The sequence below is a fragment of the Odontesthes bonariensis genome, chromosome 17 (assembly GCF_027942865.1).
Source record: "Odontesthes bonariensis isolate fOdoBon6 chromosome 17, fOdoBon6.hap1, whole genome shotgun sequence".
Lineage (NCBI taxonomy): Eukaryota > Metazoa > Chordata > Actinopteri > Atheriniformes > Atherinopsidae > Odontesthes > Odontesthes bonariensis.
This window is the reverse complement of record NC_134522.1, coordinates 16,082,918-16,225,924: the sequence shown is the minus strand read 5'-3', so window position 1 is coordinate 16,225,924 and position 143,007 is coordinate 16,082,918. Positions and strand designations below refer to the sequence as shown.

The 143,007-nt window shown below is 41.4% G+C and overlaps 8 protein-coding genes across 11 annotated transcripts in view; 6 read left to right on the top strand and 2 right to left on the bottom strand.

Moving 5' to 3' along the window:
- fsip1 (fibrous sheath interacting protein 1) overlaps positions 1–12,669 on the bottom strand; it is a 31,917-nt gene extending 19,248 nt beyond the window's left edge. The window contains exons 1-7 of the mRNA XM_075448336.1: positions 12,508–12,669; positions 12,372–12,423; positions 12,110–12,279; positions 11,720–11,990; positions 11,060–11,199; positions 10,759–10,878; positions 7,933–8,094 (exon numbers count right to left, since the gene is read on the bottom strand). Of these exons, the coding sequence (XP_075304451.1) occupies positions 7,933–8,094; positions 10,759–10,878; positions 11,060–11,199; positions 11,720–11,990; positions 12,110–12,279; positions 12,372–12,423; positions 12,508–12,669 (1,077 nt within the window). The remainder of the gene's footprint in view (positions 1–7,932; positions 8,095–10,758; positions 10,879–11,059; positions 11,200–11,719; positions 11,991–12,109; positions 12,280–12,371; positions 12,424–12,507) is intronic.
- Positions 12,670–12,809: 140 nt separating this feature from the next.
- LOC142366394 (sushi domain-containing protein 4-like) lies at positions 12,810–18,960 on the top strand. Its single transcript, XM_075448264.1, has 11 exons — positions 12,810–13,014; positions 13,580–13,721; positions 14,452–14,643; positions 14,866–15,057; positions 15,393–15,584; positions 15,789–15,983; positions 16,165–16,356; positions 16,778–16,972; positions 17,062–17,194; positions 17,302–17,690; positions 17,781–18,960. Exons 2-11 carry the CDS (start codon positions 13,604–13,606, stop codon positions 17,804–17,806), a joined length of 1,824 nt encoding a protein of 607 aa, XP_075304379.1. The 5' UTR covers positions 12,810–13,014; positions 13,580–13,603; the 3' UTR covers positions 17,807–18,960.
- Positions 18,422–23,811, bottom strand: LOC142366395 (hepatic sodium/bile acid cotransporter-like). The gene is made up of 6 exons (XM_075448265.1): positions 23,597–23,811; positions 21,129–21,574; positions 20,789–20,993; positions 20,194–20,372; positions 19,547–19,746; positions 18,422–19,419 (listed from the first exon to the last, which is right to left on the bottom strand). The coding sequence occupies exons 2-6, from the start codon at positions 21,515–21,517 to the stop codon at positions 19,379–19,381; spliced, it is 1,014 nt and encodes a 337-aa protein (XP_075304380.1). The 5' UTR covers positions 21,518–21,574; positions 23,597–23,811; the 3' UTR covers positions 18,422–19,378.
- A 4,175-nt stretch (positions 23,812–27,986) lies between these two features.
- LOC142366872 (protein max-like) lies at positions 27,987–33,624 on the top strand. Its single transcript, XM_075448878.1, has 4 exons — positions 27,987–28,153; positions 30,513–30,620; positions 32,138–32,261; positions 32,349–33,624. Exons 1-4 carry the CDS (start codon positions 28,118–28,120, stop codon positions 32,531–32,533), a joined length of 453 nt encoding a protein of 150 aa, XP_075304993.1. The 5' UTR covers positions 27,987–28,117; the 3' UTR covers positions 32,534–33,624.
- Positions 33,625–34,344: 720 nt separating this feature from the next.
- LOC142366870 (ras-related protein Rab-15-like) lies at positions 34,345–41,287 on the top strand. Its single transcript, XM_075448876.1, has 7 exons — positions 34,345–34,535; positions 39,295–39,355; positions 39,460–39,520; positions 39,602–39,679; positions 39,854–39,943; positions 40,312–40,377; positions 40,461–41,287. The coding sequence occupies exons 1-7, from the start codon at positions 34,412–34,414 to the stop codon at positions 40,611–40,613; spliced, it is 633 nt and encodes a 210-aa protein (XP_075304991.1). The 5' UTR covers positions 34,345–34,411; the 3' UTR covers positions 40,614–41,287.
- A 190-nt stretch (positions 41,288–41,477) lies between these two features.
- On the top strand, positions 41,478–43,527 carry gpx2 (glutathione peroxidase 2). The gene is made up of 2 exons (XM_075448877.1): positions 41,478–42,117; positions 42,838–43,527. The coding sequence occupies exons 1-2, from the start codon at positions 41,896–41,898 to the stop codon at positions 43,189–43,191; spliced, it is 576 nt and encodes a 191-aa protein (XP_075304992.1). The 5' UTR covers positions 41,478–41,895; the 3' UTR covers positions 43,192–43,527.
- A 1,646-nt stretch (positions 43,528–45,173) lies between these two features.
- Positions 45,174–84,196, top strand: LOC142366858 (signal-induced proliferation-associated 1-like protein 1). Of its 3 annotated transcripts, none has more exons than XM_075448863.1 (21): positions 45,174–45,437; positions 65,179–66,868; positions 66,992–67,122; positions 68,141–68,329; positions 68,439–68,613; positions 69,087–69,190; positions 69,430–69,587; positions 72,864–73,443; positions 74,319–74,593; positions 74,683–74,943; positions 75,050–75,193; positions 75,303–75,457; positions 75,544–75,626; positions 75,865–76,280; positions 77,657–77,881; positions 78,348–78,510; positions 81,003–81,204; positions 81,422–81,571; positions 81,765–81,882; positions 82,097–82,175; positions 82,289–84,193. In XM_075448863.1, exons 2-21 carry the CDS (start codon positions 65,380–65,382, stop codon positions 82,430–82,432), a joined length of 5,241 nt encoding a protein of 1,746 aa, XP_075304978.1. In that variant the 5' UTR covers positions 45,174–45,437; positions 65,179–65,379; the 3' UTR covers positions 82,433–84,193. The 3 variants fall into 3 exon arrangements, with proteins under 3 accessions (XP_075304978.1, XP_075304980.1, XP_075304979.1); XM_075448864.1 differs by lacking the exon at positions 45,174–45,437 and adding an exon at positions 48,426–48,660; XM_075448865.1 differs by lacking the exon at positions 77,657–77,881 and having other exon boundaries at positions 82,289–84,196.
- Positions 84,197–87,561: 3,365 nt separating this feature from the next.
- Positions 87,562–128,101, top strand: LOC142365821 (regulator of G-protein signaling 6-like). Of its 2 annotated transcripts, XM_075447554.1 has the most exons (17): positions 87,562–87,884; positions 89,950–90,045; positions 113,312–113,411; positions 114,180–114,230; positions 114,331–114,437; positions 115,716–115,767; positions 116,248–116,312; positions 117,837–117,913; positions 118,644–118,725; positions 119,031–119,105; positions 120,263–120,364; positions 120,502–120,674; positions 120,925–121,050; positions 121,684–121,870; positions 122,498–122,587; positions 123,954–124,013; positions 125,925–128,101. In XM_075447554.1, exons 2-17 carry the CDS (start codon positions 89,962–89,964, stop codon positions 125,973–125,975), a joined length of 1,482 nt encoding a protein of 493 aa, XP_075303669.1. In that variant the 5' UTR covers positions 87,562–87,884; positions 89,950–89,961; the 3' UTR covers positions 125,976–128,101. The 2 variants fall into 2 exon arrangements, with proteins under 2 accessions (XP_075303669.1, XP_075303670.1); XM_075447555.1 differs by lacking the exon at positions 123,954–124,013.
- Positions 128,102–143,007: the final 14,906 nt, after the last annotated feature.

Sequence of the window (143,007 nt, the reverse complement as noted above, 5' to 3'; positions counted from 1 at the left end):
ATGCAATAACTGCTATCTATTCAAAGCTGGGGTAATCGTTTCAAATGTACAATATTCAGTGAAATTATAAGCCCTATGAACTTTTTTACTCAACCAAATGCCAAAAATAAAAGATAAATGCAAATTTGACCCAATATCAACAAAAACATGATCTGGAGTTTTGTCGGGTAATTATTTAGACCGTGAAGAAGCCCCTCGTTATTCACAACTCAGTGTAAATAATTCTGTTACAATGACAGAATACTTTGAAAACTGATTTGCTGTTGACTGGAAAATTATACTCTCCTGTGTTTACAGGATGCTACACAATGGAAAGAGAAAGTGATGTTATGAAGAAAGAAAGCCAGCCGTGCAGACTAACACGAAGATGTTGTTTAGGATAGCACACTCCTGTCTTTCTCTATCTGCGTCTGTGCCCCCCCCCCCCCCCCCCCGCATATCTCTTAAAATGTGAAGTAGGAGCTCTGGCTGTGCCACGTGGACCCAGGCTACCTGCCAAGGCCTGTCCACATGCCTTGCCACGAGCACTCCCTGTGAGCAAGCTGTTCGGAAGCTTGAGAGTTTCTCGACTTCTCCCTGTGTCTCTAATTTCTTTTTGTGTCTTTTAGTCTGACATTTTGCCCAGCTGTGGCCTGTAGTAGTATGCTTTGAGGCAGCTGTCCTGGAACACAGCTGTATGCATTATGCTATATATATATACTGCCTATCTGCAGCTGACACTGTGTTAAGAAAGGTAATGCAAACAAAGACATATTCTAACTCTTAGCATCATAATTCATCCTCTGTAAAGTTACACTGCAAATAAATCTACTATTGCTCCATAAGAGAGAATGTGGGGTTTATATATCCACCACCTTAAAAATGTCTCTGATATGAAATCTGTTTGTATGTAAGCTGTCTTTTCCTCCTCCAGAGTTCATGTTTTTACAACAGTATCTTGGATCCCTGTTGACTTGGTGATTGGTGAACATTCCTGAAGTATTAGAAGATTCACTTGTGGATCATCTGGACTTTATACATGCTTTCTGTTTCAGAAATGAGGGTGGTCTGCAGCAATCATGGTTGCATAGATCAAAACCTCCTGGTGAGCTCTGCAACGCTCAACGGGGTTACACTGTCTACACCACCTGTGCGTTCTCAGAAACTGTGCAGGATCCAAAGAGCATCAAATATCTTAAGATGTCTGATCTTTCTGATGTTTTCACTTTATAGATTGTAAAAGAAAATACTTTCATTCGTAATCCCTGGAAACCACTGTAAATACTTCCCAGTGTGTTGCTTAAACTGTTTAGAGACACTCATATGATCATCTCCACCCAGCTTTGCTTAGCTAACATTAGAAAAATTATGTATTTGCCAAAGGATGATACAGGCAAGGAGAAATGCGAGCAAAGAGTTTAAAAGGCAGACCGTGATCAATATTTATCTAAAGCATCTGGATGGATAAATCATCCCAGCATCCTTTTGCACGTCTTGTCTCCCAATGACAGATGTTGCGTGTTTTTAAGCACCAAGTCTGACTTATTTTTCAGCTGATGAAAGTCTTACACAATTAATTGTGACTTTTGGGACTGTGAGACCTGCCAGTGTTGTTCTTATAAAACTAACATGTATTGTCGTCGTGTCTGGAACAGTGTCATGAACGGTGATTGTTACCTTTTCTTTTTGGGGTGACAATTTTGTCCCACAATGTAGAACTAATTCTACAATTTGAGTTTTTCCCATTCATATCAGTCGGTTTTGATTTGGCTTGTGGAGACAGGAGATCAGACAATATACAGTATAAAGGTATGTTTACTCCTAACAGATGATTGGGTAAATAAATTATCTACCATGGACTGTCATAATGAGTTGAACAGTCCAAAGTCAGATCTCGACCATGACAAAGGAAAAAAATCTCTTAACCACTTAACACAACTGTGGCTGTGGGTAACACCAGTGGGAGAGGCGTTTATAAGAAGACAATAAACTGGGTCTCACGGGAATTATAGGGTAGTTAAGGGTGTGGCGTCCATTCTTTAAAATTGTGCGAAAAACAGCAAGTGTGCCACATGACAACCCTGACACTTCAATTCTCCCCATGCCACTGTCTAGCCATCACAATAATATTCAGTCAGGTGAAAGAGAAAGGAAGCCCTCTTTCAGTTCTAACGTTTTATTCATCATGACAATATAATTCTATAAAAAAAATTGACTGGTCCTTACCAGGTCTTAAAAGGAGGCGAATATAACCTCAGATGAACATTGGTTTTTACACTGTCATGCAAAGTCCACCCTAACTGTTTCCATAGATATTAAGAGAGTAAGTAGCAGCCAGGTGCTGCTAATAAAATGCACTTAATTAATTGATATCAGCAAGTGTGAGTGCCGATGTTTTGTCAGTTTGCAAGTCTGGAGCATGCAGGTGTGTGTTAACACAATGCCAAGGAAGAAAAACGTTTGCAATGATCTTGGAGAAGCAATTGTTGCTGCCCATCATTGAGAAGGATCCTTCACAAGTGGGAAACATTCAAGAAAGTTGCCAATCTTCCCAGGAGTGGATGTCCCAGCAAGTTCAACCCATGCAATGCTCAGAAAAATTAGAAAAAACCCAAGAGGTACTTATCAGATTTTACAGGCCTTAGTTAGCTGGTTAAACTTGCAAGGAACAAACCCCATCTCTTTAAAAGCACCAACACACCACAGCTTAGGATTACAGAGTTACATCAGAACAAACCACAAGACTTCAGGAAAAATGTCCTCTGGACAGAAAAAAAAAAGTGGAGATGTTTGGCCATAATGCACAGCACCAAGATTGGCAAAAAACAAACAGAGCATATCAGTGCAAACACTTCATACCAACTGTTCAGCATGGTGCTGGAGGGCCGATGGTTTGGGCTTGTCTTGCAGCCACAGGACATGGGCACCTTGGTATATAACTCATCTGTATACCAAAGTATTCTAGTATCTAGTATTCTAGAGTCAAATGTGAGACCATCAAACTTAACTGAAAGTGGGTCATGCAACAGGAAAAACAATGACACAGTCTGGGCCAAATGCTTTGTTTTGTTTTTTTGTCTTTTTTATCAGAAGTGAAAAGGAGCGTATGTCCTTTTTCACATGACTATCCAAGGATATTAGATGTTTCATATTAGCACACAAACTCTCAATTACAATAACAGTTCCAGAGTAAGAGAGAGTTGGCAACCAGCGTGATAAGTGCTGATGTTGAACTCTCCTAAGCTTCAGCTTCTGGTAGGGGAAAATAACAGATACCCACTTTTTCTGTCTTTAATTAGCATAGTTTCAATATTTCAGTAAGAACATGAACATTGTATTCTAGTCAGGACAATTTCTTCTTTATTTTATGTATTGTTGCTGTCATTTACTAAACAGAAATAAACAGAAATATAGTTCTGTTGAAAAATAAAAAATATCTTTAATATTTTCAGCACATGACACAACTCAGCCACAACATTAAAACCACCCGCCTAAGGACACCTCCTCAGCTCTGAGCTCCCCGTCCAACAAAACCAGTGAAGCTGTCATGTGCTATCAGATGCCAAAACATTAGCAGCAAATCCTATTAGTCCTGTAAACTGCGAGGTGGGGGCTCCATAGATCTAGCATGTTTTCCAGCACATCCCACAGATACTGACTCATATTGAGTTCTGGAGAATTTAAAGGCTAAGTCAACATCACAAAAATCTTTTTGCACCGTGGCACGGTGCACATGATATACCGTGGGATATCGTTCCCATGAAGGCGTGTCCTTAGTATGCAGCAATGCTTCAGTTGGGTGTACATCTTAAAGTATCACACATATAAATTGAAGGAACAAAGGTTTTACCAGTAGAACATTGCCTGGAGCATCACATTACACCCTTTACCATACATCAAACTTTCCACATGAAGGCCACCTTTTTCCATTGCTCCGTGGCGTAAAAGGCACACTCATGGGCCCATCCTAGGCACTACTAGCATTAAAAAAAAAGGCGGGGTTGATTGCATGACTTTTAAACTAAAGGGGGAGCAGAGGTGTCAGGAAGCAGTAGGAAATAGTTGGGTAGCGATGTCCTTAAAAACTGGCTTTGAAAACTATGGGTATGATTTCAAGACCTTATGCAGTTCAATAACCTGAAATCCTTTGAGCAGTTGGAATTCAGGAGGTCATATTTCAGGGTTCAGTATGAGAAACTCTGTGAAATTAGACCATATATTGAATTATTATTCTATCACTGTTGTCTTTCTTTGGTCTAATGTTGGTAAGAGCTAAACACCCCCATTATGGAGATGCTCTGACTGAGTTGTTTAGCCATCACAGTTACGTTTGCCCAGTTCTCCTGCTTCCAAAACATCAACTGAATGTTCACATGCTGTGAAAAATATCCCACCCCTTGATAGGTGTCATTGTAGCAAGATAATCACTGTTATTCACGTCAGTAGTTGTAACATTGTAGGCGATTGATGTTTAGTCTCTGTATCAAGTTTCTTAACAGGTCTGCTTGTGCCCTTACTTTCTATCATGACTTCTAATGCAGTTTACACTTGGGGATTCCAAAATCAAGGCTAAATTCCAGTAGAACATGCTGAAGCTTTTCCACCGCTTTAATTACATGACCGGACAAAATAAAATAGATTTGCAAACAATCCACTGACCGCATCGCCTTGGTCAAAAGGGCGTTTTCTGCGCTAAAGTCTGCTCTCTCACTTAACATTCGCTGCAGTTAGAATCATGAGTGCTCATCAGCAACCACACACTGTGACTAAGTGACCTCATAGCCTTACATCAAAATATATATCCAAGCAGTGCACAACAAAACACAACTGGAGTTACTATGCAAATATAGTGGGAGCTAAAGCTCTGCAGATTATGAGAGAGATCCAGCACAATCAAACTGTGAGAGTAACTGAAAGCCACAACGCCAAATGTCTTAGTTTTTGTTGCAGCCACACTTGCAAAAGATAAAACCACATATAAGACGGCAGCATATGTACTTCTCATCTGTGAAACACACACACTCAAACACTTACACGCCCATGTCACTCACACCAGTGAACTGGGATGACAGAAGCCTCTCTGCTGGCTTCAGGCTGTGGGTGGTGCAGGCATTACCACACAGTGGTACAGTAGAAGTGGTGTACTGTATATGAATGCCTCATGTCAGCAGATGTTTTTAATGACAGAAAGGCTTATTTCAGCTGAAGCCTGAGCAAAGGGGAGCAACATGAGGAATGCAAAAAGAGCTATCGTGAGCACAACATGAACAGTGTCCAAGGAAAACAGTGTTCAACATTGTTTTGCCTCCATTCAGCCCAGATCATTAAGAGGGTCTGCAGCTACCTTTTTTCCTATCGTCAGAAATCGGGAAGAGAGAGCCAAAGGCAAAGAAAACAAAGACATTTCCCATCAAGAGTTCACGACTGGCCCTGTGATGAGTGATGCTGTGCTTCTACAAATACTGATCCTGTAGTTTGGTATCTTGACCCAGATTGGTGATTGGATTTTGAATACCTCATCCTCTGGAGAATTTAGCGCCTGCCACAGACAGCAGAAGAGAAAAGTTCATAGACAAATAGCTGATCTTAATCTATTGATATCTACCTTATCACAGAAGCCTTAAGTCTAAAATCAATAGTTTCAAAAAGAAGTTAAATGGATTTCTGCCAGTATATGATTGGCTGTGTGCTATTGGCCTCACGTGTCAATATCTCCAAATGAAAGGGAAAGCAATGTTCCTTTTCTGGAGTTGGCACTCATCTACCTCCACTAGCTCTGTAATTACACTCTCAGGGGGGGTTGACTCTCTTCTGTGGCTTTCCCAGATAGTTCCAGGCTTCACTGCCTCTGTCCACCCTCACAGGCTCAGGAGACAGACTTGTGTAGTCAGGATCTAACACAAAGGTGTCTGTGCAGGAATGGAAAAATATCAGTGAAAGCTTAAGAGGAAAAGACAACACAGCTCTAAAGATGCAGATTTAAAACCTGGCAGGTTGTTTGTAAGGGAGTGCTCAGTAGGGAGGCTTGGATTACCTCCTCTTTCATGTAAAATGTGACATATCATCCATCTGAGACCTCAAGAAAACAAGAGACAGCGGGAAACAGGGAAATCTAGGTCATGATTTAATATCAGAGGGAGAAACCATTTCAGTGCTTAAAACTGGCTGATGGTCATTTTGTGTTTAGTAGTGCCTGGAATGAGCAGGCAAACATGTAGGTCCCTGGACTGCTGTCTAAATGGTTCCAGTTATGAACTCAAACTACCAAGAAGAAGGGTGTCTGCAAAACAAAAGCATATTTCCTTTTATGATCTCCTTGAGAATTTACGGCTACTGACATGAAGTGAATGACTGGCTCTGAAAGAGATTTACTGAGCTGGCAGTTTATTTTCAATTAATGCCACAACAGGTGTGGCGTTCACATTCCTTTCATCATAATCTAAAACGTAAATATTTAAACTTTTGCTTTCTAAATTGAGAAGTTTGAAGAAGAATCATCTGGATTTACTTGACCATCAAAGGTTCTCTGCATTGGCTGTGTCAGCACTAATGGAGAGAAGATGATGGATGGATGGACGAAGCTCTTTTGACTGGTGAAGATGATTAAATAGTGGTAATGGAGGAAAATTAGATTGCACCAAGTAACACATGCACCTGTTTTGCAATGTCACAGTTTTTTAATCATAGGCTAAAAGTATACTCCTTATTATCATGAGAGTCAGGCACAAGAGATGATTCTTATTTTGAAGGATCTAACAAAAGACAAGGAGAGGGATGGCAGTGTCACCACCATTTATCTTAAGTATTAGTCTACATCAGCTAGTACAAAGTTCTAGTGTAAGCACCACCTTGATAGACTTTAATGGAAAAATGCACAGAAAAAGACTTGAGTGCCTCCAAATGTCCAAATGTGTTAGGCTGGTTTTTGCCCCCATTTTCAAATAAAATCAGTTGAGTAAGTGAGCAAACTCACTGTGTGAAAGTGAACTATCAGGGCAGTAACATGTGCTTTTCCAACCTTGGGATTGAAGAACTGCAGTTCTCCCCTGTCTAAATAGTAGGAAATGCAAATCTTTGCAATGCTGGAAAGTTTTTACATTTACAAATATCTGAGAAGTTAGTTCTCTGGAGTGACGGGTTTGGAGGCTGGGTTTGGCGGTTGCCAGGAGAACGGTACTTGTCTGACTGCATTGTGCCAAGTGTAAAGTTTGGTGGCGGGGGATTATGGTGTGGGGTTGATCTTCAGGAGCTGGGCTTAGCACCCTTAGTTCCAGTGAAACTGAATGTTTCAGCATACCAAGAGATTTTGGACAATTTCATGCTCCCAACTTTCTGGAAACAGTTTGGGGATGGCCCCTTCCTGTTCCAACGTGACTGAGCACCAGTGCACAAAGCAAGGTCCATAAAGACATGGATAAGCAAGTTTGGTGTGGAGGAACTTGACTGGCCTGCACAGAGTCCTGACCTCAACCTGATAGAACACCTTTGGGATGAATTGGGACTGAGAGCCGGGCGTTCTCGTCCAACATCAGTGTCTGACCTCACAAATGCGCTTCTGGAAGAATGGTCAAAAATTCCCATAAACACACTCCTAAACCTTGTGGAAAGCTTGCCCAGAAGAGCTGAAGTTGTTATAGCTGCAAAGGGTGGGCCGGCATCATATTAAACCCTATGGATTAAGAATGGGATGTCATTTAAGTTCATATGCGTGTAAAGGCACATGAGCAAATACTTTTGGCAATATAGTGTAAGTCAGAGAAATGACACAATGTTAAGCATCACCAAAAAAACAAAACAACAGAGTCTAAATCAAAAGAAAAAAGAAGACATTCTCCATATATAATTGAATGAAACCTTCTCGACCTTTCTCATTGCAGTTCTTGAGGAGTTACTGAAACCATGTACAGCATAAACCCAGAGCTCGAAACATAAAGAGTGTTTTTGGATACATACCTGAGACATGTTTAAGTTTGTGTACGAGCTTTGCGCAGAGTAAAATTCTTCGATGGGAAGGAGACGGCGAATTTTGCAATCAATCTCAATCAGCTGCTCCAGATCAGACGGCTCTGGGGTGTAACCCTGGCCTGTCAGGACTGACACATCTCTCACAGCCTCCTGGAAGAAAAGCACAAGTACAATATGTCATTCTCCCCTGGGTATAAGCCTGCTTTTCTCTGTGGCAACTGAAACAAAAGACTGATAAACATCATGTAGCCACTGCTTGGTTAGCAATATCATGACAGTGATGTCTGAATCAGGGAAGAGGTTGCCAGTCTGCCTTTTGCTCTTGGTATTTCATTTCTTGACAGGTCAAGTGTCAAACTTTGACAACTGCTTTTTTTTCACAGTGTCTGTCTACAGCTGTGCTACTCATATTAAAACTTATGGAGAGTGGTTGATGGTGAGCTCATTAAAGCACAGCAATGAGATAATATCTTGTTATATCATGATACTATCATGCCAAAAAGATCATAACACAAAGAACACAGCTGTATCCTCTGTACATTGGGAAAGGGGTCCTGAAGAAAACTGGCAAAAAAAAACACAAACACAGAGGCCAGATGGAGCACAATGCAAATCCGAAATATAAAAACAAGACCTAACATTTTTTTTATGATACTGACTCTTACTTCACATGTAGATCTATTTGGTTGTTTCAACTTCTGCTGTGATTTATTTGAATGTGGCAGAATATTTCAATTGAGACGGGCCTTTCTGTTCACATAAATGTTTTCCAACTTCTGCGAGACAGAATTGGACTTTTTTGAAAGACACAACATAAAACTATCAAGCACAGGATGATTTAAACCTGCCGTTGTTTACTATAGGACACGCATAGCCATGAACAAGACATAAAACACAGCCTTAGAAAAAAGAGTTTAACGCTGATCATTCTGCTCTGCCCTCTCGATCCGTCCACTTGATGGTCAAGTCATATTAAGTTGACATTAAAGGAAACTTTGGATGTGTACGCGAATCACTGAAAGCTATCTGGACAGACCAACAAACTGACTGATAGAAAATCTAACCCATTCCATTTGTTTGAATAGCAATTTTGGAGAATTTACTTATTTACTTTTAGCTGAAGGTTAGACAATGACATAAATGTCACTTCCATGTCTTTGTTTTACGTAAAGCCATAAATCAAAAATTTAGTGAGCTTTAGAATTTCTATTAGAGGGACTTTAAATGGACTCAAACTAGCATTTCCCTCTATTTGCAGTCTATAAACTAAGCTTAGCAGATTGTTTTGGTTGTAGTGTCATAATTTGTGTGACTCCAGAATGAATCTTTTTGTTGGATTCTCTTGAAGAGAGTATTTAACAGTCCGGCTTTTATAGTAAGCTAAGATAATTGGCTACTAGCTGTATTGTACAAAACAAAATAATAAAAATTATTTACACAGCTGCAGCATTATTTGGACAACTCAGAATGTCTTTAATCATGCTTACTGAGCTCCTTTTTCCCACATTGAGAACAGTTCTGCGATTACTGACTGCTACTGATTTAGTGTTTCAGGTTACCACAACTACACCTAAGTGCAGAGGTTGCTAGGAAGAGAGCCAGTAACTTGGGGAAAAAAAGTGTGCGGGGTAAACAGCAGCTTTTGGTTGATGTGTCCCAGGGGATTCTGCCAAGAACTGCGTGAAGTCCAAAGAACTGAAGACCCCTTAATGCCAAAGTCCTGGTGCCATAAATAATGTGCTCGAGCTCCATCATGACCATTCGTAACAACATGAAGTCTTCTTCCAGCCAATAAAAAAACCAAGAGCATCTGCGGTCCCCTCAGTTTTCTATCTGCCATCATAATCACTGCAGTATTGTTCTAGAAGTCAAGGCAGACATCATAAAAAGAGCAGCAAGACATTTAAAAAAAACCCTGGCAAGCTGTTCTACCCATGCAGAGTTGCCGGGGTCAAGTTAAATGGAACCGCATGTTAAAGGTAAGTATGTTGTTTTTTTTCCCGCTTTCAAACAGGCTTCATCCCATCTGACTTCAGACTGCCTTCACAGCTGCCAAAGGAGTTATTAAGGCAGATTAAATGTGAAAATAAAAACATGTGAAGTTAGGATGGCGTAGGTGGGTTCGCAAGGATACACAGACTGCTCCAGGTGGCAGGGTCTCAGATGAATCCTCAGAGGGAAACAAAAGATCTCATTCTCCTAACTTCAAGCCCCGTCGGCACACCCTCACTGTGAGTGCAGCTTTAGCTTATTGTATGACTATATGAAAGATCCTGGCTTCTGAATTTTGCTGAAACCCAGAACAGAGAATTTCTATGGGCACAAATTAGTCAGTAACATGAGGCATTCCAAGTGAACTGCACATGGCATTTGACATCTGGTTCATAATCTGAAGTTCTTTGAGGAGTCAGAACCTTCGGCCCAGAGACCATCTCATCTGCCAGGAACTTATCACAACATGAATATTTGACCAATTCTGCTTTATACTGTAGGTTCTTCTAAGAGCCAAAGACCGGCTAATTGAGCAATGGGTTTGAAATAAAGATTCATTAGAGAAAAAGTTTATAGATGCAGAGACTGTGTGAAAAAGGCTGTGACGTGACTAAACACTGAAGACACTGTTAACATACATAATAAGCGTTTTAACTGTACTGAAAGTAAGCTTTACATATTGGTAGCAGAAGCAATGGATGCAATCATCTGCTGCAGTGTTTCTCCCCAATAAGACCTCAACCCGTGAGATGGTAGTATTAAGGAGTATGAAAAAGAGAGACTGCAGCATATGTTGTCTGTTAGAGCTTCATGTCAGCCTACCTTGTTGTCTGTGCCTCTGGCGCAGTCCTCTTCCTCTTCATCTATTTCTCGGAGAAGCTCAGCCAGACGCTCTTTCTCTGCATGGGTCAAAAACACTTGGCCCTCCTCACCACCAACTAGCTATTGTAGGACACAACATTGGGGAAAAGAGACTGAAAATAATTATTTTCATAGCATTTTTATTCTTTTTTTAATGAGGCCAACTGAGTTAAACACAAGAAGAGAAAAATATTTTCCTAATTGGAAAATAAACAGCACTTAGTTACGCAATGCATTTTTCACAACGTGAACTTTCACATACCTCGATGTTCCTTTTGATAAAGTCCTTTTGTATATTCTTGCTTTCAGAAGCTCCACAGTGGCTGCCTTTAACTTGGTTGTCCCCAACATCCTCAAAGTTTACTTCAAATGATTCAGTCAATCTGGTGGGCCTCTTTTCATCTGTCAGGAAAGGTACACGCAAAAGTCAGAATAACCATTAGGCATTCATGGATTTTTACTGAGACTGAATAATTACCATGAGTTTGAAGCTGCCCATATTACTTTGAAACGGGGTGAAATATTTCTTAAAAATGTAAAAAAAAAAAAAAAGAAGAAGAATGTCAATACTGCAAGGTGTTATGGTGGCTGGGACGATTGTTCTTCCACTCAATCCATTTTAGTGTCTCTGAGTAAAGCATAGAATACCTCACCATTCCTGAGCTTGTATCTGATCGAAAATAAGAAATTCTTCTGAGTTTCAATGACATAAAAGTGTCAGGATTCTTATCAGGAAATTGTTTGAGTCACATGCTGGACAAACTTGGGCATTCATATCCATAAACCTGCTGCAGTACAACCTGCAGCAATAGGAAACCAGTAGCTAGAAGTTCCTTTAGCTTATGGTGCCATCAAGTGCACAACCCTGGTACTATATGTGAGATCATGTATTTTCTTTCATATTGTGTCTTCAGAAGCTCACTTTGCTCCAAACACTGGTCGTCTCCATCATGCTCACAGTAAGGAACTTGCGTTTCAAACACAGGCACAAAGTCGCCCTCTTCCTCTGCTCCTTTAAGATGACAAAAACATATTTTGTATCTTACAGTGATTACATGAACCAGACTTTTCAACACTATTGCTGATCCATAAATGTTGCACATACTGTACATACCAGTGTGTGCCTCTAAAGCCAAAAACAACTTTGTGTTCAAAGCTTCGTGCACACACTCAGAGCGCCTCTCTGGTTTATTCTGTGGCAGAAATACACACAACACAGCATGACACCCTAAGTGATATCTAATATCTATTTAACAGCAAACAGCATATTTAACTGGTAATGCAAGAAGTGGATAAACAAGATTGCTCCTACCAGGAGATCTTGCCAGAGTTTTGCTTGAAGCGCTTTCCTTTGACGCTGGATTTGTTTTTCCTTGCAGATTTTTGCATTCAGTATCTCATCAAGTCGTCTCATTTCCTTAAAGGCTCTCTGTAATTTGGAATCCCCATTATCATCCCCAGTAACCTCAATGTGAGGCTGATCTGAAAGAAGCATTTCTCCTGTATTACATATAAACTGAAGCATCCTACCGTACTGAACTGATACTTTTACAGTACTTCTACTGAACAGTTACCTTTGTCAGGTCCTGTGGTTGAGGACTCGGTTGTTATTTCTCCAGGGCAGCTCTGGGTCAACAGGAGATTGTTTTCCGAAGTTACTGGAAATTATTTAGATTTGTTCTGTAATCTCAATATATCACATTTAATTACCTGGATATTTACTGCATCGTTGGTCAAAACAACAAGCTCAAATGGAGCTGTAGGACACACTCCGTCACTATGAAGCAAAGATACCCTGGACACGCGGCTACCTGTCTGCTCACTCGATGCAGGTCGAGATATGTCATCTAAACTACCTTTAATAATTTCCATAGCTGGTGAAAAATAATACAGTTGTAAGAATTAAATCGCTGATGCTGAGGTTTTTTTTCACCTAATGTTTGGTAACTACGGACGCAAACACCCCCGGATGTTGTAACTATGGATCTTTGTTACTATGGGTACCGTAGGAAATCGAGGCAGCCCAGCTGATGCCTGAATCAACTAGCTAGCGTAACGGGTCTAGCTAGGAGGTATCCAACGGATTCCTCTGTATACCTGGTTAAAAAAAAAAAATTGTGGTGAATTTTTAAGCCATCGGTGTAGCTAGAATATTGTTAACAAATGTCTACAGCGTAACGTTGTGACGGTGGAGGTTCAAAGGCCGTGTTTTTTCTGGTACGTAATGATCCATTTCAATGTCTAGCTAGCGTGAGCAAGCTAAGAATAATAATATTGATTACTGCAGATGCCCTAGCTTAGCCTCTCAGTAAAAGTCAAATAGGATATCCTTTCTCTGGTGTTAATTTTCTGTAGGTAGGAGCCTGGATGATAACCTCATAGCATCAACGTTACGTGCAGGTTATGTTTTGTTTGGGCCTTACTCCCCGTAACATTATCACAGGAGCCGCTGAAATGGGTGTTATAACCGGTCAGACGGAACCATTGCCAGTTTTACATTTTAAATGTTAGGCATTTGACCATTGCTTCACAACTGGATATTCACTAAAAGTTAACAATTCGTATCGTCGCCAATTGGTCAAATGTATACCACTGTCATTATTTAGCACCCTCGGTTCTGTCACAGAAGCATTATAATCACACCCACTTCAGTGGCAGCAGCCCAAGCTCTGCAGTGCACCTGCACCAGACAGGTGTCAGCATGTGGACGCTGCAGGGAACCGTCTTCTCATCACTCTGGATTTATGCCTTCAGTAATTGCATCATTTTCCAATCGTACTAGGTTGAGTTGACTCTGAAGGAGAAGATGTGCGATGGAATGAGAGAGTTAATTTCAAACGCCTTTTGGACCCACACCTCTACCACTAAACGGTCCTTCTTATTGGTGCTGATACTGACTGTAGTGTCCACCGGACAAGGGTCAGGTAAGAGAAAGAACACACAGTTGCACAATACAAAGCTTTGTGGATCACGTGTGTGATATAAAAACACAAACGGATCAGTTTTGTGACAAATTAGACCTTACAGAATCCCCATACCAAGAGGATCTATGACTTTTTAATCAGCTTTTTACCATAGATTTAATTGTGTTGTTCAAGAAGAATTAATTGCAGTAGTAGTACAGCTCTGATATAATAACAATGTGGTAAATGGCATGATAATGTTGGCTAATACCTATACTGGAACTAGTGCGACTGATATGTAATTATAACAGGGTTGGTCATATTACTCTCAAATGTTATAGTTACAAATACAAACAAGAGAGTGCAATTTGTAAATAATTTCCTACTCCATTAGATTTACCATCTTTGCATGTAATATAAATGTTTGTGGATGAATTTGTGTTTCAAAAATATATAGCAATTTAGCAAATTTAGAGTTTAGCAAACGCATTAATTTCTTCTGTAAAACATCAAATACAAACTTAATGCATTTTTTTCCCATTTTCATAATTTTACACATATTAATGAGTCAGATTACACTAACAACAACGCTACTGTTCTTTATGAATAATAAAAGAATTCATGATTACTAAACTTAATCATTAATAAACATTCTCAAAACGAGGCATCCTCAAATATTTCTTGTTTTAATTCTGCTGAAAAACTGAGCAGCTTCATAGAATTTCTCCCTTTTTGGTCCCCTTTTCCTCAGGATGTGTGAGGCCATACATGGTCCAGAACAGCTGGGTAAACCTCACAGAGACCAACAGGGGCTCGTTCCCTGTGGGCACAGTACTGCAGTACAGCTGTGACCCTGGTTACCTGCCAGATGGACCCAGCATCCTCACCTGCACCACACTGGGACGGTGGTCATCTGAACCACCTCAATGTATACGCAGTGGTGGTAAGACAATCTGTCCACCATCATTTTCGGTCTGATCTGTAAAGTAATAAGCGATTACTGTGTTGCAAGCAACAAGCCTACCACGTCTTAATAAAAAGGCACTTAAGATTATAACAGTTACAATTTTTAGGCAGCTTTGTTAGGATATGAGCAATTTATAAAGCTGGGCTGACACTTTGCATGTTATGTTTGTTTGTTTGTTTGTTTTGTTTTTTCCATTAGCGTGTCTACCCCTCTCCAAACCCGAGAATGGGGGCTACACTTGCCACCCATCCCCCTGTCGACTGTTTTCCCACGGCACAATTATCGAGTTCCTATGTAATGATGGCTTTGCTCTCAGTGGAGACTATCCCTACCTGACATGTCAGGATGGAGAGTGGGATGGCCCCATGGAGATCAGTTGTGTTAGCAAAGGTTGGTGAGTCCTTAATATATCATTGTTAAAAGTGCGCCTGTAAGATAAAGGATGCTGACTGAATTTAAATTCTGTGGATGAATCAGTCTGGAAAGAAGATACAGTACAGTTCCAGAAGCTCGCATCCAGATTAAAACCTCCTTCAAGAATAATTCTTTCGCATTTATCTTTAAAGCATTTGTTTTCTTTCTTTTTTTTTTTTTTTATGAATAATATTGTTAATTTATATTTCTCCGGTACCAACATCAAATCAAAGTGTTATCTCAAAGCACTTTACAAAGAGAAAAAAAAAAGCAGGAACCGAGTATTTTTTAACTATTTTCGCTCTTTTAAGGTTGTATAAGACCCACCATGGTGCAGCATGGTTCAACTAATCTGACAGAGACCAACGGGAGCTTGTTTCCAGTGGGCACAGTACTGCAGTACAACTGTGACTCCGGTTACTTGCTAGCTGGACGCAGCATCCTCACCTGCACCACAGTGGGAGACTGGTCGTCTTCACCTCCTCGCTGCGTCCGCAGTGATGGTAAAGAAAAACCTCCTTTTTGAATTCTGTCATTTACGCCTTGTTCGATTCACATATATGATGTAAAATTTCTATATAATGTAACAATATTCATGGTTGTAGCGATTAATACACAAAAGATGAGACATAACAGAACCTTAGGTGAACTACCTACAGCACTGGTGCTTGCACACATTAATCTAATGTGTTTATTTCCATGGACAGTATGCCAGTCTCCTTATACGCCAGAAAACGGAGGTTACAGCTGCCATCCCTCCCCGTGCAGACGATTTTCACACGGCTCCGTGATACAGTATTTCTGCGATGAAGGTTACATTCTGAAAGGAGACTATAAGTTCCGTACCTGTCACTTTGGGAAGTGGGACAACCTAATGCCAGTCAGCTGCGTCATCGAACAAGGTGAAGTTAGATCAACAGAGATTCATTAATAAATACATTTTTTAACTCCCTTTTATCCGGTAAACATGTGCTCATTTTTTTACTTTGTAGAATTTTATGCAAAGAAATGACGCATGAATAGACCCTATACTCGTTAATTATAGTTATTAAAGTATTTTTCACTCTTGCCTCCTTTTCAAAGGTTGTATAAGACCCTCTGTGGTGCAGTACGGCTCAACTAATCTGACAGAAACTAACAGGAGCTTGTTCCCAGTGGGCACAGTCCTTGAGTACAGCTGTGACCCTGGCTACCTGTTGGAGGGACCCAGCTTCCTCACCTGCACCGGTCTGGAACACTGGTCCTCTGAACCTCCTCGCTGTATACGCAGTGATGGTAAAGACACTCCATTGCCCTTCTTTATGCTTTAGTATCAATATGCAAACTAAAGTATCTTGTTTGTGTCTAAAATAATGTGGGTTTTTATTGTGATGTTTTTTTTTAATACAGTCTTCATTGTAGTCAAAATTATGTAAAACTCCTCCAGAGACACATTGTAGCTCTTATCTCCCCTGGAAGTCCCCTGGACATTAACATTTAGCAACCCTGATAGTAGAATTAAGCGTTATTTTTTAACAGTCTTTTATCAGCCCTTCTGAGACTTAAGTTTTCTGAATATTGATGTAATTTCAAGGTGATATTGAAGAAGTTATAATAATTATCTTAACACTTCGTGTTTAATTTGTCCATTTTTTGGGTCCAAAACAACTTATACATTCTATAAAACATGTTTGTGTTTTTTACTTTCCCTCGACAGTCTGCCAGCCTCCATATCAGCCAGAGAACGGGGGGTACACGTGCCACCCCTCCCCATGCCAAAGACTTTCTCATGGCACTGTGATTGAATTTTTCTGTGATGAAGGTTATGTTCTGAAGGGAGACTATAAATATCTCACCTGTCAGTATGGGTCATGGGACAGCCAAATGAAGCTGAGCTGTGTCATGGAGCAAGGTAAGGAGCCAATGACACATTTGAACGATCATATTTATCTATTTATTTTTAAAGTTTTTGTGCAAGTTAAATGTTTCATTGTTATACAGATCGCAATCCAACTTTGCCTTTGGGGATGCCAGCGTTGTCCATAGTTGCATCCACAGCCAGCTCAGTGGCTCTCATCCTGCTCCTGATTGTGCTGTTTGTTCTGGTGCAACCCAAACTCAAGACCCTTCATCGGTGAGTCTTTCTTCCAGATCTTAGATTTGAAGCCAAAGTTAATGGAGGCCAGTCACAGGACAAACAATTGGACAGATTCTGATTTTCTTCTTGCTCTTCACGCTTAGACGTGATCTGGGGGTGTCGGGACAGCCTGTGTCAATCATAGTGGAAGGAGTCCAAGTGACGCTGCCCTCCTACGAGGAGGCTGTGAGCAGCAGTGGAGCCTCAACACTCAGCGCTGAGTCTCGAGTCCAGATTGTGTTGTCCGAAGGTCAGCATGCCACAGCGCCAGAGACTGGCCCCTCTAGGTCCTCTTCTCTCAAGCAGCAACATTCAGAGATGACTGTGGTCCACCCTGTGCTACCATCCTCATCCTCCTCGTCACCTTCTTCCTCCACCTGGGTTCTGGAGCATGCAGGTGCGGCAGGAGGCACCTCATCCTCAAGGAGAAGGCCGTCTGCAGGCAGCGACCAACAAAGCCTGTCTTTAGATTCTGAAATGGACTATTCTGATGGTAAAACGTTTATTTATTTTCTTTTAAACACCCACACTTATCTAAAATCTTTACTTTGTAACAACGCAGGCTTTTGTCTGATGCCCGCAGATATGCCACTACTGAAGGAGGCCTGAAACACGTTCCAGCTTTGGACTAACCAGAGACACCCAGCTTTTCTACTGACCCGTACCGGTGAGCAGGAGATTTTCAACACGGATTAGACTAACTACTGAAGCTGGGGTTCGTTCTCCTTTGGAAGAGTGAGAGATTCACATGTACATACATGCTTACATTTTATAGGCATTCCCACAGTATGTATGTTTGTCTAATGTCTGAAACTCAGTTTGAAAATGTGGAAGGAATCAGAGGAAGTTTGAAGGAGTGTGTCTTTAAAAAAAAAAAAAAAAAGGAGTGGCGTGTTTAAGTTGAACGGGGGCAACTACCAACCCTTATATAACTAATATCGCCCTTCGCGACTCATTTACGCCTCATCACTTAAGAAACCCATTTACAAACATGCATGAAGGCCATGAAATTGGATCGTCTTCTGTTAGTAAGTTATGAACATTCACAACATTGTCTTAAAGGCTATTTGTGATTTAGAATCACCATTTATTAACGACTCACGTCATTTGATATGTCACTTTGTATGATAAGACCGCTTTTCCACCCAAGATTGCCTCTGCCTTCATCATGTTTCATATCTACAAACATGTTTTCCTCTTCAGCCCCACCCCCGTCCCTCCCCAATGACCTTAGCTTTCCACTTCTATGCACAGGTATCTACAATATGTGACATCATACATTTTGAAAAGAGAAAGTTAGTGAAATGCCTCCACCGCTTAGTGATACTATGTGTGGCTTTGTCAAACACATCACTTGTACACCAGAAAATAGTACCTTGTTAATTTATTGAGGCTGCTGGGGAACTCTTGTTGGAAATCTAAATGTGTATGTAATTTATTTGTGCCCAGAATGCTGTTGATCAGCCATGGCTTCTGTTGCTGCCTCCACAGCTCACGGAAACGTTTTAAAAGTAGTTCCTTTCACTTGCAAGTTTTGGTTTTAGTTCTGCTGTTGGGATGGTCCGTCACGATAAAATAGCAAGTGTACAGATTAGTGAGATGTCAGTGTTCACTTTATTCGACTGTCCAATAAGTTTACTTTTGGATTATGGATTTTATTTAATTTTTTTTCTTATGTTAAGATGGTATTTTAATATATGTAAAAAGTATGAAGTTGTGTTTAATCTGTATATAAACGGGATCATTTTGATTAAATATTATTTGATGTGTTCAACCTGCCTTTGGTCCTTCTTTTTCACTACTGTTTTTCAAGTCTAAGATTGACCCTTTTAATGACATCGTGGATAATTCTTGGCTTTCAGAGGGGAAATCGATGCATCAGAAACCGCTAGTTGTGGCTTTAGCAAGAGGATTGGAAAAATTCCATTCCATCTCAAAAAATAGAATGTCATTATTTTGATCATTGATTTTTTTACTTCAACGTGGACTGAGCTGTAGTTTACATTGTCGGCTGGAGCAAATACAAAATGAAAGTATTGATTGTTGCAGAAAGTTTCAACAGCCTTTCAGTCGGTGTCACGGGTCCATGTGCAGGCGACAGACTGACACTAAATGGCTCCATCCAGGGCTCGTTCCTCCGATAACCCTCTCAGGCAACGTGTTGTCATCTTTGATGCTGTTTCACGTCCTCTTTACATCAAGATTATATTGTATTGTTGCATCTGCGTGGAAGAAGATTGATATTAAACTCCTGCTTTGTTAAAACTGGGTTCCAAAGACCAAAAGCTGTAAATGTTTTGCATGACAGCGTGTGCTCATCTCTCCATCCCAGGCAGCTGTTGCACTTACCCGCGGCTGGTGGCGTGACTGTTTGGTAACATCTGAAGCACAGCGCCAAGATAATGACCTCAGCACACTGGAATGTCATGTATAAGAGAGGGAAGAGAAACATGGGTCCAATGTCCTGTGGAGAAAAGGCCACCTTAAGAATGGCGGTGCACAGCTGGATGTTTTGACATCCTGTCTCCATGGAGATGGTCCTGCAGCATCTAAAGAAAGATGAGGAATTTTATATACTGGATTTGACACTCAAACGTAATTGTTTTATTGGCGCAGTCAGCGAGTCACTGAGGAGACAAAGTTGTGGGCATGTTCTGCTGCAGTATTATGTTGCAATATATGCATGCGGTTTGTGTTGAAGTGATCGTTAAGATCAACAAAACAAAGCTGCAAAGATTTTCGGAAAACTTTTTCTTTGTGCATCTGTGGTTTTAAGTTAAGTTTCAGTTTTAGTTTTATGTTGAGGCGTGTGTTGCATCTTTTCCACTTCCACTAAGCAGAGATAGTCAATGAAAATGGGGCAGCCAGAGAATAGAAATATAGTGTTTTTTTCCCCCTCTGTTTACAATGAGTATCTAGAGTTAAACTGAGGCACAGTCATAAACCTGCTTGTTTAAAAACTAAAAGAGAAGTATGCATCGTTTGTTTTCACTTACTGTGGACTGAGTCTGCAAATGACAGACATGACGTATCCCAACATAAAGCCAATCAGAGGCATCAGCGCAGCCACAGAGAGGACGTCGGGCATGAGGATCATCCACATCACATCTTTGACGGCAAAGCTTGACAGGACAGAGAGTATGATGCTGGACAATATGAGGATGCTGAAACCAGCCTGTCAATAGAACAAAGACTTATTATAAGGGCAAACTCATCAGCTCTAACTATAAGTTGAATCTCAGCTTCAAAGATTTCCTTTTCTTTTTTCTTTTCAGTCGCAACGAACATCGTGTGAGAACAACAAGATCTGGTTTGAGTTAGCAGTCAAAGGCAAATGGCTTTTTCTTGAACGAACCTCCTTCATTTGAACCACATATTAGTCCCATACCATGTGGTGAGTAGCTTTGGTAAATGCCTTGGTGAGCAGTGGGCCTTAGTCATGGAGGAGATTTCGATGCCTCACAGTTTTAAAAACACATGTGAACTTATCAAATTGTTCAGGCTGCCACGCAGTCTCAGTTTTCTGCCATGCAATGTCAAAACATCTGCTGTGAAAAGTGTGGAGGCTGCACTCGATTTCAGAAGTCTTACTTTTTTGACAGCTGATGAGTAATTTGGTTTATAGTGATTGATGAGAATGCCAATAGCACAGGGCACCAGGGTGTACACGAGAGCAGTGATGATGCCAATGTACGGCACGGCATTTTCCAGACCACTGAAGCCTTGACAGAAAATGTAGAGCAGCAAAGGCATGAGACCCAATGCAGCAATGCTGGAGCAAGTTGTCATGACAATACTGGGAGGATACAAAAAAAGAGGGGAACAAACATAATCACAAAAAAGACATGTTTAAAAAGTGTCAGAGGTTTTACATGCAAATCAAGGCCCTTGTTCACTGGAAACAGGAATCTGTGCATCAATGAGAGTTTACCTGAGGTTCATGTCCCCCTTCACTAGCAAGGAAAAAATGTTTGATAAGCTTCCCCCTGGACAGCAGCCACAGATGAGCACAGTCACAGCTTTTATCGGGTTCATCTGCAGGATTTTGGCCAGGCAGAAAGCTGTGAGGGGCATGATGCAGAACTGAGCCAGCAGTGCAATGGCTACTCCTTTTGGCTTGAGGAGATGGGCCTTGATTTTGGAGATCTCCATTGTACAGCCAAGGGAAATCATAGTGATGAAGAGGATGACGATGGTTAGAATATTAATTGCTGTGTTCATGGGTTTGGAAATGTTCAGGATACCAATGCTCCCATTGACAGAGATGTTTCCATCATTAAAGACGTTTGTTGTTTCCACGTGGCCTGTTGTCACATTCATTGTGGCAGTACTCCCAACACCTTTTTTTTTTCTTTTTTACTGTCCCGTAGCTTTCATCTGTCACACAAAGAAAATGCATAAATGTTAAAAAAAATTTAATAAATAAATTGTTTATAAGCCAAATTCCACCACTTCCATGCAAATAAAGAAACTGCATGATAAGAGCTCAGTCACAAAACACACTTGGCAAAAAGTTGGAATGAACCACTTAACATTCATGCCATGTCTTTCCACAGTAACAAAAACAATAAATCACTTTGGACATCACATAAAAGTCTTGAGCACAGGAGTCAAATCCTTGAATAAATGAAAGAAGCATCATTTTAATGTGTAGTTTAATTACTCTTCAGTGGATGAAACGCTGAACATAATGTTTGTAATGCTGTACTTATATCTATATTTTCACTCATTACACAGCAACAGCAACTTTAAAGAGAACTAAATTTCACACTTTGTTTTTTTTTTTCCTAGTTTAGCCAAACTAATAAATATTTTACTCCTTGGCAAGAGGAACCACTGTTCTAACTCACTTTCTAACTGCCTCTCTGGATCCTCGACAGAAGAGGGAAAATCTACGTCCAGCGCTATTGTTTTTCATGATATGCTCAAGAATAACCTGTAATTCATCGAATTTAAGGTTTCCATTCAGATCTGATGGATTCCATTACAACAGAGGATTTCATTATGTCACAATGCAATTCCAGGTTCGTTCAAAATCCTGCTGGCTTCCAAGACCTGGTGGGATTTTTTTTTTTATTGCAGTTTGGTTTTTATTCTCCAGAAATTCTCCTTTTTGAATCTCCTTTCTTCTTGAAAACCTGAGAACAAAAATTCCAGTTCCTGTGTATTTGTCAAAAATACATTTTAAGTGCAAACTATCAACTTTTGCTTTCTTCACCTAACCACTACTTAGACAAAGGATAAAGCTAAGTGAAAATCAAAAGTGCCTTTAGGAAAGGGGGGAACCTCCCTATATTCTGTTTTCACTGGAACTCTGTAGACAATTGCTAGTAACTTTGCACTAATCATTTCATGGTGTTTTCAACTACAATATACAGCCACTTCAAAGTTTCATTGAAGTCTTTATGGTTATTCTCAATAAGGCTCTTTCATATTTTACGTCTTAAACATGCCTGATCCATAAAAGAGAACAATAAAAGAAAGTCACACTTTTAACAAATAAAAACTAATTTTCAGCTCATTCAGTCATTCAGCTGGAAATCGCGAAACTGTGACATGTGTTTAGTGTTAACGGTGTACCGAAAAATAATTCCCTGCCGGCAAAATACACTCCAACGTTTCTTCCTGCAACTACTTGAAATATTGATACATAGTCAAACCTTTACAGCTGCGACAGGAACAAATGACTTCAGGTAATAATCATAAATGGTGCAAAAAGAAACACTTGGTGTCATTAAAAAAAAAAACAAAGTCAACTTCTCTCATGAGATACTCAAGCAAAACTTTTTTCCCACAAGTCATAACTGTGTCATCACCTGGATTCACTACTTCTGATCACAACAAAGATGGTTCTACTGAAAATAACCTCATAATTAAAGAGATATTAAGCCTCAAAGATACAAGTTTTTGTCCATTTAGGAATCGCTCTCTGGATGTGACCTCTTGTCCAAATATGTTCACTTCTGGTGACCGCCAGTCACAGAATTTGAGGTTTCAAAACAGCAGCTCAAAAACAAATAGGTAACATCATAGTGGCTATGTCCACTTGAACTCTCTTATGTTCTAAAATAACTGATGATATAACCTAGTAAACTATACATCTAAAGTACAGAGTAGATAGTCTTAAAGTTTTGTGCCACTGTTTGCTCTGTCAAGTCAAACTGACTTCCTTAACATCATTAGAAATGTTCAATGACAGCTGTTTGATCCAGTTGAGTCTGAGGTCTGCAACACATCTGCCAATGCTTCAATCTGTGTCAAATTTAGCAAAAGTGCTTTACTTGCACAGCACAAATCCAGCTTTTTTTGTATCACCACTCACAAACTATATTTTTCCGATAAAACACAGTCACTCATAACTTATTTAATCCGATGATGTGTCAAAAGGCATTTTCTTACCTTCCTTTTGAGTCACCAGCTGCAGCTTCAAACAGTGCTACGCCACACAAATTAAATGTTGGCTCACATTCTTGTGTCTAATCCCTTCTCTCTGAATTCGAGCCCCTTTGTCACATGGTCTCTTGACAACATGGTGAGTGCAAATGCAGTCAACTTCACAAGAGCTACAGCTCTAAAAAATCCTCTAAAAATCCTTATATATCTTGCTTCAGTTTCTGCGAATCCAGTTTTTTTTCGCCATTTACTGGAAGTCATCTGCTACTTATTCAGGGATCCCCACCCCCCACCCCCATCATTCCTCTTTTTCAGGGCATCGTGGGAACGTTTGGCAACAGTGGGGTTGATTCTCTGGAACAAATGTAATTGGCACCGTAAATGGGGCACTTCATCCGTTGGACCTCGTTAAAGTATGTAAACAAACTTTTAATCAATATTATGCAACTGGCCAAAGCATTGACTCTGCTTGTATTGTCCCAAGAAGACTGAGGCGCTTTGAATAATTCAGAGCACAACCATTATGTTGGGGAGAAAAAGGAGTCGGACTCACCTTTGTAGCCTCTTATGGGGAATTTATTGAACAGACCGTCACCGAGACATGTACATTTCAGCATGCACGGAAATTCCCAATGACCTTAGTTTGTGAGATCTTCTTATACCTCTTGATATCATTCTGTGTGTATGTGGCCCAATCCTAATCTCTATCTGGCGCCTGCTGTCTGAGAATGCTACTACATCTTCATCATTGTGTAGACAGAGTTCATTCTGGTCCTAAACAATAAAAATCATCTCAACGCACTTAGTGCCCTCAAGAGTTTTACTCGCTTCCTCTTTGTTTTCTGTTTTCTGGCTAATTTGGAAAATTTGGAATTCTTTTTAACTCTATTGTCTCTTGGTAAGCAGCGTTTTATTTTGGACCATGAATTGTTTGGTACATGTGTGTTAGCTTCTCCTTCAACACATCACTTTGCCTGATTTTATCTGATCTATGGTGTGCTCTTTGATTTGCTATAACAGCCTGTGGTTTTGCCACCATTGATGCATCACACAGGATTCTGATCATTGTTGCATCTGCAGATAAGCAGTAGGTTGTCACCTTTGGATGAACCAGATCTGCACGACAAACTGCTTGCCTTCATTTGTCTTACACATCAAGGTAATATCCATGTGTTTGTGTACTAATAATGAAAAGGCATTTGTAGTACATGTTCACCATTTTTTTATCCAATCAAATTATCTGATGATATGGGCTCAATAATCTCACCACACCCACAGCATTCAGGTAAGCAATGTCAAACGATTGATAAATGTGGTTCTATTCACATGATTTTCATTTGTCTTTTTCCTGCAAATGGGGGCAGCCAGTCGTTTACTCTGAATTTCTCTGGCTCACTTGAACTCTGCTGGGGTCCAGCAATAACTCCCCCATGTTGAGCAGGGGAGGAAGGCTCAAATTTTACTGTTATATTTGCAAACAGAAACTGAAAATAGGAGCTTGGATGATTTTAAACAATGACACGACTGAACAACAATGGTGTGCAGGGGCAGAGCTGCAAGGAAAAAGCCAGCGTTGTCTGTAAAGGACATTACTGTCCGTCTGCATTGTTTGTTTAACTAATGACAAAAAAAAAATGTTAGAAAGATGCCTGCACGGTTGTGTGGTGGTCAGCACCTCGTGTGTGCGTGGATTCTCTCCAGGTACTCCCTAGACCAATATAAAGTAGAACTTTATATTTAAATGACAAGCATTAAATACTAGTATCATGACTTTGGCCTATTAAACTTGTTTGGCTTGTCGGTCCGTGATGGTGGAATGACCTACCGAGTGCTACAAGAAGAGGGGCGTCCCTGTCTATCTTCAAGAAACTTTTGAATCAAATCAAATCAAATCAAATTTATTTATATAGCACATTTCATGTACAAACAGTTCAAAGTGCTTTACATAAAATAAAAGCATTGCAGCAGGGAGTGCAAGAAGCATTAAAAATACATAAAAGAACATACAAAGAAACAAATAAAATCATTTAAATGAATTTAAAAACAGGCAACAGTCTAGATAAGTTAAAAGATATTTAATGCATAGACACATGAGAACAGAAATGTCTTTAACCTGGATTTAAAAATGTCTACATTTGGTGAAAGTTTAATCTCCACTGGCAGTTTGTTCCACTTGTTAGCAGCATAACAGCTAAATGCTGCTTCTCCATGTTTAGTCTGGACTCTGGACTGGACCAGCTGACCAGTCCTTGGATCTCAGAGCTCTGCTGGGTTTATATTCTCTGAACATATCACAGATGTATTTTGGGCCTAAACCGTTCTGGGATTTGTAAACCATCAGCAGGCTTTTAAAATCTATTCTGTGACTGACTGGAAGCCAGAGTAAAGATTTTAAAACTGGTGTGATGTGTTCAGACCTCTTAGTCCGGGTTAAAACTCTAGCAGCAGCGTTCTGGATGAGCTGCAGACGTGTAATGCTCTTTTTGGGAAGTCCAGTTAAAAGAGCATTACAGTAATCGAGTCTACTGGAGATGAATGCATGGATGAGTTTCTCCTGGTCTCTTTGGGAGAGGAAACCTTTAATTCTGTTGATGTTTCTGAGGTGGTAAAAAGCTGCCTTGGTGACAGCTTTGATGTGGCTGCTGAAAGTCAGATCTGAGTCCATCAACACTCCAAGGTTATGAACTTGGTCAGTGATTGTAAGGTCCCGAGTCTCAAGATATTTACCAACACAGACCCTCCTCTCTTTGCTACCAAACAGAATGATCTCAGTTTTGTCTTCATTTAATTGTAGAAAATTCTCTCTCATCCAGGTGTTTACTTCCTCCAGACACTGACACAGTACGTCTGCTGGGCTGCAGTCGTCCGGTGACAGAGACACATAAAGTTGTGTATCGTCTGCATAACTGTGATAATTGATGTTAAAGTTCTGCAATATCTGACCCAAAGGGAGCATATACAAGTTAAACAGAAGAGGTCCAAGAATTGACCCCTGGGGGACTCCACAAGTCATGGCCACTCGCTCAGATTCATAGCTGCCAATTGTAACAAAATAACTCCGGTAGGACCTGAACCAGTTAAGGACCGCTCCAGAAAGTCCAACCCAGTTTTCCAGCCTGTGCAACAGGATTCTGTGATCTACAGTATCAAACGCAGCGCTGAGGTCCAACAGGACCAGGACTGAAACATTACCAGAATCAGTATTCAACCTTGGTTGGTAACATAGCTATGGCCTCCCTAAACTGAGCACTTGTTGAAGACCCAGCTCTTCAGAGAGCATCTCCTACCTTGTACTTCCCTGCCCCCTCTACTGCACTTTCTCTTTCTGTACTTCCCTCTATGCCTGCACTCTATCACTACACTGTCGCCCCTGACAGAGATTAATAAGTGGTTTTCCTTCTATGTAGCTTATTGTTAGCTTTGATGTCAGCTGTAATGTTATATCCTCATTTGTACGTCGCTTTGGATAAAAGCGTCTGCTAAATGCATAAACATAAACATCACTGCGTTTGCTGCAGTGCAACATGCCTTCACATCAATAAATGAAAGCAAAGGTGAAGTAGTTCACTCACAGCTCTGTATTGTTTTATAAAATATAATGTTTTTCGTCTTATCTGTTTATTCGAGTCATTCTGTCCCAAGGACTTCTCTGAAAACCTAATGTTTTAGGTTGTTGTGAAGAAATGGATGAAAGTGAGCGGTGCAAAACATAATTACTGGTAGAGAACCTGTATTCTGTTTAGTTGCATACAAATAACACATTTTAAATTTATGATAAAAAAAAAAGTAGTGCTGCAGTATGTTTATAAGCTTTGATGTTTTGCTGCAGAAGCTATTTAAAGGTCTCGTGGAGGCAAATGAGCAGCTATGGATCATGGTAGGTGGGGGAGGGCAGCTGAAGAGAGCTCGGCCGCCATCTGCTCTCATAATCATGTTGGAAGAAGTGCAAGAGCCTTGTTGTTGCAGCACACAATGTAACAATGTCCACGTGAACGTCACACTATTGTATAACAAAATCCAATTTGCATTAAAGGTTATTTATAGAAAATATTTTGCATAGAGTAAGAGTGTGTAACCTCACAGCAAGGCAAAGTTAATGGTGCCAGATTGATCAAGTTATCATTTATGATACATTTTTCATCAGAACGTTGTGGTCCACTGAAGAGCAACAAGGACAGTCCTGAAGCTGCTATGTTTGCAACTTGTAGGAGAGAACCGTTGTGGGAGCGTCCAAGTCTGTGGGCTGTTGGGGAATGTAGTTGGAATTCCACTAGTAACACGAATGCTAAATGGGCTACTTGCTACGAAAATACCACATTTCCCAAAAGGCCTTGTTTCATTGCGCATGCGCTGTGTTTTCCTGTCCATGTGTAGGCGAATCACGTGTAGAGTAACCGTTGGTCGTCATGTCTCTGCTGTAGCAGAGCTCCGCGGTATATTGTATCCGCCTCCAGTTGTCGCTGCACTTTGTTTTGACAGCTGCCTGTTTTATTTTCTCTTATTATTATTTTTTTTTTTAACTGAAGAATGAGTGAAAACGATGACATCGACGTCGACAGCGATGTATGTGTTTCAGTTTTCTTCAGAAGTAGCTAGACAGCTTGTTAGCCCAGCAGCAACTTAATCATTCCTGCCCATCGAAGCTATCTGATTGTGCTAGCGAGCTAGCTCGTTAGGTTGCTCGGCTAACGCTAGCTTTTCTGAGACAAATCGGGAGGTTGCTGTCAGAGAATGTTGTTTTTAAGTGCTTGCTGGTTAAAAAAAAAAAAAAAAAAGTTGGAGCACGTGATTGTGGTGAATAAGTTGCGTCAAAGCTGTTTGACATTACTGCTCCTGCGGGGCAGCCCAGTTCAAGACAACAGCTTGTTTAATATGTTGACAGCTCCGGTTTTCTTTCAGATGCCCACTTTGATGTGACCAACTGCAGTCAGTTGCTAAACTAACTGAACTGCTAAGACATAAACAATCGAGATTGTGTTGAAGCTGCAAACACGTTGAAAACGTGATGCGACAATCATAAACAGCAGTTAAGCTGTTGCTGCAAGCAAGGTCAGCTCATCTGAGAGGTGCACGGCGAGGGGTTTGAACATGTTCCCTATATAGATATAGATCTTTACATAGATCTCTCTCTCTATATTTATATATATATAAATATAATTCGCGCATAAAAAAAGTATGCTTAACAAATGTCAAACATATCAAAGAAGATATTTTCTTATACATGTACTAAAAGCTCATTCTTGAAAGTCTGCATTAGCCTTATTTACCAGACACGATAGCATTGCATATATAAAACGTAACCATTTGATGTGTTTTAAAGTTGGGGTCTGGTTCCAGCCCGTGTATTGTGTCCGTGTCGCCCACACTTAGTAGCTCTGAACGCATACGGAGTACTCGGTGTTCTCGTCGTGCGTCTCGTATCGCACGTATTGCCAGACCTCCACATAAGCGTCGCTCTCCATCAGGGCTGCACGATACTGGGGAAACAACACGGCAGAAGGGATGTTTTTATCTCTCTGCGGTGTTTATTGCGGCTTGGGGGAAAAAAGATATAGAAATTACTGGCATGATTTTATTTAGTTGAGTGGTGTAGAGTGATTAGGGTGTTTTGCAGAGCCAGATACTGCACAGACCAAACATTTAGAAAAAGTGGAAGAAAATACTTTGCGGTTTCTTCTTTGAGTCTCTAATTTGTGAACAGCAATGTTATGCAACTGGTTTCAAGTGAACAGATATTGAGTTTAAGTATAGCAGTCATGTTACTTATGTTGCAAAGCACTGCTGACCTCCTCTGCTGTCTTACTCGACATCAAACGTCTTGCAGTGAGACAGTTGTACACTTCAGTAGGTCCATGCTGAAACAACATGTTGTTCAGCCCTACGCTGCAGGTGCCTGGGAGGCCTTTTAAGCCTGGTTTGAATCCCGTCTGGGGCCTTCTTATGTTGAGTGTAGCCGGGTACACAGGCTTCCCGCCACTGTCCCAAAAACATGCATGCATGCGGTTCATTGGTGATTCTGAATGGTCCTGAGGGAAGAGTGTGACTTGTTTGTCTCTGTGTGGCCCTGTGATTCACTGGCAACCCAATGTAACAAACTGTGTTTGTACAGGTAATTCAAATAGTTTACACTGCTTTCCCCCCACAAGTGTGCCTGGGAGCTTTGAGTGAAATCAAGTCATAGCCTTAATATCCTCACGTTTTAGTTTTTTTTTTTTTTAAAGCTATAGATTCCCCTCCCCCATTCGATGAGGCTGGGATCTCCAGCTTTAGGCATGCAATCATCCACTGGGTGCCTGCACTTGTTGGTCTGCTGAGCCCTCATTGTTAAATGTTTTTGACACAACTGCATAATGAAGTCATTCTTGAACTGTTCTTTATACAGAGGCTAAGATTGTACATCCATTTGTCCTTCCTGGATCAATATAGACCATTTACTCTCACAACAATTCTTAGACCAGATGTAACATTTGACCTGGCATTTTTTTCTGATGAGCTTACGATCAGATAAAGACTGTCTCATCTCGTCGTCTCATCACTCACTTGAACTCTTATGCCACTCTTGCCACTTATCTTATGCAGTCCTTGAAACGGCATGTAGTTTGAGCCTAGTGACTTCTGTGAAGCCGATGTTGAGGAATGAGTTTTTACGTCCGGCAATCTTTCCACAGCACATGGCAGATAGCAAATATGTAGTCAGCTGGACGGTCACATTTGTCTTCTGATGTGGCCCCACCCCTTTAACTAACTGAAAGCAAACAGAGTTCACATCCTTGTAAACATTAGACTCGCACCTCAGGTTCCTTCTGGCCTTGTTAGGACTATGAGATTAAGTAATGTACATGTTCATACCGCAACAGATCATTTCACAATCAACTTATGTCTCCATTGATTCGAATGTATATGTCTCTTTTGTCTTTTGCAGGCAGACAAGCGAGCACATCACAACGCGCTGGAGCGCAAACGCAGGGACCACATTAAAGACAGCTTTCACAGTTTACGAGACTCTGTGCCTTCATTACAAGGGGAGAAGGTGAGAGAAAGATACTGTGTGACGTAAAGAAATAAAGGATGTTGAAAATGATGGTCAAGGGAGATCATGTTAGCTTTTAACACATTTAGTGTCTGCACATGTATCACCTCGACATATTCCACCTTATGCAGGCAAAACCACTTTATTTATTCTGCTAAATTGACTAAAACTAAACTAAACACGAACCAGCTCGCCCTCATCTCGTACGATGAACCTCATTGTGTTGAAATTGTCTTTACTTGTGTGCACGCAAAGCACATTTCCTGAATACATTCAGTGAAAGCTGTGTAAAGCTCAGCTGCTTCTCTGTCATACTCACGAGCAGCAGATGAAGGCCAGGATTTTCACCGTCTGCTGTTGCATGTTATTTTGTGTCATCAGCTCTGGTTTCGGGCCTTTATTTTAAAGCCTTTTTTTCATTTTGACGTGCACCGCTTTTGAAGATTCCCGTTTGGGCATATCAAATCAAGCGTAATTCTGTGTTGGACAGCTCTTTTATGTTTGAACTCGACTTCAGTGACAAAACTGGCATTTGAAAAGATGACTAGCTTGCAAAGCAAAGTCACTGATGTGTCAGCCGTGTTTGCAACTGTGTAACCATCCCGCACTCTGAGATAGAAGATGTTTCACAATTTATGCCCCCTGCACAGACTGTACAAAAAGATGGATGTAGTGTTTAGCTGTCAAAAATAAAGCCAATGCAGAAATGCCTAAAACCTGTATTCTGTCTTATTTTGGTTGCAAAAAGAAGCCCATTTGTATAGAAGTCAATAAAATGACTACTTCACAGTTGACTCATTAACTCGGCAAATGATTTTTTTTAGAGAGGTGATGATGTCGATCTGTGGTTTCACTTTTTCCCTGATGCAGCTTGGTCCCATTTACCGTAAACCTGCCCTTGCAGTGGTGTGTTCTTTAGGGCTACCCCATAAGGCCACGCGTTGTTTCCACATTTTTCAGTCCAACTCACCGCTCATAAAACACTGAACTCAAGGCTTCGAAACAGGAGTCCACAAAGCAGTAGATGATGTCACAATTTTATTTTTTTTTTTTTAGGGTTTCTTGTCCAAACAACTCTTGTTGTCAAAGAAGTTGGAAAAAAAAAACGTTTTGTCGACCCCTCAGTTTGGGAACTGAAGTGCAGGATTAGCAGCAGTTCATCTGAATAATGCGAAACATTTTAGAAAATGCGAATGAAATGCAATAAGCAGTACCCCAATTCATCAGACGTGAGGGTGCTTGACCATGGAGGAGAAAATATTTTCCTCCGCTTGTGCCAGAAAGTGTTCTGCGGTCTAAGTGTTGGCACCACCGCCAAAGGCTGCTGAACTCTGAAATGGTTCTTTTCAACTGTAGAGAATGGTCCAGAATAAATTACAACATGCATCTAAAGCACGATCTGTGTGCTTTGTGTGCCGTGGTGCACTTGATTTGACAGTAGAATGACATGTTCTGTGTGAGCAAAGACACTCTGCAGCATTGCCTTGTGACCGTTTGACATTGTTGCTGTTCAACAGGCTTCCCGAGCGCAGATACTAGACAAAGCCACGGAGTACATTCAGTTCATGAGGAGAAAAAACCATACCCACCAGCAAGACATCGATGATTTAAAGAAGCAGAATACACTGCTGGAGCAGCAGGGTAAGTCCTGAAAAGAACCGTTCCAGATGTTCTTTTTAGCCTTTTAGTGAATGTTTTCTGTCTTGCTTGTCTGCTGTTGGCTTGCAGTTCGGGCACTTGAGAAGGCCAAGGGGAACAATCAGCTCCAGACAAACTACTCCTCTGACAGCAGCTTGTACACAAACCGCAAAGGGAGCGCCGTGTCCGCCTTCGACGGCGGGTCCGACTCCAGCTCAGAATCGGAGCCGGACGAGCCGCCCAACAGAAAGAAGTTGCGCATGGAGCTGGGCTAGACTCGGGTTGCCCACCAACCGACTCTTTTTACCCACCAGCCCCAGCTCGCTCCCGCCTTCTTAACGCCAGTTCAGGAGGCACGGTGGAGACTGTGTAGAGAGAGGTGCTATTACTGTATGTACAAAAACGCTTCTACCTTCCTGGCAAGCATCCCGCCACCTCTTTCGTGGCCCAGCAAGAACTTTCAAAATCCCCAAAGTGAGGCAGCTCTGCAGTTTTGAAGGACTTTCTGCTTTTTTTCAAACCTCGTGATAACTGTTCATAATCAAATGCAGTGATGGCATGGTCTGAAGCTTTAGCAAAGCTACAAAAAGTCAACTTTTCTTTCTTTTGGTTGTTTTGGACAACCTTTGCCATCTGTTGGAGTTGTGAAACTGTACATCCTTTGATGAAATGGTAATTAGGGTTAGTGTACCTTTTTAATATTCATATTTTTCCAGAAAAGAATGTGAAGTTGCTTTTGGAAAATATGTCCGGTATGCAAAGATGCAATCCTCCTTTTTTCAGTGTAGGTGGCTGACGTTTTTGTTTTTTAAATGTTTGTGTAATCAAATGAATTCCTCTATTTATAGTGAAGCACCAAAATTTAATTTCTTACCCTTGTATAGTATATTCATACGTCTGATCTCCATTATGTTTGGCTTGAGAGCAGGTCGACCTCCTGTTTTAGAGGATTCTCGCAAGTTCAAGTATTTATTTTCCTCTGTTTTTACTCTTAGTAAATGTGGTTATAAAAGAATATCCCCTAATTGAAACTGAATGTTACACAATGCAGTTAAAGGGCAGTGACTTTTATATCTCTTAATGGAAGTCCGTTTCAGTGTGTATTATATAACACTGTATACTCTTAAATGGTGTCAGTTCTGCAAAGAAAAGCCTTCCCTTGAAATATTTGCCTGTGCTGGGAATGTTTCTCTTTGTTTCTTTCTTTTTTCAGACGTAAATTAGTGTGTATGTAATCGATATTTGTTTGTTCCATTCCATGGAAATTACAGGTATGTTGTACATACTGCCAACGGTTGTCTTGCAAGTTAAGGCATACCTTTATTATGAGACTATAAATAAAACTATTTTATCCTTTTTGGATGTATTTGTGTGTCGGTGTGTGTTTGATAAAAAATCTGATGGTAACCATTGCACAACACTCCAAGATAATGAAAATAACAGCAACATCGTAGTTGATGAGACCCTTTTTGTGGAATCAAAACAATAAAAGCAGATGAAATTAGGTGAAATTGGGTCGCTGTGACTCTGAATTAGATAAAGCAGGCAGAGAAAATGAATGTATGTATGAATGGATGGAAATATATCCACATCACTGTGTTTTAGTTTAGCTGCTGTTTCTTTTTCTGTTCTTGTTTTTCTACAGGTTTAGGCGCCAAGCAGCCAGTAGGAGTTTAAGGAGACCTTTAATGAAGCCATCATTTACTGCAATTCATGATATAATACAAAATCTTTAGATACTGAAGGTAGGCTGAGCTCAGTGCGTGTGCTGACACTGCTGCTGCAGGAAGCAACCACCTGAAGGATGCACGTTGGGTGCTGCCTTTATGGTCGTACAAAATTCTACTTATAATCTAGAACCACCTACTCCTGAAACGAACTATTTGGATTAATGCTGTGTCGTAAATCAGAAATTCTTAATTATATAAACTAGACTAAAATAAACAAAAAGAGTTTTTAGCAACTCTTTTACAAAATTGTTTTTACCAGTTTCTACCAACTTTTTTTTTAGCGCGACTGCGCTTGTTTTTGTTTTCCCAGTTTTGGAGCGATGTTTCCGAGGGGCTCTGAAAGCAGCATCAGAGCAGCGCAAACGCCAGCTAGGATCTGACTGACACAGTCATGCTCCCGTTTATATTTTAGTTTTTTGAGTCATGGCTAAACAGTACGACATTCTGCTCAGGTTGCTCATTCTCGGAGACTCCGGGGTTGGAAAGACATGCATGCTGCGCCGGTTCACGGAGGGTGAATTTGATCCTTCCCACATTTCCACCATCGGTAAGAAGTCATCCAACTAGTTTGCAGTGACGCTTGTTTAAAAAACTTACATGTGTCAGCCACAGTATTAACCGGATAAACACCCGGGTACACGGCGCACAAGACTAAGGAAGATTTTTAGAGTAATGCAGTGCATTTTCCCTTTGGTCCAGATTTTCAAAGTAGGCCTGCTTAGAAGGATTAGTACTTTCTGCCTCAGGTTATAACAACCTGCTCAGAATATTTACACAATGGAAAGAGCGATATCACTCATAAGAAAAATAAACTTTGGGATGCAGAGTAGGTTTGAAAATGGGGAGCTGTTGTTGTCACAGGAGCAATGGAAAAGAATGTCCCTCAGGAAATGTATTAATCTCTCTGTTTGATGCGTTATCCTGTATTTTTATTCCCAGAATGCAGTTTGTGGATTGATGGGCGCATTAGTGCTTCATATCAGTGCTGCCTCCTTTCCTGACTAATTCTGGGACTAATGGCTTTAAGGGAAGTGGTGAGGCTGGTCTATAGTTCACTGTGACTGAAAAAGAAAGTTCTGTAGTGTGCTGTGGAGCACACTGCAGGGTTGGCAAGGCTTCAGGTGGGATTAAACCAAAAAAAAAAAAAAAAAAAAAAAAAAAGGTGCCTTCTACATAAAATCTTGGTTTTGGATCCCTTACGTACAGTATAGTCACAGGTAAACATTAGTAACCTTGAGCCACCGCTTAATATCTGTGGCAGGTAGTGAGAGACATACAGACCATCTGAACGCACAGCATGAGTTAACGCCAAGATATTGAAAAAAGGTCTTTCATGAATCACTGAGAAATTTAAAAATGGCCACAATGTAAAGGTTTGCCCCTACTTAACCTATGTAATCCTTAAGTGTTGGTAGACATAATAATATTAGTGTGTAAAATTGATTGCCTACTAAGTTTAATAATCGTAATAATCTTTTCAATAACTACCTTCCGTCAATTTTTGCCCAAATGTCGAACTGGACTGTCTTCCTCTTTAAACATCGCACGCTGAAGCGGAGCATAATGAGGACTCGTGTTCGCAACAGGATTAAAGTGCAGTGACTAAGGATGACAGGTCACTATTCAGTCATCTTAAAGGACTTTGCTGGCTAGGCAACCAGTGGAGGAATCACATCTATGTGATGGTATCTCGTGTAAAGGTCATGTTCTTCTTAGATGCTGCAGACTTCTTCGTTTAAAACGGCTTGAAGAGAATATCTTACAGAAACTGGCAGAAGGGTTTGTTGTTCATTTTTATTCCATCTTCATCATTTCTTCGTTATCTTCAACTGGTTTTTCCTTCATGATAACACCCCCACCAGAACCCTCCCTTTGCCGGGCAGGCGCTTGATTAAAAGTGGTGCCCTGTGTTGATTAATGTTCCAAACACAGACTCAAAGTAGATTCCATCAAGAGTCATTCTAGCTTCATCTATTCTCAAAACCTTTGAAAATTCCAACTTTGGGTATATCTTGGCCCAATCTTAGCACTTAAACTTGCAAATTTCGTGACTGCTTGTTTAGTGACTGGTGGTCAGTCTTCTTTATTTTGGCCATGTCTCTGAGCACTTCACACGGAGGATAATGGTTTACTGATGTTTTTTTTTTTCATCACATACATTTTGACTTGGCACAGCATGGAATGCAAAGGTATGATCAATGACTTTGATGATGGGTAAGTTACCTTGAGTGCCCCCAATGAACCGGCATGCGGGATCTTCCCTCTCAGTGAAATGCAGACATCATTATACACCTGCGCATTTCCTGCAATGACATGTCTGCTGTGAAAAGGGATATGAGGAAGAAAAGGCGGTTGAAGCGACTTTAAGTGTGGCCTGGTTGTTGGAGTATTTCAGAGCCTCCTGATCTGCAGGTTTTTTAACCAACAAACCAAAGGTGCACAGGGATTTGGTACAAAGCAGAGAAAACATCCAATGAGTGGTGTGTCTGAAATTTTTTTCGTAACCCCATTAACTGCTCATTACAAGCAAAGTTTATAGAAGAGCACCCCTGAACATACAGCATGTCAGACCTTGAAGCGTGTGAGCCACAGCAACAGAAGACCACGCTGGGTGCCTCTCCCGGCAGTCGAGAACAGAAGCCCAGAAGGCCCAGAAGACACTGGCTCGATTTCTGCAGCAACACTCAGACGTTCTGGTTAGAATTTGACGTTAACACGCAAACCCTGCATTCATCCTGCCTTTTATTCAATAGTGTGAGCGTAATTTGCCTGAATATTGTTGCTTCATTACCATGGTACAGTAGCATTTTCATCTAAGGGCTACTTTTAGTTGGATTACGCACTTTGTTGTTAGAGTGCATCTTATCTCAGACTGCTGTTTTGAACCTAACAATTAGCTCACTAGACTTAAATGATTCCCACACTTACCAGATCTCTATCCAGCTCTCCGTCCACATAAACAAACTCATGTAACAATTTATGCTGTGATAATGGTTCAGCTTAAAGACCTTTTAATATTTCAGTGTTTGTTTGCAATGCAATTATTCGTCTGTCTTACAGGAGCTATGGAATTAAATGGGCTACACTGATAACGTTATCTGTGGATAAATCCAGGAGCAGCTCACTTAGACAGCGAACACATCAAGCTTGTATGTGCAAATGCATTTTCTGATGGATTTTATGTCATTCGTATCCGACTGACTCGTATGTAACGCCTCCACCAAAAGTGTCACGTGATCAGAAAAGTGCTGATGCCTGAAGCTGTAAGTGCCTAGTGTTAAGAGTAGCTTGGGTTTATTGATCCCACAGAGATTATCAGGTGTCACCGCCTAGTAAGTAAAAGAACAGATGTACACTGCAGTATTATGTCGGTGTGTTTGATGCAATTACTCATGGCTGAATTCCATTTAGCTCCTTCAGTTTCAAGGTGTATGTGTTGTGGCTGGTGGCTCGCTGTCACACTGTTATATGAATAGAACCGAGCCATTAATAATGCTGCTAATGTCACCTATTACAAGCGGAATTGGCTCCTCTGGAAAAGACTTATGAATGAACCCTTTTAGTCATTTAATTTTTCAAATGAAAGCAACCACAACGGCCATGACCAAACAAGGACAGGACAGTGTGCTGCCTTTGTGTGACTATAAACCACCATGTTGCTGTGGTGGTGTTTAATCACATTACCCAGCTTCCTTGTACTGTCACTTAGTAGAAAATTCCTCCCACATAGTTCACATCATCTGCACTCCTCGCCATTTAAAAAGGGACACTATTCAGTGGCTCTCCATGCACACAGGTAATGGTGTGTTTGAGGAACACTCGTAAAATGTTCCCAAACAAGCCCATGTTCAGTCCCACAAAGAGATTTTTCACCAGTTTGTTATTAATTGTAACGCACAATTTTTTTTACTTTCCTTTAGTTTGTTCTACTTCTTTTTTCTTCATGCATAAAAAGTCTGCAAATTTACAAAACAGCAAACTTTACACGGAAGAGTTTCTCTCTTCCAAAGAAAACACTGCTCCAGAGCTTCCTGAAACACAGCATTTTTAGAACAGGCTTTTCTTGCTTTGTTGGTTACCCGCTCTCGAAGCAAATAATCATGTAAACTTTGTCAAACAGTCAGCTGTCAGTTGAGCAACTAACTGGACGTCAGTAGGTCTGCTGATGTTTTGTAAAATCAGAAATACATTCAGACAGTAACATGTTTCAGATTTGCGTCCCATTTGAGTCCTATTTAGGCTATTGGGGAATTGTCTACAGACATTTCAAGTAGCTCAGTTATGTAATAGATGTGATATGAATGAAGTAAAGAATCATAAATCTAAGTTTTTGATCTTTCAGATCTCAGCGTCAGCACACCTCTGCTGACACAGCTCACACAGTGCCTGACATTCTGACTGCTCTCCAGCAGGCTGCCAGCTGATTTCTACACTTTGCTGTGTACACAAGCACTGTGTATAAGTGGGTGCACATGGGCCATACCATTGAAAAGCTAGTATACTTGTGGTTTGATTGATCCCAAGCATACTGCAACATGGTAACCACAGTAAGAACAATCAATGCCCAAAACAATCAAAACACAAATCATACTGTTGAGGAAACATGCCTATAAAGCTTCAAGGTGAAAATCTGATCAAAATTTTCAACCCCCCCTACCCGAAAAAAAAAATCTGACTGTTGTTGCATCATCTCAATAGAGCCAGCAGCATTCCTTAATCTTTAACATGATCTGTCTTATAAATGGAGTTAGCATGTAGCATTTTTGATACAGTGATTTCAAAATGTGGCCACCTCTTAGCTTTTGTCTGACATCACACTTGAGACAGTTGTGTGTTCCATGTTGGGTTCACATAACCACCTAGAGTCTGTTTTGCAAAAAAGGCCTGGCAGGACAGATCTGGAGTTCTGGTGCTGTGCTCACGGCTGCTTTGTTCACATCGCTGCAGAAATTAACATAAAAGAAGAACATTTCCTCTCGCCCTTTTGGATCAATTTGCTGACCTATAAGAGCATCTTGGACCTTGGAGCCCTTAAAAAGACATGACTAAAAATGAAGAATTTTAAACTTTGAGATTGTACAGTATAAATAGAATAACCATTTTTTCAAAATAAAAAAACATAACACATAGAAGCATATTCAAATTTACTTCTAAAATAAAATTCCATGCTTGGACATTAGAATGAAATGGTCTCCTTCAGTGACTCTACTTGTACCATGCATTTGTGTTAGTGTTGCCATTTCTATAACAATATGTGTCTCTTCCTGCTTTCAGTGACACAACTTCCATTTTTCTTTCTTTTTTAGGAGTTGACTTTAAGATGAAAACAGTAGAGGTAGATGGAATCAAAGTGCGAGTACAGATCTGGTATGTGCCAGAATTGTGTCTCTGTTCAATTTAACTGCATTTATAGTTGTTGACACGCATGCTATTGTGGTTCTCTTTTACTGATGGATATTGTGTTTGTGCAGGGACACGGCTGGTCAGGAACGTTATCAGACTATTACCAAACAGTACTACAGGAGGGCACAGGTATGATTAGTCAGGCGTGAACATTCACTTATCAAATTCAGCTTTCATTCTTAAATCTTTCCTTTATGTCTTCATGTGCAGGGTATCATATTTGTGTATGACATCACACATCAGCCGTCCTTTCAGCACATAGCAAAGTGGGCCAGTGATGTGGATGAAGTAAGGCTATAAGGGCTCTTACACTTACAGTTGATGCACAGTGACCCCTTATTAGCATCCCTGCTCACTGAATTTCCACAGCTTGCTGCACACCGAATGTCTTAGTGTGAAAAAAAAAATGATGAACTCCTTTGTCCTGGTGCTGCCTGCCTCATGCCTTTTGTTTCCCCATAGTGTGCCCCTGATGATGTGCAGATGATCTTGGTTGGAAACAAAGCTGATGATGAGCTCAGGAGACGAGTGACAAAGGATCAAGGAGGCAAGGTGTGTTTCTAGCCTATTTCTTTTCCAAGAATACTGCTGTTATATGAGTGTTTGTGATGTTTTTGCATGTTTGTGTTTGATTTTGAATAAGTGCAAAAGGGACAGCGCAAGTGTCTTTGTAGATTGTGTTTTCACTATTCAACATGGTAATAAAGTTGGAGTCTGCTGAAGCCTTTATCTGTTTACGTGTGGGGGGAAAAAAGTGTTAAACCAGTTAGACGTCTTCAATGTACAGTCATGTGAAAAAGAAAGTACACCGTGTTTCATTTGTAAGGTTTTACATATCCGATCATTATTGAGGTGATATATTTTTTTTTTATTGTCATAAAACCTAAAAGAGTCAAACAATATCCACCTGAATCTTACAGCTTGCAGAAAACTATGAGATGGAGTTCTTTGAGACCAGCGCTTCCACAAGCAGCAACATCAATGAGGTAATGCAGCTCTAAGATAAATCTGTCACATTAGAAATTTGTATACATACTCTTTATTTATTTGTTTAACCCCCCCCGCGCAGGCATTCATCCGTTTGACAGAACTAGTGCTGCAGGCTCACAAGAGAGACCTGGACAACCTGTTGGGGTCTCTAGATGACTATTTGGATAAAGCTGCTCTGGACGAAGAGAAGGGATGTCAGGATGATAATACTCAGAGGACTTGTGCCTGTTAAAAACAAGGGGCCATCAGAGGGTTGTGACTTGTAGCTGAAAGACATGCAACTTCAACGATCTTACAGAGTGTGCAATGGAAGGGTGCTGGATTGCTTTCACTTCTTGGAATCACATGGCAACAAATGCAGTGAGCGACAGCTGCCAGCAGAGGGACAGTTTTTATGGCACCGCAGCCGAATCCTGCAGCTGCAAAAACTATCGGTGCACACATTCTCTTAATTTTCTTTTAAATGCATCTGCACCATATATCTGCTTCACCAGTTTGCTGAATCCAGTCACTCATTTGTTTTTTGGTCTTTTTAATACTTGATTAGTGCATGAAGTAAAAATGGATTCAAATCAGTGAATCTTTGCATTGAGGCAACAGTGACAAAGACAACAGTAAAGTCACCCGAGCAGGAAGATGAATTATTTAGACCTAGAAACTGAAACCAATGGATCAGTTTACACAATGGACTTATTTCCTGAATCAAGACAATATTGTGCCATGCTGGATGATCTTTCTGTGGGAATGCAATTATCTAAATGCTTATCTTGAACGTATATAATTATTTTACAAATGTGCCTGTGTGTTGTGCACTGAAGCTGTGTCACTGCTAAAGACAATGTATTCAGGGTCTGCTGATATCCCACGGATGTGTAATTTTGATACGATCCGCTTCTAGGTTGTGGCAAAAATTCAAATAAGTTAATAAATGAAAATGTTTCATATTTAATGTTCAATCATATTCAATCTGGGCCTTGCTGAGTCACTATATTAAGTCTGAATGCAAGAGGTTAGGTGCACAGAGAGTTCAGACAGCTGATTCATTCATTTTTCATCACATACTGGGAAATCCAGGTGATCACTGTTGAATTTTTTATGTCTGAGAAAAATGATACATCTCATAGATACCAAACAAGCCAACAGAACTAATAATGCATGCTAGCTTTGTCTTCAACACTCTTTTAAATGAGTATTCACAATGAAAGTCACACTGAGGATAATTAATATAGTTTGAAAGCTTTCCGGTTTTAAAACTATGCACACAGCTTATCTAAGACTGCATACTTGTGCAGAAATGCGATGCTTGTGTGTCTTTCCATTCAGTTGAATGGATCTTACCTGAAACTTGTGAAGGGTGTAGTATGTCAGGTGGAGATCAGGTTCCTGCGGGGCTATCTGGCACTTGTGAAAGGCAACTTTCTGCTCTTAAGTGAATCAGGTGACCAAGCAGTTGGACACAGTCACACTCTGAGATCCCGTCTGACTCCAACCAGTGTGGCAGCGCAGGAGCCGAGATGACGTTCATCGCCAAGACCTTCTACGACCTGAGGGCTACCTCGCTGGAGGGGGACTCGGTGGACTTCAATGTGTTCAGGGGCCGGGTGGTCGTCATAGAGAATGTGGCCTCGCTCTGAGGCACCACCACCCGGGACTACAGTGAACTCAACCAGCTGCAGAGCAAGTACCCCCATCGGCTGGTGGTCCTGGGTTTTCCCTGTAACCAGTTTGGATACCAGGTGAGTTCAGCATCATGGCTGCTTAAGGCGGTTTTGTCTTGATATACTGTAGGTGAGTGATATTTTATTATTCATCTCAAACCATTTGTGAAGCGTACTTAAATCCCACTTGATGTTCAGAAACAATTGCAATCCATCATTTTATCATTTTAATCATATCAGAGAAGATGTTGAGAGATAGAACCCAGCTGGGCCAAATTTCACTTTGGAAAACTGACTTTCTGCCATGTTTCATTTGCACAGTGAGAATTATTTATATTACAATAAGAGCAGCATGATTGCATGGTGTACAATCTGTATCCAGCCCTTTAGCTTGTACTCTGCCATTAGATTTTAAATATTTCTCTAATACTAATGGGAATTATGCTCAATGATTTCTACAATTTGTGGGAAATTAAATAAGACAGGCATTTTGACCTACATATTAGCATTCAGTATACTGCCAAAAATCTAGCATCCTGCATCATTAATGTATAGCTTTGTTTGGAAATGCTATTTACAGATATATAATGCATTCTGTACATGTACGTTAAGTCTAATCCTTGTTTTGAATACGTATTTGAAACATACTACAGGAGAGACTTGAATGTCTCTGTAATTAGGTGGAAAAATGCGTTCATAAATTGCTGTCAGCTTCAATAGGCCAAGATGAGTCCGAAAAATTCTGAGATCCAATATCTTGCCTCCCAAAGCGTCATTATTATTATGTGTATTTTTCAGGAGAACTGCGGTAATCGTGAGATCCTGAATTCACTGCAACATGTGCGTCCAGGTGGCGGCTTCAAACCCAACTTCACCATCTTTGAGAAGTGCGATGTCAACGGAGCAAACACGCATCCAGTCTTTGCCTATCTGAAAGACAAACTCCCCTATCCTGATGACGACCCCACTTCTCTCATGCAGGATCCCAAATTTCTGGTTTGGAGCCCCATCAGCAGGACGGATGTCTCCTGGAACTTCGAGAAGTTCCTCATCGGGCCAGAGGGAGAGCCCTTTAAAAGATATAGCAAGAAATTCCCCACCATTGACATAGAGCCTGACATTCAAAGACTGCTAAGATTAACTAAGACCTAAGAATAGCCTTTCCCCCCTAATGGCTTCTCATCCATAAGTGTCAGAGTTGACATGCTGCCCTCCACACTTTTAAGCCTTAATAAATGAGGGTGATATTCTAAAAAAGCTGAGTGAATATCATCTGATGCCTTGTAAGTGCTTAACAGTAGTGGATGAATACTTTTTTGTATATTCCAGCTATGGAAAAAGAAGAGAGTGCATTTTTTGTTTTGTTTTATCTGTCCTATACTAGTGTCGCCAGCAGATGGTGCTACTCATTTAATCATTCAAACAGATAACTTCAGTCATGCCTTTATAAATTAAAATTCAAAACACACACAAAATGTTGGCACTGAAATAAAAACTCTAAAAACCAAATTTGTCTCTCACTGAAGTGCTTCTTTAATTGGACCGCATTTAAACCACAAGCCACCATGAAGATGTGCTCCTCTGATACATAGCTGACAGAAATAGATGTTGAAGCAGCTCAGTGTATGAAGAAAATTGTGGATTGAAATACACCATGAAGACTGTGGAATTACTTTAAACTCGCAGGGCACATTTCAGCATTTTGCATCATGGCCTGCGGTTTCCCCCTTTAGTCTCTCAGTCCTTCTTTCTAATTTAGATGACTGGATCTACATTTCCAAGTAAAAATTTGCTGATACCAGTAGCCTATGCAGCTGCAGGAATGCATTACTGCCACAGCGTTGCAGGGGCCAAGTCCTAAATCATGCATTTTGGAAAGCATCTACCTACTGTGTGATGCCCTCATTCAGTTTTAGTTTTCAATGCACAGAGGGCTTTGTTTGCAGGGTCTGCAGATTAGGATTGGATTTTCTGCACATCAGCTCACATCCACATCAGCTCATGATGTCAGAGCCACAAGCAACACAGGCCCTAATATCTCCCGCAGGTCGCTGCGGGTACATTGAGGACAAACACTCAAGTCGCTGACACTTCAAAGCTTATATTCCTACTTAGTGGCTCTGGTGGTTATAGCCTCACTTGTTGTCATTGCAAATCACATTTAAACGTTTGTGTGGTCATGATGCATGAAGTCGTGTGATTAATATTTTTCCCACTGCCCTCCCTGTCTGTGTTTAACTGTAAGGGAAGCACCACTGCCTTTGAGGAAAACTGCTCCCCTCCACACAGCTTGCAGAAAATTATCCCCAAAGATCATGTGTGTTTGAAAGATGGATCGCTAATAAATTCAACATACTTTGAAACATATTGTTAAAAATTTGATAAATTGGAACAGCTGGCCTTTCCCATCACATGTGATTTTCTGTAATATGGAAAGCAAATTAAGACTTGATGGGCAGTTACTTTGATTTGTGTTTATTTTGCTCAAGGACAAATTTGTGAGCAAGCCCCGGGCCCAAAGAGTCCCTGGACCTTTGCTGTGATGCCAGATATACATTAAATATCCCAGAGAGTGACACAAAACAACTGAAATAACAAATATAGACAACAACCAAAGCTAAAAGCTAGACCACAAAGTTCTAAAAAGAGAGAAGCAGGACCAAAATGAGACACAATACCACTTGTGGAAGAACGAAAATGATCCAAAGTGCCCACGTCTAGACACAAATATAATTAGATGTAAAATGAGAAATATTGGATACAAAACTATGATGAGATGCACATGGCTACAAACAGAGGCAAGAACAAAATGGACAGAAGCACAAAACAAAGAGAAGTAAATGTCCTAAATAGGACAAAATACAAAATAGCTTCTGTGGTATTTTTACCTTTAACTTTATTATAGTTGTAATTATCATTAAAGAGCTGAACAGATTTGTACAAGCCACAGAAGGTTGAAGTTCTAACAGAGTTCTTTGGAACTTAATTGGGTGTTTTTCAATGTATATTTTGAACGAAGAGGGAGAGCTCCTCAGCTTTCCTCTTCTTCGTCCACCCACCACAGGTGAGCACTGTTGCCACGGTAACGTTTGCTTTCCCGCGAAGCCTTCTCGCGATACTCCAAGAGCAGAGAGGGAGAGAGGGGAGGCTGCCTGAATGATCTCATCTCTCCAGCAGCTGCATACCGCAGCGAGGCAAACCAGTAACTTTCTATCAAACTTCCAAGTTGCCTTTCAGAGGAAGACACCGGAACATTTTTGGTTTCAGCCGGAGCCAGCACGTTTCCAGTGAAGACAAGGAAGAGCGCTGCGTAGTTTACGCCTCGGACTAACAGCACCTTGTTACGAGTTGAAACAAAAGGGGAAAACCGTGTTGCGTGACATCCTAAAGGAGAAAAGGTGAGTCGATAACGTGGTGCTGATCATGTGCGAGGTGTTCGTGGCACAAGGTGCCTTTACACTAACATCTGTCGGCTGTGAGAAGGACAAAGCACATCTTTATGCTTTGTGGAGACAGTGCGCAGTCAGTGCCAGTGTTTTTTCTCTCTCTTCCTAATAACTAATGGTGGTAAACGAAAAAGTGAGACATCCTCTATCACTGGGGCTGTCAATGTATACGAATCGGTTGTGTTTGTCAAGGACACTGTTCCCTGCGCTGCTCGTGTGTGGCGATTTGCAGGTGGCACCGAGCACATTACACCATTAAAAACAGGATGTGTGCATATGGATGTCACCACCCGAAATTCCTTTCGCGTGGTTTACCCCCGTGTTGTTGCCACGCGAGAAGGCTTGTCGGGCACCAGGTGATTTCCTTAAGCCACATCTGTCTGACTCTGATTTATGTCTCCATCCTGTCCAGCTCATCACCTAAAACAGACCAGGACAATATGATCATCCTGTTATGTGTATTGTATGTCTGTTCACTATGCCCTCCACTCAACGCTTAATAAGATGGCATTTCGATCAGATTTTCGGTTGGATGACAAAATTATGACTCGTGTGTGTGTGTGTGTGTGTGTGTGTGTGTGTGTGTGTGAGAGATATCCTTCAAGTCTGCTTCTATTAGTCCTCTGGAGACAAAATAAGAGAATAGGAAAGATATAGCAGGAGGTTGTACTGGTGACAACCAGGTCATGGTGCTCACTTTTAAAAGTTGCCAGCCCAAAGGAAGATTATTTATGAAACTCCAGCTGGAAGGAACTATGCAGGTTGGGAAAATGACTCCCCTACATCTGAATCAATACAGCAGGAGTGTTTGGTGGCTGACTTGGCTTCAGTCAGGTGAAAAAAAGGGAAGCCTTGGAGTTTTGCTTTGGGACAGGATCAAGGATTTTTAGCATTCTTGATCGGCTTAGCTGACCTGCAGTGGTGGGCATGACTGATCATACAGCTCCACTGCCATTTTTACTGCTGACTCTAATCTTCCTCTGGGGTGCTCCTTACTTTTTTTTTGATGGGATTTTTTTATTAAGGATAGATTCAATGCAAACGCAGCGGCCTTGTTATCTTGAGTAAAAGAATGCTCTCTGTCGCTGCATGGGCCAAAAATGGCTATTCAGGGACAGGAGATTAATCTGAGTTACAGCGGGTTGGAAAGATCAGTCCAAAGATTTTGGTGATGCTGTCAGAACAGCTCTAAAAGCTAACTTTGCTCCTTGAGAGGGGAATAAATACCGCTTCTCATGTTTCCCATCAGCATAAATAGTCTTTGCTCTGACTTATCACTGAAGGACGGTGTTTCTATTTTCACTTTTTGCATCATATCTCTCGCACAACAATTGTTATTGTGCGTCTGTGTAAAGTGCCCACATATTCACAGAAGGATGCTTCCTGTTGTTAAGTTGAGCTTGTGTTTCCATTGTCTCCTGTGCATTGGCTCGAAGGGAATAGCTTGAGCGAAGATAAAAGGGAACAACAAGAGGAGCTTTGTGTTGCTTTATAATTTGCAACTCTGGAATGTGTGGGCTGCCGTTTCTAAAATGAGCTGTTTACTTTTTGTAATGAATAATGGGATTATTTTTATTTACTCACGCTCAAGTTCAAAGAGCGTGTAGGTTTCAGCAGTGCTACTTTCATATGCATGTTCTGCTTCTTTGTCTTTCAAATCTTTAATGTTGTTTGCCGTCATTTGGGCAAGTGCAGCACCACCTGACTGGCTTCTCCCACATCTCGTTGCTTGTTACTGATGACACACTGGGAGACAAACTAGACAAATCTTAAGATGCAGCCCTTGGGGGCGTCTGGTATTCCAACATGCAGTCTCACCTGCAAAGATTACTTCTTCAATGCCTCCGTGAAAGACACGAGAATGAGTCACCTTTATTCCTGAGTTTGAACTCAACCTTAAGCAACAACTTATATAGAGCTTTATTACCGTAAGCAAAAAGGGAACCTCCATCACCTCCGTGAGTGATGCGTCTGACTGATATTAGTCAGCTCATAGTCAGAGGTCAGATGACTTGATGATAATGTGGCCTACGGTGGTTTTTCAGTGTGAGCATCTTTTTGCTGGTAACTGAGCGGTGTGGGGGGGGGGGGGGGGGGGGGGTGATGAGTTTGAGTGTAATGAGGTGTGACTATGGATCTGCGTTTCCTGCTTACTAAACTGTTGGAATGTTCTGTCTTTGTCTGGATCGGACGGTCCACTGTAAGCTGACCGACCGGGGGAAGCAGAGGGCTCGGCGGCTACAATAGTGATGATGTAATCCCTTTTCACTGCTATGTCACAGAGTAAATGCGAGCAGACAAAGGAAAATTCCCTTACTCGTCACGCCACCTGCCACAAAGTTTGGGGAATTTCGACCTCGTAAAATTGCACAGCAATATGAACCCTGTCATTATGTGTGCAGCAGAGTTGTGTAAAGCTAAGTGACACTGGCTGTGGAGCAGTGGTACAAGTGTAGAGTGCTGCTATTGGCTGTGATCTGTCCCTGATTGATTGTTTGGTCTCCATTTGGTGGTCTGTGATGTAGATGTTCATGAACTAAAGCAACCTCCGCGCGACTGGTTCCTGTCATCCTGCTTTCGGTTCTCAAGCCTAAACCAAAACCCACAGTCAGGCAGAGATCTGACGGTGAGTAATTCCCCTTCTCTGCTCCCATCAAACCTCACTCAAGCTGAAAATAGTATGAAGTGGGACAGGGATCGGAAAACGGAGGTAAAAAAGTAATAAGAATAATTGCAAACAACCACTTTGTTGAAAAAAAAAAAAAAAGAGAGTGAGAGAAGAAAAGAAAAGAAGTGTTCCATTATGAAATCTGGGATTCTGATGATGATGATGTGTTTCTGCAGGCTGGCTCCGTTGCCACACAATAATGACATGCATGGTACTGTCTCGACATGTCTGCCAGTTGGTGCACTGTCTCCCTTTTTGGTGTGCACACTTTCTCTAGAAGGGATTACAGAACTCTGCTCAGAGAAGAATCAAAACATCAGGCAGAGCTGCAGATCCTCACCTCACGCAGAGCCCGTGTGGGCAGCTTTGGAAAATAATTCCGTGCACAAAACAAAAAAACAGAGAGGTTTTGCTGCTGTCCCCTCCTGCGGACAGAAATCTGAGAGGGAGGAATTCACGAGGGCTCGGTCACGGCTGATCTCAACATAGTTCTCGATGCATAGACAGGTCTGTTCAGCTTGTCCTCATTCCTCCTCACGTTTTCAACTGTTTCCATTACTTTCCGGAGCAGCTTTTACCATGTGATGTGTAGTAAAGCCGGAATACTGGAACAACCTTAGGTTAACTCCTGAACACTGTTTAAGAACACAGCTCCAGGACAACAGCTTCAAGTTGTCTCGAAAGTGAAAGTGTTTTTGCTGAAGTTTCCTAAAACTAGAATAATCCCTCATCAGATTGCTCCAGAATTCAACACATCCTCTTCTTTGGAACGAGGGAATCCATTTCCAGCCTGTGAGTTCCTGCTTTGCTCTCGGTAAAGTTCCCGGGGAAGAATGAGACCTCTGTGAAGCAAAGGCTCCCTCCGCAAATTTCAAATGACTTTTTAAACGAATTTAAGTTTCAGGTGGACTGAATGAAGTGTTCACTCACTGTTCCTGAAGATCATCTTTATTGGTTTAGTGTCATTACCTCACTCATTGTTATAATAAGAAATAAGCCCCCATTTATGTTAAAGTAATTAGTCTCTGCAGTATGTAACGGTACACTCTCTGAAATGTTAGGCCATAGTCTTTTTCCATGTTGCTCCAGGTGCAAAGGGCAGATAGAGCCAGATCAAAACAAACATGGCTGCTATCCCAGCCTTTCCTCTCTTGCTGCCTGTTTCCTGTGTATTTCATTGATGTATTCCTGGATACCCCGGCCTAGTTCTGCTACACAAGAAACAGCGTTGAAATCAAATGCTGCCTTAAAAATATGAAGTTGGACATGGCAACTAAAGGTGACTATTTTACCTGGTCTCAGACAATTTAATTGCTCTTTTTGATCCCTCCACAGAACTACTGCTTAGTTCAGCTCTTATCATTACTGTTGGTGCTCGGAAGAGGTGAGGTGGTGATGTTGCATGCTCGTGTTTACATGGTACTGGCACTTGACTTGAATGCTGATTAAGAGGGAGTCACCGGTGGCAGTTTGCTATTAGAGAGAGCAAACCTGCATCTTTACACGTTGCAGCCTCATCTCCTGGATATTCACTCTTCATCTCTTTGGCAACAGACCCCAGAAGCCTAAATCAGGTGTTAAAAGGGTTACAGTAAGTGGAGGAACACTGTGAAAGTTGAAAGGGAAAAGCTCGCACAAAGCGTCTTTTACCATCTCCTGTGACTTGTGAGGTTGCAAAGTCCTGATTATTGCCAGCTTGAGGGGATAAAAGGTGGGGGGATGGCGGTCGTTCTAATTACATTTTGCCTCAGTTTTGATCCACATACCAAGACTAACACAGAATGGTCCTTGAAACAACTGTGTGCTGTAGTGTGCTTACATCCTACTGCAGGATTGGTTGTTTTTGTGTTTTTAAAAGAAGCAAAAGCATTGAGAACAGTGCAGCTGTTGCTTTAAGTGAGCTGTGGTGTGCATGGCCTTGGCTCAAGAGCATGATAAACCACTGTTGCAGGCCTGGCTCGGGTTCAGCACAAGCCAGCAGCAGCATGCTGTGCAGGTTTGCACTATGATTTTGTGGCAGACTGTGATTTAGCAGGGCACCGCAGTTATGCAACAGTAGCTGACTTATCGCAGTCCAAATGACTCTGTATGAATTGATTAACTCTGTGGCCTGACTGTTTATAATTGGACTGGAAGTGTGCTCGGCTATGCGCTGGACACGTGCCAAAATCAATGAATGGAAACGGTGTACGAGTGTAACTTTGCTGCACTGTTGTTGTGGTTGGCTTTTGAGTCCTCAGTTAGATTTCCCAGCCGAAGAACAGAGCATTTTGAAGCTTCCTGCCGTCTCTCTCAAAGAGTGCTGATTACTGAGGCACACCTGAGCTCTCCACGGATTCCTCTGTTTGGAGATTATTCCGTCCTGCAAACTGTAGGCAACAGCACAGTCAGTCAGCCCTCTCCTGAGACTAGGCAGAGAATCCCCGAAAGGTTTTCTGCCAGAATGATAATAGAGAAGGCCTTCCTTTGTCTCCTCCCCTCTTGTGTTACCTTGTAAAAATGCTTACCTGGCAAGATCCTCTCCAAACTCAAAGATGTGTGCACATCCTGTGCGCTGTGCACACAGTTAATGTCTGGTGGCAGTAGAGGAGGTATTTGGTCAGTATGAGGGAATATTAATCAAGCTTTCACCTCACCCCTGGAATTCCATGATGGCTGGCTGTGTTTTCCTTTCGACTGCTCAGATCTTACCGTTTCCTAGCAGCACTCTAATGCCCCTCCGTCACATTCCGGTCTGTGGGGAATCCGTACAGTTGAAACGCATCCTATCATCCGTCAGTGTAATTTAATGAGTTTATGTGCTTTACCTTGATTGCTGCAGAGATATACTCGTGGGCCAAGCAGCTGCTGATCGATGGAAAGATCAGTTTGACTGATGAAAATGAACTTCAAAGGATGCGCAGAGCAACTTATGACGGATTTGATTACATTCTCTGTGGGCCTTTTAAGCAGCCTGTGGTCAGTGCTGCTACTGCGGTGCAGCTCATGTTTCCCCTGTTTGCTTGGCAGGGTTTAGGCCGTTCCCAAACTGTTTGATCAAACCACACCAGCAGCTGCTTTTCCACAACATCCCTTTGCCACAAACCTGTGAAAATGCTAAACAAACCTAAATGTCATTCCCGAAGCATTTCTAGATCTTTGCAGCTGTTAATTAAAAAAAAAAAAAATTATCCCCTGCCAGGCTGTTATCTGATCTGAGCATTTAGTCCATGTCTCTGTGTGTTGATAACAGATGCAGTGCTGTTTTTTGTATGCATTCAGTGACTTGCCAAAGTTTGGTGTGAGTATGGTTTACTGATGACTTTAGTGTGTAAAATATTACTTGATTTTCAAAAGACATTATGTTAAAGATAACTCTTGCTTTTTTAATTTCCCTGTTGTAATACTTTCAAAATAGCAATAAAGTAAAAATTTCTTTTTACCTTTTCCTCCTGTAAAAGGCTTCTGGTTCCTTGAGGATGCGTCTTGCATCTTTCAAGGTCTACCTGAAGATTTATGGACTGGAATCATGACAAAACCTTCAGCTTGTTTCTGTTGGTGTTCAGAGATCTGCTTAGGATCATTATCCAGCTGCAGAATCCATCATCTTTTCATCCTCATCTATTTTACAGAAGGTGTTCAAATCACTTTCATTTTTCTGCTTCCCACAGTCTCCTTTAGATGTTTATTTGGAAACGTCTGTCACCTAATGTTAAGTAGAGGATGAAGGTCATGTGTATGTACTGTAGAACGGTGCGCTGCTGCTTTAACATCAATTGCATCTGCTTGAAGGTCTTATTTTTAAAATATTTTGACTGTTCTCTCTAGCAATCCTGCAGGCAGTTCTCACAACAAGGTTTGCTTGGTTTTCCAGACCTCAACATGACCTCCAGAATTTCTTCTAACTGCCATTTCATAACTTACATCATGAGCTGAGGAAACAACCACCTGAACTTGCTTGGATCTTTATAGCCTTCCCTGCTTTTTTTGGCATCCGATGTTCTCATTGTCAGAGTGCTGAGCAGCTGCATATTGGAGCTATTGGCTGCTGATTGTTAGGACAAGGTTCGAGGAGTCAGAGTATTTATAAAATTCAGGGCTACGCTTTCATCTGGCTTTTCCTAACGATAACGGCGAACAAGCCACGCTTCTAACATGCCGGTTTAGATTTAAGCCACTGGAAATAAATAATCTGAGAGCTCCAATTTATCCAAGCTTCTGTGTGTTTCTCTTTTCCTTTTGTTCTTTTTAAAATTGTTATAAAACCAAAATAATTAAATAATCTTGCTCAAAATGTGGGAAAGAACGATTTCTCTTTGTGCTTTTTATTGATCTGTTCATCTTTAGCTTACAGAACTATTCATCGTGCCAAAAGCGTTGACCAGATGTTCCCATCTTTGTTTTACATTTTTTACAAACTCTTATTGTAGTTCAGTTGAGGTGGGGGCAGTCTAATAAGGATTCCTTCTTCATAGCCCTCTGTGATCAGGCTTGTTTGCAACCTGTGTAATCAAGCAGAGGATGTGAGAGGACAGGCCAGTGGATGGCTTCCAAACATCACAGGCAACTGTCATATCGACATGTCTGCTGTGAGAATCTGTCGGGCTGCTGTCGATTGACCTTGCTGCTCATACCGAGCACTACAAGAAAACAGAAATGCTTTTTCCTGACCCTGTCCTCATGCCAAAACTTTGCTGGCTTACTGGGCATGTGTACTCCTGCTTTTAAATGTATCGTGTGATACACAGTGATACATAGTTGTTGTCAAAAATAACAGGGTTGAAACCCTTTTGGAAAGAAAAGAAGAACCAGGACTATGAAAAGGCCTCTTAGTCACCCTCTTTAGCTGATACTCTTGTCTCCGGACGGAAACATTTTCCTCCTCGTGGCTGGAATTTTGTTTGTAGATGCGCAGGTTGTACTTTTGGTGACCTGTAACATTTATTTCTGATTGTTCTAAATCTGACCTGCAGACGCCAAATAAATCTAAAAATCAAGTGCCACAGATTACTTTGTGGATGGACCCTGTATACAACTAATGGTATGCATGATCCCAACAAAACTGAACTAAAAGGCATGGTGAGGTGTATAGATTAGATGATGAGTGTAAATGAAACTGAAAACAAACTATGGCCTCACAAGGGGAGAAGGTCAAACAAGGAATTCCTTGAATTTGGTTTGTGGCTCTCAAGGACACTTTGTGCGTCTCTTAAAGACTGAGAAACATTGAGACTGCACATATATGTGTGACACTTCACTTTACTCTGCCACTGGAGCTGGTTGCAAAGATGCATCTTGTGGGTTACTGATCTGGGAAATTTGTATCTGCGAATATACACATATAGAAGCTGGTGCATTAAATGTGAAGTGGAGAAAGGTTCACTTATCACCTGTGCACATGACTTGTTGTCATCAAAGATCTCAACATGCTATTGGCTAAATGCGTCAATTTCCACAGTGTACTTTTTGCATCATGTCCTGCATCGAGAAAGTACTGACTCAATTATTGGCACATTCTACAGGAAACCACCAGTGTTCATGTGTGAAAATGGCTTATGTTGCTGTGGGAACAATGTTCTGACAAGTGTGTGACTGTGACCGATCACAGAATCAGATATAAATGGATCAGCTGGCTAACAGTCACTGCTGATCCAGCTAAAAGCTCACCATTCCGGTCAGAAGCTGATCGATTTGTTTGTTTCCAGTGGGAACAGCAGGGCCGTTTGATAGTTATTCCAACTATATTCAAGTAAACATTTGGTTGTTACGCATTCTTTTGGTCTCAAAGCGTGGTGATTTCCAGAATTATTATCAGCTGAATCCATTTTATTTTCACTGCTGGTAGCCTTGGGCCACTGTAGTAAATGGCCATGTTGTTCTGTGCCCAGATTAGAGTTTCACTGGTATGACGTACACACACACACACACACACACACACACGAACCCAACAAGGCTCTTTGGCGTTCTGTATTTGTGATCGTTGGACGTCCCCATCGGTGCGTGGAAACACTGACACGTCTCATACCCAGCGCCAGCCTTTGAACAATCAAAATAGCGTAATCTGATTAATATTTAGACTTTCGTCCCAGTTTATCCCCGTTCAAACTTTCATTTAGCTCCACAACTCTGTTGTTGCCATTAATGGTGACGTGACATTGTTCCGTTGGAGCAGTCCGAATCGATCTGTGCATGCTAAGTACGTAAGAAATGCGAGCAGCATTGTGGGTTTTGCTCTGATTTGTTTTGCTCTGAAGTGCCTGCGATCTGGGAGTGAAGTAATAGCAGGCTTGGAAGTATTTGTTGGTCCCCCTGGCTGAGTACCATCCCCCATCTTCTGGCACGTGGAGAGGCTGAATTATAGACAGCAAGCACACAAACTATTCACTCAACCCTCCTCCTTACATCAAGACTGTTAATTATACTGCAGCTACTCTCCCATCCTTCTATTTTAATCCTCAACTGATGGAAACTGCTTCATCCCAGCTCTTACACTTGAGAACTTGTGCCAGCCCCATGCTGAGCTGGGAGTATTTGTTTGGTAACAAATAGGTTAACTGCTTTTCAGGCATGTAGAGGGGGGATTTTTGTAGGGAAATTAAAGGAAACACCTCTCTGCTTTAGCCCTCGCAGCCCTGTTTAACAAGGCTCCCTGCAGGGGAATGCTCTCGTTGCTCGGTTCAGCAAGACAAAAGGTTAGCAAACACAAATAATGGCTGGCCTTTACTGCAGTGCAAAGAAAGTGAGGGCGATTAGTTTTTTTATTCAGATTATTTTACAGTAAAAGTGGACGTCACTCTGCAGCCTTTTCATAACTGTCAGTACAAACAGTAGGTGAAAGAAGAGCGTTCCATGCTAGGGGGTTCAATTTGAAATACAAAGCTTTCTCAGTAAGGAGAAGCGATGCAGTAGGTGGTTGAAAAACGGTACGCTGAGGAGAAACAGTTGTCGGTATGTTTTCTCTATGGAGCAGGATTGAGGTGAGTTGAGTTTTTTTTTTTTTTTTTTTTTTTTTTTTTTTTTGCATAGTGTATGTGTTGCTCAGTGTTGTAAACTCATTCACAGTACAGTTCTCGTAGATTAAAACTGAACATGTTCATGTTTAGAATCCCCCATGCAAAAGTTCGTGTTTACTTCTCACTTTTTTCTGACCTCCTCTGAAGTTTCACCCTAACAAGGAACTATGAAGTGCTATGGAGCACTGGAGCGTGGGCCCCACAGACACCCGAGCAGTATAACAGATCAGTTCAAGTGTTTCCTGAAGTGAATCCATTTGCAGTTTTTTAATTATTTTCAGTAGCAGCTGCTGCAATGAAAGCTCGATGGTACCTATTTTCCTGATGAGAGTCATGCTGGAGTTGCAGTTGATGAACTTTGGTCTTTGTCATCAGCTATTGGCAGCGAGCCACTGACTGTGCATGAAGTTGTCTTTTATAGATTCACTCCTACACACACAAAATTCACTGCTGTCACCGACAACTGAACTTGCTCATGACCATTCCACATACTTGACCTGTTTATACCAGACTGTTGTAACGACCAAATTCCCGAACTCGAGAGATCACGCAAAATCGGTGTCTATGCCTGTATTTCATATCACACTGCTGCTAAGTACAGGCACGTGAAAAAGAAAGTACACGCCCTCTTTAATTTCTAGGGTTTTACAAATCAGATAATGATTAAAAACAGGTCAGAAAAGGGTAAATTCAACCTCAGGTGAATAACATTGCGTCATTATTTATTTAACAAAAACTAGGCCAAAACGCGGAAGCAGTGTGTGAAACACGAATTTGGAGCTTGGTGAACCACCTTTTGCATCAGCCTCTCACATCACTGTGGAGGAATCTTTTTCTCTGGCTTTTCTTTACATTGTAAAGTTTGTTGGCGTTTGTTTATGCACAACTCTTTTCAGATCCTGCCATCACATTTCAGCCGGGTTGAGATCTGGACTTTGGTCGGACCATCGCAACACCTCGATCCTCTTCTATAAAGAGAAGTTCATGATCTACGCAATGAGTGCAAGGTGGCCAGGGCCTAAATAAACAAGCCCTAATCATTACCTCTCCACCACCGTGCTTGTCATTTGGTGTGACGTGTTTGTGCTGATACGCTGTTTGATTGTCACCAAATGCGGTGGACTTTGGTCTTGTCTGTCTGCTTAGGTGCTCAAACCTGCTGATTATTAGCAGTGCTTGGCTGCTGCTTACCTTCTTAATTCCCCATTTTAAGCAGTCAGGGTATTTTCCACACACTGCTTCTGCCATTTTGGTTTTGATTCAGTTAAATCAACAGACACAGCGTAGGAGGTCATGTGTTGGAGTTCATCTGAGCCTGTATTTACTTGATTTTCAGACTTTTTAAGGATCAGTCATTTTTATTCTGCACCGTCTTGTGTCATGTTTCCTGATGGGTTTTTAATGGGATTTTCTCTTTCCAAATGTCTCTGTTTCTACCATTCCGATTGGGACCTTGTGAGCACAAATGTGGTTATTTCCACATGCAAATGCAGTTTTATGTAAACCCCCCCCCCCCTAAAAAAAGTGGAAAAAAAACATCTGCTTGCGTTTTTTTTATATATATATATATATATATATATATATATATATATATATATATATAAACACGATGTGAGAGTTTTCAGACTAAAGTGGGCTCAGCAGTGTTTCCAAATCTCTCAGACTGACGTGGGCACTGGATGTAACTGATGAAAAACATATCAGTGCACATGCACCCTGGCCAACTTTGACTGGATCTCCGCTTGTATGTCAAAATTTGAATCCAAATATTAAATAAAAAGCCTTCTTGGTTTGACTATGCGTTTCCACAAATAGCATCTCAGCAAGCTAGTGTGTGACGCAAAGACACAAAAAAAGTTATCATGTCACGAGTTGCTTAAGGACTGTTCTCATGAGCCAAATAAACTCTTGTTTTGTTGAGGTTGTTTCCGTAGAATTTGGTGCTCTGGACTTTGTGTGTATGTCAGGACCTCTATGTGTGGCAGTATCCCACCGTCTCTAATGGAGTTTTTGGGTTGGAGGCAGGCAGAGAGGGCAGAGAGAGGGAAAGTGCAGCCTAGAGCAGGCTTCCTCTTTTAAACCTCAGCTCGCAACTGGTGCAGTTCAGCAGCTCGGCAGCCGCCTCATTAGAATTTTTTACATTCCTGTGCAGGCAGCAGCACACTGCTTCTCCTCCAATACTCTCTATAGCCCCAACTTTTAAAAGCTAATGAAAGCAAATCTTAATCTTGTCAATGATAAATCATCTATAACAACGAGTCTAAAGCAACTCGGGCTCAGTCTTTGTAAATGTGTGCATTTATGAGCCACAACTTGTGAAAGAACTGTGCCGAATGCTGTTTGTAGCGTTTCGCACTCTGAATCAATTCAAAATACTGCAAACCTGTTTAGGACAGTGGACCGTCTTCATTTATTTATTCTGACAGGTTGCCGTCCGCCTCGAAAAACAAAGAAGTAGTAGCTCTTCTTTAGTGTGGATAAGTAGACCACCTAAGCTGTGAGCTGCGCAATTAGCTTTTTTTCTAAAGAGGTGAATGGCCCTGTGAGAGTTGGACAAAGGCTTTCTCTGTCAAACTTGTGGCCTAACCCTGATAATTACAAAATGGTTTACCAGGTTTGCCATTGCCGACTATAAACTATGTCAAGGGGTTTCAAGTGTGTATTTATTCATCTGTCTCTCCCACGTGAAACCTTGGCGGAGTGCTTTGTGAATAAGAGGAGAGGAAGGATCGAGGACACCCTGCTGGAGATGACGGCAGTGAATATACTCTGGCGCTCGTGCAGAACTGTCTTCTCGTGTAAGGCTGTGAGTGAAATTCACTTTGCCAGTGGTTAGCTCTGCCCATTACTCACTGAGCTGTGCTGCAGTGATAGCGAGGGGCCCAGAGTTAGGGCAGAGCTGCAGCAGCAGCACATCCCAGAACAATGGGCAGGAGATATGGACGATACACCGCCGCTGTTTTCTGAAGTGTCCCAACTACACTCAGTGTTTGCATTAAATGTATGAACAGTTATTAGTCCAGACTTTATTACATTGTAGTGGTCTGATTCATCTGCAGCTGGTATTGCATTAATGATATGAGTTGTGCAAGCACAGAAAAGTAAAGAGTGTTTTGTAACAGACTATTACTTGGACAGACAGTGTTGCTTTTCAAAGTCTTTGCCCGAACATGCCCTACTTTTCTTCCCCTCTCTCACAGACGTTCATCACTTCCTCCACTGAAATTGGTGGAATTCCTGGATCTCGGTTCGCGGTTGGCCGATGCTTATGTTGTTTGTCTGCCAGGATGCCTGACTGTTTTTTCCTCAAGGTGCCAAGTTCTTAGGTTTGCTCAATTGCATGGGCAGGTTTGTACCCGTTTTTTATCCAGATATATGACCGGGAGGAGGGAACAGACATAAAAAAGAGCGAGGCAGACGGGGGGAGAGGGGGAGATGCTTTCTAACTTCCTGTGAGTCTTCTGTGCTTATAAATGCCTATGGTCGGGCTGCACTTCTGTGAATTTGCAGAGTCCTCAGTTTACCCCTCACTCCCCAGCACTCCCTGCATGACAGGAAACGTTGTTGTGTAGGAGTCACTGAATGTCCTGTTTTACTAGTTCAAATATCAGTCATCTGACAGTTAATGTGTGTTGCAGAAGAGAATCCTTTGATTGCAGAACAACCAGTCGATGTTGATATTATTTATTTTTCTACCCAGGTGAGCCATTCTTTGGACTTCCTCCGTCTTCACATTCTCCAACATTTTTATGTTTCTGTTTCTCTCATTTCTTATCTGGATCAGGCTTTGCTCTCCAGCTCCCCTTGCATTTAATTCATCTGGTTTTCCTGGCAGGCCTCGCATATACAGCCATAGTGAGGCTCCCGTGCCAGGCAATTTTCAAAGTCTTCACTGTGTTGGAATTGAGCCCCAGTTTTGCCCAAGCCAGCACAGAGGGACCTTTGTGCCTGCTGCCCGACAGCCCAGTCAGCCTTCAGAGCAGGGACAGATTAGGAGCCAGGAAGAGCCAATGGACTAAATGGTAGGGTGCCTGTTTGAAAGCCAATGGTGTCAGGCAAACAGCCCCTTATCCCATTCAAGCACACAGTAATTACAAGCTTGTAGGGCAATCCTTCGGCTCCTTTGTCTGGGCTTTGGTAACACTTGCCCAGTGTACTGGGAAACTTCATTCCCTCTGTTTGAGGACCCAGGATGAAGACTCTTTCAACTTAAGCATGTTGCCCTTTCTCTCAGGGAGCAAAAGGAAACCCTGTTTTTTAGAATGAGCATGTTTATATGACACTAGGGGAAAAAAAAAGAATTATGCTGACCGAGCAAATTAGGACTTTTAAAATGTGTGTAAACATGTTTGTTTGACTGAAATATTGAAATGAAGTTGAGCTTCTCAAAACCAGGATAACACACCCAGATATCGTGGTTGTTGATCAAATCGCTCCTGCATATATTTGCTCAGCTATATATGCCAACTCACTCAGTGGGGTTACATGGCACTGAAAAGATCGGATTATTGGCTAAATTACAATAAGACTGAGTTGCTCCTTATTTGAGCAAAGGTAATTGTTAGTGATGCTCCGATCGATCGGCTGCCGATCATGATCGGCCGATAATGCCCAAAAATAGCCTGATCGGCGATCGGAAAAATATGCCAATCAAAAAACCGATCACGTGACGTAAATTAGTAGCGACCACTTTCTAATGTGGTACGTGACATGTGTACAGAACCGAACAGGCAAAACCTCTACAGTGCATCTCGACAACATGACCTCTCCTGTCTGGAATTTCTTCAAAGTGTGTCAGAAAGATGTGAAACTTACTGCGGTCACGCCACCTGCGCTTCGGAGAGGCACGGTCGCGCTAGCTACACTTGAAAATCGAGTGTCCGTTTACATCACGTCGTACGGTAAAGCGTGTGAGCGGATTTATGGTGCATTCAAGTGCACCCCGTAAACTCAGAAATCTATATCGAAGTTGATTTTTCATTTGTTGGAATACCTGTCATTACTTGGTTGTTTTTTTACTACATTCTTTTTAATGATTAAAACAAAATGATAGAACAAAATTATTGAAGCATATTCAGAATCAAACTCATTTCTGCATAGTCAGATTTGAAAACTTAATTTAGAACCAAATCAAAATGTTCTCTGCCGACTCCACCAGATTCTTGTTCTACATGTCCCCAGCTACCTCTGTGGTGATTTTCAAGTCATTTCACTGCATCATTGTTTAATAATCTGATGCTGAAATCATACCCAATGGATTATGTATATGGGCAGATTAAAATATTAATAGAAAATAAAAAAAACAATTGTTTTCTGCAAACTTCACCAGATTCTTGTTCTACATGTCCCCAGCTACCTCTGGCGGTTTAATTTCTATAAATGGTGCATTCTCTGCTAGATGAAAGGCATGGAAATGTCCGATTCCTTCCGTGATCGGCAGTGATCGGCAATCGGGCAGATCATGATTTTGGTGATCGGTGATCGGTCCAAAAAATGCTGATCGGAGCATCACTAGTAATTGTCCTTGGATATATGGCGGTGAATGAATCGAATCATATGCACAAAGCATTTCATACTCCGATACGATAGGTGGCGCTGTACCCATTTCAACTATTGCTAATAGAGCCACTTCCAGTTGACCGCTTCACCACCACCACCAACAACAACAAACTCAGGTATTCGAGAAAATGGCGAACGAAGAGCAAGATGAAGCTACGTCCCTCTACATTTCGTTTGTGATGAGCATGCTTATTGCACAAACGCGATGCACAACGGCGCATTCTCCATCGCATTGTTTGATTCTTTCCGACGGCGGCGACAACAACAGTAATATCGTCTCCTTTGACTAATGGTTCGCAACCCCTGGAAAAAATCTCAAGCATGCGCAGAACGCAAAGTCCAATTCACCACGTGCTTCACCCATCTGCATACACCTTTAATTTGACTTTCAACCGAGTTATCTCGGGGTCTTAATCTGATCGTGAGTAATCCGATCCAATTTCTTGTCCGATTAAGGTGTCTACATGAACTTAATAACTCTGTAATTTAGCCAATAATCTGATCCTTTCAGTGCCATGTAACCCCACTGACTGTGTGCATGCTCCAACGTTCCATCTTTTTGCTTCTTTTTGCAAGCACAATTACATATCGATACAACCAAACTTCCCATAAAGCTGAAATAAACGCAGCGTCATCGGACAGAATCCCCTTTCAAGTAACTGAAACGCGACGTTTGTGCGGTAAATTTGGCTACACTTAGCTGTACGATGATCTACCACAGAAGAAGTTGGAAGAGGTAGAAAGTCTAAAGGTAGAAAGGCTTGAACGTTAACTCACACGGTCCTCAACATCCCGGCTTCAGACATGCTTTGGCCAATAACTCAATTCCACTCCCGTGCATATGTAGGTGAATACGGATGGCGGTCCGATTAAATGGCACAGCTAAGCTGTAACTCTGCTGTAAGCGTTGTTTCGACGTTTGACTAAGACAATTCATGATTTGATTTATTGATGGACTCATCTGTCCTACTGACTGACTGCTGTCTGTCTTCGACTTCTCTTTCCATGTAATTGGTATGCATGCTCTGCCACAAGATCCTGGGGAACCCGCTCAGTAACACACACAGGCTGAGCCTGCATAGTGACATGTTACTCAAACTGCCACCCGTGTCTCATCCCTACAGCCGGAATAACAAATTGTAGCTCTTGAGAGACGTGCCATGACATCGTCAGCCCTACGTCTCTTACTGTACGGTGACCATAGTCTTAGCTGAGAGGTCAGAGCCCCAATTACTGAAATTAAGATGAATTTAGTCAGCAGGCTGACTCGTGTCTGAACATATCCCGCCAACCTGTGAGAAAACAAAGATCCTTAAATAGATAGACCGATAGGATAGGTTGGAACAAGACTGTGATGTGCTGAAGCTTTGGATTTTATCTTTATTGTCTCTTTGTTTTCAGCCTGTCACACAAACATAAAAAATACAATCAGTCGCAATGCCATAGTCTCTGTTTTAATCTGACAAGATCATGAAGGCTCTGTCTGTGTGTTCGACAGCAAACAGATTAGAGGCCTGTTTTCTGGGACATGTAATGTGTGCGTCTGTCTCCGTGTGTGCGCACATGTGTTGGTTTCTTTTCATCCGTCTCTGTGGACGGCAGCATGAAGGAACGAGGCCCAACGCTCTGGGACTGAACGTACAGTTTAACTTACATTTCCTGACTATTTTCATTCCTAGATAAAGAGTGTTAGTAGAGCATGAATTCTTCTTTTTTTTTTTTTTTTAATAATTAAGTTTTTATTAATCTGCTCTGGACATTTAATCTACTGTCGTGCCCCAAAGAATTGGTTCCCATTCATTCGGTCTATTGCAGGAAATGGGGAATTCTCCTTATGTGACATATGGAAGATATTGGAGGATAATAAAGAACACGTTTTCAGGCATTTCATTTTTAAAAATTTTTTTTTACACATACGCTGCAGATTGGTAATTTTGAGATATTTTCCAAAGGGGAAGCTCGTGAGAGCGCAGATGACATTTAGTCCAGACCTTTTGCTGAGTGTTTGCCCAGCCAACGTATAAGTCTGAAAAAAAGACTGTGACACCATGTGAAAATACAGCAGGTAAAGCTCCAGAGAATTCGTAGTGTCAGTGTGAGTGCTGATAACAGTGGCCGCTTCATGTTCTTTTCTCCTCGCCTATATATATATATATATATATATATATATATCTTTTCTCCTGCTTGTCAATATTCCAGATAAGTCCAGATACGTGTGCCAATGATACCAACTCAAAAGCATTTATCATTACAGATAAGAGGTGAGCCTCAGCTCCTTTTCTTGACTTGTTGCAAACCAATCATGTTCTGTCTCCTGTGTGCTCACCCCTCCAAGACATTTCCAGGTAACGATGTGTCTCATGAGCCGTGTGGTGCGTGTACTGTGTGCACAGAAAACTACAGAAGAAGTCTGGACCTGTTTCTCCAGACATTCTCCCGTGTTTGCATGTCAAAATGGGATGTAAAGGAGCGTCATGGTGGCCTTGCAACTCAACCCCTTTAAAGACTGATGGCCCGTCACTAGACCAATTTTGCTTCATACACAAGTACTGTGTATAAGTAGGCGTACAGACGAGATACCGTTGGAAAACTGGGATTTGTGCGATTGGTATGATGCGTTTTACAACACAGTGGCAACATGCGGGTATAATCAAGGCCAGAAATCAAAACGAAAATGAATGAATTTCCACAAAAACACTTCAACACATTCCTAGATCCAGATTGCTCTCTCGTCATCATGTAGCCTGGACACAACTTTAAAGAAAACCTGTATAAAACTGGGTGAGACATCAGGTTGTGGAATATTGTGTTATTTAACTTATTTGTCTCAAATATAGGCATCTAGAATCATCTGTTTACAGAAAAATATGGATGGACAAAGTAAATAATAGTTTTCAGTGTCTTTGTACCGTCTCCAACTCGGTCTCACTAACACTTTGGGCGATTCTGACTGTTTAGGAAAACGTTACACTGTGAAAAGGACCATAATCAAGCATTCATCCATGTGGTTGTCGAACTGCTCCGGGTTTATTCTGGGTATGCCATGAACAGGCGTTTTAAGCAAATGAGACCCAGTAACTTGGAGGAGGTGATTCATAAGATAAACACCTGATCACATTATTATCAGTTGTGAACGTTGGTGGTCGAGGCTCTTTTTCTAAATAGATTTTATTTTTTTGTGGCTCAGGATGATTGAACAGTTCTTTTCTGCACAACACTGGATCTGCAGCTGGATCCTCTGTTGAATAAAATGTCCTGGTGTTGGGATTTGTTGTCAGAAAACACAGTTCTGTGTTGGCTGGCTGAGGATGCTTTGCCTGAGGCATTTCTGAAAACTAAATCATCTGCAGTGCAGAGCCTTGAGATTTCATTCATGCACTCTTTACTTGACTTGTAAATTGATGTTGATATATCAAACAAACTGTGCTGTCTGGGGAATGTTTGACCCACCTCACAAATGACCGTAGCAGTGTTTCACAGTGCCTCCTCTGTCATCATCGTTGGGCTTTTTTTTGGACAGAGACAAATCCATTTCATTACTTTTATGTTTTTGAAGGCAAGAGTATTGTCTGTTAAGTGAGTCTCAGCATATATTTCACACAGTTAGTCCTGATGTTTTGATGCAGTGTGAAGTTGGGTGTGTTGAAGGCCCGTCACAGTGCACTCATGGCTGGTGGCTAATGTGATCACAGCCACAGCCAGGCAGGGCCAAGTGAGAGAAGAGGCTTAATCTCCCTCAGTGTCTCACTGCCAAATTGGCCCAATTTGTCAGGCATCACCCACTTTTCAGATGACTTTCAAAGGCCCATTTGCTTTTTTGATGTGCAGCTTGGCATATTTGATCTCAACGACTGCAATTCAGCAGTACAAAAAAATTGATGTTTGGCTATTAAAGCGGCACACGAAACATCTGATGGTTTATTGAAATGTCAACCAGGTCATCTGATGTTGGGATAGATTAGCTTAGAGAGGAAAGGGTTTCACTTTGCATAGCCTTTTAAGGGAAAAAATGACACACCTTAACCTGCTTATGCCGACATAAGCTCGAAAGGTCCTTCCTTTATCTGAAACTAACCATGTCGGTAACTTTTCACCGTCTGTAAAAAGAACACATTAGCATTCTGTTCTGCAGGCAGGTCTGTGCACCCAACACTTTGCAAGTCTCTGGTACTTTCTGCAGTGGGGAACATTTGCATGTTATTTAAGATGTTCTTGTATATTGTCTGTTGACGGTTTCAGCTAAGATGTAGTTTTATACGCATAAGATATGTGGAATTTTAGAGTGATACAATTCGAGGAAGCTGGTTCTCAAATCAAGATCTGAATCCAACAACTTGGTTTCACTTGTTTTATTTCGAGTCTTATTTATACCAGGGAAAGCTTTGTCAGTCACCACAGATTTATTTTGGGCTTATTTACTCCTGAGGATATTACTTTATAGCACTAACAGTCTTTTTCTCTCATTTCTTTTCAGGGTTCGGATTGAAGAAATGCTACCTGGCTTCGCCGTTGCAGTCGGCAAAGCAGTATCCAAACTTGAGTGCTGAAGAGCTCTCTTGCCTCTTTACTTGTTGATCCAGACAATCAAATTGCTCATGAAGTCAGGGAGCAGCATCGACTCCCAGAGACAGCCATGTTCTTCTGCTAAGTGCCTTTAGCCTTTGGCACTGGTGTCATGACCAGCGTGAAGCACCCACCCATGGAGCGTGCTGTCGGGGGATCCATTCCCGCCACTAATGAGTTTTATACCGGCCAACTCCGAATGGTCAATGGAGGGGCTGTGCCGACGCGCACAGACAACGTCCATGCCACTGTGAGCACAGGAGTGCCTAAAATGGGTGTTCGGGCTCGGGTCGCTGACTGGCCCCCAAGGAAAGATATCCATGGGGCTTTGTGGCACCCATCTCCTGAAGCTGAGAACTCTGTGCCGTCTGTTTTTAAAGGTCACATTAAATTAGGTTCTGTTTTGAGCCCTCAGGACTCATCGATGCTGCGAAATATCCACAACACTCTAAAGAGTCGAACCCAGGCCCAGGCTAACAATTACAGCCCTGACACCCGTTACCTGGCCCCAGGAGACTACAGAGGTCCTGCATATAGAAACCCCAGGCAGAGACGCATCCGGCAGCGCAGCAACAGTGACATGACTATTAGTGAGATGGAGGGCAGTGGAGACAGCGGAGAAGACTGGGGTCCATCGTCGGGAGCTAAATGGTCCCCTCTTCACCGTGAGTATGGCAGCACCTCCTCAATAGATCAACATGGATTATCTGGAGAGAGCTTCTTTGAAATGCTCAAGGGATATCAAGGGGACAAAGTTGACCAGCGTAGCCCTGCTCCAGAGAAACTTGAGGACATGCTAAATGTTGGGGCGAAGCAGGCAATTATAGACTTTCAGGAGGATGTCCCAGATGGCCATCTTCCTAAACCTAAGGACAAAGACAAGCCTCCAAAGAGACGATCCAAGTCCGAGACAGGCGGTGAGTCTATATTCCGAAAACTTAGGAATGTCCGAGGTGAGTTGGACTCTCCCAGAGTGGGGTCTGACATAGAGGACAGTAGGACAGAGGACATAGGGCCTGCTCTGAAGCCCTGGGTTTGTCAGAAAGGCTTTGCCCACTATGATGTTCAGAGCATGCTTTTTGACCTCAACGAAGTTACTCAGCTTCGGCAGACTGCATGTAAGAGGAAAAATACCACCACAGGGGCATCTGCTGCTGCTGTTGCCTCAGCTACCTCCACTCTGTCCTCCACCCACAGCCTGCCTTACAGCTCCCCTAGTGGCAGTCAGGAAGAGCTCAGTTCCAGAGACAGTCCAGGCCTGGATGCAGGAGATGAGCAATGCAATGAAATGCTGCTGAGTTGTCCCTGCTTCCGCAATGAGATTGGTGCTGATGGCAATGGGAGGCGCAGACTGGGAGCTGGTGGGGCAGGGTATCATGGGCTTGGGGTTGGTGGAGTAGGCAATAGCGGGTCAGGGACCCTGTCTGGGGAGGGTAACTTATATGAAACATCTGTGAGCACACATTGCACCAATGCTGGGGTAGCAGTTCTTGAGGGACCCAAGGAGGGACCAAGCACACTCAGCGAAAAGGGCAAACAATACATTGTGGAGCACGTGGACCTGGGAGCCTACTACTATAGGAAGTTCTTCTACCTTAGGGGTAAGTTGCATTTAGCTTTAATTACTCTCATTTGAGTGTTTTGTTGTTTTGTTTTTTTTAAACTGTGACGTTGGATAGCATTTCACCTGCTTTTGTGAAATCATGGTACTTCCTTTACCTCAGATCACTGGAACTACTTGGGGATAGACGAGGCACTGGGTCCAGTTGCAGTGAGCCTGCGTAGAGAGAAGCTGGAGGAAGATAAGGAGCATGGCCAGCAGTATAACTACCGTCTCATCTTCAGAACCAGTGAGGTCAGACATAAAGTCTTATTCTCCTTACAATTTCAGCATTTTAGTTGTTTAACTGTTAAACACGTAAAGATGGAACTTGCTGTTTACCCGTGTCGGATCAAGTTATTACTTTGCATGCTGTATTAGGAAGATCAGCACAAGGTAACACAAGTTTCAGTCCTTGTTTCTTATTATGCAACCAACCCCTGAGCTATTCAGCTGTCTCCCCAGAGATCGGTAATGTGTGAAGAAACCTCAGGAAGTGCACCCATCCTCCAGCCTCAAAGGCCTGTCAGCAACCTAAAACCGCTGCGTGGAGAGGCTTACCTCTCAGTTTGAGTGAAAATCATATTTAGTTGCAGTTTTTGATCCCACTTGCATGTGTTTGGTTTGGGAAATTTGATGTTAAATTTCGGGTTATGGGATTAATTGACACGCATTCTTGTACAGAACACAGAGGCATTCTGCCTGAGGTTGTTTGTTGTGGGCTGAGGCAGGACAGGTGCATGCGATTTTAAAAACCTCACAGGTTAGACTGAAATGCCTAAGCACCTCCACTCCTTCATCCAAATATGGGAACACAGGTCCTTTGTAAACACCGACTCAGGACAGCCTCCAGCTTGCATGTGAGAGAAAGTCTCCGTCCGTTCCAGCTGCTTATGATAGCCGAGTGATTGAGTTCAGTCCCAGAGCTCAGCACAATGCGCACTTTGTGAACACAGAATACTTGGACAAGGCTCCCCCACCTCTTCTTCCTCAGTCCTACTCTCCAGTTACCCAAAGCTTTCAGTCATAATTGTCTTGTTGTTTCATGTCAATTTCTTTAAGCTGAAATAAGACGCTGGTGTTGCTTTAAGAAGCACTGCAGCCTGTGTTGTTGTTGTTGTTTTTTTTCTGTGTGCCAGGGCATGTTTTGCTATCAGTGTGTTTCATCTCCAAGAGAAAGTTCAAAGCACATGAAAAATTCCTGAGGTGCTTTTCTTCTCTTCTCACACTCCTCACTGTAATCTCCTCTTTCGCTCCGTCTTCATCCTGCCAGCTGACAACTCTTCGAGGTTCAGTTCTGGAGGATGCAGTGCCTTCCACCTCTAAGCACGGTACCACCCGAGGCCTGCCCATCAAAGAGGTACTGGAGTACCTTCTCCCAGAACTGGATCTGTCCTGCCTCAGACTGGCTCTCAACACACCTAAAGTCACCGAACAGCTGATGAAACTGGATGAACAAGGGGTAGGAGGATAATGCACAGGATATAAAACAATTTACCAGTTTCTGTGGGCTACTCTGTCCTAAAGTGGTCTGTGAAAGAAATACTGTCTGTGTCTTTGCTGGTCTCCAGCTTAGTTTTCAGGTGAAAGTGGGCGTAATGTACTGCAGAGCGGGGCAGAGCACAGAGGAGGAAATGTACAACAACGAGACAGCAGGGCCCGCCCTGGAAGAGTTCCTCCAGCTGCTGGGGGAGAAGGTCCGCCTCAAGGGCTTCACCAAGTACAGAGCCCAGCTGGACACCAAAAGTAACAACCCTCAGACACGCTCATAGATGACACACACACAGAGCTCTCACTGACTTTGTGCTTTTACTCACGACCATGACCTGATACATAATACTGTGTCACTTATAAGACTGTATATCGAATGTGTATCATGCTCTTTTACCCAGGACCACCGTTTATCCAGCAGTTCTACTTGTCTTAGATCAGATTTATTTTTAGCAGTGAAAGCGAGGAAATTAGGATTTCCCCGAGTCCATATAACACTTACATGAAACGAGTTTCACTTACAGGATGTATGAGCTAAACAATTAATTGTTCTCTATATGAACATTAGTTTTGACAGGCTGACATTGATCCGCAGTTCACTATTGTGTAGTTGTTTGGGTTGTGGTGAAATTGCATCCTGTCAGCACAGAAAAAACACTTGAGCATACATGTGAGAGAAATGAATTGCATTAATGGGTCTCTATGCTGTATTGCCTTTTTTCCTGCAGCGGATTCCACGGGCACTCACTCCCTGTACACTTCGTACAAAGACTATGAGATCATGTTTCACGTGTCGACTCTGCTGCCTTACACGCCCAACAACAAACAACAGGTAAAGATGGGGACCACAGCTTATGCTGTATGAATTCAGCTGTCTGTCAGGAAATGGACAACTGTTTGGAAACAGATGCACCACAGATAACCAGAGAGAGTCAATCGTTTTTAGGAATGAATGATGACTCGTGGCTCGGGTATCTGATGTGGTTTCCAACAGAATGTTCCAAATGTTTGACCCGGCTTCGCTTTCACTTTCAAAGTTGCTTTTTCTAACAATAAACCTTGTTTTCCTAGTTGCTGAGGAAACGCCACATTGGGAACGACATTGTGACCATTGTGTTCCAGGAGCCAGGGGCTCACCCTTTCACTCCCAGAGCCATTCGCTCTCACTTTCAGCATGTCTTCATCATCGTACGGGTACACAACCCCTGCTCTGACAGCACATGCTACAGGTGGGTCTTTGCGCTTGGCCATCAGAGATAATGACATAAGAATGAAATCTAAATTGTTCTTTTCTAAGAACTAAATCTAAATCTGGTTGTGTTTTTGTTTTTTTGCATTTAAAGGACTCACTACTTTTATTTGTGTATTTTATTTGCATTTTACTGTCCCTGCTTTTGATCTTAATATTTGTCTTTTATCCCACTGTAGCACTTTGAGATTTTGTTGTAAATGTAAAGTGCGTTATAAATAAAATGTATTATTATTATTATTATTATTATTATTATTATTATTAAATGTGACCCTATGAGCAACTCATTGAGCACAGGGGTATGCAGCAAATGAAAGCAATGAAAATATGTCCTTGTGTCTTCTACACAGGTAAAACATTTACAACAGTTTACTGGAGCCTTGTTACATTTTAAAGAAGGCCAGACTGACCAAATTCTTTGTGGAGAGATAAGTCTCTCTTTATGGGACCCTTAAAAGCTGCACGCCACACTCGCAGCGATGTTTTCATGCAGGTAGCTGCACTAGCATTAAGACAAAAAGCACTGGCTGCAGGGCATTTGCCGAACATAAAAGCCTGTTGTCTCACTAATGCCCTCTATTTATGGACTGTGTATGTTTGTCTCAATTGTAACTGTACAAGTATAAATTAGTTTGATTACAGTCAAAGAGAAGTCATTAGCTGGACAGTCGCAGTTGTATCGATGTTTGTTTCTTCTGCTGGCTTTTTTTTTTGGCCTCGGGATGACCCGACTCCTAACTTTGTGACATTATGACTTATTTAATGCCATCCCACTGCACGCGCATTTGAACACACAGATATTATGCACACATAGTTGCTCCCTGTCACCCCTGTACTCCCATTCCTCCATTTTACCTTGTTCTCATGCTCACTTGCACTCATTGCACACAGTTACACACATTTTCCCTACTTGTACACTAATTCACTCAAAGACTCACTCTTCACACACTCGCATAATACAACACCCCACCCCCACCCCCTCCCCTCCCCTCCCTGCCTGCCACTTTGCCTCTGGGCAGCATGAGTCGAAGTGGTCTGAAGGAGTTAGCGCCATCCACATGAAGTGCTCTCTTCACCCGCACATGCATGTGAGTGGGGAGGACTGTGATGAGCACTATTCCTCAGACCTCACAGAGTCCACCACTAGCGCAGACGGGTCAGGCCAGCCTCAGTCTCTTACATCAGCGTTACATTTCATTTTTTTTTATTTTGAGCCCTTCTATGTTTTTTTTTTTTGTTTGTTTTTTTTTTTGCCTGTGCTCAAGTCACTTTTTCTGACCAGTGACTCCATCAGATCAACCGCTGGACACTCTCCTTCAGTTTGCTTTTCTCATGAACAGATCATCTTTTGGTTTTTACTCTGGGAAAGCGAAAAGGTGTCATGCTGGTTCTCCTGGTTTACCTTGTAGCCGACATGGAAAGACGCAAGATATAGAATCCTTGAGGACAATCCAGCTACCCCAACCAGGGTCACTCAAACCTTCAGCTTCTACTTATAATCTGTGGAACTCGGCACCATATGTTCAGACTCTTTGTCACTAATCTTTCCCTCATTTTTTTTTTTTTTTTTTTCCTGATTGTTGGACAAAATTCTGGGTCAAAACAAAATAACTCCGATCCAAGACTACAACATACTGAGTGGTGAATTCTGAGTGTTGTGTAGCCACAGGAGAGAACCGTGTTAGCATCGGCTCAGCTGATGATTTTATCACCATGCACTGACTGCTATAGAAATTCAGGATATTTGCAGCAATAAACTGAGAAGCATGATTGCGTTTTGCTGAGGAAGGGGGTAAGTTACTGTTTTTCTGTTGGTTCTTTTTGGCATGGGAACTGATGCAATGATTTGACTCTGCACTGATTGGAGACCAAGCTCTGTCAATATCAGCTGATCACTAGTTCCCCCTTTGCAAGGCAAACACAACTACATCACATGCACTTTCTTGCAAACATTTTCCCACCGAGAGATTGTTTGTCTTGATTTTTGTTATCCGACCCACATGACTTTGTACTTTTTCTTGTTTAATGCAAGGCGACGTTGATAATGCGATTCTCTAGTCTCTATTAATAAGGAGTATGTTATGATTTGTTGAGTCATCCGGTTATTAATAGCTTGTTTTTGCCTGCTGCTGAGATTTGGATAAGGCTCTAGTCGTATTGAGCCAGTCCAGAGCATTAAAGGAGTAGGTGGCCTGGGGCCAGCAGGCTGCTAATCTGCTGCTCTCAACCGCTGCCGCCTCACAGTCACACGGGGCCAGCAAGACAGATTGCATAACAAGATCTTTGTTTAGGAAATGTAGGTTTTTGTGCTTGCTAGCTGCAGCCACAGAGCTCATTCTCTATACCATGGTTTAGTGAAGCATGGCAAGATGACAGCACTGCGAGCTGGCTTTTCATCTATGACTGATGATGATGTGTAGTATTTATATGTCAGGACTATTCAGTATTTGGTGTGCAACATTCGTGCTACAGGCAGTGTTTGTGTGATCTCTTTAATGGGCTGGATGGAGACTTGTCAGGATTGTCACAATAGCTTATCCAAATAAGCTTCTTGGTTTTCACTGTTTGTGTACTTTTAATCTACACACTTCAGATTGTATAGATGTTTGCACTTGTAAAGTCTTTATAGCATCCATACTTAAGGAATTAAGTTGGGTGTTAACATGCTACGTTTTTCCCTCCAGAGGTAAAATATGTTTTAACCTCACTTAGTTGATTTTGTGCAAAGACCCAAGTCAGTTATGAAAGACATGTCTCGGGCAGTAATTCACACCCGCTCACTAATTTATTGTAATTCAACTCTGGAGGGAGAGTAACAAGAGGAGAGCGTTGCCTGCAGGAGTTTTAACGCCCTTCTTTGTACTAACAAGTGAAACAGGTCGAAGGCAACAATAGCTCGGAACAGACAATATAAAGATGTCAACAGAAGGCTTTTATAACGAACCAACGAAATGTTTGTTGTTACGCTGAAAATGTTTTTAGGGATTTTGATCAAGCTGTAGTTTCATAACATTAACATTATTTCGTAACATATCATTGTTAGATATGAATATTAAAAAACAATGACTCAAAATAAAAAAGCATTAAAAGCAGTCAAAAAACCTGTATTTATTCTCTCACCTGTATGTATTTTCATTCACGTGGTGTTTTATGACAAAATGATCATTTTTATTGCTGCAAAGGTATGAGAAACTGTGGAATGTATTTATTTTTTCTAACGGCCTCTTCATCCTTTGTTCTTCTTCTGCTTCCGCAGTGTGGCTGTCACCCGTTCCCAAGACGTCCCCTCCTTCGGCCCACCAATCCCCAAGGGTGTAACCTTCCCAAAGTCCACTGTGTTTCGGGACTTCTTATTGGCCAAAGTCATCAACGCCGAGAACGCAGCCCACAAGTCAGATAAGTTTGGTGCCATGGCGACGCGCACACGGCAGGAGTATCTGCGGGACTTGGCAGAGCGTCATGTGACCACTACACCTGTAGAGCCCACTGGGAAATTTCCCTTCATCTCTCTGGCTCACAAACGGCGGGAGAAAGTGCGTCCATACAGCAGGGCGGAGCTGCAGAGTTTGGGGGCCATAACATGGCAGGTTCACGCTGAAGATCAGGTAGCGGGAGCCGAACGCGAATGCCTGTTGGCCATCTCAAACGACTTCATCATCCTGCTGGATCAAGAGGCCAAAGCAGTCGTGTTTAACTGCGCCACACGTGATGCGATTGGTTGGTCAACAGGCAGCCCCGCCTCCATGAAGATCTACTATGAGCGTGGCGAGAGTGTATCGCTGCGTTCCATCAATAACAACACGGAAGACTTTGGAGAGGTTGTCAAAAGACTGGAGGTGAGTGGACCACCTCCCTACATGCCAAATAACCAACTGCTGTAGCTTTGAAAAGTCACACTGAGCCAAACGGGCTGTTTCTGGCTGCTTGTAGTGAGGACACATTGGTCATTTTAAGTCCTTACTGCCTTTACGAACAATTATCTGGAAATCTTAGCCGGTGCAGATATCCGTGAATAAAAGTGAGCGATCAGCATACATCTTCTAAAGCAATTAATTAGTCCAAGTCAACATGTGCAAAGTTTAGAGCATTATGAAGTAACCCTGTGGGCTGTTAACAGTTCTGTTGGCAAACAGTGCTTGGTGAAGTATTTCAGGGACTTCCATTTTCATAACAGACAGTGAGGCTATGTTTTTCACTCTAACCACTTCCCATAAAGCTGTAGAAAATAAGCGAGAATAAGAACTAAGTATTGTTGCTGTTATTATAGCTGCATATGGGCGTAGCCTTAAATTATACAACCATCCAAAAGCCACCACTGCTGTGTTGACTGTGATTCTAAGTCAGGCAAGGTATAATGCAGAGTAATTTGCTTTTATAATATCATTACTGAGGTTTACAGTGTGGTGTAGGTAAGGCAGTGCTTTCGGTGGGGTATTAAAATCATTACTCGGGTATGGCAAATCCAGCTGATGGTAAAAGAAGTGGAAAAAAGTGCCAATTGCCTGTTATCAGTACTGTCTGCGCTTGTTTTTCCCTTATTTGTAGGGGCTTTGTTGTTTGTATCATGACAGGCATCACTTCAAACAAGGAGGGAAAAGGATGAGTGACTCAAAGTAGTCATGTTATGTGGACTGATCGTTCAGATCGATCAGGCATTTCCTCCATTCATTGTAAACCTCTACTTCTGTATCTCCTTCTTTTTCCTCTCCAGATGTTGACCAAGGGAAGTCAGACCACAGAGATGACTCTGCGGCGTAATGCTTTAGGCCAGCTGGGCTTTCATGTCAACTTTGAGGGCATAGTGGCGGAAGTGGAGCCCTATGGGTACGCCTGGCAGGCAGGGCTAAGGCAGGGCAGCCGATTGGTGGAGATCTGCAAGGTGTCAGTGGCCTCACTGTCTCACGAGCAGATGATCGACCTGCTCAGAACCTCTGTCACTGTCAAGGTGGTCATCATTCCTCCACATGAAGACTCCACACCACGCAGGTAGAGTTGATACCGAAGATACAGGTTCAGGAGACTTTTGTTTTAAAGATGTTCTTAAACTGTTCTGTGTATGCCTAATGTTCCATCAGAGGCTGTTCGGAAATCTACCACATGCCACTTGTGGACTACAAGAACCACAAAGAAGGAATGCCATATGAGTTAAAGTTTCCCTTTCGCGCAACAAACAACAACAACACCAAGTGGCCACGCACCTCATCCAGCCCTCAAACTCGCGCTGCCGGCACAGGGGGAACCCTTATCAAGGCACCGCCCTCAGACTTCAACGACCGCAACTGTCCTGTTATTCCCCGCAGCGTGTCCAGTGACGGCCGGCCTCTCAACCCGAAAAGGTCACAGAATAAATATATTACTCTTATGTAACTTGCAGACATGCCAACATTCTATCTGTCTGGTTGCAGCATATGTCCTTAATGCCATCCATATGTGTTCTTGCAGATATTCCCCAGGCAATGACAACTATGCTCTCGCCTGCTCCATTGTGATGGGTCGCACACTGCACAACACAAACTCCCCCTCCAGCCTCTCCTACACAGACACCATGAGCTCCAGCCACTGGAGGCAGAAGTCTATGCCTGATGGGTAAGCTTATTAACCCCTCAATGCAGGTTACACTGGCTGCACTTTGTATTTTGATGAGTTGCATTTTGCTACATCGTAACATAGATGATCCTCTTGTTCTCCCATCCAGGTTTAATAACAACTGCCAGTCGCCTGTGTCGTCTGTGCGGCAGGTGGCTGGTGAGGAAGTCAGTGGGATGAAGGCGAGCTCTAGCACTGGTGTTGGATGGACTAGAACTGGGGAGAGTGATGCAGCCAGTAGACTCGGGGACAAAACCAGCTCAGGTAAAAAGGACTCTGTAGACTGTGAGTTTAATAAAACACATGGCTGATTCTATGCTGCAAGTCTCCAACTAACTTGTACCCTGTAGACACTGTGGTTTCCAAGGTGGTGATTCCTCGACTCCAGCAGTCAGACCAGAGCAGCCTCATGTCCCCTAGCAAGAACACGAAGGTGAGCAGCTACCACGTGTAATTTGATTTCTTTGCTGCTATTTTAGGTCAGGTGCTTGAGTTGATTCGAGTGAACTTGGTAACAAAATGGTGGGCAATGGTCATGTCAAAATTTTATGTGGCCTAACCTGCGCCAAGAACAGAAAATAGAATGGTGATCACACAATCAAAAAGAGACACTAGATATTTGTATATCATCTACAGTTGTGATTAGTCATTTGTTTCTCATCTGTGAACAGGCTGATGCTCCGTATTCATCCAGTCAGTCGAGCAGCAACACTCTGTCCAGCAACGCCTCCAGCTCAGCTCACAGCGACGAAAAGTGGTACGAAGTCGGCTCCCGTTCAGGAGTGCGGAGCGACCTAGAGCTCAACGACTACCTGCAGGGCACCTCCACTGACAGCGGCATCGACGCCACCTCCTTTACCGCCACCCAAAGCAGCACAGCGTCTTCTACTGGAGCCTTCAGGGCCAAGGAAAAGATACCATGGCAGGAAGATCCCAGCAGCCAGAGAGGCACCGACACTTCACCTCCGACACCTGACTCTCTTGTTGCCACTGGGGGCAATGAGATCCCAGAGAAAGGCCCGTCCACCATTCCACTGGGTCCAGATAGTGGTTCCCACAGCCTGAGTGACGCCACCGCCCATTCTAGGTGATATTCTATTAGAGTCATTTGTATAAGCAGCGGTGGAGTTTGTGCACTTGCTTCAATGTTTCATTAAACAGACAGTGAATCATTGCAGTCCAGATTTATCCTGTACAGATGAAAAAGTCCAGCTTGGTATTAACAAAGGGAAGGGGAGAGGGGAAGTATAGCCGCATTCGCACTGTAGGAACCTTTGGCAGTTCCTATAACCTTTTAATCCACGGGGCTGTTCTTTCCCGCATTCGGACATACAGGAACTCGGGACCATCGCCCTTAGTTCCTATAACCATTTCAGCTCCTTCTCCGAGGCTGGGTCTTTTCAGGGTTCTATAGAACACATCTGACGGAGGTCTTTGGTGGTCGGTAGCTACGCCCCTTGTCATGCTATCACGGCTGAAATGTTTACTCATACGACACGGACACAACCTGTGCGTGTTTAATAAGTTAAACTTACACGTTGTCTCCTTTGTCTGCGGCGCTCTGCTGTCCTTTCTTCCTTCAGGAAACCAAGAAGTATCGCCTGTGCTCGATCCTGACTCTCTCTGTGAGCTCTTCCAGCCTCGATATTAGACGCCCGATGTGATCGTCCATGATTAATATCACCATCATGCAGACCATGAACACGGTGGCCTCCCCGCTCTCCATATTAGCTTCTTTGTGGTGTTTTTTCTTCTCTCCTTACTTTTCGCGGGTTTTGTTTTGTTTTGTTGTTGAATGTGGCGCTAAAGTAACACGTCACTGTCGCAGACGGTTGCGTCGCATCGGTCTCTATCAGGTCCCGACTCATGTGCGAATGCAAACTGAAACAGTTCCCCTGGGGAAGGGCAGCTGTCCGAATGCGGCTAATGAAATATCTTCGAGTGGTTTTGCATTTGTATGCATCTCCATCTTATGGTATCTCTAATAGAAAGGAAGTGCTTGAAGTTGCAAGAAATGCATACCATGAGCTCAGCACTGCTCCCCCTCCTCTTAATCCCACTTCCTTTGAATCAAATAAAGCTTTCCGCCTCTTCATTCAGGCAAAAATAACTCACTATCACCAGACATTGGCAGCTTTGTTTTATAGTATGTGCACACATGCACACTTGCACAGACACAAAACTTTGTTTGAAAATGTAATCTTTTATGTCCCGCCATGTAAAACATGTTCTTTAAAAAGGATGAAAATGGCATGCGAGGACACCGTGTCCCATTTTCTATTTATGAAATCATCAGTTGCTCCTGTTTGTTGGAAATGCAGTGATGGAACAAGCTTGCCAAAGCTTTTTCAAGCTCTTTGTGTGGTGTGCAGTCCTAATGCAACAGCTGAAATATTTTCATAGATGGTTCAACAACCAAAATTAATTCAACTAAGGCCAAATTATCTTCTTCAATGCTTTCAGCACAATCAGTTCTGGTCACTCAGGAAGTCCAATGGGACAGAGCTGCAGTGCTGTGACACCACAAAATGAGGCAGCCCCTGCAAACATCTCACCCACATCCCAAACCTCCCAGTCCCCGGGTACCAAGAGCTTCTATCCTCGTCAAGGAGCAACCTCAAAGTATCTTATTGGCTGGAAGAAGCCTGGGGGAACTGTGAACTCTGTGGACTTTGGAAGCACTCGCAAGTAAGACATGAACCGTTTTTGCTAAAGATCGGAGCGCTGTTTCACTAAAGATACGTGAATGGAACCGGTAGAGGAATTGTTGTGAAAAAAATGTCATTAGGTTTAGAAATGCTTGCCACTGTGGTGCAAATATCCGGTCTTATGTGTCCAGAGACGGCCGAGCTCGTTTTAAAGTGGGTTTTTAGATTTAGTTAACAGTGCCATCATGTGGTGCAACTGAGTTTTCAAGCTTTTATTCAAACCAACATTTTTTAGTTTGCAGGAAAGGATGACGGAGCATCCTCAACGTTTTCTATTAAATGCAGTTGGCAAATGTTTTTGATATGGCTTTAAGGGTGATTGCATCATCTGCGGATGATGACAAATGCTGTTTGTATCTCCATCTCTTTTATCTCCCTGCCATATTATCTGGATTATTTAGATATGAGATGTTTCTCACTAAATTAGATTTTACTTTTGTCTCCAGACGGCACCAGAGTGATGGACTGTTGGGCGGTCAACCCCAGCTCAGGGCCAATCTCCGAGGCTCCCAGTCACCCCAGCGACAAACTGCCAAATCCAGCCTGGAAGAAGACTTGAAGAAGCTCATCACGCTTGACAGCCCACCTCCCACAGCAAATGAAGAGAAGGTACTGGGAAATGTAGTTGCCCACTACAGTGGTGCGCAAAAAAGCTCAGCAAATGGCAAATAATTCAGATTTGGTTTTGGAAATATGTCTAATTTTATCAATGCAAGCCAGCTGTGACTTAAAGAAAAGTTGGCAAGCAACTAGTGAGGATTAATTAGAGAATGAACGAGGAGTTGAAACAATTAGTTCAAAGTAATCTGGTAAAATGAATGAATTTGTGAGCTCAAAGTAACTGTTCAACTATATATATATTGCCAGTAAGAACACAATTGATGTGGAAAACAAAAGGTTATAGATAAAGGGTGATATTTAAATGTAAAAGGACAGCAAATATTTAGCTAAATCTAATGAATGCACATTTAAAGTGATACTCCGGAGTAGATTCAACCTGGGGTCATTTGAACCGTGATATCCAGCCAAGTAGCCCACCCGCAGTTTTTTCGATATTGGCTGAACATCAGCTGAGTTACAGAGTTATCCCGAATAGCTTCGTACAAGGGTTAATGGATCCTGGTCCGAATCTCCAAAATTACCACACTAAAATCACATGCCATGACACCAAACTTCTACAGGAGTACAAATATGGTCTGTACTCACCAAACGATGCATTTGGAAGTTTGAAAATAGTCCAGGAGTTAATTATTATCAACACAAGCCTGATAGCTTCTCTGCAGCTAAAGCTGCGTCGACGTCACTTCAGAGAGCTGGGAGCTTCAAAATAAGATGAAGGTTGATCTACTACTGTAGACAACAAAGCAAGGCTGCTCAATTTCTCCATTGATAAAATAACTTCACAACTCTACAACATAAAAATTCATAAAAAAACATGTAGAATATAGCATATACTTTGTTGTCTACAGTAGTAGATCAACCTTCATCTTATTTTGAAGCTCCCAGCTCTCTGAAGTGACGTCAACGCAGCTTTAGCTGCAGAGAAGCTATCAGGCTTGTGTTGATAATAATTAACTCCTGGACTATTTTCAAACTTCCAAATGCATCGTTTGGTGAGTACAGACCATATTTGTACTCCTGTAGAAGTTTGGTGTCATGGCATGTGATTTTAGTGTGGTAATTTTGGAGATACGGACCAGGATCCATTAACCCTTGTACGAAGCTATTCGGGATAACTCTGTAACTCAGCTGATGTTCAGCCAATATCGAAAAAACTGCGGGTGGGCTACTTGGCTGGATATCACGGTTCAAATGACCCCAGGTTGAATCTACTCCGGAGTATCACTTTAAATGATCAGCCAAAAGTAACTGCAAATCGTTTATTTTGTTAAAGTAGTGGAGAAGATATTTAACATAGTAACAGGGAAACGAAAGAAATTTACTGTGTCTTACAGTTACTGATATCTAGTGGTAAAGGTGGAAATAACCATTTTAAAAGCCCTTCAGCCACTCAGTAGTAACAAACAGCACAGAGTACATCTGCACTGCTGTACGCTAAGTGACCCGTCAAGGACAAACCAACTTTTTTTCTTCATCAGCGTTTCCATCTGTTAAAAGCCCCAACAATGTTTAATCTTATTTTCTACCATCATTCATCCCAATCTCACCTCATCTCCTCATGCTTTTGTCTTTGACGAGGTCGATTCATGCACTGCAGCCTTAATGAATATGATCTCTCATTTCACAATTGCGTATCCTACCATTTTTTTTTTCCAAAACTGTATTCACAACCACAGATTCTTCCACTTTTTCCGCCTTCAAACTCTGAACAGTATTTTCCTTCTACTTGGCTTTTTCTGAGTGCATAAAGCCTTTACTCCTGTGTAAAATGAGGCGCTGCACAAATAGATCTAAATAGTTCATCGTAAAGTAAAGACAATGTAACACTTCATTTAGCAAAGAGATTACATGCTAATTAAAACTTGATCTTTGGTATTGCCACACACTGTAAACTTTGTTGTACAAGTTTTTGAATTTTAAATAGAAAATGAAAAGTTAGTGAAATGATAAATTGTTGCAATAGCTACAAAAAAAAATTGCAAAAAGTCAGCAGAAAACCTTGCATGAACCAGCATGCACAGCACCAGGGCCTTCACTCAAAATACATCCATCACAATCCACCTGTGCAGTTCCTGCTATGACATGTCAAAATGTCCATTCCGAAAAGGTCATAACTGTTGTAAAAGGAAAAATACCAGTCATGGTAAATGGTGATGGTAATAGTTAGCTTCAGTGATGATCACTGATAGCTGTTTGCTGGAAAATAACGAAACAGCTGAGCGGTCTATTAGTCATTAACGGTTGAACTATCTTCTTGTGTTTGAAATGATCAACTCCAAACCTTGACACGAGTGACATTTAATTTGAAGTGTTTGAACTCGACTAGACCCGTGGGATTATATCTCAGAAAGTTAGGCCCCACTGGCAGTTCTCCTTGCCGTTACTTTCAGAGTGATTCTTCCATTTCGACACCATTTGTGTTTAATTGTCACGTCTTCCCAGCTTTTTCATTCTTTGTCTGTTTGCACCCGTCTCTGAAGCCGCTGTTTCCCGGCCCGCCACCCAGTCGTCGCTCACTTCAGAGAACGCTGTCAGATGAGAGCATCTACAGCGGGCAGAGGGAGTCATCATTCTGTGGACAGCGTGACACGCCTACCGACCTTCTCTTCACCTGCTCCACCGTGCCACGCTCACCCACCACCCGGAAGGGACCAAGCCGACGAGCCTCACACAAATCCCTTGGTGAATATCTTTTTTTAATTTTTATTTTTTTTTAGCAGTATATTGCTCTGAGAAGCAGGTGCTGAAACATTTGGTTTACTAAACACAATGCTGCACATACAGTAATGAAAGCAAAGCAAACATAAGGAAAGGACATACAGTCTAAATATAAATGTGCAATTTTGCATAATGATTGACTGTATGTGTTGTGTTTTACTTTTCTGTGTCATCATCCCAGGGGACTTAACAGCCTCAGAGAGCTCAGAGCTGGAGCTGGAGAGGAAGAGGCAGCAGCAGCTGGAGCCTGTCCTCATGCCCCTGCCTGACACTGGGGCCGATGGCCCGCTTGACTGGGCCCACTTGGTGGACGCTGCCAAGGCCTTTGAGGGTAAGCGCACATCTTGTTTTAATTGTTTTTTTTTTTTTCTCATCCGTAAAAGTAAGAGTTGTGATTAGCTTGTAGTCCTTTTCAGTGGAAAGTAAAGAGACGCTGCTGTCATCTTTATTGACGTCAGAGGAGGGCACCGTTGCTCTGTGTTTGTTCTCTCTCTGGGTCCAATAACACATGTTTCGTGTTTTAGAGCAAAGACTGGTTTTTCTAGCAGCCCTCGAGGAAAACTCAACGGCCGAGAGCACAGCAGCTGCCAGCCCCCAGCAGGCCGAGCCCCAGGCAGCTCCACAGAGACAGCCTTCGCCCGGGTAAGAGGCCTCAGGTCAAAGCCTGGAACCAGCGTTTGTTTTACTTCGCTGGTTTCCAGCACTGTGATACTGTGGCCAGTTTTAATTCCGGTCACGCACACTCCTGCAGCTAATATCATTAATTGGTCAACCCTCTCTGGCTGACTGCACACTTACCTGTAAAGTCAACAGCTATACACTGTTAGGTTAATGTCCTGCTTGTTCATTTATATAGAGAGACTCCAGCCTGCCTAATGGGGAAGGTGAGCCAGCTCGAGTCCATGGTGAAGGCACTGCAGGAGGACCTGAAGAAGGCGAGTTAAAGGCGCTGTTGTAATGACACTCCCAGTATTAAAGAAGGCAAATATGTGAGAGTGAACCGTAATAATCTAAAAATGGTTATCAATCATTTTTTTGTCATCATCAGGAGAAAGATGCCAAGGCGTCTTTACAGGCTCAGATCCAGAGCCTGCGAGAGGACAACCAGCGGCTCCTGGAGGAGTCTTACAGCGCCTCAGCCAAGCTCAAGAAGTTCACAGAGTGGGTCTTCAACACAATCGACATGAACTGATGCACAAAGATGGCAACGGCTCTTTACCTGGAGTTTAACCACTACTCAAGTTGTTTTCAAACGTTCAGTGCCACAGAGTTACTCACCAAATTGTTTTTGTCTTGGGTCTTCACAAGCCAGTGCCAACATGGGTTTACATGCCATCCTCCTTCAGCCTTGCGGATCTGTGGAGTAATCACCATAAAAGACAAAATACTCTGAAGAAAAGAAAACGGGGTGATAGAGAAAAAGAGCGGAGGTGTAACTGTGTCACATTTTATCAGCATGCACTCCCTTAGGAGTACAAAAGATTATGTAATGCTTTGTTTCCAAACGTTTCTAAATGACTGTTGGTATTCCCGCATGTCAGAGAGAGCAAGATGCTGAAAGTAACCTAAAGGGATTTAAAGCTACTGTCCCCATTTAGCTCCTCAGCTAACCTAATTACAAGTGAACAGACTTCCAATTAAAAAAGCTCAAATCAAAATTTCTTCATCCCATGCAAGAGTTTGTAAATATAGTCCCATGTTACTCCGATAAAGGTTGATACTTTGGAACTAAATGTGTTGTAAAATTGTTGCTGTTGAGACATTGTTCAACTCTATCAATTAGAGGTTGACAACACTGATTATTTTTGTATTACTAACCAAAAAAAACAAGCTGTGAGACGATGGAAGATGTCATTTTTGATGGTAGTGTGGGTAGGTAGAGGACAGACGCAGCCTTTGCGTAGCACATGCTGTGTGTAGGCACTGTAAGGTGAAGTGCTGGTCTGTGTGTAAAAGATTGTGCAGGTGTGTTAAGTGTCGTTGCAAGTAAAACCTTAAAAGAGCTACTGGTCTACTCACAAGAGAAGAATATATATTGTACAAACACAGTGGGCGCCATAAAGATACAAATCGACAGTTCAGAATATTGTATATACACGGTGTTAACTTTTATTTTTCTTATGCCCCTCCCACAATATTATAATATAATGAATATTTAAGACAAAGATGATGGCCAAGATGAAAACATCAATATGCAGCTGGATACATAATTGCCTATAATGTATATCCTTAAACTCTAAAGTTATGAAGATGGCTAACGTTTACTCCAAAATGCTAATTATTATGATGTTTTCTTTGACCTATAACATTTTGTTACCTTGCCTGCTGCAGTGGACTGTTTGACAGTGCCACCTAGTGTTGACAACATGTAACGTATTACATGGACCTGTCCCCTTCTCCATCAGTAGCATGTGAAATGGCCTCAGTCTGATCCTTAATTCTCAGAATAGATTAAATCGGTACTGTTCAGAGTGTGATTACTTGGTAATATATATTGTTCATCCTGAAATTCCAACTACAGAGTCTCCTGTAGTGTACAAATCTGCTTGAAAGCCCAACACAAATTTGGTCCGTAAATGACCAAAAAGCCCTTATTTAAGCCTCATACTGTAATTGCTTCCTTTTGTACTCAGATACTGTGCAACTGTATATAAGGAGAATTTAATATTCATCAAAATTTGCACCTTCATTCTTATTTTTTACAGTTTTTTTTTTTTTTTTTTTTTAATGTATTTTTGCTTTACTGGCAAGAGGAGAATGAAAGGAATCTTACTAAAAGAAAAGGGGGATAAGATGAGACATCGACCACGAGCCGGACTTGGATGAAGAGTCCCCAACGGAGCAGATCGCCCCTTTGCCTTCGTTCTTAACATGTGTGACAGCATGTGATTCTGTTTCCATTGAGCTGTGATGTGTAAAAAAAAAAAAAAAAAAAGTTTATATCTATTAAAGATATTTTGTTGAATTTCACTTTGTCTGGATGAGTTGTCCTCTGAAGAAGCAGCAGTTTGTGGCAGATGCATTAAGATTTTGACGCGCCGCTCAGCTAATACAAAACGGCCTGGGTTATTTGATGTGGCTCTACAAGTAAACAGATACCTGTCAGGAGGTGGCTGCCTGCTGCTGTATTGTAATTAACAGGGAGCTGCTGTCTTTCCACTTACAGGTAGGCATAATTACACGAGGCATTTTCCCAGACAGAAGGGAGCCTGGATGTAGCAGACTGATGGATGAGGATGCCCTGAGAGATGCCAGCATAAAGATGTGGTTAATTATAGATCCAAAAAGTTAGTGTTGTGATGCCTTTCAGGTTTATAACAGGCTGACTGTTTGGATATGTATATATATTCCGAGGATCCTTTGTTCTTGTGCCTCAATATTCTGTCAACACATCCAAATACCCAAATGCGTGCCTTCAAAAGTCAGTGTCATATTATGAAATTCTCTCCCTCCACTGTTTCCAAGGTGATTGATAAAATGTAGTGGAAGGATACTAATGAGTATCATGTCTACAACGGTGCAAACAGCTCTGGACATTGAGATGCTCTGAGCTACTGCTAACAGATACAGTTACAGGCTCACGCTAACAATTCTGAAAGACTAATTGAAACAAATAACATCGGTAATAAATGGGAAATCTAATGCTAATAAGCTTTTCCCTTCAGCCTGTCGCAGACTTTTAATGTGCATGTTAAAGTTGAGCAAAATTAGGAAACTGAACGTGAGGGCCAAACCGAGTTATTTTCTCCCACTGCTCCTCACCTGAGAGACAGTTAGTAGTCCAGGGTTTTCTTCTTTAATCACTAGGAACACATTTGCATCATTTAATTGCTCCCCTCAGGCTGCAGGTTTCCTCTCCCTATATGCAGCACTAATAGGTACAGCTTGTCTCTTGTTCCATCTGCTATTAGTCTTTTGAGTATATCACAATATTATTCCTACTTAATTTGTTCCTCTTTTCCATGATTCATGCTGACAGTGTGTGTGGGATTTTGTACTGTTTGTGTAGTTTGTTCTGTATTATCTGTGTTTGACTTCTCTTTTTTTTTACTTTTATTCTAGTTTTACTCTACTTTCTCTTCTACAAGCCTCCTGATTTGACCTGCGTGGGAAAAAATTAAAATAAATATGAACAGGGATCTTGCAACATATGACTATTTTTGACCAATCAACCAACCTATCAGAGCAGCTGGAGCCTTAAAGAGACAGAAACTAAAAGTAAGAGTCTCAGGTAAGGTGCTATATGAACATCCACTTCTTTTAAGTATTTAAAGCTACACCACTCCCGTCCCAGCATGCAACACAGTGTGACCTACTTCTACATTCTCTATAAAGTTAGCATGAAGAGACTGGTTTGCATGCTAGCCTATGCAAGTAAGCATTAACACATGTTGAGCTAAGGTGCTGAGACATAACTCAGTGGTATAGATTCAAGTTTTAACTTGATAGAAAAGAAAAAAAAAAAGCAAAAGACACATTTGGGTATCACCAAGGTCTTCACTATGAATCCTTCGGGGCCTACAACAGACCAACCTCCAACGGTTGCTTTTAGACTTCACTGATTGGCTAAAATGACTACTTCTGAACTTTTGTGTATAAAAACGTGGAAAGACTTACTCTATCTTTGAGAGATTGTAGTTTTACTGACCTATGAGGCCTTGTGCTGGTTTTCACTGATCTTCACATAACACTGATGTATTGTGAGTTTGTTTGCCTTTCTCCAACACTGGAATTGCATCCAGCACAGTCACAGCATATGAGCATATAAATATTGTATTCAGACCGTTAATGTAGACACTCCATCTCCACATGTTTTAGTGCTGCGCCTGACAAAACTTCTCTTCAGTCACTCTACATTCAGGCAGAATCTTTGTTGTATTGTGTGTTGGCCAGTGGTGTTACTCTGGCAATAGTGTGGCTATGAACAGGCTGTTTAATAATTTAGCATTAATGCAGATTATAGCAGGGCGGGCCCCCTTAAAGCAGATTAGAGAAGTCCCTGTCTGTCTGCCTGTCTGTCTGAAGGTACGCTAGTTGCAGATCAGCATGAGTCATGTGTGTAGTTGTAATCATCAGGGAATGGCTCGTTGTGTTGCTATGTTTGCTCTGCATTTACAGAGAGGATGATAGTTGTGATTGCAAATCTCTATCAATGTTGGTGGGAGGCTGCGTGTACTGTACAGAACTATCCTGCTGTTAAAAGAGTGTGTGAGATAAGCAGGGTAGGCCACACTCACATTCATACTTCTGGTATGTCACACGTTTGTATGACCTCTGTTTCCCTTGGTTAGCAATTTGACAGAGAATGGCTGTTTTGTCTTGTTGAGAATTTTGATTTACTTTTTACCTGAGGAAACACACTAAAAAAAAAAAAAATACTTTTGATAATGAGAAGAGGGTTTTTAATGTGCCACATGCGAGAAATCCACATCCTCGCATGTGGATTTAACCCACATGCGAGGTCTTTTCTTTGTGCGAGTAGCATTTGAAGCGTGTCAAATATTTCCAAAAGAAATTAAGAGAGGGCTTTGCAGTGCCAGAACCTATGTTTTAGAAAACACAAACATCTGTTTGTGTGTGGCTGTGTGTGGCTGTGTGTGGCTGTGCGTTCACTACATGCGTGCGTTCACAAATTGGCCATACCATGTATTTCTGGCATATCTTGCTCAGGGGCTTCTGGGATCTCGTTTACTACTAAAGGTTTCTTCGTTTGTGGTTGCCATTTAAGCTTGAATGATTCCCGAGTTTCCAAGAAAAAGAGAAGGACGTGCAAAAGTGGAATAGCAGGGAACAGAAACATGAGTGTGTGTTTGCAATGGTCAAGTTCACCAAAGGAATTGTTTAAACATAAGTTTTGGAAAAATGTTTAATTTTTGATTGCTTGAGGAAGCCAGCAATGAGCAGGCTGATGTTTGGGCTTTGAATGGAATCTGAAATATTATGTCTGAGGTTCTGATATATTCATAGCCTTCATCTGGCTCTGTAAGCTATTGTTGTTTTGGCATTTCAATATCAGTTTAATGAAATGTTTGTTGTTTTCAGCATCAGTGGGCGCTACTGCAGTGTGCATCTCTCTGACCTCTTTTCCTCTCTGCTGTATATCTACTGCTCTCTGTTTCTCTCATGCACACACACACACACACACACACACACACACACACTGCCTGTCTTTCTCCTCCCTCTTTATATTCTCTCTAATTCCTTCATCCCTCCCCTTTTTTCTACTTGATCTGCCCCTCTCTGTTGCACAGCATCTCCCTCCCTCACTCTTTCTCTCTCTCACGCACACTCGCTCTTTTAGCTCTCGCCCAGTCTCGAGCACATGCAGACAGAGGGAGAAGGGTGGATGAACAAGGTGCACACATGTGAGGATCTCCTGTACTGCCGGGGCAAGGCAGGACTGGTGAAGAGAGAAGAAGAGGAAGAGGAGGACTAGAGGAATACTGCAGTGACCAGCCAGCTTCTTTCTCTGCATATATTTCCCTCACTGTTTTTTTCGCTGCTTCACTGCTTTCGTCCCCCTTTTCATCTTCGTCCACTTCTCTCCACTCTGTCAATTATACCATGAAGCCGCCTGCTGCTTGTTGCTAAGGGGGAGCCAACCAGGGGAGCAGAGTGGACTGAGCGTGATTCTTGTTTTTGAGGTAATAAACGCTTTAGTAATGGCAACTGTCAGATGTCACCAATGTTGCATTGCACTTGACTGCTCGTCTGCTGAGAGTGAACGGGGCTTTGAGACTCACTATTGCAATCTGGTTCTGGGTGTATCTGGAGCACGGCATGCATGCTTGCATGTTGTGTGTGTGAACTCCTTGCCAGTTTATTCAGTTTGTTTCAGATGACTTGGTGTGTGGGCTTGTTTATTTGAGTCTTTGCATGGGGTTCTGCCCTGTGAGTATGTGAGTTTATGCACAATGTCCTTTTGTGTTTGTCTCCTCTAATATTAGTGTTTGCTGTGTGCTTGGATTTCAGGTTGTGCATGTACACAAACACACTCATTGTATTGTGCTGCACAGGGTGGCATCTTTAAGCTACTTGGATGTCTTTCAGAAATGATCAGTTCTGTTTGCTTCTCCTCCTCATCTTGAGCAGGCCTTCTGTGGACTTGCATGCCTGAGCAGCTGAATTGGGAGGAAGTTGTTCCCTAAAATTACAGCCTCCTGTCAACAGGGGATCTTTTGGCACACTGATGTTTCTTTAAACAGGTGCTATGCAATCCATACAGCGAGCCTTTCTAGACAGCCCTCGAGCTGAATGCAAAGATTAACTGTCTAATGTGCTCAGACTCTGAAGAGAGCGCAAACCTGTTACCCAATAGCGAGTTCTCCACTCTGCATTTCTGGTGGCAATAACAAACAGTGAGGTGAAAGCGGATGATTACTTATTCACTCATGCACATCCCAATGCTCTATAGCATAATACCTTTTAGTGTTCAACTGTAACAACAAAGCCATCTTGCATGTCCCTTGTTGTGTGAGCAGGTGACAGTGAATTTGAATATTTTTAGCTCTCTCCTCCATCAAACATGTAACATAATGCAGCTACAGTTATATAATTCAGCTACCCTAAAATTATTTCCAGTTGCCAGCCCATGACAAGAAGCAGTGTCACTTAATCAGCTATTGTGTGAGGATTTCATTTTGTGCCTTCTCATGTGTGTCTCGAAATGCTGTGTGTATGCGTCTTTCTTTGTCCTCTCAATAGCTCATCACAGCTCTTTTTCATACACAAATAGCTGTTTCAGTGAATAGCTGAAGCCCAGTGAGCCGTGTGATTGTGTTTTTTCTTGGCATCTTTACCCTATTGCACTTAATATTTTATTTGTACAAAAAATGACAAAAGAGCTGAACTGTGTAATTAAACTCGCTTCAACTCACCCTTCTTTCCACCTAACATTTCAGTAGCCTTTAATGTGGACTGGCAAAGGGTACAGCAGATGGGGCTAAGGGGGCTCAGTGAAGCCCAGTCACCAGCGTAGTTTTATGGAAATCCTGAGTTAAGTGGAATTCATTCTCGCGAAAGTTTTTGAGTGTGACAGTGCAGAGAAAGTGCTGGGGATTGTTTGGAGGCTGTAAATAAATCCCTTAACAGCAGCTCTCTAAGCATATGGGAGGGAGGGGGGTGGGGGTTAATGTAGGGAGTGCAGTTGGGTCAAAGGTAATCATCATGGGAATGCAATAAGTGGAGGCTAATCTTCATGATGCTTACCATTTAAAAAAAAAAAAAAAAAGTAGACAAAACAAACCACACTTAAACCGTCAGTATCACCCCAGTGAGGTTTGATTCATTTTGAACATCAATTTAATCAGCATTGAGAAAGATGACTCATCAGCATCACAGCTCCTCTGACTGTGTGTTGTAGGCACACACATCTGTGTGGTATACATGATTACAGCAGTACTGATCAGTCTGTGCTGCTTGGCTATATTATGTTGCTTTAAGTCTTTGGTATTTTAACGTGACAATGTATCTAATTCACTGATTTTCGATTGGATTATATTTAACACAGTTAAATACATACTAATGTGTATTGTATGTGGATATTTTTTCAAGCGCTGAACATGGCAATGCATCAGTTCTTGGAATGCTACCATTACATTTCCATTGATTCAGCTATTTAAATAGTTACATGTTATGTCATGTTGTGTTGTTCAAATAACAACGGGGTGTGATGAGCTGTGTTCATGTGGTGCATCTGTTTTTCTACAGGCCTTAGCGAAAATGGCAGAGGGGTCCAAAGACCAAGGATGCACTGGCACCACTGATCCAGAGGAAGACTCTCCCAATATGATTGTCTACAGAAAGGCAAGGCTGACTATGTGTGTGCTACAGTATCTGGTCTACAGAATGTGAAGTGAGAAACATTCGCTGAAAGGCGATGACCCGTATACAGGCGCCTGACAGCGCAGCGGTCCGTATCAGTGTGAATATACCACACACTGGTTTCATTGCCAGGTGTCAGGAAGCCTTCCTTTCAACCATCTTTAAAAACGCTCCACTCTGTCTGTTTCTCCCTCCTTCAGGACCGGCTCCTTCCCAAAGTGTCCATCACTAGGCTGGCCCCCAATATTTAAAAAATCTCTCCATCCCTTCAATGGAGGGTTTAGGCAGTGAGAAGTCCTTTTAGTGTCATGGGTAATTACCTCATCCCCACGGTTCCTCACTTTCCATCATTGCTTTTTGATTGGAGAGGGTTAGGACTATTGGAGGGTAATTATGTGGATATTCAGCTGACAGAATAGCTAAATTTTCAGGGCTGGGACTGGAAACGGTCAACGGGGGGGTGGTTTTTATCCCCACCTGATCAATAGATTGTTATTTTACTGCCACCCTAACGGCCAAATTTGATCAGACTTTCACCACAGGATCTAATGCTACTATCTGGCTTACTGTCAAAAGTGAGCTACGAGCAGGCAGCCGTTGACAGATCCTGTCCCACTGTCCCAAAGCTGCCTTTTCATCCTGCTCCTAATGACTGTCCATTCATATAGCGAGGTAAACAGATTAGTGGAAGGATGGGTGAGACAGGATGTGAAATAATTGTTGTCAGCCACTGCGTTAGTTAGTAAGATTTCCTTTTTAGGCTTGTAGTTAACCATGTGTCCCTTTAAAGTTTGGGGCTTGATGACAGCTGGAAGAATGTCTCGTAAATCCTTTTAATTAATGTCTCTAGTCTGCAGCACACCTAGAAAAATTGCCAGGGTCTTCTTTCTTATTCAGAATCCTGATTAGTGCTGATTCTGACTATAACAGTGTGAGTATTGTGTGCTAGGAACAGTGTCGCATGTAGTAATCACATCAACTTTTCTACCTGCAGTAAACTAACGATAATCAACAACCAAATCAGAGGTTTGACTGTCTTGAGACAAAAGACCTGGATTTCTGATAGCACTGTCACATACACAGGGGTGACAAGTTTCTTATAGTTATTTTCAGACACAACGCATCAAAGGACCCATTTTCTCAACAAGCTTGCTCCTCTCAACAATGGTTTACCACTTCATACGGGTGGGTGAGCTTGTGCACATGCAGTTCATCTTAGTTGAACTTTGACCACTGCTAAGTGTGATGAATACCTGCGTGGCTTCTAGAAACGAGCCATCCAGCCAGGTATAGAAGACAAATCTGAAATAGTTGTTGAAATTCTCTGAATATGAACCACGTTGAAATGAGGAGAACCATATCTTGAAGACTGGTGTCTATCCAAGCACACATGGGCTTGGATCAGATGATTGTGCTTTTTGGGGGACGTTGTTCCCGCTCCCTCAGGTTGTTAAAACTTTATTTACTTATACAAAATTTGCAAAGCTACAAAGACCAAAAGAAATTATACTTTCCAACACAAAAGACTCCTCCTTAATGCCTGTCCTTGTTTGTAGTCCAGGCTTTTTTCCCTCTATTTAATGACATTATCATGAAACGCATGGCTGATTTGGCCGCAGAATGATCATCCAAAAATAATTTAATTTGAAACTCTTGTACTACACCTGAAAATGAAATGACAGACTTTTATGTGAGCATACGGAGGCTCTTAAACAGTCAGGTAGCAGGTTGCAAATAGACAATATGTAGTATGATATGAAACAGAAACGTTTAAAGCTTCACCACGACGCCTCTGAATTAAGCACAAAACCTAGAGGAGACTACATTACTGATCACTTTGTGTAAATGGTAAGGCCAACGTGCAAGACTACAATAGCTTAGTATTGATTCTACGAGTCTCTGGAACCCTACTGGTTGGGTGGAGCACCATACTTTCAAAGCTGGATTTGAGATCTTTTCAGGGTAAACACCATATCATATGACGTATACAGTTTTTATAATCCCCAAACCAACTCGTACCTGTGGAGTCAAGCGTTCAGGCTTTCCCTCAAATTTGTTACCCTCTGTATTTGTCATGAGATATTTGCTTGTGTTTGCATCAGAATCAGAATCAGAAAAGATTTTATTGCCAAGTAATTTTCACATTACAAGGAATTTGTTCTGGTCTGATTGGTGCAATAAAACAAAAAAAATATATAATAATAATAAAATAAAATAATAAAATATAAAATAATGAAAATATATGTGCAAAGTAATTAGTGAAATGAAGAGCTGAGGGCAGAAGAGTGCGCAGAGTCCAACAGGGAGACAGTACGTTAATATAACGTGTAGTGTCAGTGGGGATAAGGGGTTCATGTCAGTGGGGGGGTACAGCGGACCTTGTCGAGGTTGTCATGCCTGTTCTACATAGTAACAGAGCAGTTACTTTTGCACAATTGTACATCCATGCATTCTAAGAAGCTACAGAGGGGAACATACTGTAGTTGTATGTTACACTAGGCATCTTCATGGATTTCACAGTGCAGCGTCATTACATAACGCTGCACATGCCTGGAGGTGACACATTTAAGAGGCTGGATCTTGCTTGTCAGGAGACTGCCTAGTGGAATATTCATCATTTCATGTTTTAGTCATATGCAGTGACAACAGACAGATTATTTTGAGGGTGACAGGACTTTCTGCCCTTCCTGCTTTACAAATGCAATTTCTGATTTGAAGCATTTGAGGAGCAGGACTCAGAATGTAGGGAAATCTAAAGGGATTTTTACATAAAATAGGAATAATACTTCTTGGCAGACTCAGTGTGATCTAAATGTTGCACCTGTTCTTTAATTTAATATATAGTACCTTACATTTGACCTTAGTGCCTGTCTGCTTTGAGGCCAAACGATAGAGAGGTGCTTGGTCTTTGACGGCTGGGTGCCCACAGCCTCTGGACTCAGTGGGTGGGCAGCCTGGCGCAGTGTGAATGTGCTGCTTGCAGGGAGGCAGATGGCCACCAATATGTTCTATCGCCTGGGAAAACACTGGCAGCTTCATCCCAAAGGCTTAGGCCCCTGTCAGCTGGAAGACATCAGCATCTTACTGCAAGGAGTTAAGGTTAGTGTGATCCTAGTGAAGAATCAGTGAAACTCTCGTGGACGTATACAGAGCTAATGCCTCTTCTTGTACTGCAATATCTACTGCAAAAAAAAGTATTAAGTTGCTTGTGTGGGCAGTTAGAAAAAGGTGAATGTGATGTATTAAGTCATAAGAGAAGCTGAGAGCTCGGGAGAGAAGGAGGTTCTCTCCGTGCGCGCAGCATTCGTGCAGCAGTACTATCTTGTTCCTCTCTCTCCTCCTACGAGAAAAAGGAAGTGAAGCAAAACAAGCCAATAACTGCAGGACGTCTTGTTACTGCAAAAAAAGAAAAGCAGGGAAAATTGGGTGTGCTGCACACATACTAATACACTGCTCTGATGCTGCTGTGTTAAACACTACCCGTTCCTTGTTTTGTTTTCGTTTGCTCAGTTTGCCGTGCTTAGTAGACTGAACGTGGTGCGTACACAAAAAGTACTGGCACTAAGGCACACTTAAAAAAGAAACCACGAGGAGAGGCACAATTGTGCTGGGAAATGCAATTAAGTTAAGGAGAAAGGCCACTTTACTGCGATGATGAGGTGAAGCTGACAAACTATTAATAGTTACCATCTCTTGTCCCTAAGTGCCCCTGTGTATGTCTTCCCGGTTTTACCGCCTGGTAATTTGGGGCCTAGAGGTGCGATAGCTGGACACAGGTTATTGCTGCAGAAGGACTAAATGCTTTTTGGATAACCTTTCAGAGTTAACTCATATCTGAAGATGAGATTTATGGCTTTAGTTTGTGCGTGTGTGTGCCCTGCAAAAATGTATTGAGATGGATTCCAGAAGCCTCTGGAGATTTCACCTTGCAAATATTAATGATTAACCTACCATGAAGTTTAAAAGTGTGCTGTCATTTGGATGTGTTTAAAAAAAAGTTAAATCTTAAGAATTTTTCCCGCTAATGAAGTTAAACCTTACATTTTCATCACAACGTTACGTTACATATCAGATAAAGTAAAACTGATATCCACTGTGCCAAGAGCCAGTCTATCCTCAACCAACTCAGATGTTTGTAAAAATTATCTTGAAACATCATGTGCAGATCATAGAAAAATACCCCCCCCCCCCTTAAAAAAAAAAGATATGTTAATGTTTGGATAGCTTAACAAAACAATACATCTCTAAGTTATATGAACATGTCTTTCAATTGTTGGCTCTTTGAAATCTTACTACGCATGATCATGGGTAGTGGGATAAGGAAATCACTGTTTAGCTGATCCTCCCTCACCATGCACATGTTTGACTATTAGCTGGTTGGGATTAAGATAATTTACAGGACATAGAGGGAGGCTGCTCCCACTGCGTGGAGATATGGTAATATGTATAAAATTACAGCAATTACACTACCGGTGGGATAATAAACCACCCTTTAGTGTCAGGAGAAGATAAAATGATTGTAAATGGCAGCTTCCCACATCACTGATTCACAAACTACAGCAGGGATGACAGCTGGTTGGGTTTGAAGAGCTCAACGAAGCACTCTAGTTGCTCTGGTCAGAAAGAAGCCTAAATGCTCGTCTTCCTGTTTACGCCCATGAGTCACTCTCTTGTCACTCTAAAGGGGCCCATGGAGGCTATGTCTCTTTTCCTTTAAGACTAACCTCCGTTAAAGGTGTTTATGGGCCACTATTTGCTGTCCCTGTGTGCACTTAAGATAGCACACTCCAGCTGAACACTCTGGATATCATCTCTGCAACGACAGGGATGTGTTTTAACACCGTCTGCACTTGCACCATGGGAGTCTTTATCTGAGGTGCTGGTATGGGCTGAAGCCTGTGTGCCTGTACGCTAAGTGCAAGTGTGGGTTGCTTACCTGGTTAGGTCAATAAGATGAAACAACAGTAAGAGCGTAAAGCTCTATCTCTTACATAACCAGCAACTGTCTGTTTAATGTGTTGCTTGTGTCTTCTTTCCAGTAAAGCGAAGGTCCAGCACAGGAAAATCCTGGACATCCACTAAAAAAAAAAAATCTTTGGTGGATAATAGTTCACAGTGCTTTGGCAGCCAATATGCTGTGAAGAGAGGATTATTTATCTCATCTGTAAAGAATGGCAATGACTGCAATGAAAGGCTTTTCTCCCACGAGGAAAGTCCTTCCTGTGCCTCTCCTGGTCTGTCTGTTTGCACATTGCTAACAATGTGCTCTCAAAGAAGCACATTCAATAATGCAGCCGGCGTTGGGCTTATTTTGGGAGTTGAGTGTAAAGCTGCGTGCGTGGAGAGCGTGATGATAAGAGGGAGGTTGATGTGGGGGAACGACTGGCTCCACCGTGTCCCACTTCTCAGTGCCCTCCAAACCCTCCTGAGCCTTCCACTTGATGCAGAATGAAAAGGCTGCTTTGAATGGCACAATGGATGGAGCACGCCTGAAATGCCTCAGACTGTACTGTGAATAACCTCAGCATCTCCACAGGACACAAAAGGAGCTTATTGAACTCCTACAGAGCGGATGATATAAAAGAACTGGGAATATGTATAAAATTACAGCAATGGCCTGAGGAAGGATTTGCAAAGTGGATACAATTTCAATTAAACGTCTTTTTTTGTTGATATGTAATGGTATCAGTGAGGAAACTGCTGTCCAGTTAATCTGTTTTAGATGTTGCTGGTAAACCATAGACTCGTTTCATCAATGCTAATGTCTCATTGGTACTAGCTTTGCCTTTGGCATGGTGAACACTGCTGGTTCTTAGGGCCTTGAGGTGACACTATGACATGTTTGAGTGCAAAGACTTGCCAGGCAAACTGTAACTCTGTGGTAGTGCTGACAAGGTGAATTAGAGAAGAACTGGGATGTAAAAAGAGTATAAGCTGTTATTGTTACAAATCGTTTAGTCACTATTTCAAATCTAAAGTATTCCCAACAACAATGAGAATGTGCTATGTGTCTATATTCAATTCATCATAAGGGCAAAGTGCCTGCCAGCAGTGGATAAACAGAAACTGTCCAAGGAAATTAAAAACATTAGACACAAATTCAAACTACTTCTTAAGTCACAGAATAATGGTAAAAGCCATTCTCCTGAGAAAACTAAACCCATCCTAAGCATGACAAACAGCCACAAGATCTCGATTCCTGGTCTGGAACATTGTCTCCTGTAGCTGACATGAACAACAAAAAGAAATGCTCTAGTATCCCGGCAAGTGACATTTGATTTGTGAATTTAGATACCAAATGCTTTCCATTTGTTACATATAACCCATCAAGTAAAGCTACATTTAACAAAGCAAAGCATTCAGCTGTGTTGAATGTTGAAATCAGCCCTTAAAACCTGATTTTCTGCTTTTCTGAACAACCTGATGGAATTTATTTAGTTCATGAAAACCTTTGTGCCTCAGTCACAAAAACTCATAGAAACATACAATAAAAAAATCATTTGAGCACTCAGTCACTCTGCTTTTAGCCTAGAATATTGCTTTTCCTCCTATATATCGACTATAGTTTTGGGATGAAACATCAGTGACATGCTTTGGTCAAAATACCACAGGATTACAGTAACACAGCACTCAACCCAGTCTTTTCACCTCTGTTCATAGCAGCCAGTTTCGCAACAATGAAAATTACACTCAATAATCCCTGAAGACTGAGTTACTTGTTGATAAATGCTGGGTTTTACTGTCAGTCCATTCCTCTGTGTTTCAAGTGTTTAAAGGCAAACATTAAGATGAAAAAATTCAAGAAAGTGGGCAACAAGAAGTCAGATTTATGATTTGGGGATATGAAACAATGGACTGTGTACTGGTACAGCATTACGAGCTTGTTTCTCCCTTAAGTGAAGAACTATATCTAACTATATCACTCCTGATGAGAATTTGTTGTTAATAGCAAAGCAAAAAAGCAAGAGCAATGGAGTTTTGGAGAAGATGGGGTGACTGGATATTTATATTCTGAGATGGGTCTGTAACATGACAGAGTTTTAGACATGTTTTCAGACCAGAGGTTGTGTTTGTCACTTCAGACACCATGATATATGCTATTTAGCACAGAAAAAGTGTTTTCCTCATAAAAGGTCCCCTTTCAGAGGTTTAATCATTTCTAGATTTCTTCCTATTTCTATATTAAAGAGTCCTTACAATAGGTTTAGTGTCTGACCGTGTTAAGCTTTTCTGCCATCTCTTTTTACAACCAGTGTTGCCTCATTAAACCACAGAGATGGATTAACTTTATGAAAAGATCCTCTTTTCAAGGCACCCACAGCTGATGAGCATGGGTTATTAAAGTGGCAAACCAAATCTCATGTGCATGCAGCATACAATGAGTGCAGAATGAGTCTGCTTTGAATCAATTCGGCTGATGAAAATTTGATCGTTGATTGAGCAATAAGAATGCAGGGGCAGATGGTTCATTTGTCCTGTTGAGTAACATTTTTGAAGGAACATCAAAAAGCAGTTGTCACATGATCAGTGACACTGTTGCTTGGTGCCGAATTTTTTTTTTAATTAATAAAAAGAAAAACTTGCTGAATGAACCTGATTCTGGTCCACTGCTTTTCCACTTTTCATCTTTTACAAATGCATCTTCATTATGCCCCATTTTCAGCTGATGCTCCTTGCCTCCCCTATTTTTCCCCGCCGCTCTGACTAATCAAAGAAAAAGAAGCCTTTCGTCACAGCTGATAGCTTTTTCTCAGGTGTTACATTGTGTTCTATGCTTGTAGACCAGTCAGTGATAGGAATGTCTTCAATATGCTGAAAACAGCTGATGAAGTATGGTTCTCTGCTGAATAAAAGCTGTACACTACTTGCACGATTGCAAGAAATTTCACATTTTGATATTTGAATGCCTCACAAGCTGGCTCCATCTCTACTCAGACACCAATAGAAGCTCCCAGAGAATCTAAAAAAAAAAAACAACAACACATGACATGGATGTTAATTACTCCTGAAAAAGGCAAAGAGCATCACACAGCAAAAGTGAAGCCTGTTGCACAATGAAGACTGCATGAAATATTCTGATCAACAACACTTGCACTTGCTGTGTCATCTGCTAACACTCTCATTCGTATTGTTTACGGACAGAACTGATAGATTGAAATCCGTTTTGCTTTTAATGGGATGTCTAATTTAGATGAGCAAGAGACAGAGAGGGACAGAGTGCCATCTGTGTCCTGTTAAACTGCAGGTAACGATGGAGTGTCTGTAGCTGGAGAAGTGTGACTCTGTAACTGTCTCTGGGTTCAGGCCGAAGCAGAGATGAGTCACCTGGGCTCAAATGTTAATCAACATGGCCGGATAGTCTGACTAAACATGGGTTGGAGGAGAGAGCAGACCATTTGGTTTTGTTCCACAGGGGGACCTACATCTCTGTATCTCATCCCATACACTTGGGTTCACTTCAGACTCAGTAACCCTGCTGATTTCTCTGTTAACCAAACTGTCACCACTGTTCCCCTACATTTAAAAATCCATTGGATAAGCGTCCTTGTGCGTTTGTGCGATGTAGTTGCAGCTGAAGTCATAAAGGTATAAACAATTAATTTGCCAGAATGACATTGTTATCCTCTGGTCCAGAGGGAGATTTCAAACTAAATTTGTAACAGCAGGAGTGCTACACTACTTGCCACTATTTTTGAGAGTTAGAAAATCCTTTCCAACTTTTCCTCTCCGTTCTTTTTTATACTGAAAGAAATTGAAATTGTAGGGGACCTTGTTGTGTAACGACTCCAGTTTTCACTCCAATTGTTTTGTCAGAAAACTCATACTGCAGTGGCCAAATCCATAACAAAGATATGAATCATTTTAATCAAACTGACTGACAGAAAAACATTTGGGGAAGTGCTGAACATGAAGCCTGACCTTTTAGATGAGAGTTGAACATCCTCTAAAACTCTGTTCTACATGCAACATCTGTCAGCAATGTATATGAGGGTTTGTTTCACATTACTGTTTCCATGTGTACATAAGATCTGCTATATCAAGAATCCTCTGCCAGGGCACAAAACCATTAATATTCCTATCCTCCTTCAGATCTAGCTACTTAGAAGTGTCTGACAATGTGAGCTAGATTCATTTTGACACAACAATACATCTAGGCTTTAATTTGACATCACTCCATTTGCTTTAGTTGGAAATTGTTTTTCATTGGAGGAAAAGAAAGTAGGAAGGGAGTGCCGAAGCTTTTAAGACTGTAATAATCATGGGAATCGATCCTGCTGAGTCTAGAGATATAGAGGCGGTAATGATGGTGCAATGGTGCATTTGAGTGTTATCACCAGAAAAAGCTAATATGGATATTCCCACACTTTGGAGGTGCATCTGGCAGAAAGCAGCGAATGCACATTCATGATTATGTGATTTGTTTTCCACAGCAAATGCATGTGGGCTTGAATATTGCACTAGAATGTTGATGAATGAAGCAGTGGTCAGCTGCCATGTTTTGGTGTGATATTCATGTTCTCCTGAGAAGAAAACTCCTAATCATCCCGTTACGCCATTCAGCTTCATCAGTTGGCTTCTCAAAAGAAGTCCAGCTCTAGCATCTTTTTATTTTTACTAATTATTACAAGATAGATCGGCACTGCTGACTACATGCAGAGTTAACATACCCTACAACTCCCGACAGCGGATTGTCAAATAAGGTTATTGGATGAATGACTTCTCAGATTTAAAGGCTTATCATAGGGGATGGCAACGTCTAAAATAATATACTAACTTTAAGAAAGTGACAGTCTAACAATCATGTGAAATGTATAGAGTCACTGGCCAAGTGTGTGGGGATATGAATGTAAATATAAATCACAAAGATGATGCAGATCAGGTTAAATCCTTCAACTCATCCGTTCAACCCATTGAAAGACAGCAGTAATATTAAAATATCAAAGAGAGCATCTATACTTTTGGGGAAAATTTTTTTAATTTTACAGATTAGCTTGCTACCCATGGTGGCACATACTGTAGATTCTCTTATAACACAGTTGTTAGTAAAGATTTAGCTCAAATTTAGAAAATAACATAGTCTGAACAACACTGTTCTGTACATAGCTCATGCTCTTCAGTTTAGTTTGTTCTTCCCTTACTTGGATAACGAAGAGTTTTACTCCACTTAAAGAGGTCTATGATAGTTGGGTCTTCTCAGGCTTTGCCAAACAGTTGCCTTGTTTCCCAAACCACACTCCCAAATGGCAAAGTGAAGAGTTTCACTCTTTTGGCTCAGATCAAAAGAGGCTGATGCTTCTCATCTATGGTGATAGAGACTTCTTAAATCTGGCCTGCATTTTCTTCTTTAAATGCACCTCAGAGCAGGATTTGGGTACTGACATTTTGGACAGCCATTTAAGCGACATTCTTGGTTTTACCCACATGCGCTAAAGGCTCTATGCAGTGAAGAAAATAAAACGGGAAGTAAACTAATTAAGTGCAGAAAGTAAAGTGAAGACCAAAAGGAAAGCCAGAATATAAGAAAACACTATTTACTTTTTGCACATCAAAACCTTTTTATTTTAGATACACAAACATTATAAAGAGGAACTATCGGTATAAGATGTAAAATCTTTGTATATAGGAGGTTTTGTCCTTTTTGCAAGCAGTGTCTAAAACTTTGTCGGTTTTTATCTGTATAATGTGAGGAAATACAATCGTTTCTTCTTTTTTTTTTAGAAAACACTGGAAGTGCAGTGGTGATATAAACTCTGATTTCCCTCTTCTCATATTCACTTAAGTTCCTCATTGTCCATAAAATCCAAAGGATATCATAAGCAAAGGGTGGAAGTTTTTTCAGTAGTTCCTATTGTGGAGGAAAAAAATGAAACAACAATAAGATAAACAGATGTCCTGTTAAGCATGTGGCCAAGTAAACTGGCTTCACAATCCCTAGATGAATTACAGCCTGCTGTCACACTAAGATACAGCTGAGGAGAAAACAGAAAAGGGACACTTCAATTTGAAATATGTTGAGGAAATATTAGATCACAAAGCCTGGCTATTTCCTCTTTAGGAGCTTACTCAATAATTCAAGGGAGTGTGATAGTTAGGCTGCAAATTCTAGATTTGCAGACATAATAGATGGTTCATTTTTGGCTCCCCTGTGGTGAAAGAGTGCAAGATTTATGAGAACATTTAGCTGCCTCCTGGCAATGCATTATAGATGCACTGAAGGTGGTCAGCTGATTTTATAGATAATCAATCAGCAGTAAGTAAGGATTTGATGCTATGAAACGCATCCGATGTGGTGTTTCTGCTTTGCAATCTATCGATTCAGCATATGGAGCAACACAGCTCTGTGAAATATCCTGCTATCAAATACATTTTTCTGCCTATGATGACATTGTAGGAACTTATCACCGGCTACCTCAGGCCTGGATTTTTAAATCCAGGTTAAAAACATTTCTTTTCTCATGTGTCTGTGCATGAAATCTGCATGGTATCTTTTAATTTTTCTAGACTGTTGCTTGTTTTTAATCATTTTAATTTAATTTTAATTCTTTTATTTCTTTCTTTTTATATTCTTTTATGTATTTTTAATACTTCTTACAATCCCCGCTGCAATGCTTTTATTTTATGTAAAGCACTTTGAATTGTTTTGTACATGAAATGTGCTATACTAATAAATTTGACTTTGACTTTGACTAATAGTTATTAGTATTAGAATTGGCCAAGTGATGTTTGAGGGCGAGAATGAGAGTGAGACAAAGGCCAGCGTTGCAGACCTCTCCTCTGCAGGTCCCTATCAGGAAGAGTCTTCCCCCCGGGGACTGAGTGCAGCAAAGCATATTACAAGTGTGTGGCACTGTCTGCTGCCCCATGGCACTGCAAGATGAGATTTTACCTGCCCAAATTTCATTACCTGTACATACGAGTTGGAATTAACAAGGCTTTATTGCCAGCATTGCAAATCCATCACCCAGTAAGAACAGAGCTGTTTTCATAGCTCCTGTTGAGCCTGAAGTGACGCTCTTAAAAACATATCCTTGTGTAGATTGCAGTTTGACAAGTTGGCCTTATGTGAGTGTCCAAGAATCAGGGAGGATCCACTTTTGCAGCTAAAATCTACTCACTTGTTGGAGGAGCCAGCACAGGTAATGGGGAATATCAGGTCTGCAGTAACAGCAGTGTGTGGGTGACAGTAGTACAACAGTGGAGAAAAGGGGAGGAGGGATGGATCTTTAAAGATACACAGAGGAGCTGTAAAAATCCTCATCTATACCAGCAGTCATGACAGAAAATCCATGCATCTTTAAAGGTCAAGGGCCTCTCTAACACATTGATTGCTTGTGAGTATGGAAACACACGAGGAGCAGAGCTGAGAAATGGCATCATTTTGAGCAGAGTATAAAATGCTTGGTGGATTGAAACATGCTCTCTGTCACCTGAGAGAATTAGGAGCAGATGGTGTTATAGAATCATGACAGTAAAAGAGAAAAAAAAATAACATTTAGATCAAAACAAGTTAAGCCGATTAAGATGTGACATCATTTGGCTGCAAAGCGTTGCTACATGTTACACACATGCACACAGTGACGATTCAACAAACAGGCCAAAGTGTGTGTTGTGATTAATGGATCCGAGTGCAGATGGGAGATGCCCAATCCGTGTACCACTTGTGTTATACTGTTAAAACAGAAGTCGTGATGTTGTGTAAAATAACAGCCCTTGATGCTAAAGCTTCGCCTTTCAAATATCACACATGCATTGACACAATAATAGAAAGACACATGGATCAGAGCACAGAGGAAAAAGAAAGTCTTGCTAACTTTTTTTTTAAGTAAAAAATAATCTGGAGTAAATATCAGAACCCCCCCCCCCCCCCCCACCCCTCCCCCATTAGCTCCTGGTGTCTCCTTTGTAGATGAGTAGACTCTGCAGCGAGTGACTTGGTCTCCTGTGTCTGAGATATCAAGAACAGGCATGTGGGCCCAGTGAGGGACTGGGCAAACTTGGGCTCGACGATACTTCCTCTCTTCTCCCTCACTGTAACCCAATTACCACCAGGCCTCAAGGAATAGGGCCAGCAGAAGTGGCGTGTCAGGGGACGATGCCAACATCAAAGATCGACAGATGGTTTTACCACATCAAATCAATTGCCTGCAAAGATCATAACATATCAACCACTGCAGCGCCCTAGATATGGAGTCAAGATGAAGATATATTGATCAAGAAGGTGAAAACTTAAAGTCATTATCACCTCTCTGAGCAGGTTTCTGTAGTTTATTTACCAGTGGAGGCAGAGAGAAATATGAGCAATCTGAAGTCCCCAAAGGTGCTTTAACCCGTCTCCTCAGGATAGCATAGTGTTATCCACCGGCCCACACCCGGCACCATCATACCCTTTTCATTCCCACTTCGATTATTGTAGTGTTTGTGAAAGGAGATGACAGCAGGTGAAGAGATGAAAAACTGATGAATGACAGAGAACCTTCTCAAGAGAGAACTTTGAAGCTGACAATCAGATTGACCGTAGCAGATGCTCTCTGTCTGGTGTGGTCTGTCAGCTTTCTCCACAGATTTTTCACATACCATCTCTCATTTGTTTCGCATACAGATAGCCTTCTGCTGCTTTTCCCTCCGAGTAACAGCCTTGCAGCTTTGAGGACTATGAAGCTTAAAGTCTAAGTTTGTTTTTTCGAACTGAGCTTTATTGAACATACTGTCATAAATGGTAAAATTGACTGTACTAATATAGTGCTTTTCTAGTGTAGTTGACAAAGCACTTTTACACTACAAGGCACATTCAGCCATTTATATACACACACTCAAACAGCACATCTTACTCTATACAATGCTACACTTTGCATTTGTCTTTTTCACGCACATTCACACATGGACGCATTGGTAGTGATTGTGAGGTTCAGTGTCTTGCCTAAAGACACTTCAACATGTGACTGCTCTTCCTCCTGAGCTACAGCTAACCCAGATGTACTGGACTCATAACACTTTAGATTTAGAAATGTATGGCTGAATTTCACCATTATAATAATTGATCCTTGCTTAGAGGGGACAGGAAAGGCAGGTTTCAGCTGCTGGTAGGTGGAGGTGTGGGCAAGGCCAAGTAATATATTCATAGATATATAGAGATCGATCCATTCTGTGAAAGAAGTAGTCGTAGAAATTTTTACATGTACAACTCGGAGGTACAAAGATGAATTTTTAGAGGATTTATAACTAGTGCAGCCGAAATTATCGGGTCCAAACTTTATAAGAGTCCCATAGGCACTCAAAACGCATGTGGTGTTGGAAAGGTCCCATCCCTGTGTGTAAATTGCTGTTAGTAAATGATCCTCTACAAATGAGTAAACTACAGGTAGATAATGTGATTCTCTCCCTCTGGAGCGAATTACCTTTTGTGGCTGACTGCTGTAGCTAAGGCTCATTTTTTGACAAGTGACAACATCAGGATTATAGACTTGCAGAGTAAAACCAACTTCTAAAAGCAACCACTCCAGCGTGAGGCTGCTGATACCCTTCATTTCACACAGTGTCTCCTTTGGAAGTAGCTTCTGTATCTGTAGCACTTTGTTTTAGAGAGGACTATCTGTTCAGAGGAGCAGCAGCCTCCTGTTTTCCCTGCACTCAAGCCCTTGGCAACCCATTGAGTATCCAACAACAGACATTTACAAGAGGAGAGAGGATCTTTTTCTGTCCTCCTTGAGTCTCATCAACAGAAAGGTGACCTGATGAGTCACTGTGGTTTGTGGGCAGGCTTAAACTCTCCTCGGTACAGCCCGCTAAGCATTTCGCCGCATTTCCATTTGCATTTTGTTCGCAAGAATTTAGTTAATGTCAAAGCTTTTATTTTCAAGCATTTCAAGCATAAAAGGACCTCATTCGTTCATCCTTTAAAAAAAGAGTTATAAAGCATCAACAAGAAGAATATTCCTCCCATCTTAAGATATGTAATTGTAATGTAATTAGACTGGCAGGCTTCCCAATGCTGGAGCCAAACCTGAAAAACTTAATTGCTTAGCCCTTTGTGTCATTTGTGTTGCCACGGCAATTGAGAATCTAAACTGACACAAGTTGAAATCTCCACATCATTCAAATGTTTGCCCTAAAAGGGATGCTCAACTGGCCCAAACAAGCAAAAATCGTTCTCATCAACACTCTGTCAAAGCTGTGGCTCTGACCAGAATCCCAGTTGGAGGCTTCTGGGTCTCCCTAAGAAGCCTCCAACTGGGTGAGCAATCAGGCTGGGACAAAGTTTGGACTCTTCATGTAGTCCTGTAGTCCTGTACCTCTTGGCCTCTGTTGGGTCTCTATTATTTTTGTTCCCTGTTGAGCTAATGAGACTGCCAGGGCCTGGTATGGTATTTAATTAGATCACAAATGGATTCTCATGTCAACACCTGAGGGGATAAAGAGGATTTGACTGAAATGCAGACGCTGGTTCTTCATCAATACGATTAATTGTTCATATGCCCACTGACATTCTCCCTAAAGCTCTCAAGAAAAATCAGAAAAGGCTGTTCAACAAAACATGGTACAGATTTTCAATTTTTCATAGTCCATTTTGTCCCCTTTAACAATGAACTTTAATGCACTTGCTATCCAACACCACTTGTGTATACTGGGATTAATTATGAAAGGTATTGGCAGGAAGTAAAATGGCTTTATTTGAGTATAAAGGGTTGGTTTTTTTTAGCTGCTGGACCTGATGGGAAAACAGTTGTTTATTGCATAAAAGACTAAAGACTTCCCCTGCAGGGCATTACTATGGAGATAGCACTTAACACATTTACACATACACAAAAACTGTTTATGTTTTTGTTCATATGCACATTTTGCACACATGACTGTGCATGATAATGTGTCAGCGTGTGAGGAGTCTATGCAAATGTGATTCATTCTCACATCTCCAAGCAGTCCAAGTTTCCAACCTTCACACTTATTTGGCAGGTCTTTTCCAGTCTGTGTTGCTCCGTGACTCCTCCTGCAGAGAAGCTCTCACAGCTCCTTCGTCACGACTTGGCATGCTAGGAGAGATGGTTGGTTTTGGTTGTGGGGAGGAGAAATGAAAAGAGAAGGGGGGGGGGGGGGGGGGGTCTTCTTTCTCCAGCAGGCTTTATTCTCACCCCGGTCCCCAGGGCGTCACACACCAGCTGGAACTCACTTAATTATGCAGCCAGTATGGCGCAGAGGTCAAAATGGCACTCAGACTGGTGTCGTTTGACAAGCTGTGCACTTTGGAGAAGTTACTTGCAATTTGTCAAACAACAAGTTGTGGAACAGGCCAGCATTTCTGCGCAAATGAATATACAGAATGAACATTATTTTGCAGTGTTTACATTTTGAAATAGTTCATATGTGAAACAAGATGAAACACAACAAATTTGGTTCAAGTACGATTTAAAAAGAAACAGAACAATGAATTAAATGTGTTTTCAGAACGTGCTTTTTGGCAGGATGAAATTAAAATATGTAAAGAATAAAGTCCTGGTCCATCTACCTCTGAATTGTAAGCACAACATTTGGAGTAAATCCAGAGTTTGCATGTTCTCTCTGTGCATGCATGGGCTCTCTCTGAGTATTCCAGCATTCTTCTACAGTCCAAAATAACTTTGGTTCGCTGGTGATTCTAAACTCCCATCCATCGGTGTGTGAATATGTGTGAGAGCAAAAAAGCACTACGCAGCCTAAAATAATGTAGAAGAAGTGCTGTGTGTGTGTGTGTGTGTGTGTGAATGGTTGTGTAAAAAAGCTTTGGCTGGTCAACTAAACAAGAAAAGTGTTATATAAATACAGTTCATTAAGTATTTTACTGTCAACCTGTTAAAATAACAGAGTCATTCATACGTTGGTCAAATTTAACATTAATGTTCCTCAGGGCTTCATTCATATCACTTTTTCTACATGTAGCAGCTTAGAGATGAAAAAGGCTCATTGGCTTCTTCCTTGCAAGGTTTTTGGTTAATCTTAACTACTTTTTCTACTGAATAACAACCAATAGCAACGTAGCCTATACCGCCACCTTCTGTGCTGCCCACAATTTTAGTAGGAAAAAGCACAATGCAGGGAAGTTTGGACAGAATTACCATTTATTTAGATTATTATTTAGAGTGTATCTGGTTTTTGCTGCTTGCAGTTCAGACTTGCACTGTGTTTAGAGAAATGTACATGTTACTAGGTTCAACATAGTAAGATTGACATAGCAAAAGTGCAGGAGAAGCACCAGGGTGCTCATCCAGACATGACACCGACACGTTCAGTTGCAAGAGAAAAATGGAAAGCAGTGCATGTTTGAAAGGTACTTATTTCTGACTAGGACAGCATGAAATACATCTCTAAAAACATATCTGCAAATAGATGAATACAATAAAAAATGAATCGGTTGACAAAAAAATAAACAATAAATCAAGACGTGGGCTGCAGGCTTTTGCTTTGTATGATCCAGCAGTCGATTAGTGCTGCTAATGAAATCCATTGTGAGGGAGTGTTTCACACCCTGCAGCAGCCAGCAATTTAAACAATATGTGAAAAATATGCTATTTAGAGGTGCTTGAAGGCAAGAAATGAATTTAAAGTGTACCATATGAAGCAAGTCAACTAGGGCAAATCCAACAAGATCACATGGGTCTGAACTAATCTACACAGCAAATGGCTCAAGGCAAATTAGAATGCAAAGCCAAAACAACTGGCATACTGTGAAGCATTGGCAAAGGAGCTGCTTCAAAACAGCAATTCCAGAAGTATTATAAGCCGTAAAACATATTAACACAGTCAGGGATGTGAAGCACTGTTAAGCAAATCTCACCATCAGCACAACACCTCAGAGGTGCTGCTAGAACAGATGGTGGCTCCTTTTTGGCAACCCTTGTTGTCTCTGCGTTATTGCAAAATGTGGATATTGTTTTAAGGCACGATGTTATAAATCATATTATCTATGCGGAGACAGATGTGGTCTTGACTTGATGTGAGTGGGTGAGAAAGAGCTGCAATACACCGACCCAACCCCAACACCTGCATGTCTTAAAAAAGAAAAAAAAAACAGACAAGAGGCTCATTCCTGTATGAATACATATACAATATTTGTTCTTGGGTCAGACAGTAAATATTTTCTATGCAAAACTTCAGACACCACAGAGGCGGTGATGATGCGATCAATACTATAGTGCACAGGGTTACTAAACATCTGAAGAATCCCCAGACCTATTCCAGGCTTTTTATTTGTTGATTTCAAGTCTGCATTAAACATCTTGCAGCCCCACATACTATTCAAACACATCATATCACATGTGGTACTACTTATTTCTCACTACCTGCACCCAGCATGTGCATCTGTTGTTGGTTACTGATCACTTGTTTATATTGCAAAATGGTATGTAATTTAGGCATGTATGCATGATGTGTCTTGGTTTTTCTTTCTTTTTTTTTTTTCTTTTTTTTTTTTTTTAACTGTTTTGTTGGTTATTTTTATCTACTGGCACTGGAATGTCAAAGGCAAATTTCCCATTTGGACAATAAAGTCTTTTTAATATTTCCTTCATCATAACTACAATCTGTTTTAAAAAATCTCCATGGAATTTGGGACCATAATGGTCTCTTGATTTTAAAGGCTATTGCGTTCCCTACAGACTATGGTAAAATAAACATAAAAAGGAGTTTGAGGAGATTTATTTCTATAGGCATATTAGGAACACCATCCATCCAATCCGTTTTCTATAGCCGCTGGAGCCTATCCCAGTGCTCATCGGGCGAGAGCCAGGGTACACCCTGGACAAGCCACCAGTCCATCACAGGGCCACACAGAGACGAACCAGACAAACAACCACACACTCACTCTAAAGGACAATTTTAGAGACACCAATTAACCTAACGTGCATGTTTTTGGATAGTGGGAGGAAGCTGGAGTACCCAGAGAGAACCCACACATACACAGGGAGAACATGCAAACTCCACACAGAAAGGCCCCAGCCAGGAGTTGAACCTAGAACCCTCTTGCTGTGAGACAACGGTGCTAACCACCACACCACCATGAATTAGCTGTGTTTTTATAGTTTTGAGCATAAATGCTTGTCAAACATGGAAACTTTTCAGATCCTAATCACTATTCATCTTCATCCAGCTCTCACCGACGTGTCATAATCTTCTCCAGGCCAGACATTTTTCTTTTTGCCCATCGTCTGGACATCTGTCGTTTTCTTCACAGCAAATGTCTTTCAGCAGTGACATCCAGTATGTCCCTGAGTCTGCTGATGACTGCTGAATCATTGATAGCACTATTACTGCCTGATCCATCTTCTAACCGCAGTAGTCTCATTTCTGTAGACGGGCCAGTTTTTAATAGCTTCATCTCTGGCCATTTTTGGAAAAATGGGCACAGATTTTCAATTAGCAGAATTAGCAAATGTTTCCACGCTTACACCCTGCCTACCAGGGCTCAACATGTCACATTTGCTTGATGTATTTTTAATGCCAGTAATGCTCCCATTCTGACTCCCCCTTAATTAAATCATAATTACAAAATCAGGCAACAGAAAGTAGTGACATCTTGTTTTAGATTTTAGAGGGTACAAGCTTGTTCTAATAATAATGGAATGTCTCTTATGTGATGGTCTGTGCTTGCTGTTGGTTGCTGCACCCTCACATTCTTCCTACAGGTTGCATGCAGATTGCTGGTGCTTCACTAAGATAAGGTGGACAGATAAACAGCATGCATTGAACAGCAACATGACCGTGAACGGGTTCAAATTTACCCATGTGAATAGTATGCGCTGCAAATGTTAACATATAATACAGTGGCAATATACACAAGATAGAGTTTTCCTGATAATCATTTATAGAATGTGATGCTGAAGAGCAAAGTGCTGTTATCACTTGCAAGCAGCAATGTTCAGCTCTCAGAAACTCTCCACACCAAGCTGCAACACCATTAACTTGTACATTCAAGAGATACAACGTGCACTTTCTGTAGCTGTGCCAAGTGCTTCTTGTCTGTTGTCACCCTTGAAGGGAGATAATGAGTTTTTCTTTCTATACAGCACTACTCAGTCCAAGGCTCGTTATAACATGAGAACAAAAGGATGTATAATCCTCTTCATCATGTTATCTTTGAGGGGGATTTGAGATTTTCAGACATGGATCGAATTGTACCAATTTCAAAACGTCCCTTTTTTTGTGTTTGTTTTTGTATGAAAGGTTTGTATTCAAAGAACAGATGGTGATCTCCACCAATGATTATGATTATGTGTTGTGCCCCTGAACCATATAGACGCAGAACATATCACAAGTACAGATGCATCTCTTGCTGTCTCTCCCCTTTCCCCTCTGTGACAGATTTACCAACAGAGTTGAAGCAGTAATTCTCCATTGTGGATGTTCAATAATTCATTCCGAGACACTCTCTCAAGCTTATAGTGAGAGAATGGTAATTATCTTGCCACACAACGGTGTTGCTCACTCCCGTTTCTACGCTCTGAATCATGTGTTACAAAAACGTGTTTTGCTGTAGATATATGGGGCAGGTTTATGAATCATCCTTGAAAAGCTTCCAGGGAGGACGATTACCTTTTATTGTATAATGGTAGATGAGTAAATGAACTGTAGCATGCTGCACCCCTGCGTGTATATATCGCTCTTTAATCCCCTCGCCTCTTTTACAAATCAAAGCAATGCTCCAATATTGAAGAATAAAACATGAACAGGCTTGAAAATATTAGCGTAGATTGGTAGATTGGATGGCCATGATGGCGGACAAATAGGATCATTCATCAATTACAGAGAGATGTCAGAGTAAACAAATGTGAGATTCAGAGCCATCTTGGTGATATTAACAACAATAACATGTCCATGTTCAGCATGTGTGGCTTTTCAGTGGTGTTAGCAACCAAATATTTGCTAAGATACACCAAGTGAGATTGCTAACTTTGTGTGCAAACTGTGTTTGGCCTCATGATGACGCCAATTACGGATCACTGAGCTCATTACAGTTCATCCTATGAGGACATTTTATGGCAATCCCTCCAATGGCTGTTGCAACATTTCACTCAAAATCACAAAAAAATGATCCTACGGTGTAAGGAATGTCTTTTTGGTTTAATCTTCACTTGGTCTTAAAGATCTTAACAAAACTTTGCTGCATTATTTTCAAAATCAGATCTATCAGTCTGGACCAAAGTGGTAATTAAACCAACTTTCAATCCATCCAGATGGCTGAAAGAGGAAAAGTCATACACATACACAGGTGCGGTGTCTCCAGCAAACAGCTTTATTTAGCATTTTTTGAGCCCATCTGTCTGCCTCAGTGTTCACTCATAGATATGCTCTGATAAATGCTGAATGAACAGTAGAGGAAGTAGTGAGAAGATTGTCCAGAAGCAAGCAATATAAAGCACTGAGGGATGCTGTGAGCCTGAGACTGTGACTTGACGTCAGTTGTAAGAGCGGTGGGATAATGAGGGAACACTATATTTTGAATAAGAGAAAACAGAGAATATCAGCTTTGCCGTAGTGTAGCAGCAGAGTGTGTGCACACACAATTTAATAGCCAGTGAGACATCCTTAGCAAATGCAGTACTGCATTTTGTTGGTTGCTGATAACAATAATACAAAAAGATGCGAATAATCAGCATCTTTTTATTGATTATACTGAGGGATCAAATCACTGACTCCTCAATCTCATCTCATCTTGCTCATACATGAATAAGGATTCAACCAAACGAATGAGACAGACTTTGAAATAGAATCAATAATGAGTCTCTAAGGTGTTTGTATCTTTCTTTAAGATGATTCAATACATCTCTAGGCACATGACGTATGATACATGAGGGATGATACATCCTTGAACAGAATTCTTAGATTAGATGCAGTCTGATACGGTTAAAATATTTCGTTAAAGAAGATACTCATTTTCCAATCTAAATTAGAACAAGTCATTTCTGTAAATGTTTGTGGTGCTTCAATACTGTGGCCCAGGTTAATATATTTTACTCCTTCTCTTTTTCAACAATAAAATTGTTTGTTCTACAACACCTTTAGATGAAAACCCACATGTCCGTTATATCTAGAACATGTCCTGAATAATGGGCAATCGCACAGGAAAAAATCCATTTGACTACTGGGGAGCTGTGTTGGGCCGCACCTAATTTTAGGCAGCTAAAGTGTGATATGTTTGGGGCTCTGGCTGCGTCGGAGGTGTGATGTTTATCTTTGCCTCTGGGAATGGTGACAGATTTATTCTTTTTCAATTGTCCAGGCCTCTAACCTCTGGTTATAATTGAATAAATCACCACAAATGCTGCTATACTACCTTGCAAATATGTGTTTTTTATATAATCATTATGTTCTGTTGTATTTTCCAATCCCGTTAGTCTTTGAGGTCGAAGCTTTTATAGAGTTGAAGGTCCCACAGTGTGTCAGTTTATATCAATATCAAATCCAGAAATGTTTAGATTAGGGCCGTTCAGCAATAAGCCTCTTCACCAGTGTGGAATTGGATAAGGCATGTCAGCTTCCAGTATGTAGTCTGGCCTACTCTGGATATTAAGTTCATTTACAAGAAACCTGTAAAGTTGCTTTGAGAATAATTTCAGACTTGCTGCTTTGGTGTTTGTTAGTGATAGTATAAATCTTTTTCTATGGACTTTTCTCAGTAATAAGTCAAATGCTATAGAAATTAAATAAGGCACACACTCCCTAAACTGTTTTAATTCACTCTTACTGCTCCCATCAGCTTAACAGTACTCTGATAAAACACACTCAGATGTTCCTCCGTAACTGCTGTGCATTTACCAGCTTCATAAGATCATACTATCGTTGTGTCTCAAATCACGTAATCCTGTACACTTGCAATTGTGAGAGCATAAATGTGTTCACACTAAAAAGTACAGCGGCATTCAGTAGTTAACTTGGGTATAAGGCAGAAGAGGAGGGACCACCAACCAATTTTCAGCCAGTGTGAGGAGCATATGTCTTCAGTGCAGATAGCATTGCTAATGCTACCTCTCAATCTAAAAGCAGCAGATTTATCAGCCATTGACATTCTGTGTGTTGTAGTTTTATCATCAAAATGTTTAAGTAAATGTTAAGACCATAAAACATTTATAGACAGGAATATGTTTCATTGTGATACTGTAAGCTAAAAATGTTACTCTGTTCACTTGTAGCATCTCCCCTTGAAAAAAATGAACAAAATGATTTGTAATATCTGATGGAGAAAATATAATGTGACCAAACAACTTCTGTCTCCAACCCACAGATTGAAGACATTGTTACACGAATACAAGATGAGAAATCAGGAGGTGTCGCTATCCGGACCGTCAAAAGCTTCCTCTCCAAGATCCCAAGTGTGGTGTCAGGTTTGTGTTTGTGTAAACACCATCATTGTGCGTGTGTGTGTGTGTGTGTGTGTGTGTGTGTGTGTGTGTGTGTGTGTTTTACTGTATGTGGCTGTGTGTGATTGCACACACATGCTACTGTTCCTGTGGTGTTCATTTTGTGTGTATTTCATTGTATTTGCGCAGCAAGCGGGCTCAGCGAAAACATACAAGTATGATTCAATAAAGCAAGTGTAACCTTTTGTTCTTATCTAAATTGCTGCTACTATAGATGGAGGCAGATGATGTCTTTACCGATAAAACCTTGGCTATCGAGGAAACAGCCTGTGGTGCGACACTGTCCTTGTCACTTCTGCAGAAAAGCTACTTTCCTCCTTCTCCTTTATGTGTCTGTGCCTCTTTGTGTACACGCTGTACCTCTTTATGTTTGTGCTTGTGTGTGAAATGAGTCACCAGCATTGGACGAGGGGGTTGCTCCCTCTCTACGTAAGATTGTGTCTGAGTCACTCCTTCACGTGGCATCCTCGGGCATGACGGCCTCACGATCTCTCCCAGCAGACTCTGCTAAGCACAAAGACGAGGCCACATATTCTGCTGTCCAAGAGCAGTGGACAGCATTATGTTATATTTAGACACCTACTCAGCTTTGACTGGCAGCTTTAAGCACAGGCGAATCACAAAGACCTCTCCAAGGCTTATCTGTGTTTGTTTACTGCAGCTTTTGTCGAAACAGTTGCAGATTTTCAACTGTGACGCCACTTCTAACCAATGTCCATCTCTGAATAATAGGGGCGGACATTGTTCAGTGGCTGATGAAAAACCTCTCCATCGAGGACCCAGGTAAGCGTGCTGAGAAATCTGTCAATAAATGTCAACACAACAGAGCTCCCAATAGAGGAGGAAGGCAATTTCATATGTCTGCCTGCTCTCATGTCACCAGCTGAAGCCATCCACCTCGGGAGTCTGATCGCAGCCCATGGCTACATCTTTCCCATCTCTGACCACGTTCTGACACTAAAGGATGATGGAACCCTTTATCGCTTTCAGGTACAGAAAGGTCCGCTGAGGGACTGTCCTTAATATGTGTTAGGAGGTCTTTGAGTGTAGAATAATGAGATGATGGTTGTTTATCATAGGGATGTGTTTACTGTGTGATGCTAATGAGAACAATCCTTCCTAAGCCTATTACTCATCCCACCAAGGTCGATACTATATATCCCTGCTGGAAGCTGCATCAGAGCGAGAGGATGGCCACAGAACAGGGCCTACGGGTCAGCCGTGCAGCTTGTCAGAAAGGTGTTTTTTCATTTGCTCCATCTTGTCAAACATTAATTTTGACAGGTCCCTCCGATGGCTATGGCTCTATAACGACTCATGATCATGGGACATTACCATCTTAATCCTGCAAGCCAGTTAGAGTAGGCGAGCCTCCCCGATGGGAGGCTCTGAGCCGGCTGCGCGCTGGGTCTGCACTTTTCCCTGTCCCTGCTCTGCCTCCTCAATCCCCCCTGAATGCATTTATCTTCACCTTATTGCTCAGGATTAAAAGCCATAATTGTGCTTGTGCATGGAAGGCAGCGTGTACCACACATGCTCATTCAGCATTGGCTAAAAATATTTCCTGTGATGTTGATGCAACAGGCTCACATCATCAGAACCTCTGAAAAGAGTCCAAACTGCATCTGAAATGAACTGTCCAGTCTGCATGGCAATGCTGTTAGAAACTGCGCTGGTCTGAAATAGATACTATGCTGGTAGAAGTCCCAGATTTAATGCAAATTGTGTATTGACAAACCTAATCTACTCTGAGCCGAGATGACAGTACCCAGAGTGAGAAAGTTGACATCTTATCTTCATTGTGTTTAAACTATCTCATTCATCAGTATCAGACTTTTACTCAAGCTAATTACCTTTATGACAAAAAAACGCAAATGAAATATGTGGTCGACAAGTTCTAATTTTACACTGTTATTAAGAATGCATGACAAATGGGAGTTATATATTAATAATGGACTTGGAAATGAACTTTGAATCTGTAATATCAGTTGCAACAGACAATAAAATATGGATAGAGAGAATATAGCTGCCATTGCTCCCCAGATATTTATATAATCACATGCATGTCACAGATCACTGTCTAACAAACCTTTTTGGCTCTTCATGCAACATAAGTGCAGAGGAAATGTGTGTGGTGGGATGAATGAGATTGGAGAATTTTATTGTTTATTTAGATTATGAGAGCACAAAATTTAAGAATACAATAGAATACAAATTTTATGAGGAAATAAACCAAGTTGGCCTGTGTTCCATTTCTCTTTTCACTAGTCTCCATACTTTTGGCCTTCGAACTGTTGGGAACCTGAGAACACCGACTATGGTAAGTTACACACTGTCTGTCGATTTTAGCCTCTTTCTCCATACTTGCTAAGATCTCCCTAATGCTTTAAGCTGTGTCTCTTTCTCCAGAACTGAAAGCTCCCAATGTAGATCTGCTGTTGACACTCACTGAGTATTGATCCACAGGGCCATTCCCTGTAATATATCTGCCCCTGAGGAACTTCCACCAGAGTGAATCCTGTGGGATAATATTAGCCTAACAAATAAAGGGACAGTGACTGATTTGATCACATCTCTTGGTCCCTGCATGGCATTTATAGTATTCACACCTTGTTATATAAAACACACAGCCAAAACATGGCTGCTCCAGTAAGACATTCATTAATAAATTATTATGCAAATTAGACATTTAAGAAAAAAAAAAACAAAAAAAAAACAAAGCTACCTATTGAAAACTTTCAACCTTTCTGATGGACCAAGCTGCCCTCTTCTTGTCTCTGTTTCCTTCTCCCCCCTCCAGCCATTTACCTGTGCAAGCGCACCATGCAGAATAAAGCCAGGCTTGAGCTCGCTGACTATGAGGCTGTAAGTAAATTGTTATTTTGATTTAGCAGGAACCAAGAAGCTCAGTCCTTTCCTTGTGCATTGATACATATGATGTTTCCAGTCTTTGGAACCCCCCCCCCCCCAAAAAAAAAAAAAAAATGCAGTTATGTTCTCTGTGCTTTGAAATGATAGAAAGGCATTATCAAATAAAATCAGATTGCAGTCGTTTCCTGGCCCCTAAAATGTAAACAAAAATATCCTCAGGTTTGCACGGCATCAGCAGATCAATATAGTCTCAGGAGGTGCATTACTGCAGTGCTGATCCCTCGCTGTTACCACACAGCAGCAATATACGGCACTTTAATATTCTAAATGACTCTGCAACTATTGTCCAGTAGACTTCCTTTTTCTACGATTCAGGTCAGATTATACCTCCAGGAATTGTTGCTCTTTGTTAACATGCCTACCGGTTGGAGTTTTTCTCTTTGTAACGAGGTCACATACCATATCTTTTTTTTACTTTGCTAATATGCACTTCTGGTGTTTGTATGTGCTGCAGGTTTTATTTGATTTTCTTTAATGCCGAAAGCATAACTTAACATTTCCTCTTTTGAAATCTGTAGCCTACTCTAAAGTCTTAAATCCACAGTTTCATACAACACAAATGTGAGACACCAAACTCATGAGGACATCCTATGAACAAACCCAATTACAATCTGTCACAATTCACTTTTTTGGTCCAAAGAGGCTTTTCTGTATGCTGTATGAATAGAGCCAGCTGGACCAGCCCCAGTAGTTGGAGACTGCACTGGTGACATGTCCCATTTGGTGACACGTTACAGTTAACAGTCAGTTGTAGGGCCAACACAGAGATCAACAACCATGCAGGTTCATTTAGAATGGCCAATTAACCTAACAGGCACATTTTAGACTGTGGGAGACAGCCAGAGTAGCCAGAAAACACCTGTGGACCTGTGCATGTGCCCCTAGCCAAGATTCAAATCAGGAATCTCAAATGACACATGCTAATATTTCAAAAGTTCAACTTTAATCCTGCAATATCCAATTAATTCTGATCATATCCTCTTTTCACTCAAAGCAGACTTTAAACTCTATTACTGACGTTTCCACTTAAATGCAAAACACAATTAGCCTGTATATAATTAAAAAATTGTAAAAAAGATAAACTTCCTCCTTTAAGTACTTTTTTCCCGAATGTGACCCTGATGCTTTCTCATAAATCTTTATTGATTGTTTACTAAAAGCAAATTTTACAGAGTTCAGACATCATGTTTACTGAGCAGACATGAGTGTGGTGTCAATCCCATCTAATGCTCAAAAAAAGTTTGCAAATACGTGTATTTTTTAATGCTGTTTCTTTAAAATTGCAAGAGAGAACTATTCAACAATAAAAAAAAAAATGAAAAAAGAAACCACTACTGACGTGATGGCAGTTCTTATGGCACAGTATCAAAGTGAATGGATATTAATCTGATGGAGTCACAAAACTCTTTATAACCCTTTTAATTCTCCTCTAACGTCACGCCTGATTGGCTCCCCCAGGAGAACCTTGCCCGGCTGCAGAGGGCTTTTGCCAGGAAGTGGGAATTTATCTTCATGCAAGCTGAAGCTCAAGTCAAGTGAGTGCATATCTGATTCACACATCGCTTCTTGACATCAGTGTTGTGCTAATGTGTCAGGTTAGAGAGCAGTCTCTTTTAGTCGTAGAAAATTCTTACCTTTGGCTCTGTGCCTGATGATCGTTCTATTCACCAAAGGTGCGATGTCAGTTGCATGTTTGGACTAATTCTTTTCTCATTGATCATGCTGTTTTTCTTCTCCACTTTGACTCAGGGGTTACTTGTGATAAATACAGAGCATATTTCCCAGTGGAATTTAGCACATGCACACTTACAAATTACTTTGTGAGACTGCAATCTGGTGGCTGGTATGTGTAAGCACAGCATGAGTCCTTGGCATTCAGTTAGAATACTGTTATTCCACCTTATCAATGAAAAAAACTCTAAATCATGTCACCATTTCTTGCCCGCTGCTTTGTACAAGTAAGGGTCATGTTGGAAGCAATGAACCTTCTTTTATCAGGAGAGCAGGGACCTATTAGTAAATGTCAGTTATATAAGAGCTTGGCTTCACCAGAGGCAACACCAGGCATCGGTTAGGGAAGAGAACAGATAGGTCAAGACCCATATTCCTCAGCTTTTTGCTCTCTCGTCTGAGTTTGGGATTTGCATGTCAGAGAAAATGTGTGCCTTAATTCTGAGATGGGATTGTGTTTTGTTTATGCTGTTTGACTTGATCTTTTAGCCGTATGAGCTCTATATATGTGTGTTCTGTTTTCTCTGCTCATAGGATTGACAGGAAGAAGGACAAGGCAGAGAGGAAGATCCTTGACAGCCAGGAGAGGGCGTTCTGGGATGTTCATCGGCCCGTGGTGAGTTTCATGAAGAGAAACAGAACACTAGTTGAAAAGATACTGCAGTAGTAAACATGGAAACCGGCAAAATAAAAACTAGACCGTTTAAAGCCTGAAAACATTGCATTGAACTCCACACATTGTTCCACTGAAAGTTTTCTTGTTGGTAGCAGAGTCATGCAAGGCCTTTGTGAGCATGGCAGCGCTGAATAAAGAAAAAGCATCGTATTGCGTGTGCAGAGCAGGCACGGACAATGCATGCTGGGAAAGAAACAGTGTTATCTGACCCAGAAACACGTTGTGTCTCCTGCTGCCACCAACAGCCGGGTTGTGTCAACACCACAGAGATGGACATCCGCAAGTGCCGAAGAGAGAAGAACCCACACAGGGTGAAAAAGGTGAGACCAGGACACACGAAACTGCTGTGCACTTGAAGTTTCTTAAATATCAGCTCAATATCAGCTCAATGTTGACTTTTGTCGTCCCACGACTGTCCCAAAAGTAGCTGCACTGATAGACTCGCCTGAAGTTTTTATTGATTTAACTGCTCAGTTACAGTTTCTGTAGATAATTATTTTAGACCGGAGAAAGATTAGAATCCTTGACTGTATCTTTAAAACAACTTTTTAAATGCACATTACGCAGTAAATACGTGCATATAATCAATATAAAGTAAAAAAGATTATAATTTTAGTTGCATAAAAAAACTCTTTGTTGCTGCTGATGGAAGGCGAGCAGCTGTGCAAGTGTCAAAAGTTTCTATTTATATATGTTCAATTATCTTATTTGTTTATGTTTATTTACAGTTTCTGTACGTAAAGAAAGAAAAATACTGTTTCATATAAATGTTGTAAGTGATATTTTACTAAAAGGGAATGAAGAATTTTTTTTTAGAATCTTTTAACATGACCATTTATAGGCTATTTATAAAAAATGTCTAGATTGTGTGTTTACTATATTTTTAAACTTTTTTATTACTTTACTCTTTTATTATTTTCAAGTGAAAGTTGATGAATCCTAAAAATCCAATGCTCTTTAGTTTATGTCTATTTACTGAGGGGCGACAATTGTTAATAGTAGAGCTGTTTGCCCACTTTTTCTGGGATTGGTAGTTTGATCTACAGTTCCACCACATGCCTAAGTTTCCTTGGAAGGACTGAATTCCAAGTTGCCAAGTTTACCTTTCATGGCAACCTTTCGTGCATCCTCTGGTGTGTTGGTGTGAATGAGAAAACACGTAAAGTATTTTGTCAAATCCTCATTTAAAAGGTGCTGTACATACAGGCCATTTAGAATTAAATGCACTGCATTAATAACAAGAATGTACAAAAATGACAAAGAAACGCAGGCTCAAAGCGCCTTTAATCGCCTTTTGAAGCCTGCCATCAGAGGTGTGATTGTGAAAAAGGAAGTCACCTTCAAGTCTTTAAACCCCCAATTCCCGACACAATCCTGAGACTTGGTCTCATAACAATTACCCAACACACCAAACTGGAGCAAAACAACAATGGCTTCAAAAGAAAACCAACCTGCCTCTCCCTTTATCCCTCTCCAGTCAGTCTATGGAGTACCAGATGATGGCCAGAGCCAGCCGAGTCCCATCCACATCAGCTCCCAGCCGCCCAGAAAGCCCACCAAAGAGGATGTTCAGAAAGAGGTAAATCACAGTGCAACCACATTTACCATAGGTCATTACCACCTGCCCGCCTCGCTCATCCATCATAAAGACAATCAGAGACGTAGACTGATGAGCTGTCACCCTATTTAGCCTCCACATTTGTCTCCCTCCCCCAGATTACCTTCTTGAACATCCAGCTGGACAGACACTGTATGAAGGTTTCCAAAGTGGCTGACAGTCTGATGAGCTACACAGAGCAGTTCATGGAGTATGACCCCTTCGGGTCGGCTGTAGAGCCCTCCAACCCCTGGATCAATGACGACACTACCTTCTGGGATTTGGAGGCAAGGTGAGCTTGAGGGGCCATGTTGGGACGGGGCCTGTGAGTTCACTGTGGGCCGACAATGCTGAGGTCAGGTGCAGCGCAGAGGTCTCTGTGCTGCTGAACCACTGCTGTGATGAATTAGTGGGGCCTGTCTGTCTGTATCTCATCTTAAATGACCACAAACTGTAGCATTCCTGAGGGTTGATTGTGGGTTGAAAAATGATTTTCTCTCTATTTTATTTCCACTGTCTTCGTTTTGTTTTGCTTTGAGCAGTCGAGACCCCAGCCAGCAGCGGGTGAAGAAATGGGGCTTTTCCCTGGAGGAGGCACTGAAGGATCCAGCAGGACGAGACCAATTCCTGAAGTTCCTGGAGTCAGAGTTCAGCTCAGAGAACCTGCGGTGAGACAGTCGTTCAGATCACTGACATTCTGTCTTTTTTGTGCAACATATGCAACATTTTAGCATGACTTTGCCTTTAAAGTTAAAGGGTTGTTCCTCAGATTTTACACACCAAAGTTTGCATGACTTATATAAAGCTTCTTTTGTTGCTGCGGAAAAGTTGATCTCATATTTCTCAATAATAGGTGAATATTATTTACCTAGATTAATTTTTTTTCAGAAAAAAACTTCAAACTCAAGTTTCTTTTATTCCAATTGTCTGTTTAAGAGTAGAAAAGGGTTGCACAGGTCCCACATGTTGGTTTACATAATGTATCTGTGCATTGATTATATTGCCCCTGTTAACCCTAGAGGTCTCTTTAGTCTAGGCTTTTATCCAATCATTACCTGCCACCAATAATTTCTATTGCATCAAATTTGGTGGCGTGATAGTTCACAACTTTAGCATAGATTCAGAAAACACCAGTGTCACTCACTTTTTATTATAAAGCTGTCATTCTTTTCCTTTTTAAGTTGGAAGAAATTAGGTTTCAACAAGAATTAAAAAAAACAACTGTCTTAATCAGCATAATGTATAATAAGAGTGAATAAAGTAAAAAAGGCTGTCATTAAATAGCTATGATACTGTCGTAGGTTCTGGTTGGCAGTGCAGGATTTGAAGCGAAGGCCACTCCAGGAAGTGTCCTCCAGGGCTCAGGAGATCTGGCAGGAATTTCTGGCTGAGGGAGCGCCGAGCTCCATCAACCTGGACTCTCATAGCTACGAGCGAACCAGCCAGAACCTCAAAGACCCCGGACGATACAGCTATGAGGATGCTCAGGTGGACTGTGTTGTTTCTCCTCCATATGGATTCGCATGGCTTTTTGTGTTGATGCGTGCACACATTTACACGAGTCTGAACAAACACCAGAACCATGCAGTTTCAACTGTACAACCATTGGCAAGTGGCCCGGAAATGGGCTGAATCTCCCCTCCTTAACAGTGCTCTCTACAATGTGTGCTTTTGATGTGTTCAGCCAGCGAGCACACACAGTCCAGCCACTTATTTCCCCCTCTCATCCTCTTGCCCACAGAAACACAGAACCCAACTCATGCTACACAAGTGAATGAATGAGAGGGATAAAAAAAAAAGAGAGGAGTGAGGAAGAATGACGGAGTGTGTTTGTGCCAGGGCTTAATGAGGCGAGTAAAGCCGTGGACAGGTTGTTCAGTTGGTCCACCATGGATTCCTCTGGTTTCAAAGTGAGCTGTTGATGTGTGATGTGCAGCGCCTCTTACTGGCAGGACATTGCTCAGCTCCGTCTCACTATGCAGAGCCTTCATTTACACATGTGCTCGCTGCATTAACATAGCCATGCTTTTTTTTTTTTTTTTTTTTAATTTCCACTCAAAGACTTCCTCCTTGTATCACACAACATAAACTCATCTGTTTCTCTGTCTCCTACAGGAGCACATATTCAAGCTAATGAAAAGTGACAGCTATGCACGCTTTTTGAGATCCAACATCTACCAAGACCTCTTGTTGGCCAGGAAGAAGGTGAGTTGCACTCACTGACTGCGACTTCTCCTCCGCATTTAACATGACATGCTGGCTCTTATTGCATTTATCATATCGGTCTCATTTTTCATCTTTGATTTGAAAGATCATTCCTGGTATGTGTTTGCTTTACATAAGCAGGGAAAATTTTGGTTCTGTATCAACTTTAAATGCTGAAACGTAATTAGAGACAGTGGTGAAATGCATCTTAATGTTCTTAATCATAACACATTATGGCAGCGCAAAACTATTCGACAGTGTAGTTATTAGATGTTTTGCAGATTTAAATTAATACAAAGATGATGGTATATGATTATACTGTTCAGGATATTCCAGAATGGCTCAAGCTCAAGCTCTTACACATTATTAAGTTAACCAGCAGTACGTGTGATAAAATGTGGCTCAAATTTTGTGAATCCAATCACAAAACTGTGATCCAATGAAGTAACAGAAATATTTGTTCTGAAATGAGCCATTGTTCATAATAAGTCGTATATTTTTGCCTTCGATAACAAAGGTAAACAGTATTTCTGTTTGCAAGTATTTTTGTGTAAAACTCTGTATTCAGTATTTCTACTCCGTTGTATTTATAATCATGAGATATTTTATAATCTTCCACTACTTAATAGTGATGGAAACAAAGTAATCAAATCAACTAAAGATTTAAGATGTAGAGATCATTTGATCCAACTAAAATAATTAAATAATGGGTCACATTGATGTCTTGGTGAGACCTGATGATCAGCAGTTTGGAAACAGTACTGTACGTGAACTCTGAAAGCATCATGAGACCAGCAGAGTCCCAATATGGCAAACTGTGCCCAAAGTGTAGGTGCCAGGAAGCTTCTGAATTATTTAGACAGCTAAGGGAACAGTCTAAAATAAAAATAAAAAAAAGCATGACATCATATGCCAAACACAGACAAACTGCTGTGTGAAAGGGGAACACTGTAGAATCTAACAGTGCACAGTTGTTACAGACCAGCTGAAGGCTGATACCTAACCTATTGACTAAATCTGTTTTATGCTATTTTCTGTACCTCGTGTATAATAATCTATGAATTTTGCACAGCTAAACACTCACTTTGCTGTTTAACTGTGTGGTATGGAGCTTTTTAGTAGATCACAGCTTCCTTTGTTCATGCTAGCCTTTCTGCCCTCTCTCATTTGGACACTGCTCCCTCTGCTGGCCTGTCACTGACCCCACTCCATGTCCCCCAAATTGCAACCCCCGCACTCTTTGGTCCTCTTTTCTGCAATGCTTGGCCTGCCCTTTTACCTCCCACCCCTATTGACATCACTTCCAACCCCCGTCAACTCCCATACCTGACCCAAACACTCACCCTGCTTCCCCCTCCCAAAACAGCAGCCAGCAGACACTGAACAGGGCCGCCGCACCTCCTTGGAGAAGTTCACCCGCAGTGTGGTAAGTCATTTGGAGCTGGGGCTGTTCATATCACAAACCACACCGGCTGGCTCACTATCAGTGGCTTTTGCAATTACAACCATATTACACTCTATTGTGGCTTTTTATACCTGTAATGGGGTGTCATGCTAGTCGCATGGATGGTTGCAACCAAACATTTTATATGAAACCCCTTTGTTGGTAGATTCTGTGGGTCATTCTCTGTCAACTCAATCAGGAATTCCTTCCTCAAATTTTTTAATTCTCTGGAGAATCGTATATATATATTTATGTGTCTACAGCCACTTATGCAGAATGTGGGTCAGATGTATAACTTGATTCCTGAATTTAGATGAGTTTGAGAAGGCTGCCTAGAAAAGCTGAATCCTTTAATTTCTCTCATGGGATTGTATATGTACAGCGTCTGCAAGGCTTTGACCAGTTATGCACATCTTATTAAGATTTTTTTTTCCAAATGCCAGCACCTAAAAATAAGTCAGAGCACATTGGTTTTTTTTCTTTAAACAATAATTTAAAAGTTAAAAATCCATGTTTGGTGGATGTTTGAGCAGTTTCAAGGCCACAATGGGTTTAAAATGGTTTAAAGGCTCCACAATGAAAAGGTCACGTTTTGCATATTTGGAAAACTTTCATTTCCTGTCGTCTCTATTTCAATACATGAACCCCATCCTGATCCCCACTGAAATGTGCAACTCAAGCCACACCCTATTAGCCATAATACCCATAACACAAATATTTGTCATATCCTCCGATCAATGAGAGTAAGTCAAATTGATTGATCTGTATTATTTTATTCATTTTTGTGTGCTTTCCTTTATTTGAGGATCCTGTTTCCTTGTGTTGTCAATGATTAATGAAAATGACATGAAAGAAAAAAGTTAAAAAAATGAATGAATGAATAAACATATGGTACATCCTGGTTTATAAATTGTGCAAAAACATGTAAAATTTTTAATGTAAACATTGTCAGTTTGATCAATTATCTCATGAAAATGATTCTACAAAAGATGAATTTGATATGAATCCAATCTGATTGTCACATTCAACCTAAAAATTTGCCCTTTAAGATGAATAAAAGCCGCTGAAAATACCATGGAAGAAATATAAGTGAACACTTTGATTTTTTTCAATTGATTTTACCTGGAAATTTCCACTGTAGGCTTCTTACACATATGTCTTTCTGTTCAGTTGATATTAAAATGTTATGTTTGACTATGCAAAAGAGGAACAATCTATATCAGTATTCAAAATAATATTGAACGTTTATTGATTTGCTTCAAATGACAAAGTGTAGAAATGTGATGCGTTTCCACTTGAAGATTCCAAGAAAAAAAAATAAATAAGAAGGCTTTTTTGTTTCCATCTTTGGGCAGTTTTAGCATGCCAGTTGCTGCCAGATTAAACTTGTGGTGAAACTGTGCAGATACCCATACACATACATAGTGTATTTATTGAGACATGAATATATACAGACATGATTGTATATGTTTAAATTCATTTTACTTTGAATTTCTTCAAAAAGCGTTTTCAACTTATACACTGTTTTCACTCATTATTGGATGTCTATCTTACAAGAAACACAATTGAATGCATCTACTTTACCAGGGCCTTGCAAATATCCCTATTTTATTATAATGAGTATCCAACTTTTTTAAGTTGCCTTTTTTAATGCAAAAATGTTGATAATTTGTATGAATGGTTGAAACTCGATGTCATGTCTCTGACATTTCTCTGCCACATAGTTTCACCTTTCACGAGAAAAACAAACAAACCAAAATAAAAAAAATTGAGGTGGGCAAATTCTTAGAAATGGTTTAAGTGACACGGATTACCCTCTCTGTGATTTGTAGAGTACTTCTGCTTCCGTCACCTCAGTCCTGTGATGTATTTTCATTCTAATTGACCTTCCAGGGGAAGTCTTTGACGGGAAAGCGCCTGACAGGCCTGATGCAGTCGTCCTGACACAGCCTGTGCTGGAGTGGCGCAGCCAGACCCTGTTGGTGGGATGACTGCCGCACATGCGCCAGGGCGGGGGCACAGACAATGGAGCTGGGCTGGCTCGGGCTGCTGTGGAGGTACTCGGACTCTGCTTCGAGGCCTGCTGCCATACTGGTGGTGCAGCACTTACTGGGATGAACACCCCAAACAGAAACACTGAGGAAAAGACAATGCTGACAGGGGGAACCCCAGCCAACACATCACATGGCATGCAGCATAACTTATAAGCACATCCAGACTAGGGCTGCCCCCTCTTCATCACTTAGGCGGCAAACCGGTTGTTAGACGTGACTGAGCTGATCAGTTTTTATTTTTCAGATTGTTTTATTTATGCGCTGACTGGATCTCTGGTATTTGCCACAACATTTGAAAGGATGAATACTGAGTACTGACTATCGGAAAAATACCTGCTGGTCCTAACTTGGACACAAATACATGAAAAGGCTCATTAACACAAATCACACAGGTCTATTTCGCAGACATCTCTGTTCTCACAAGGCAGCCAGCAATAAATACAGTCTGAGATCGCTTTTTGTTTTCTTTTTAGAAATGAATCCAACCTCTTTTTATATTCTAGAAACTTCAATTGTATCTGTTGTTTTTTTTTTTATGAACATGATATGTCAGTGAAATAGTCAGCACAGTGTGACAGTTATTAAAGCCCCAGATATATTCTATATAATGAAATCTGTAAAACTGTAGGTATAATTTTTCATGCTTCATTACATTCCAGAATCTGGCATAAGGGCTTAATGTAGCAATCACACTCTACTATTGCATGTTTCATCCAAATGTCCTTGTTGAGAATTAATGTTCCAACAACAGTTCATTGTAATGAGACTTGTGACGAAGATGAATTTATTCCGGTTGGTTTGCTTCTACCACAACTTCCAGGCTTCAAGTTCCTTTTTTTTTTATAGGCTCCATAATGAAATTTATCATTTCCATAAGTCTGTCTGAAAAACTTAGAGGCCTAAAAATGTGGCTCATGTGTATGGTTGTGTGAATCATTGTGAATTGAGCTCTTAGTTTAGGCACAGTTACAGAAAGCACAGTCACGTGTGAAATAGAATCCACACGTTTTTTGGCTCCTACAAAACCCGAGTGTAGTACTTCAAGTTTTCAGTGCCATGGGTCCATCTAGTGGTGCATAAACCACAGGACCACAACAGAGTGTTACAGAACTGTTCCCAGTGTTCACATCACATTGAATGACATCGTCATGTGGCTCAACTCCAATCATGGTGATATGACAAGGCCTACCACCCATAGTGGGACCATTTATGTTTTGTTGCTTTGTTTGCTGCATGAATATCACAGCCTTTATTTTCTTAAACCAATGCCCACTTTTGTTTTTCCATCTTATTATCGTGTGTTTTAATGTGGAAGATGGAGCATGTTGGACTGTGATAAAGTGTGGAAGATGGTTGGACTCTCCAAAGGCAGCGCACATTCAGAGAATTTGGCCCTGAACTGGAGCAGCACTCATCTGTGAATGGACATCAGAGCTCTGAAATGGGCTGAACTGTGAACACTATGTGACTCGTGATGGGTGCCGTTCCGCTGAACATAAAGGCCTCTCTGCTCCACTGTGGGTTCAACCTTCTTCAACACACAGGAAGTGCTCAGGCTGAGGACATTTTTTATCTCACAACCCCTCCATGAGGCCAGTGACTGCAACAGTGACAAACTGGAGTACGCTGCTGAATAAGTCTCTCATCTGTTATTTTCTATTAGTCATTGCAATGCACTGTACAGGTCATACTACTAATTATATTAGTATCTTACACCAGTAACCTCTTGAGTATAAAGTAGAGAGATGCATAACTCGAGTTGATGTACCAAATGTTATCCTCAGCACAAACACAATGACACTATGTACTGAGTGCATTGTAAATGTAATCTGGTTACAATTCATTATCCAAAAGCACATTTTATTATGATATGGGCACATTACTATGCATGTAACATATTCAGGGCATTTTGTGCTTTTAGTTTTTCGATCAGCAAGATAACTACTGGCACTCTAAAACACTCAAACAAATGCTATCTGTTCATGGGTACCAAATAATAAAATCTCTGGACCTGTCTGCCCTGTGCTGCCATTTGCTGGTGTTCCGCGTCATAAAACGTATGATTCACTTCATGTGTGTCCTCAGTTTTAGCTGACACCTGCCAGACGAAACTCAAAAGGTGAATGGGGGGAAACTTTTGAGCAAATGGATCTGTAGTGATTAAAACAGGTTGAGTTTCCTTGTTTCCTTTTGTTCCATTATTCTTTAAACTTTTCCCATTTTGTTCACTTCCTTGACTGCAGAGAATGCAATGGACTTGACGAGGATACAGTATTGTTTTTCCTTAATGATGAGTGGTTGGTTTAATAAACAAAAAAGGGTAACATAAACTTGTAAATGTAAACTTGTAAATAACAGACAAAAGTAGAGTTCAGTTCCATGCAATGAGGGTTGGCTTGGCTTGATGCAACAGGCCGCGTTCAGGCTGGCACAGTCGTGCGCACAGGCTCGTCCACCTTCACGGTCAATGACTGTTTCGCCTTGCACCCCTGCAGCCTCTGGGCCGCGTCACCACACCATCTTAAGTACCACTCTTGCTGCCACCTACAGGGAATAATTATGACACCACACTAACAACAAGGTGCAATTAGTGTCCAGCTTGAAACGAAGTTTGGTCCAAATTCAAATATAAAATCTTAATCTAAATCTTAACAAACATTTTCAGGGGCTCTTATATGAAAACAATAAAGCAAAAGAATGGCTCTTACACACCGGCCCCTAATTGTGTCCACATCAATTACCAACAGAAATACTGAATATAGAGCCATGTTTACTTAAATATTTTACATCTACGTATACATTAAACAAAGTAGATTAGTGCTGCTAAATGTACACTTATCTTATTCATTCAGCATACAGCTAAGAAGACCAGTCTTCAATCAGCGCCCTCTGCTGCCTCAAGAAGGAGGCACAGCTTCGTCACTGGTCTGGTCAAAACTCCAGACTTGGTCTTCAGGGTCACGGCTCTCACAAGGCCCTTTGAGTCAGGATGGACCTTTTGAATTCTTCCAAGTGGCCAGGATCCACGTGGCGCTGTGTTGTTGACAACCATTATGACGTCACCTCTCTGGAATCCTCTTTTCTCTATGTGCCACCTTTGTCTTTCCTGCAGTAAGGGTAAATACTCATGTTTCCATCTTTTCCAAAACAGGTCTGCTAGGTACTGAACCTGCTTCCAACGTCTTCTAATGTACAAGTCGGTTTTCTGAAACAGTCCTGGTGGGTACCATGCTACTGCTCTTCTCAACTTGTGCCAACTTGAGAAATGCTCCAATAACTGCTCAGTTGGGTTTTCCTCTTCCTTCTTGGTGATGACACTGAACACAGTGGTGTTTCCTTTCACCTCTGGATCATCTTCAGAGAGTGAAAGTGGTTCCATGGGGGTTTGAGGCCATTCCTCTTCCATCTTCCATAGAAAGTCTGGTCCCTGGATCCATTCTTTGCACTTGACGAATATGCTTGCACTCACTCCTCTTGACGCCATGTCAGCTGGATTCAGCTTCGTTCTAATGTGCCTCCATTGTGACACATCTGTGTTGTTCCTAATGACAGCTATCCTATTTGCTACAAAAGTGTGAAATCTTGTCTGCTCATTAGCTATATACTTAAGAACTGACTGACTATCAGTCCAAAAGGTTGACTGTGACAGCTTCCACTCCATCTCCCTTTGCAGCATCTTGTCCACTTTAACTGCCAGCACTGCGGCTGTCAGTTCCAGACGTGGGATGGTCATCTGTTTCATCGGCGCGACTCTTGCCTTACCATTCAGGAAGGAGACGTGTATGTCACCATTGTCAGCAGTCATTCTGAGGTAACTCACAGTGCCGTATCCATGCTCGCTGGCATCAGCGAAGTGATGTAGCTCAGCTTGTCTGACTGTTTCAAATCCATGTGGTTTCATGCAACGAGCCACTTCAAAATCCTCCAGCCCACTCAGGTCTTCAATCCATCTTATCCACTTTTCAGATGCAGCTTGAGGTATTCTGCCATCCCAGTCATGGTTGCTTCTGCACAGAGCCTGTAACAACAACTTTGCAGGTAGAGTGAGAGGGCATAGAAACCCGAGTGGGTCATAAATTGAGCTCACAATGGATAGCATGTTTCTACGTGTGTGAGGCTTGTCCTTCACAATGATGTTGAACTTAAACATGTCATCTTCAACACTCCACAGCAGACCCAAGGCTCTTTCAATTGGCAACTTATCTCTGTCCAAGTCCAGTTCTCTGACCTCAGAGGCTCGGTCCTGTTTTGGGATGTGTCCCAGGACGGTCCGGCTGTTGCTCATCCATTTAGTCAGTCGGAATCCTCCCTTTTGACAGAGAGATGTTAGTTCTTTGACCAGCTGCACTGCTTCCTGTTCAGAGGGGAGACTTTTAAGACAATCATCGACATAAAAGTTATTGTCAACTGTGCTGATTATGTTTGGCTGGAACATGGTCTTGTTGTCCTTGGCAGTTTGTCTAAGTGCAAAGTTAGCACAACTTGGGGACGACACGGCACCAAAGAGGTGCACTAACATGCGGTGTTCAACTGGAGGCTGACTAGTGTCACCATCAGGCCACCAGAGGAATCTGAGATAGTCAATGTGCTCTTTTGACACTAGGACCTGGTGGAACATTGTCTGAATGTCAGTCATAACGGCAGCAGGCTCTTGTCGGAACCTAGTGAGAACACCAAAGAGAGAGCTTGTTAGGTCTGGACCCTGCAACAGTTCTGCATTCAAAGACGTGCCACGGAATGTAGCACCACAATCAAAGACCACCCTAATGGTGCCCTTCTTTGGGTGGTATACCCCGTGATGTGGGATGTAGGAAATTCGACCATCAGTTCTTTTCAGTTCATCTTGTGGAACAATTTCTGCATGTCCTTTGTTGATGACGTCTGTGAGAAAGTTGGTATGCTCGGTTTTGAACTGTTCATTCTTTTGGAACTTTTTCTTTAGACTGGCCAGACGCTGCTCTGCCACCTGGTGGTTATTTGGCATAACTACATTTTTCTTTCTGAAAGGTAAGTCCAATGTGTAATGTCCATTCCTGAGACAGACAGATGCATCCATTATTTCCATGAATTTTTTGTCTTCAACAGACATTTCTGGTTTGTCTTCCTTGCTTTTGTTAAAGTCATGGTTGTATTGTTGTATTAATGTGTCATTCAATTTTTCCACAGATATTCTATTTGCTGTTGCAGTGAGAGTGCTAGAGCTGCCACTGTCATTAAGAGGGCCATTAATGATCCATCCAAGTTTGGTTCTGATTGCGTAAGGCCCATCTGCTTGGCTGTTGACCACTTCCCATGGCTCTAGTGCTTTTGGAACATTGCTGCCAATCAGCAGTTCTACATCAGCTTCGATTTTGGGAATGCTCACTTTACTGAGGTAAGTATATTTAGATAGGTCATCACTGTTGGGAATGTTATTTGTGTCAACTGGCATTCTGCTTTGACTGTACACATCTGGCAAGGTGATGAAGTGGGATTTATCAACTGCAGACACCTCCAGGCCTGTGATGATGTCTGCGCTCAGTGACTTTTCCTGTGACATGGTTCGGAGCAGGATGTTGGTTTTTCTCCCTGTTAGGTTCAGCTTGTTGGCTAGACTCTTTGTACAGAAGGTTGAAGAGCTGCCAGGATCAAGAAAAGCGTAAGTATTTATCACCTCACTTCCTTTGCAGTGCTTCACCTTCACTGGAACAATAGACAGCATACATTCTCTACTGCCTTCTCTGTCACCGGCCCCAGAATGCTCTCCAGCTCTGAGTGACACCTGCCCACTGCTGATGGTAGGCTTCATTGAAGACTGATCTGTCCTAATGTGCAGCACACTTGGGTGTTTTTTCTTGCATACAGAGCAGCTTAGACGCTCTGTACAGTCTTTGCTTACATGCCCTGCTTTCACTAAACATCCAAAACAGACACCATTTTGTCTCAGAAATGTGATCTTATCTTTGTGCACTTTTTTCTCCAATTCATCACATGATTTCAGTTCATGGTCACCTTTACAGAACAGACATGGGCTATCTGGCTTTTTCTGTGCTTGATTTGGTTTCACATTCACATTAGTTGCAAAGCTTCCTTTTGGTTTGGGTTTTGACAGTGATTTGTTCTTTGTTTGGTCGTGGCTTTTGTCCTGTATATTGCCAAATATAGGATCTGACATGATTTTGGCTTGTTCTTCAACGTAAGAAACTAGATTGGCCATTTTGACTCTGCCTTTGCGTTGCAGATCACATGCCTTTGCACGGCACTTCTCTCTCAGCTTATATGGGAGTTTCTGAACAACACTCCTCATATTAGAGAATGTATCCAATTCAGTCATGTAGTCAATTTCCTCCATAGCAGTACAACAAGTTCTGAGAAACAATGCATACTCACGCAGAGCCTTTGTGTCCTCAGGTTTGATGGCTGGCCAGTTGAAGACCTTCTCCATGTATGCACAAGAAATTCTGTATTCGTTTCCGAAGTTTTCTTTCAGTAGTGCTTTTGCTTTTGGGTATCCTCTGTCTGCGTCCATATGTTGACAGCTTTTCACAAGATCCAATGCTGGCCCTTTTGTGTACTGAATTAAAAACTGTAATTTGTCTTGGTTGTTGTCCGTTTTTCTTTCGATCATATGTTCAAAGGAATGAATAAAAGATTTGTATTGGAGGATGTCTCCATCAAAAGGTGTAATGCCCCCTTGTGGTAGAGTAGAGAGCACCTGTTGTTTCACAAGGATATTGGTCAGCTCATTTTGTCTCCTAAGAATATCAGAGAGATCCTGTGGTGGTGGTTGATACATTACAGGAGCAGACATTGAGCTAGGCTGCCCACTTACAGTGTTTGCTTGACGGCTGAAGTGGCCATTAGCCTGACTACTGGCTTGCCTGACTGGCACTGTATTTTGAGGGGTTTGAGTAAAAGAACTCTGAGAGTGCCTGTTAGAATAAGTCTGTTGGCCAATATCATTAGCATGCACAGAAGAACGAGTAGGATAGGGGAACTGAACTTTGACTCCCTGCTTAAGCCTTGTAGCTGGTTCAAGCATGACATCATATTGTGATGGGTTTTCTGATGCATCAAAGTATTCGTTCATTCCGTCCATAGCATCCAGTTGTTCGTCATCTTCAAAGTTTTCAAACACAGCTTGTTCAGCGTTTTTAAGCACTCCCATTTTGCCATATTTGCTGCCATTTCTGTGTCTAAATCTAATGTTTCTCTTTTTTTCTAAGTTCTTCCTTTTTCTGTTCGAGTTCTTCTTGTTCTTTTTCCAAAGCGTGCTTTCCTTGCAGACGCGCTGCCTTAGCCAATAGTGCAGCCTGATCTGCCTCGGCGTAAGCGCTTGTGAGGTTGAGGTATTAGATCTAATGGAACGTCGGTTACTGACAGACAAAACATCAGTGTCAGGCAAATCTGCATTTGGTTCGGTCGAATCAGGTAATAAAGCAGCAGTGGAGTGAACTACAGTGCTGTGCGCTTCTGGGTTTTCAGCAGCGTGGATCCATTTCGCAGTATTCGAGAGAAAGGAATTCATTTTCATTCGGGGCTCATACCAATTCTGTATATCCGCCTCTTTGGCCTCTTGGCTTAAAGTTTCAATATAAGCGCTATGCAAGCCTTCAAATTCTATTAACAGGTGTTCAAACTTTGCCAAATTTTCCTTCACTTCCTCAACAGATTCATTATCAGCCATGAGGGTATTTAAAATCTTCATTCGCCGCGTAATATGCGACACTTTGCCACCTCGCATTCGTGCACTGGCTTCAGCATTTAAATCCTTTTCGGACATGCCTTCATCTGGCTGTGATTCAGCCATTTTACTTCTCTCAAATAACTTAAGTAATTTCTAATCAAATCAAATTATTTCCAGCATGTGGCGTAAAGCATTGCAGTAGCCTACATTTGTGTTGTCCTTTTTCAGGTTAATTTGGCGACGTTTGTGTTTCTTTAAACGCGCACAACTTCAATGTTCCTTTCATCAATTTTCTTTCTTCTATCAATGCATGCATTCATTTCAAATAAAGTTCATGAAGTGTTCTTATTTTTCTCAGTCAAATAACATGCACAAAAGTCCGCGTTTCATTCCAGTAATGAGTTTCAGAAGCACATACCTCCGCAGGCTTTCCTTTGTTTGAATTGTTTGGCGCATCGGCCTTCCTTTTCCTTCATGATTCACAATCCTCTTCGAAGTGCTCCAGTATTCCACAACGAAGTCCGTAGCAAAGTCATTGACTTATTGTGGTGATTAAAACAGGTTGAGTTTCCTTGTTTCCTTTTGTTCCATTATTCTTTAAACTTTTCCCATTTTTTTCACTTCCTTTACTGCAGAGAATGCAATGGACTTGACGCGTAAAAGGACGAGGATACAGTATTGTTTTTCCTAAATGATGAGTGGTTGGTTTAATAAACAAAAAAGGGTAACATAAACTTGTAAATGTAAACTTGTAAATAACAAACAAAAGTAGAGTTCAGTTCCATGCAATGAGGGTTGGCTTGGCTTGATGCAACAGGCCGCGTTCAGGCTGGCACAGTCGCGCGCACAGGCTCGTCCACCTTCACGGTCAATGACTGTTTCGCCTTGCACCCCTGCAGCCTCTGGGCCGCGTCACCACACCATCTTAAGTACCACTCTTGCTGCCACCTACAGGGAATAATTATGACACCACACTAACAACAAGGTGCAATTAGTGTCCAGCTTGAAACGAAGTTTGGTCCAAATTCAAATATAAAATCTTAATCTAAATCTTAATTCTTATATGAAAACAATAAAGCAAAAGAATGGCTCTTACAGGATCTTAACACGTAAAACCGTCCAATTTCATTATGAGATTAAAACTACAGAGGGTTTTTTTGTATTAGAACTGTTCTGTCAAATTATGTTTTAACTAAATAAATCTGTGCTGATTTGCAAACATTTCTGAGATAGAAATCAAAACACTGACTAAAATCAGGTTCCGGATTTTCAAAGCATTTTGGTGATATATTAGAAAAATGTACTGGCGACCTGTCCAGGGTGTACCCCGCCTCTCTCCCGATGACCCCTGGGATAGGCCCCAGCCCCCCGCGACCCGACTGACGGATTAAGCAGGTATAGAAAATGGATGGATGGATTAGAAATATGTCAAGAAATTTGATGTTTACAAAACAAATCAAATATTGTCTCATTAAATAAATCGACTGAGTTTTTCTGTCATATTTTTCCACAGCATTACGGTGGTTGTGACAGTTCTAGACAGTTTCAGCTGCTCTGTATGTCACTGTCCAATCAGCGTAAGGCCACTCTCCATGAGGTACCGCCCCTTTGAGGCGATTTTTAGGTCGGGTGGAAAATCGCCCCCAACTGCCCCATTGACTCTAATGTAAAATCAGTTTTTTTTTTCAAATTTCTTACAATCATAATACATCTATGGTTACAATGGTTACAATGCAATCCCTATGGGTTCCGGAAGGGCTCGCCCCAATGTGCTTTCGCCATACGTAACGTGAAGATAGCTAGCGTAGCCGCCATGCGCTAAAATGTACGGAGTAACTCAATTGTTTCATTGAAAGAAATCCCTTCAGTCGGCGTAGCAATGAGGATAAATTGGCAACCAAACTACCAGGACCTCCCAGAACAAATTTATTCAAAGGGAGGGAAATCATATAACCGAGGATTTTTGCGGAGCTGGTACGAGCAGAAACATTTCTAACAAATTCACGTTTACCTTAAAAACTTGATTTGTGTCAACTCCGTTAGACACACTAAAAGTATATAATTATATAATTATAATAGCCCAACAAGAATCTTAAGTTCTGATGTATGTTGTAATAGTGTTTAGTTACTCTGATATGCCATAAAATATAATATATAAACTGAAGGCTTAATTTCACACTGTTATGAATACACAAATTTCTAAATTATTTCATTTTCAAACTTTATCTTTTATTTTGCCACTAAAGAAAATAAAATCCTTCAGTGAATAAGACACAAGAGGATGTAGATCTGATGATTCTTTATTACGTAAACAACAAAAACTGAAAAAAAAGTATTAGTTTTTCCCCAAAAGAATTACAAAAACATAGATCAGACGGTGCTGATGAAGATCTGACGGTGTTGACGGGAAACTGACGGAGATGACTAAATTGTATTTGCATTTCTGATTAATGAACAAAGGCTTTTTTTAAACAGATAGAAGTGACACTAGATTAATAAATAACAACTCCTTGTCTTATACTGAACATATTTTTAATTCAACTGTAATAAACAAACTGTAAATACACCATTTTAAACTATAACAAATTGCATGGTGTCCAACACTATAACTATCGCCATTTTAAGTGAGACATGTTACTCCCACCATTTACCGGCATTTCACTGAATATCTTAGCTTTGACATTCAGAGCCTGGGCTAAAGATATCCTCGAGCAACCTGTACTCCAAGGACACAACAAGCTGGGCGGAGGCAGTGGCGGACCACAAACCCCGCTTGGATGACCCCTGAGAGGTGAGACCAACCTGCCGATATGGCCCCCTCAAAGTACTGGACAGAGCCACCCAAGTGGGTGTCCGGCTGGCTCTGGTTCCGAGGTTTTTAAAGACTCTTGTTGTCTGTGGGCCACCATCTTTACCCACTTCATCATCCAGTAGATACTGATACGATTAGCGAATGGCCCAAGATCCCAAGGCCCCCCACCAAACACACCAAGCCGCAGGTGGGGGCAGAACTGACATTGCTCAGAGGCAAAAGAAGAGCAAGTGGAAGGCACATAGGCCGCAGTGATATTTGATTTAGTAAGAGGAAAAGCGGGGAGAGGCCAATACAGACAGCTGCAATCGCTCCCATCCTTCGTACCTTGGAGATATTATAATCATATTATGCCATCTGTACCTTCCAGAGTTGGGGTCCCATGAACCACAACGCCCCAGAAGACCAGATCAAGACTACGTGTCCGGACGCTGCATAAAGCACGGCCCACAAGGTGGTTAGAGTGGCTCGTCCAATAACCGGAAGGTTGGCGGTTCGATTCCCACTGTCGCCACTCAAAGATTGGTGAAACTGACAGCTGGAGGAGTGTCAGTCCATCTCCTTGACACGGCCGAGGTGCCCTTGAGCAAGGCACTGATCCTTCCGCAGGTTCACCTACAGAAACTTTGTTACCACCTTCAATCGGAAAGATGCCCAAGGACCCAAGGAAAGAACCAAGACAATGGATAGGCCAGGGTTCCGACCCCAGAATAGGTCCAATGTGCTATACGCACCAGTTCTAAGTCAGCTGCTAGGCTTTCCTTTAATACAAAAGTCATGAAAATGTATTTGAATATTACTATGGAATCAGATGTCCATTTACTTAAGATGATTTATTGATTGAATTATTGATTTATTGATTGATGTAAAATCTTAAAGGTGCAGTGTGTGTTCCTACAACCAGATGTTGAAAACATCTACACACTGGCTTGTGCAGACAAAATCAATGTCCAGTGGAAGTAGTGGGAGATAAGACACAGCCATTACCTTTACTATGTTTGAAAATAGTATAATATTAGCACATTAAGCGGTTATTGGTGGATTTGTCAACTCAGTCAGCTTACATGTCAACTCTGTCAGACATAAAACCTGACGGCGTTGACTCTGACGGAGTTGACGAAATGGCATGTTTTTTCCCTCTGCAGAAAAAAACACTGCAGCTAGCTAGTTTTTTGGCTATTGCAAGTTGTCTCCATAATCTCAATAAAATACGTCCATTGAATCCACTATGGTTTAATAAAAAGTATCATAATGGAGAGATGGTGTTGACATGCTCCAGCTGTGATCATAGGAAAATTGACATTGTTCATCTAAAATATCCAAAAACGTCAAACATACCAGACCATGTGTGGTATTAATGCATTCACCACAGCCAGGAGAATGAGAAGGGGTCCTCAGGGATCTGGCTGACCATGCTATCACCTGATTTAATGAGGTTTATGAAAAACTCTGACGGAGTTGACGGAAACAGAGGACACAACTTTGATAGGCAGATTTCTATGGAAAATATTTTTAGAAGTTCATGGAATGCATTGTTTCATACATCTATAACCCTTATCTATAAATGTTTTCACAATTGTGGAGGTTTTTAAAGTTTTTTTGGGTCTGGTAAATATTGGGACCTCTTGCTGAGGACAAGAGAAATAACATGGGCCGTCTAAGCATTGGTCATACATTTAAACAAATATCCCCCAAAAAAGTAATTATCTATGCTAAAACATAACATCAGTATTCATAATTCCTTTAGATCTAACTTTGTGAGTATGTCAATCATTTCTTTATGTTTGATATAAATAAGACTTGTCTATGTGGGACATGTTTTGTCCCGACTCTCAAGAATCAGTGAACTATTTGTAATGGGAAATCAATGCTAATATAAAGTCAAGAACTGTATATAAATACTAATTGCAGATACATGTTTTCAACTTGTATCTAGTCCCTGTCTTAATTAATGGTGAAGCAGATATCTCTCCATGTTCAAAGGTATTTGAAGGTAAACTGATTACCTACTAGTATGTGGCAAATGTGGCTAAAGGGAAAATCTTTATCTTGCAATCTCTTACTTAAATGCGGTGTTGGTAATGTGAGTTGACAAGAAAAAAAAATAGTGACAACTGACTTGTTACTTATTAATTTACCCGTTGAACGGGTCACTTTAGTCATCATCGCTACTATTGGTGTTGCTGCATGATGCTCTGCACCTCCTCATGCACTCAATGTCCGCTGCTGGTAGGTGTTCACGTGTCCTCTGATAAGGCGCTGCACGTGTAGCAACCTGTGTGCTTGCAAGAGACCACTGCTGCTGACTGAGTCTTTGACTTTGTTTGCTTTGTTTGGGCCTTGTTTTTGTGGGTTTGCTTTGTTTTGCCCCAGCCACGTTTCGCGGGCTTCGCTGTGGGTCTCCAAACTGGGTCAAGCCTCATTTTAACTGTGTATCGAGAGACGGGCGGTACTCATTTGTTTGGATCCTTTGTTAATCATCCGTGTTTTGTCAACTTGTTATTCTCCTCATTTGTGATTCTGTAGAGCTTTAGTTAAGCCATTTATCAGTGTTTTATATTATAGGTTTTTTTTTTGCTTAAATTTAATTATGCGTTTTCTTTTTCGTTCTGTAATAGTTTTGGTTTAGTTTTCTATTTTTAACCTGCTGCTCTCATCTCCCCCATTCTGGTGCTGAGTCTGCGGTGTTTTGCACGTCGTTTGAATTGCGTCACTTTTACTTGTTTCACGTATGGTGCTCCTTGGGTCCCCTTTCTTTGGACGGTCCATCATCGTAAGTCTCAGCCCTGATTGGTTTGTCCCTTTGATCGTCCCAGAGTGAGGGAGGTTTTTAGCCTTTTCTTTTTTTTTTTAAAGTAAATTGGGACCAATAAAATTATATTTTGTATTCTAAACTGCGTCTCTGCCTTATTTTAACGAACCTGAGAGCCTCCCTTTGTTTTCTTTTTTGGGTTGAGAAGATTTAGAATATTTCCCTGGCTGAAACTCCCAGAGTGGTGTTGCCTGGCAACATTAGAATCTTTAAACTGACCTCACACAGACAGCAAACAAGCCGCTTGCAAAGTGTGTGGTATCAGGATAAAGGATGCCACCTCACCTCCGTCCAACTTCATCAGGCACCTGAAAACGCAAGGACAGGTCAGTCTCTTTGTATTAGAAACTTGGCATGGATTGACTGGTACAGCTTGCAAACTAATCAAAGTAAAGAGTGTAAACTATATGCAGATCATGGCTTCTTTGTTCACTATTTGCAAAGGACTTTGGTTAACTAGCTGAGGTTAAGAGTTACCAAATTAATTGTTAAACCAAGTCTACGTGGATGTGGCTTAACATTAATCCAATTGCTGTTTTAAAATAGCCTACTTTTACAATTTCAGGGACACCTGATGAAATTCCAGGTTGACTAGTTCTCATCCACGTTTAGCTGTCCAAGTCTTTATTTAAAATGTAATGTAAGTTACAATTTCTTCAGTCATTTGAGACTTGACTTGCTATTGGTCCTCAAAGACTTGAGAGTTGACTTGGAAAAAATGACTTGTGAACATGTCTGCAGCTGTCCCCACAATCATATACAGAGCTGAACAGTTAAATATCAGTTTGGGAAGTCTCAGAGACTGAATTCAAGTCTTTACCAGGTTCCATTTTGAAGGCCAAAACTCCCAAAAATAGAGACGAGGTTCAAGAAAGACCAAACTCCTGCCAGGAAGAATATCTCCGCCTGTTAGAGATCAGCTTGGGAAGGCAGATGGACTGAGTTCAATCCTTTTCTTGTTCCACTCAAGTGTGTCTTCAAATTTTGAAACCAACAACTCAAATGAAGAGATAAAAGCTTCTGGACGGACAAAACGGCAGAGTGGAAGAATATCTTGGAGCCTCCAAAGTTAAAATCGTTCACCTTCGATCCCCCACTCTAACACCACCTCAATGTTTTATCAGTCTGAGCTATCTGCCCATCACTTTAACTTTCTCACACAAACCGTACTTTCATTGTTCTCCAACCGTGAAAGAAATGATGATTAAATGCTGCCTAAACATAAATCTATCACTTACTTATAAATTAAATACAACAATAGAAAACCATTTCACATAATGAAATGAATCCCTTTCTAAACTACAACATATATGGTAAGCTAACATAGCTTCTTTTAGCTTATTGAAAACACAAGTCACAGAAAACTAACAATCTGCAAGACTTTATGGACTTAAACACAATTAAGATCCAAGACACAAGCTCATTGGCAACTCCTCTTCACCATATCCTTCACTCACATTCCTGAGTGTCACAGCAGAATAATGAAGTTTCCAAAGTGCAGACAAACTATTAAACCTAAACATTTCAAACAAGGAAAGCAAAAACGTTAATATTTTTAAACACCGTAATTAACAGTACACGTGCATCACTACAAGTTACGCTGTGTACGTTTCCGGCTCGGTCTGTTATAGCAGTGTTTCCCAACCTTTTTTGGCCTGAGTACCCCCTGAGCCTTCTTGTCACACCACGAGTACCCCCTCACACATACAACGCGTGTGATGATTCTCCAAAAGTAGAGCAACACAGTAGTTATTACATGAAAATCATTTTATTAAAGGTAGTGTAGGAGATCCTGGATTTTGAGTCCAGCGAAGCTGCATTTTGAAAATACACAGGTAAAAAGTCCCAACCCTTTTCTTCACTTTCCCCCCGAAGGAGGGAGGAGCAGATTGCAGTTTGATAGACGCATCAGAATCCAATCATTGTTAACAGTCCGTTCAGTATGATTGGATAGTGTTTTTCCTAGATTGTACGTTCTAGAGGCCACTAAAACTTTTCATATTTGTGTCAAAACTTTTAATTAATTGGTTGCAATGGGGGTGTGAAGAGTATTTCAAGCAATATGTAAAAAAATGTTCCAGAAAAAGATCCCCTACCCCACCTTTAATATCCTTAACTTGAACATAAAATTCTCAGGCTTTCTCGTTCTTTTTTTTTAACCTCAGTTGAATTCAACATAAGAATAAAAAACATTTTCTTGAAATATAAATAATTAACCAAAATAGCATAAATACTAAATCAAAATAATCTTCCTTTGTTAAAAAAAAAAAAAAAAAAAAAAAAAACTCCCTGTGTGCCGCATACCCCCTGCAGTACCTCCGCGTACCACTAGGGATACGCGTACCCCCGGTTGGGACCATAGGATAAAAAAAAGCGCTTACAATTATTTGGGAGGCTTATTTATTTTTCATGTCCTTACCGGAAGTGATATCTAATTGCGTAGGCTATCTGACAACCTTGACAACCTCTTTGCATCTCTCTATACTTCCCTCTGGTGGCCATAAGCTGTAACTACACCCTGAAAGTCAGTAGAGGGAAATCTTTATCAAATGAGGCTTTATGATGGAAGAGAGCCGTCATATTAATATTTTAACAACACTGTCATATTTAGATTATGAATGCTGGAGTTTTACCACAGCTTGCATTTCTTATCATAACTCAGTGAAGATAGATAGATAGATAGATAGATAGATAGATAGATAGATAGATAGATAGATCAGAGTATGGGCTTTCTGTCAGAGAGAGAACCGAGCTTATGAATAAAATGAAAAGATGCAAAGTAGGACCAGTTTCAAACCTGTACAGAAACTGGTAAAAACCTTTAAGGATGAAGCATCTCGTAAAGATTGTTGTACTTTGTCAGTTTGAATGTTTTACTGAAAGTATTGCTGTCCCGTTGTGTCTGAAATGGAGTGAAATCTGTTACAAAATCATTTTGTTAATATGATGAAGGCAACCAGCTGCAGTCCAGTCCAGATTCAGTCTTTATACTGTGAGCAGAGCGTCTCTGCCCTCTAGTGGCCACAAATGGTATCAACAGAAAAGGTAAAGCTAGAGTTGTTACAAATGACGGACACTTCCGGTGGTACCTTTCAAAATAAAATGCTATTAAAGCTATTTGATCTGATAACAGTGTAGACTTGTTTTATTTACGAGTGACTTGTAAATAAATACTGCTTAGATGTTGTCCATGAACTGAACTGTCAGATTAAAAAAAATGTCTAGCATTAGCATAGCATAGCAGGGCAGGTAACCCATGCAATGGGTTATTTGAGGGAATTTATAACCAAGGGGTTTTCTGCTCCATAACCCCCTACTTTTACCTGTGGGAATCTCAGGGGCCGCTCGGCCCCCTTTCTTTCTCCTCTCTCTATGCTTTGCTCTACTCTACTCTGCTCTTCGCTATGCTATCTGCCCTTCTATTCTATGCTATGCTATCTACCCTATGCTCTGCTCTGCTCTTCTACTCCTCTCTCAATGCTATCAGCCCTTCTATTCTACACTATGCTGCTATTTTATGCTATGCTCTTTTTCTATGCTATGCTATTCTATTCTATGCTATGTGCCCTTCTATGCTATGCACCCTTTACAGCCTTTGCAGCAGTGCGCTTCGATCCCCCACTCTCCCAAAT

Excerpts from the sequence above, each read along its gene's own strand:
- LOC142366870 (XM_075448876.1), top strand. The coding sequence starts at position 34,412 with ATGGCTAAACAGTACGACATTCTGCTCAGGTTGCTCATTCTCGGAGAC. Across the intron at positions 39,521-39,601 it reads AGTACTACAGGAGGGCACAG|GGTATCATATTTGTGTATGA; the intron begins GTATGATTAGTC and ends CTTCATGTGCAG. Across the intron at positions 39,680-39,853 it reads GGGCCAGTGATGTGGATGAA|TGTGCCCCTGATGATGTGCA; the intron begins GTAAGGCTATAA and ends GTTTCCCCATAG.
- LOC142365821 (XM_075447554.1), top strand. The coding sequence starts at position 89,962 with ATGGCAGAGGGGTCCAAAGACCAAGGATGCACTGGCACCACTGATCCA. Across the intron at positions 119,106-120,262 it reads ACCCACACAGGGTGAAAAAG|TCAGTCTATGGAGTACCAGA; the intron begins GTGAGACCAGGA and ends ATCCCTCTCCAG. Across the intron at positions 122,588-123,953 it reads TCTTGTTGGCCAGGAAGAAG|CAGCCAGCAGACACTGAACA; the intron begins GTGAGTTGCACT and ends CTCCCAAAACAG.
- LOC142366858 (XM_075448863.1), top strand. The coding sequence starts at position 65,380 with ATGACCAGCGTGAAGCACCCACCCATGGAGCGTGCTGTCGGGGGATCC. Across the intron at positions 66,869-66,991 it reads GAAGTTCTTCTACCTTAGGG|ATCACTGGAACTACTTGGGG; the intron begins GTAAGTTGCATT and ends CCTTTACCTCAG. Across the intron at positions 76,281-77,656 it reads GACGCCACCGCCCATTCTAG|CACAATCAGTTCTGGTCACT; the intron begins GTGATATTCTAT and ends CAATGCTTTCAG.
- LOC142366394 (XM_075448264.1), top strand. The coding sequence starts at position 13,604 with ATGTGCGATGGAATGAGAGAGTTAATTTCAAACGCCTTTTGGACCCAC. Across the intron at positions 15,585-15,788 it reads TCGCTGCGTCCGCAGTGATG|TATGCCAGTCTCCTTATACG; the intron begins GTAAAGAAAAAC and ends TTCCATGGACAG. Across the intron at positions 16,357-16,777 it reads TCGCTGTATACGCAGTGATG|TCTGCCAGCCTCCATATCAG; the intron begins GTAAAGACACTC and ends TTCCCTCGACAG.
- LOC142366395 (XM_075448265.1), bottom strand. The coding sequence starts at position 21,517 with ATGAATGTGACAACAGGCCACGTGGAAACAACAAACGTCTTTAATGAT. Across the intron at positions 20,373-20,788 it reads ACTCATCAGCTGTCAAAAAA|GCTGGTTTCAGCATCCTCAT; the intron begins GTAAGACTTCTG and ends TTCTATTGACAG. Across the intron at positions 19,747-20,193 it reads ATTTGCAGACTCAGTCCACA|ATGCTGCAGGACCATCTCCA; the intron begins GTAAGTGAAAAC and ends ATCTTTCTTTAG.
- LOC142366872 (XM_075448878.1), top strand. The coding sequence starts at position 28,118 with ATGAGTGAAAACGATGACATCGACGTCGACAGCGAT. Across the intron at positions 28,154-30,512 it reads ACATCGACGTCGACAGCGAT|GCAGACAAGCGAGCACATCA; the intron begins GTATGTGTTTCA and ends TGTCTTTTGCAG. Across the intron at positions 30,621-32,137 it reads CTTCATTACAAGGGGAGAAG|GCTTCCCGAGCGCAGATACT; the intron begins GTGAGAGAAAGA and ends GCTGTTCAACAG.